The sequence below is a fragment of the Ahaetulla prasina genome, chromosome 5, assembly GCF_028640845.1.
Source record: "Ahaetulla prasina isolate Xishuangbanna chromosome 5, ASM2864084v1, whole genome shotgun sequence".
In the NCBI taxonomy this organism is placed as follows: Eukaryota; Metazoa; Chordata; class Lepidosauria; order Squamata; family Colubridae; genus Ahaetulla; species Ahaetulla prasina.
Window position 1 is genome coordinate 88,200,372 of NC_080543.1, and position 144,179 is coordinate 88,344,550.

The 144,179-nt window shown below is 39.9% G+C and overlaps 1 pseudogene; it reads right to left on the bottom strand.

Moving 5' to 3' along the window:
* Positions 1–5,289: 5,289 nt before the first annotated feature.
* Positions 5,290–120,991, bottom strand: LOC131200030 (uncharacterized protein K02A2.6-like; annotated as a pseudogene).
* Between the last annotated feature and the right edge of the window lie 23,188 nt (positions 120,992–144,179).

Here is a 144,179-nt window from a genome sequence, read left to right on the forward strand (position 1 = left end):
CATAGTCTTTTACATATTCCTGAAAATGTACATAAGGGTTGATAAATTTGAAGGCAAAAAAATCATCTTTTTTTAAGGGAGAGAAGTCAAAATTGCAGGATTGAATACAATTTTGTAATGGGAAATGCACACAGTCAAGAAGGAAGGAATCTATCAAAGCAACCATTAGTTTCCAAGGACAATACTTCCTTGATCCCACAATTTCCATACTTGAAGTGAAAATGCGCTGTTAATCTACTTTTCCTCTACTTTACGAGATTTCTAAAATATGGGGGCAAGGATTATGGTACTCAGAGAAACAACAACAATAGCAACGATAAAACAGGTTAGTGCAAGTGGGGAAAAATGTTATGGGAGGCAGTTTTGAGTTCACATGAAAAGCTTTCACTAAAAGCAATAAATTATTATATAGACACCACATATTTAAGCCTAATAATTGAATTTTCCATTCCCTTTGGAAGTTCAAAATCCTGGGAAACATGGAAGGAAATAGAAGGAGATGACCAGCAACAAGGTGGTTAGATTCAATTACAACAGCAATAGGTGCTTTGTTGGAAGGCCTGAAGTGCCTGGCTGGAATAAATCATCCTGGAGAAGGTCTATCTAAGGTATGTGGTCACTAAGAGTCAACAACTCATTTAAATCATTAATGCAATTTTGAAGAATAAAGATCCAGGACTGAAGTGTGTGGTATTGCATTTGATACTGTACTTATCTCTTGAGGAATGGTTGAGGAGCACTCGTATTTGGCCTTATGCTTAGAATGCAAAATTCATATTTAGCCTTTCTCTCTACAATAATCACGGGTTCCTTTTTAGAACTAATTGTGGCTGACACACTGTTAGTAATATGGCCACTGCATTTTTCAGATAAGAAATTTATACTAGGCACCAGTAGCTGTATTTTATTTCAGCAGTTTCTTTTTTTAGACAGTGTTATATATATATTTATAAAGACAACTGCAAAATCATAAATTTAACTGGAATTCTACATGAAACAAAATGCATGCTGTACAACATTAGTATGTCAACTTTTTCACCAATAAGTAAAAGAAAATAAATGTAAAAGCAGATAACGTCAGAAACAGTTTCATGTGCTCTGCTGTTTCTTAAACATTGTGCTTATATTTTGAAATAATTAAGCTTTCTTTGCTATGAACAGAGATGTTTTTATTGCAAATTAGCTTTTGAAGAAGTTAACCGCCTTGTGCTATTCATTAGCATTACATAATAGTTTTCTAAGTTAGAACTCCCACAATTTCAGGGGGGAAAACAAATTTCAACATAAGATTAACCTTCTTTCTTTTGTTTTTCTTTTTCAAAATACCGAGAAGTCCCGTGCTGCAGAAAACTGGCACTTTGTTGTGGGAATTTTTCAGCCAGAGAACTCCACTTCAGTGGTATCCTGCTAATGGCCAGTATGGTGGGACCAGAGCCTAGTGTAGACTTTGAAAACTTTCTTTTTAATTCAGCTGCCTCACATCATACTCTTAACACTTGCGTTTTTTTTCTAGAATTCCATCATTCTGCCTGAAAAAAAAAAGAGACCTTAACTTTCCTGGTGTTCCTCTCCTTTTCACTTCTCTGGTAGTTTCATTTTAAGTGTTTTTTTTTTAACTTAGCAGTTTTCAGATGTTGGGACAAATTCCCAGAATTTTTCAGTCAACATAACATTAAGCCATAAATGAAGTCATACAATTCACACTATACCAAAATCAACAAACTTGGTATGAACTTCACATAGAGAAGAAATCTCATCAACAATTGTTTTTTTTCCTTATCTCAAAGGTTCAGAGGTACCTTTGATATGATTTTTAGAGAATTTTGAAAAGCTATTGCCTAACCTTCCTGGCATTTTCAAGGCCAACTTGATTTAGGATTTGACTAAGGCCAATTTTCAAAGGTAATTATAAAGCCTGTTTTGGTAGTAATTGCTAATACTATTATATTGGTACAATAATGGTTGGATTACTGTAGAAGGCACTAGGGAGGATCTTACACAGACTTTCTATAACAGCATGAAATTCATTTATCTCAGTACTGGCTTTGTACAATTTCCTCTGCTGTTTTTCCTTCTGTTATTTCTTAGCCTGTACAAATAGTCTTCATTTAACAATTGCTTGTTTTATGACTGAAGTTATGACAGCCAGAAAACAGGTACTTTATGGCCCAGCTATCATAAATAATTGCACTGCTCCCCCATGGTCATGTGACTGCATGTCAGGTGGGTCAGTTTTAGAAGTTGTTTATTTATTTATTTATTTGTCACAACAGTATATATAAGCATAAGCATGAAATAACTATACGATATATAAGCATATATATAAGCATAAGTATGTAATAACTACATTAATTGGATACAATGAAAGGAAACATTAGGACAGGAACGGTAGGCATGCTTGTGCTCTTATGCACGCCCCTTACAGACCTCTTAGGAATGGGGTGAGGTCAATAGTAGATAGTTTTTGGTTGAAGTTTTGGGGATTTTGGGAAGAGACCACAGAGCCTGGTAGTGTATTCCAAGTATTAACAACTCTGTTACTGAATTCATATTTTCTGCAATCAAGATTGGAGCAGTTCACATTAAGCTTAAATCTATTGTGTGCTCGTGTATTGTTGCAATTGAAGCTGAAGTAGTCTTCAACAGGAAGGACATCGTAATAGATGATTCTATGAGTTAAACTCAGGTCATGTCGAAGGCGGTGGAGTTCTAAGTTTTCTAAACCCAGGATTTCAAGTCTGGTGGCATAAGGTATTTTGTTGTAATCAGAGGAGTGGAGAACCCTTCTTGTAAAATATTTCTGGACACGTTCAATTATATTAATGTCTGAAATGAGGTATGGGTTCCAGACAGATGAGCTGTATTCAAGAATTGGTCTAGCAAATATTTTATATGCTCTGGTTAGTAGTGTAGTGTTATGGCATTGAAAAGTCACATAACTACAATTTGCAACATTTTTGCCTGAAACCAGCAAAAATCATCCATTTAAATGGACAGGGCTCTCTAAATTTTTGGAAAGACCAATTCCATGTAACTTTTAAAAGTGATAACATGTTTGTCTTGTGAAATATATGAAAGAGTCCCACGGAGTATTAATGAGAGCTTTGAAAATTGCCAAATTATTTTTTTCCATGCCAGATGTACTTAAGCCATTGTCAGTTAACTGAAGCCAAGCACAAAAGACACACAGCTTAGGAACTGGCTAAAGAGTTAAGAACTATTGATGGTTCAGAAATAGGTTTGAAAGAGTATTGAAATTACCGGTGTCTCAGTTTTAATATTTTCTTTGATAGCAATAGCAATAGCAATTACACTTAGACTTAAATACCACTTTACAGTGCTTTACAGCCCTCTCTAAGCAGTTTATAGAGTCAGCATATTGTCCCCAACAATTTTGTGTTCCCATTTTACCCACCTTGGAAGTGAGATTTGAACTGCCAAATTGCAGGCATCCCTCAGTCAGCCGAAGTAGCCTGCAGTACTGCACTCTAACCACTGCACTACCGTGACTCAGATAGAAAGTAAATGCAGTGATTTGGATGAGAAACAATGGATTGTCCAGAAGAAATTATAGGTTCACCTCTGGGTGTGTTCAAGCAAGGCAGGGGTGCTTTAATTTAGATTACTGCACTGAGCAGAAAGTTAGATTTCAAGGTATAAATTGCTCTCACCACTCTTATTCTATTCCAAATCATACCTTTCCTTCAAATTATGAAACTTGTAACAAACTATGAAACTTATATCAATGTTTTAGACATATATTCATATCAATATTGTCAAAGATCACCTGGGTTACAGGTGGATCAGAAAGACATGATTTGGCTTTTCCTGATTGTCTTGTCCATATGCAATGAGTACATTTTGTTCTGAAAAATCTGCCAATCTAATTATTATGTTTTTGAGCCATTTAGTCTATGTCACTGAGAAAAGCGTGATAGCCTAGAGATGGAGCTCTCACCTCACAATCAGGAGGCTGTGAGTTCAATCCTAGGTACTGGCAGTTATTTCTCTCTCTGAGTGCAATGAGTAATTGTCTGCTGCGAACTCCACATGGGCATCAGGGAGGGCATCCAGCCAATAAATACTCAGCTCCTATCAATTGCCCCAGCCCCACCCGAAACACGGGATTGCAGGGTGGTTAAAAACCAACATCAAGTCTGTTAAGTTTGGGCAATCACGAGGCAGGAGACCAGGATAGTGACAACAGCTCTTTAATATACGGTGAACCCAGCAACCGGGCTGGGGAAAAACCTCTCCTTAAATACAGTTCAGCCGGCGGCTTCAACCAATCAGCAACGTGCTTGTTTCCCGCCAAAACATTTAAAGATACATTACACTCCTTCCCTCCCAGAAAACACTTTACCAATATTTACATGATATTTACATATTATTTTTCAACGTAATCACGCAAGTAGACTGGGCGTCTCCTGACTCTTTCGGACCTGCGCAATTCATTCCCTGGGAGTGAGTCGAGCTGACCGGAGGGACTGTTTGTTCCTCTCAGCTCCTCCTCTAGGCCACCCGGCCCTGGATTATTTGCCGAGTCGTCCCTGCTGTTTTCTAATGGAACCTGTTGGCGTCGCTGGACCTCCTGGAACTCAGATAAGTCCTGCGTTTGCCCCGGGTTTGAGTCAGCTGTGGATTCAAACATTGTATAGTCAGGGCCTGTTTCGTCTAATTCGGGTTGTTCGGCTATGCGTTTTCTTATTTGGTCTATGTGGCGCCTCCAGACCCGGCCGTCCTTTATCTCCACTAAGTATGATTTTGGACCTGTTATGTTTAGGATTTTTCCTGCTACCCAGGTCGGGCCCTCACCATAGTTGTGTGCCCACACTCGGTCGCCTATGTCCATCCCTCTTGTTTTATCGAGGCCCCCCTTGTAACCGTTTACAGGGGTTTAAATTTGGTTTTACGATTTATATTTATATTTTTAATATTTGGCATTAGAATAAGTTTTTTAATAGTTATTTTAATTGTATATAAATGTTTTATGTGCCTGTGAACCGCCCTGAGTCCTTCGGGAGATAGGGCGGTATACAAATTTGAATAAATAAATAAATAAATAAATAAATAAAATAAACCGTCTGGTGTATAGTTCGGGTTTAACCGGTCTAGTGGGCACCTGAGCTTCCGGCCCATTAATAATTCTGCTGGGCTTCTGCCAGTTGTGACACAGGGGGTTCTGTGTTGGACGGCCAGGAAGGTATCGATTTTTGTTTGCCAGTCACCTGGCTTGATTCTGGACAATGCCTCTTTTGCGCTCCGGACGGAGCGTTCTGCAAGGCCATTCGTCGCAGGGTGGAAAGGCGCCGAGAGGACATGCCGGATGCCCTCTTCTGCCAAGTACCCCTCAAACTGGGTTGCCGTGAATTGCGGGCCGTTGTCGGATACTAACGTGTCGGGTAACCCATGGGTTACGAATAGGTGCCGTAGGACTGAGATCACGGCCTCGGCTGTCATGGATCTCATGAGAATGATTTCCAGCCATTTGGAGTAGGCATCGACTACCACCAGAAAGGTTTGGCCGTGGAAGGGGCCGGCAAAATCAATGTGGATTCTAGACCAGGGTCCTTGGGGTCTCTCCCATTCCCGAACCGGGGCCGTTGGGGGTAGCGGTCTGGACTCCTGGCAGGCCTGGCATTTCCCTACCCTCTCAGCAATTTCCGAGTCCATTAAGGGCCACCACACATAGCTTCTCGCTAGACCCTTCATCCTCACGATCCCTGGGTGACCCTCGTGAAGGAGATCCAACACCCTTTTCCTCAATCTCTCTGGGATCACCACTCGATCCCCCCATAGCAGGCACCCCCCTTGAGCCGAAAGTTCCCCTCGTTTCTTTACAAACTCTTTAAAACGCTCGCCCGGCGCAGCGGGCCACCCTCTTTGTACCCAACCAAGTACAGTTCGTATTATAATGTCCTTATACGAAGCCCGAGCCACCTCCTTGGATGTGACTGGGCCAGAGTCCAAAGAGTCAATTAGCAGGACTGGTATTCCTGGAGTGGGGTCTTCGATGGTCTCTGGTAATGGGCATCTGCTCAGTGCGTCGGCGTGCCCTAAATCTTTTCCTGGCCGGTGTAGCAATTTGTAAGAATACGCTGCCAGGAAGATAGTCCATCGGGTCAGTCTTGGTGAAAGTGCCACGGGCGTTGGTCTGTCGCCTGCCAGCAAACCTAGCAAGGGTCTATGGTCCGTGATGATTTCAAAATCACGACCAAATACGTACTCATGAAATTTCTTTACCCCTGCGACTATAGCCAAGGCTTCCTTATCAAGCTGGCTATAGTTCCTCTCAGTTGGTGACATGGTTCGGGAGTAGTATGCAATGGGGGCTTCTGTGCCATTAGGTAACCTGTGGCTGAGCACAGCCCCCACCCCGTAGGGAGACGCATCACAACTTAACACTAGAGGTAGTGTGCCATTATACTGGATGAGGAGGCTATCACTCGTTAGGAGATTTTTTACCCCTTCGAATGCCCTAGCTTCCGCCTTTCCCCAAGACATTCCGCCTTCCCAGGACATAATCGTGATCGATGAGTCCACCTCCAGTCGGCACGGCACCCCCTCAATCTTTGCTTTTGTAAAGATTTTCTTTTCTATGCGAGTTGATGCGTGACCCACTCTCACAACAGTTTGGTTTAATTTCGCGCCTTTTTTAAACTGACCACTCGCGGGCCGCTTCGCCGTTCCCGCGCTCTGATTGGCTGGTTTAAATTTTTGGCGGGAAGGTTGGGGAGCTCGACAGACCTGTGCTAGGTGCCCCTTCCTTTCGCATCGCCGACATGTTGCATCTTTAAATCTGCATTTTTGTCGTTGGTGTTGCCCTCCGCAACTCGCGCAGTCACCCCGGTCGTCTTTCTCCGGCCTCCCGGTGTAGAAGACTCCTTCCTCGTCCTCCCCCTCCGATTCGGCCTGGACCTCTTCACTGTGGACCGGGGTTGATTTCGCGCTAGCCGTTGGTGTGACCTGCCTTTGTAAGGTCTCTGCCGCTTGGGTGGACATCTCGTGAGCCCTGGCTTCGTCCAGGGCGTTTGCCAGCGTTAGGTTGCTTTTAGCCAGCAGCCGCCTCCGCAAACGGATGTCCCTAACCCCGCGGATGAGTTGCTCCAGCAGTTCCTCATCCAAGTCGCGGTACCCACAATATTTGGAGGCTTTCCTCAGGGCGGCCATGTAATCGCTGATGGACTCGCCCTCTTGCTGTTTGCGCTCTCCAAATTCAAAACGCTGCACATATTTGGACGGTGTTGGCGCGAAATGGTTCTTCAATAGGTTCTGCAGAGTTTGCCACGATACCGATTGTACCGGCGTTGGCTCTGCCAGGGCTTCTGCGATGTCGATGACCTCGGGACTGCAGTGGCTCAGGAAATACGCCCTTTTTCTGTTATCTGGAACTCCTTGCAGTTCGTTCGCCTCGAGGAAACTCTCGAAACGGGTCATGTATGTCCCCCATTTCTCCTTGGATGGGTCAAACGGTGCGGGTGGTGTATAGCTGGCCATCGCTGCGTTTCGCCCTGAATTTTGCTGGGTTCGGTCCTCGTAGTGCGTTCAGCTCTTTCCTGGTGTTTTTAGCCTCGGAATCCCACCTTCGTCGCCAGTGTTAAGTTTGGGCAATCACGAGGCAGGAGACCAGGATAGTGACAACAGCTCTTTAATATACGGTGAACCCAGCAACCGGGCTGGGGAAAAACCTCTCCTTAAATACAGTTCAGCCGGCGGCTTCAGCCAATCAGCAACGTGCTTGTTTCCCGCCAAAACATTTAAAGATACATTACAAAGTCTATGACACTGAGAAGAGAATCTACTCATCTAACATAAAACACTGATTCTACTATAGTCTATTACATACACCAATAAAGCTTGGAGAAATGTGATTGTTGTATTTGTGATTTTCAAAAATTATATTGCTGTTGGAGAGCCCTAAGTAATATAAAATATGAAACTCGGAGGGTACTATTTGAGAAATGAAATCTTTTTTCTCTGTGTGCTTTCCACTAACATTTTACACAGAAATTAAAAGAATTGGAAATCAATTTCCAAGATATATAACCTTAAATTATCTAACTTACTTTCATCAGGACAGATAATATCAGAATCTGAATTGCAGAGTACGGAAGAAAAGAGTAGCAATCAGCTGTTATTAGTTTGACAATTTCTAATTTCTTGTTCATCCATTAGAAACATAACTGTATTTTTGGTCAAAGCCCTCTCCCCCTTGCTAAATTCTGCAGGTAATTTTTCCCAGATCTAACAAGTGAACATATCTGAAATACAGAAATATATGAAATTGTTATAATCAACTTTGTTCATTTTCTCAATTTTTCTACTGTAATCTGCATATGCGCATTGTTATATTCACCTTCCATTATTATTATTATTATTATTATTATTATTATTATTATTATTATTATTATTATTATTATTATTATTATTATTATTTCCATTTTGTATGTATTTTTGTTTCATTTAAATTACTGTTTTTGCAAACATTCCCCACCCCCAATATTTCCATTTTGTCTGATTAGCAGTACAGTACAGTTTTCCTTAAAGCATATAGCTGTTTCACAAATCAATTTGGGAAATGCAAACACAATAGCAAGTTAGAAGAAGGAATCCTGCTGAGTTAAAGGAATGGTTACCCTGGTCATGCAATGATTAGAGAAAAGACAAAAAGTTGAAGGTGCTAACTTGTTATTTTTCTTCATTACTAAACTAATTTGAAGCAGATCAAAATAGTCTTACTTTTTCCTACACTGAAAACTATTGAAACAAGTTTTCATTCTTCCAACACTCAATTCCAGAAATATATCTGTGATTTGGCAGTTAATTACACATAGGATGTCAAATTAATAACTTTGCTTCCTATATGTAAGAAAATAAGAAAAAGACAGCTGATTAGGACATTTAATTCCATTTTTAAAATCCCTCAGAACATTAAAGGACTCAGCAGGTTCTATATCTGTATTTAACAGGTTATGGGTATATTTCAGTTTTCTTCAAATGCCACTCATTTAATCACTATCTGTATATTTTCTGATTTTGTTAGCCCAATTGTATTTTTGGTTGTTGGACTTCATCATATCTTTTGGTTATATTTCACCACTACAATATTTTTAAAAAATATCATGGCAGCACAAAAAGGGGGAATAAAATTACTCCATTATTTAATGGTTCAATAAAAAAATCAATTTCAATTTTGGAGGCTTAGTAGTATTTCAATTTCAGGACAGCAAAATACTCTGCTTTTTTATTATTATTTCTTCACTATTTTTGGAAACCATGGTAAGTGAAGCAGTACGACAAGCATCCTTTCCAGCTCTTTCTCTTACTGTGTAAAGTCATTATTTTGCGGACATTGGAGGGATAGCATTTTATTCAGCAATGCCCTTGAAGGGACATTACATTGTTATGTGGAATAAGACTGCACAACAAATGGAAAAGTAGATTTAAAAAGAAAAGTGAAACAAAATCTGATATAAATTATAGCTAAGAGGTACATAATTGCCAGGAAAGAATGGTGTTTCATGGTGTTCAGTTTTACAATTTAGCTTCTGAAAAAGTTATGATGTGAGCAAAGACAGGATGACCAGAAATTCTGCCACCCCAACCTTCCCAGTTTAAATATATATCTAAATAACCGGGATGCCTTATGCACGGTCACTCACGCTCTGGTTACGTCTCGGCTGGATTATTGCAATGCTCTCTACATGGGGCTGCCCTTGAGGTGCACCCGGAGGCTGCAGTTAGTCCAGAATGCAGCTGCGCGAGTGGTAACGGGAGCCGTTCGTGGCTCCCATGTAACACCACTGCTCTGTAGTCTGCACTGGCTTCCTGTAGTCTTTCGGGTGCACTTCAAGATTCTGGTTACCACCTTTAAAGCGCTCCATGGCTTAGGACCCGGGTACTTACGAGACCGCCTGCTGCTACCTTATGCCTCCCACCGACCCGTACGCTCTCACAGAGAGGGCCTTCTCAGGGTGCTGTCCGCCAAACAATGTCGGCTGGCGGCCCCCAGGAGTAGGGCCTTCTCTGTGGAAGCACCAACACTCTGGAACGAACTCCCCCCTGGCTTACGTCAAGTGTCTGATCTTCGGACCTTTCGTCGTGAGCTTAAAACATATTTATTCATTCAAGCAGGACTGGCATAAATAGTTGTTTTTAAATTGGGGTTTTAATAATATTTTAAATTTTTTAAATGTTTTAATTATCGGCCGCATAGTAATAGTTCATTTTAAATTCTTTTAATTGTATATATTCTGTGTTTTATTTTGGCTGTACACCGCCCTGAGTCCTTTGGGAGAAGGGCGGTATAGAAATTTAATAAAATAAAAAAAATAAAAAAAAAATAAATTATTTTTAGTACATGAGAATACTATGACCTCAGGCATATTTGCATATTTAGTTTGCAGAACTTGTAGAGAAGTGCCATCTAATTAGTACTTGCTCTTTTTGGACAATAGTTGAGCACAGATAACTGTCACCCAATCATTGTTTTCTAGTAAATTAGTGCTTTATTCTGCACCCCATTATGTTCATGTCTAAAAACATATCCTTTCCCTTTCTTCACAGAAAGGCAACACAACAAATTGCTAGCACCACTTCACATTTTTGTACTTGTATTGATGATAGGTCTTTTTGCCTTTAGGAACCCTAATGTTGATATATTTGGTAGTTTTTTTGCAATTGGGTTTCTATGCCAATCATGGAAAAATGCTGCTATGAAGGATTCCAGGATTTGAGAAGCCCAACAAACCAAAAATATTCTCCAGTGACAGGACAAATCACACGTTCAAGCAAATGGCACTGAGACACCATTTCTGACATGACATTCACTGCTTTAGATGCCATTTCTCTATTCCCAAAAAGGGTGTGCTGTGTTGAGAGTGGCTGATGAGGTAGAGAGAAGATCGCCATTCCCATGTCACCCATTCCCATAAATAGGAAGATTTTTATCTTCCTATTTAATTTTCTTGATTTTAATTGTTTAAAACTTCTTCTTTTTTACCTCTTTATTATATTGTAACCACCCAGAGTTACTTTAACAGTGATATGGGTGGCATAAAAACTTAATAAGTACCATAATAGTACCATAATAGGATAGGAAATAATTGATATATATATTAAGCTTTAACAAATTTGCTTGCATTTGCAAACCTTTGGTTGTGATACTATATGATAAGTGGGGGACTTATCACACCTGCACCTGGATTTTATTATTGTTTGGAAGACACCAAGAATTAATGAATCTGTCCTACAACATACAATCAACTATTTCTGGCATACAACATACAATCAACTATATCCTCTGAATAATAGATACTTTTAGGAGAGAATATCTTTCAGCTAGGCTCATGTCTGTTATATGGTCTCACAACTTGTTTGCAGTAGGATATTTTGATATTTTGTTGTGAGAAATCAAAACTCTTGTCTTCATATTATTTATGTAATGATTGTTGTCTTGAATCTGATGTAGCTCTATTTGCAATATAGTTATGGAAATACGGAAGGCTTGAGTTAACTAATTCATTTAATGGATCTGCATTACATGGATGCTAGTCTGCTGGCACAAGATGGAATAAGTTATACAAGACTGAGAACACTATGTTTGCTATAACTGTTAAAGTTGATTGGAATATTTATAAACTTAAATGTGTAGGATTGAGTATAGAAATGCAAAAGTAAGAATTACAGGTATGAACTTGTGCACTAATAATAGTCATAACCTAACTGGAATATATTATGCCACTTAGTGAAATATGAAAATAGTCTGATAAAGCTCCATGGTTTCCATTATGTAAATGCTAATGCTCAACTTATAAGAAATAACAAGATAAACTTTTTTTACATGAAAGAATTAAATAAATTTTGGAATATGTTGAAATAATTTCCATGATTTCCAATAATATATATATAATATAATATAAATAATTACAATATAAATATATTTTTTGGGTTGTTGTTAGTTGTGAAGTCATGTCTGACCCATTGCGACCCCATGAACAATGCTTCTTCAGGCCTTCCTGTCCTCTACCATCCTCTAGAGTCCATTTAAGCTCACGCCTACTGCTTTGGTGACTCTATCCAGCCATCTCATTCTCTGTCATCCCCTTTTTTCTTTTGCCCTCAATCATTGCCAGCATTAGACTTTTCTCCAGTGAGTCCTTCCTTCTCATTAGGTGGCCAAAGTATTTGAGTTTCATCTTCAGGATCTGGCCTTCTTAAGAGCAGTCAGGGTTGATCTCCTCTAGGACTAAGGTTTGATCGCCTTGCAGTCCAAGGGACTCTCAGGAGTATTCTCTAGCACCATAGTTCAAAGGCCTCAATTTTTTGATGCTCAGCCTGCCTTATTGTCCAACTTTCACAGCTATACATTGCAATTGGGAAAACCATAGCCTTGACCATATGCACTTTTGTTGACAGGGTGATGTCTCTGCTTTTTAGTATGCTGTCTAAATTTGCCATAGCTTTCCTCCCCAGGAGCAAGCATATTTTAATTTCTTGGCTGTAGTCTTGAAGAAATATTGTCCACGAGGTCATGATGGGTTGGACATGACTTCACAACTAACAACAATAACAAATATATAAGCTACTTCCAACTTTCTTTTCAAAAGTTATTTACATTCTAATTGCTCCCTCTCTTAAATATTTTACAAAGCCCCTCACCTTCTTGTTAGCCCTTTTTAATTTTCAAATCCATAAATCATCAATTCATTTTTTAAAATTTAGGAGAAACAAAGTTCTTGTAGGAAAATAGATATCAAACATAATACAGTATTTCTTACTTGATAATACAAAAAGCATCTAAGAAATGTATTTGACCACAAACTGAATGTAAGTTCAAGATAAAGTAGCTGCTAAAAAAGAAAAGTTGTGTTCCATGAATAGAAATATAGTTTTCAACACTTCCAGTACATTCTGTATGCTGAAACTTGCCTCAAAAACTGAGCTAAGTTTTAAGGACACTACAGTTTAAGAAAGATTCACAAAAATGAAATAGAGCAACAAGACTAATCGGGAATGGAAACATAAGAGAGAGTGAGGTAATTCTGTTTAGCTTTAAAAAACACTATTTTGGAGAGTGCTTGGGTAAATCCCTGTATTTTTCTTGAAAATGATTTTTAGAAGTGCTTTGCCATTGCCTCCTTCCTAGGAGTGAGAGAAAGCAAATGGCCCAAGTTCACTCAGTTGGCTTTGTGTCCAAGGTGGGACTAGAACCAGTGGTGGGCTCTAACTAATTTAACAACTGGTTTGTCCTAAATACTGGGTGGGCATGGCTGGGGGGAGGGATCATGTAATTGAGTGGGCATGGCCAATTCGATGTCACTCACGGAAAGGTGGGGCGGCACACTGAAGTAGCGGTGGCCAGAACCTTAGACTTATCTTTCTGCAGCAGCAGCAACAGTGATTCTCTAATGCCTCATCTTTTGCCGGTTCTCATTGCCCGACAATCAGGATTTTAAAAAAGGTTTTTGTAGCAGGAAATGGTGGGCGGCTACTTCCGGCCTTTGTTGGTGCAGCTGTGCACACAACCCCACCCCGAGACACTGGCCTGCAATCGCTGCCAATCTTTTTCAGCACGAGAAGCCTGCAACCACCACTTTTTGCTGGCAATAATATTTGAACTGAAAAGTCTAGCGATGAGTAGCCTTGTTAAAAGCAAGGTCTTCTGCAGTAGTGAATGAAAAGGTTTCCACTCATTGCACCCAAATAAGGCACCTGATGAAGGATGACACCTGTTATAATAATGCATCAACAATTTAATACTCCCTAGTAAGTATCTCAAATGGGTGCCAGATGCTATCTCAACTCACTTGTCAGATTCTGGTAAATAGAGTTTAAAACCACATCTGCTTTAGTGACAATGCTTTTGCAGAAATACAGGTGAAACTTGAAACATTAGAATATCGTGCAAAAGTTCATTTATTTCAGTAATGCAACTTAAAAGATGAAAATAATATAAATATAAAATAATATAAAAGATGAAAATAATATATAAGATAGACTCATTACATGCAAATCGAGATAGTTCAAGCCTTGATTTGTCATAACTTTGATGATTATGGCTTACAGCTCATGAAAACCCCAAATTCACAATCTCAGAAAATTAGATTACATGAAATCAATAAAACAAGGATTGTACATAGAACAATATCAGACCTCTGAAAAGTATAAGCATGCCTATGTACTCAGTACTTGGTTTGGGCCCCTTTTGCATCAATTACTGCCTCAATGTGGCATGACATGGATGCTATCAGTGCTATCAGTGGCACTGCTGAGGTGTTATGGAAGACCTTCAGCTCTTCTGCATTGTTTGGTCTCATGTCTCTCATCTTTCTCTTGGCAATGCCCCATAGATTCTCTATGGGGTTCAGGTCAGGCAAGTTTGCTGGCCAATCAAGCACAGTAATCCTATGGGCACTGAAGCAGGTTTTGGTACTTTTGGCAGTGTGGGCAGGTGCCAAGTCCTGCTGGAAAATGAAGTCAGCATCCCCATAAAGCTCATCTGCGGAAGGAAGCATGAAGTGCTCCAAAATCTCCTGGTAGACAGCTGCGTTGACCCTGGACTTAATGAAGCACAGTGGACCAACACCAACAAGTGACATGGCTCCCCAAATCAACACAGACTGTGGAAACTTCACACTGGACTTCAAGCATCTTGCAGTGTGTGCCTCTCCATTCTTCCTCCAGACTCTAGGTCCTTGGTTTCCAAATGAGATGCAAAAGTTGCTCTCATCAGAAAAGAGGACTTTGGACCACTGAGCAACAGACCAGTTCTTTTTTTCTTTAGCCCAGGTAAGACGCTTCTGACATTGTTGTTTAGGAGTGGCTTGACAAGAGGAATACGACATTTGAAGCCCATGTCCATGATACGTCTGTGTGTGGTGGCTCTTGATGCACTGACTCAGTCCACTCCTTGTGAAAGTCCCCAACACTTTTGAATGGCCTTTTCCTGACAATCCTCTCCAGGCTACGGTCATCCCTGCTGCTTGTGCACCTTTTTCTTCCACACTTTTCCCTTCCACATAACTTTCCATTAATGCGCTTTGATACAGCACTTTGGAAACATCCAACTTCTTTTGCAATTACCTTTTGAGGCTTTCCCTTCTTATGGAGGGTGTCAATGATGGTTTTCTGCACAACTGTCAGGTCAGCAGTCTTTCCCATGATTGTGATTCCTACTGAACCAGACTGAGAGACCACTTAAAGCAGGGATGGGTTCTAAATTATTTTACTACCGGTTCTGTGGGCGTGGCTTATTTTGTGGGTGTGGCTTGATGGTCATGTGACTGGTTAGGCATAGCCTACTGAATGTCACTCACGTCAAAGAGTACCTTGCCTGTCCCCTCCCCTCCCAGCCATTCCTTATCACATCCAGCCTCAACGTATCTATAGTTCTGCAAAAATGTTGTTCACCTTTTTTCAACTTTATTATCTACATACTATAGATCAAGAGTCTCCAAACTTGGGCACTTTAAGACTTGTGGACTTCAACTCCCAGAATTCCTCAGCCTTTGCTGTCTTAAAGTCAGTTAGAGACCTCTGCTATAGATGCACTATAGAAAGAGGGAAATGGCTCACATGCTTTGCCCAAGAGTGTGATAGGCAATGGGTAGAAAGAAAGGGGGCTAGAAAGAAGAGGGGGGGGGGCAAAGTATTTTCCAAACACCAGAAGGCAAAACAAGAAGCAATGGATGGAAACTCAACAAAGAGAGAAGCAACCTAAAACTAAGGACAAACTTCCTGACAGTGTGAACCTATATAGGTTTCAGTCATAATTTCACATATAAAATAGCCATTCATGTAATACAACCTGCATATTGTTCAAAACAGTCATTAGTATTATGGCTGATGTTTGACAGCAAGCCTAAAATCCCCATTCCCTCCCCACTCCAGGGGAAGGTTACTTCAAAATCCCCATTCCCTGCCCACCCCACTAATCTCTTCTGGGAAGGAATCAAACTCCCCCTTCTTCATTTCCCAAATAAAATATTACTAGATAATTAATAAATAATTAAGCTGTTAACAAGGAACCTGCCTGGAATTCCACATTCCTGCCAGCTGCATAAAGGAAACTTTGTAAGCAGAAAACAGCGACCGGTGCTTAGAGGTGGATGCCGGATGTTCGGCTCCACTTACAAGCAGGCAGAAAACTCATTCAAGACAGGATACTTCACAATGGAAATCGCCCAAACCTTTTTAGAAACACAAAGCCCCATGTTGCACAAACCCCAAAACTTCAAAAACTTCGAACCATATAAGAATTCCTCCACTTATCCAGTTTGTTGTTCAGCTGATCCAGAAAGGAGCTTCCAGATCTGTCAATTTAAAGCGACAGCGTTTCCCACCCCCTTCTTCTTTGCCAAGCAATCTCCTGGCTGAGAAGCGAGTACTGATTTTTTCATTGTAGTTCAGTTGGGAGGCTTCTTGGCTTCTCAATTTAAAGCGATGGTGTCTTGTGGTTTTTTTCCTCTTCTTTGTCAAGTGAGCCCTGAGTTTTTTCCTTCTAGCCGATCAGCTGGGAGTTGGGAGGCAGCAATAGATTGTGGGTGGGACCAGGCAGAATTTTTACTACCGGTTCTCCGAACTACTCAAAATGTTTACTACCGGTTCTTACGAACTGGGGAGAACCGGTAGAAACCCACCACTGATTTAAAGGCTCAGGAACCCTTTGCAGGTATTATGGCTTAATTAGCTGATTAGGGTGGGACACTTTGAGCCTAGAATATTGAACCTTTTCACAATATTCTAATTTTCTGAGATTATGAATTTGGGGTTTTCATGAGCTATAAACCATAATCATGAAAATTATGACAAATCAAGGCTTGAACTATCTCGCTTTGCATGTAATGAGTCTATCTTATATATTAGTTTCACCTTTTAAGTTGCATTACTGAAATAAATGAACTTTTGCACAATATTCTAATTTTTTGAGTTTCACCTGTACAGTGAGAATCATTTAGATTTTCTGTTAAGTTTGTAAGATATTGCCTGATACAGAACAACATTATTCAGGGTAAGTGATTATTTCTATGCACAAATTGTGATCATCATCTTAGAAAGTATGGATATTATTTAAAGTTGTGCTGAATATGTAATCTAATATATTCCTTGCCTTAAACTATGTTTTAAACTGCTTTCCTCTCTCCCTGTCTGGAATTTAATATAGATAGAAGTATTTAGCTATGCCATAAATGTGGCATCTAAACAAATTTATACATTTTTCTATAATTGATATTACATTTCATCAAGATACAGACAACTTAGAAGCATATTGGGCTCAATAATTTCTACAGAAGTTGACAACAAGTCTCTACGTTTTTCAATTATGTCTTTTCCAACTTTCTTTTATGATCTTAAAGAATAAACTGACACCATTTTGCTGATCTGCCAATCTATAGTTCTACATGAAATATACAGTTAGAATATCTGGAATATTATTCCAGGGTTAGGCAGAGATATTATTTGTGCTGCAAGGCAACTCCCTATTCAATATAAAAAAATCTAATGGGATTGACATTTGAATTTTAATTCAAATTAGCAGTGGGATAGTATCCTCTATCATTCCTGAGATCAAGAAGCTGACTCATATGATTAAGGCAAGCCACGTGACACATCACAATCTGTCATCACAATATTTCATTATAAGAATGGCCCCCACCATTCATTGTCTTAGTGTTCCATATTACTCCATATAAATGACATGGTACTTAAAGTGGTGGGTTAAAATACTTTGCTATCTGATACTTTACTGTTGCACTAGTTTCGTACTTTGTGCTTATTACACAAAAGTTTACAGATTTTCTGTATTACCAAAAAGCATTATGTGAAAGCTTTGATAGATCAAAGCCATTATGAGCAATGGAGGTCAGTATCTATGAGCACATCTAGTAATGACTGTGACATATAAGTGATTGCAATTTGTAATATAAGAAATAAATAAGAAAATGAAAGAAGAAAAATTATACAGTATATTGTGTGTGTGTGACATTAATAATAGGGAAATTTAACAGATTTAAGTGGAATTTGTTTTGAAGCAGGATTTATGAATAATGAAGGTAAGTGGAGGTGGAAGCTTCTTTAAAATTAAAATGTATATCAAGTTTTTCAATGGTGCCAGAAGAATAGAAATGTGTTCTGGTTAAAAACTTCACAACATAAGGCCTGGTTTGGGAGCACCTATCTCGCATGGTATTGGACAGACTCGTTTTACCCTGCAGGGTTGGTGTACTTAGGGTTCTTTGGATCAAGCAGTACTATCTATTGAAACCCTGGAAATGTGCCTTTTCTCATGGTATCTGCTCAGAGGTGGTATTCAGCAGATTCTGACCAGTTCTGGAGAACTGGTAGCGGAAATTTTGAGTTGTTTGGAGAATTAGTAAATACCACCTCTGACTGGTCCCGCCCCCATCTATTCTCTGTGTCCCGAGTCCCAGCTGATCAGGAGGATTTTGCAGTAACCTTCCCCTGCTACACCCACCAAGCCATGCCCACCAAGCCATGCCACACCCACTAAGCCACACTAAGCCACACCCACGCCCAGAGAACCTATAGTAAAAATTTTTGAATCCCACCACTGTATCTGCTGTTTGGAATGAGATTGTCCCTGAGATAAACAATCTCAGGCATTTAGCACCAGTGGTGAAATATTCCATGGTTTGCCACCAGTTCACTGCCCATGCATGCATGGCACATGTCAAACGTGTGCTGTGCATGTGCATATGCAGTGTGCACCAAAAGCACGCTCCATGCGCATGTGCAGTGCGTGCCAAATGCCCGCTTCATGCACAAAAAGGAGGCTTGGGAAGGTAAATAAAAGAGCAAGATGGGGAACAGCTGTGCCGTGCGATTTTCTGCTTTCTAGCGAATATAAACTGTGCGGCACAGCTGATTTTCGGAAATACCAGTTGGGATGAACTGGTAGCTTTTTTGGTAGCTTTTTAACTACCAGTTCACCCAAATGGGTAGCTTCTTTTTACTACCAATTTACCCGAACCAGTAGTTTTTTTATCACTACCATTTTACCTGAACTGGTGCGAACAGATAGCATTTCACCCCTGCTTAGCACTAATTTAATGTTGAACTTTAGTTGACCAGATTTTTGTGTATAGGTTTGAATACTATGCTGCTTGTCTGATGGTCCTTATTATTTGCACCTGACATGTTAAAATAAATTGATGAAATTCTATCATTAAGAATGAAATTCTTAAAATGAAAGTAATAATAAATTTAAGAATAAAACGCAATATAGAAAGGGTTTTTGATTTCCAAAGAAAGAATCATATGCTAAATTATGCTGTTGTAAATTGGGTGGCCTACAGTATATTTGCTTTTCTTTTTCTTTTTCTTAATCCACGTTTAACTACTTTGGTTTATTATTTTTAACTAGTTTCATGTTTTTTGCATAATACTGCTTACCTTAAAAATTAATAGATGTCATGATGGGTATAACTATGTTTGTGTATATCACAAACAACATACAAAATTGTTTTATTGTTCTTTATTGTAAAATGTTTTTTAGCCATGTAAAGAATTGAGCATCTGCTTCTCTGGGACTGTTCCACAGTAATCTCCAGTTAATTGTACATCAAATATTTATTTCTCATCCAATAAATTAATGAAGTGGGCTTTCAGTGCAGAGGGAGTCATTGGCAAACACCTATAAATATATATTGCATGATAAAGTATTTTGGGCAAGAATCTTTCAAGGCAGGAAGGCAATATTTCACCGGGAAAAGATAATTATTTAATTGAGATATCTTAAATATAAAAAAGAAAATAATCATGCTGATTATATTTCATAGTTAAAAGTATCTCTGAATGATTAAAAAAAGAATATGGGATATGGCCAGTTTGCAATTGGAATGTTCTGAGCTTCAAACATTACATTGAATAGATGTATTTCTTCTGGGCCTATAAAAACTAGTAAACTTCTTTATTCAAAATAATGTGTTACATTATATTATAATATATGTTATGTTATATTAAAAATTATGTTATACCATATTAAATTATAGCTTAACAGAGTTGGAAGGGACCTTGGAAGTCTTCCAGTGCAACCCACTGCTTAGGCAAGAAACCCTGCACAGCTTCAGACAATTGGTTATTCAATCTCTTCTTAAAAACTTCTAGCATTGGAGCATTTACAACTTTTGGAGGCAAGTTGTTCCACTAATTAATTGTTCTAACTGTCATTTCTCTTTAGTTCTAGGTAGCTTCTCTCTTTGATTAGTTTCTACCCATTGCCTCTTGTTCTATCCTCAGGTGCTTTGGAGAATAGCTTGACTCTTTCTTCTTTGTGGCAGCCCCTGAGATATTGGAATACTGCTATCATATCACCCCTAGTCCTTTTCATCAGACTAGACATGCCCAGTTCCAGCATCCATTCTTTATATGTTTTAGCCTCCAGTCCCCTAATCATCTCTGTTGCTCTTCTCTGTACTCTTTCTAGAGTCGCAACATCCTTTTTACATCATGACGACCAAAACTGGATGCAGTATTCCAATTACCAAGGCATTATAAAGTGGTATTAACACTTCATGTGTCTTGAGTCTATCCCTCTGTTTATGCAGCCTAGAACTGTATTGGCTTTTTTGGCAGCTGCAGCACACTGCTGGCTCATATTTAAATTATTGTCCACTACGACTTTAAGATCCTTCTCATAGTTTCTACTATTGAGCATGGCACCACATATACCGTACTTGTGCATTTTGTTTTTCTTGCCTAAATGTGGAACCTTACTTTTTTCACCACTGAATTTCATTTTGTTAGATAGCGCCCAATGTTCAAGTCTGTCAAGATCCTTCTGTATATTAAACCTATCTTCTGGAGTGTTGGTTATTCCTGCTAGCTTGGTGTCATCTGCAAATTTGATGAGTTCCCCATCTATCCCCTCATCCAAATAATTGATAAAGATGTTGAAGAGTACTGGATCTAAAAGAGAGCCTTGGGGTATACCACTGCATACTTCCCTCCATGTAAATGCAGTTCCATTGAGAACTATACATTGAGTACGGTTGGTCAGCCAATTACATTATCATCAAAGGTGATAATGTCTAACCCACATTTTTCTATTTTATCAAGTAGTAGATTATAATCTACTTTATCAAATGCCTTACTGAAGTCCAAGTAAATTATAGCAACAGTATTCCTCTGGTCCACTAATTTTGTCACTTTGTCAAAGAATGCAATAAGATTAGTCTGGCATGATCTGTTTTTGACCAACCCATGTTGGCTTTTGGTTATTACTTTATTTGTTCTAGGTGTTTGCTGATTCGTTGCTTGATTATCTTTTCCAGAATATTCCCTGATATTGAGGTCAGGCTGATAGGTCTGTAGTTTTTTGGATCTATTTTTTTTTCCTTTTTTGAATATGGGAACTATATCAGCTCTTTTTCAGTCCTCTGGCAGTTTCCCAGTGCTCCAGAATTTTGGAAAGATATAGTTCAGTGGTTCTGAGATCTTTTTGCAAGTTCCTTTAGAACCCTAGGCTATAATCCATCTGGTCCTGGTGATTTGAACTTGTCTAGGGTAGATAGATGCTCACTTACCATTTTCTTCCCTATTTTAACTTATGTTCCTAATCTTGTGTTCCTTTTGTGGTGCTGTTTTTGATAGGTTGGACTGTTTTTTTCCCTTTGTGTAAAGACAGATACAAAAAACGAGTTAAGTAGTTCTGCTTTCTCCCTGTTGCTTGTCACCTTCTTGCTACTTTCTCCCAGCAATCGACCAATTATTTCCTTGGCTTTTTTCTTATTTTTAACATGTTGGAAGAAGCTTTTTTTGTTATTTTTTTTTACTTTTGTTGCAAGCCTTTGTTTATTGTGATTCTTAGCTTTCCTCACATCATCTTTGCAGGCGGGTTATTTGCTGATATTCTGCCTTAGTTATGTGCCCCTCTTTCCACTTTTTATACTTGTCCCTTTTGTCTTTCAATTTGTCAGAGAGTTCTTTATGCAACCATGCTGGTTTCTTTTGAGAACTATTATTTTTCTTCTTCATTGCTATTGTGCTAGACTGGGGTTTTATAATCTCACTTTTCAAAATTTCCCAAGTTCTTGAGTTGTTATCCCCTTGAGAATTATCATCCATGAAATCTTTCCCAAGCTCTCTCTACATTTATTGAAATTAGCTCTCTTAAATGTTATGTTAAGTTATACTAAACTTTTATGTTATATTAAAAATGGATTGATATAACTTATGAGTCATCTTTATTTTCTGATATATTAAAAACATCAGGATTCTACAGCACTTTGAATTGAAGCTCAAAATGGAGCACGCAGGAATGGACCACCTATCTGCATTTTTCCTGGAATCATGCAGCCATTACATGATCCTGGGAAGTCATGTAATGACTTCCCAGGGTCATGCTGAGAAGTCCTGCAAAGATAGGAAATAGGTGCTACATTTCCAATTCCATATACTCTGATGTACAATTTTGGAATGAAATCTAAACTGCTGCATAGTCCAATAATTATTTGGTTATCTGATTCTGGGGAGGATTTTGAGTATATGTTGAGAAGAAGTTGATGTGACTTCTCACCATTCACTTTGATTCTTAGAGGAAAGACAAATAGTATATGCCTCACCCATACCCCGCAACTATAAAATATCTTGTAAAGCATTTGTGCGTTTTTATTTTTTATTTTATTATTTTATTTTATTAAAAATAAAGGCACAAATAATTCATTATTGATAAAGTGTGTAACCATATAACAGCCATATTTATACTACCCCAGGCTTCCTTATAATTGACTAAACTATTATAGCAGTTAAGGCACTATGCTAGAAGGCAAAAGCACATGAGTTCAAGTACTGCTTTAGCTATAAAAGCCAGCTGGGTAATCTTGGGCCAGTGATACTCTCACAGCCCAACCTACTTCACAGGGTTATTGTTGTAGGGAAAATAGGAGAAGGAAGATGTGTTGAATATGTTCACCATTTTGAGTTATTTGTAAAAATAATAAAGGCAATAAACAAACAAACAAACAAGCCCTATGCAGAATTTCTCATTGCATACAATGTGCAGTACAGGCATAATTATGTATACAGTCGCTATCTTCAATATATACCTGCATGTGTACAGCTTTTGCCCTTTGGTTATTATGTAGTCCATAAGTGAGAGTTTGATCTAGTGGTTAAGGCATCAAGCTAGAAACTGGGACACTATTAGTTCTAGCCCTGCCTTAGGCATGAAAACTGAATGGGTGACCTTGGGCCAAGAATGACTCTCTCTCAGCCTACAATGTCAGACAAGAAGTTGATTGGTAAATTCCCATTGCAGCCACTGGATCAACACTTAGTTGATCTAGAAAAAAAAAGTGGAGTCTGCATTTGCAGAAAAATAATGCTAGAATAATTTGCAGAAAAATAATGCTAGAAAACGAATACAGTATGCATGAATGTAAATCTCAATAAGGAAAAATCTCTAATTAATATCCAGTTTATAAGTATATTCATTTCAATTTCTTAGAGATTTAGCAATAAGGACTATTGTTTCATAAGCGCACATATTCCTAGAGATATTGAGACATGTTTGGAATATATGTTCTTGCCTTTTCCTAATTCACAAATCTGCACACTAAAGGTCTGCAAAGGAGTTCTATCTTGTTAATATCTTACATCAAGATATTAACAAGATAATGATACTGAAGTGCCAGAGAGAGCTCTTTCTGCAAGAGATCTCAGTGATGATCTCCCTCATACAAAATAACTTTCTTCTTTTTATATTCTAGCTAATAATCAGAAATTATAAATTCATTTTTTTTTCTATTTCGCTCAAAGAGTCTGTAAGGGATTTCCAGTCAGCAGTAAACATAACTATTGTCTTTTCTCTGATCAAAGAAATCAGTTTAGCCATCTCAACATCTTCAACCAACCCCTCCTCCATTCTGGGTAGTGCTGAATCTTCTCCTATTTGTGCAAACAATAATCTGGTTGCAGGCATCATTTATAAAAACAAAGTTCAATAACTGTTTTTCAAATGTTTGTCCACAATCCCAAAAGAAAAGCCTCTGGTCTTTACTGTATATTAAACTTTAAAATGTTCTGAATCAGTGCATGTATTTGAATCTCCAATCTTTTAGCTTTTTTATATATCCATTAAAACATTCTTCTTCTTGTTCACATTTCTACCCACATTTCCAGAATAAATTTTAAGTATTTTTATATATTCTAAATAGCTTTTCTAGACAGGTATCAATGGTACTTCATTTTATAAAAACTCTCTTTAAAATTATAAGTTTCAACCACATATTTTTCAATTGTTATACACGTATATTAAATGTGTGGTCCACTTTATCATGCATTTGTTCACTTGTTCTTCTGTTCCAAATTTCAGTAAAATTATATAAATTTTAGCAATTACAGATTCATCATTTATACAATATTCTATTTCAAACTCAGTCTTACAATATTCAATAGTATAGATTCTTTTGTCTACTTTAAATCCTTCTAATAATTGTAGATTAAAGAACAATTAACAACTATATCCTTCTGCCACCAGTTTTTCCTTGACTTTATTTTACTTTCCCATTGACAAAATTCTAGTATCTTATGATAAATTAGCCATTTGTGTTTGCCTATTATTTCTTGTCTACAAAATGCTTGTCATATTGAGGACCCTACATTTATTTGCAACACAACCTGGGTTAGTATCTATTCCATTTTGCAATATGGCATATCTAACATAATTATTTTTAAAATACACATTAACTTTGACTTTATTGCACCATAAATATCATACTATCAAAATTTCAACTCACATCCTCTTTACTGAGGAATCCCTGTTCTTCTTCTGAGACCCTGTTTCTGAAGATAGGCTTGCAAGATCAAGTGGGATTGTTGCAATTGTACTTCTTGCTGCATGCCAACCTTCTGCCTCAGCTGCTGGAGGTCATCAACCCAAGTCTTATGGTCTTGCGGTACTTCATTTTGCTATCCCTGGAGTTTGCATCAGAAGCAGCTTGAAATTTTATTACCACCATGGAGGCCATGAACTTAACCCAGGATCATTCATGATCCAACTCAAAACAGCAGCCATATACCAGACATGGGAGTAATTTTTTTTCTCTCCTGTGCCATGCACTAGCAGCATTGAGAGTGTTCACTATGTTGTCCCCCTCAATGTTACTCCCTGCATGGGAAGCCAGAACTTATTTGATTGGTCTGTCCCAATGACTAATGGACTTACTTGTGTTTCAAAGGGAACTGGGGATTGTTTGTGAGGTTCTGCTGCATAGTCCTACCCTGGCTACTGCCTAGAATAGGGAGATGGCCAAGGCCTTAGATAGGATTTCATCTATGCAATCTGTCTTGACCCATCACTCCTAGCATGCCTGGCATTTATGTAGGAATTGAAATAGTTCAAAAGGATCAAGAGATGCCTAGAATGGAGAAAATGCATATCTCTGTCTTAAGGTAAGTAAGTGGATGCCCTTTTTCAGTGCCTGGAGATTGTTGGCATCTGGAACTTCAACTGAACCCTGGTAAATTGAAGTGCTGGGTAGGAGGTTTACCATCTTTCATCCAGACTGAATTTGCACTTCCCCAGACAGAGTGGTGTGTATTCTGGTGATCCTCCTAGACTCACAACTCCTGATCAAGAAGCAGGTGGCAGGTGTGGCTAGGAGGACCTTTGTTCAACTTTGTATTGTGCACCAATTAATTTAGGAAGAAAGCCTTCTCTACCATTTGGAACATCTTAACCCAATGGTGTGGCAGATCCTCACTTATTTGCCTTCAGGAAGAGAGTTAAGAGCTGGATCTGCCAATAGGCATGGGTGATTGAAGAGTAATATGACCCTAGGGGTGGCTTGTGATGTTGGGGCACTCCCTCTATCTTTTAAAATCTGTAATATTTGAATTTTAACTTTGTTAAAATTCTGTCTTCATTTTTCTTTTTCAAGTTATAAAACTTGTTATATTTTTATTGTAAACCACACAGATTCACCTTGGTGTCTTGGGTGGTGTAGAAATGTGATAAATAAATAAACTCCAAAGGTTGTCTATTTCTCAGCAGCATCTACTTTTTCATCTAAACAAATCAGGAAACTACAAAATAGATGTCAAGGTTCCGACTAACGAACCCAAACAAATCAGAACTCTGAGACTCAGATGTTCCTCAAAGAACTTCTTTATTGGGTGCATTGTATCAGCATGATTAAATGTAAAACCAACTCTAAATATTTCCTGCGGGTTCAGTATGATTAAAATAGTAAATGATCCGCTCCCCAGGTGTCACAGGTCACACTGTCCAATTAGGTTAATTGGTGAGCTACTTAGGCACTTCTTTCCATCTTCATCTTCATTTCCTAACTAAAGATGGAAGTAATTGTCTTAAAGTTATCAGTGAAGCTACAGAAAGCTACCATGAAGAAAAATGCAGAATAAGAAGTCAAGTATAATACAATCCAAGAATATTTGTGTACATAAAATGTATGTAACAACTTTGTTTTTCTTAGTTGAAAAGAGATGAATATTTGATTTTTTTCAGAGATGCTTTCCCTGAACTTTGCTTCCTTTGTAATCTGTTGTCATGGTGACAAACTTACGAGATCCATAGACACAATCTTATTCAGAGTCATGAGCATTCCCCATCATAAGCAAGTGTTCAGTGAAACATAAAGCATATAAAGAGCAGACTGACTAGCAAGTATCATTACCATCTAAAAAGTGAAGTGCAAATCTATGTAGTTGGGAAAAATATTGTACATTAGTTTTAATACAAATGTTTTCTTTTTACGCAGCAACATTATAACTATATCAATATCTTAAAAGTTCTGTTATTTTATTTGAATTAGGACATTGAATAATTAATTATAGATAATCTTGATAAAGCATGGAGCAAGAATATTTTATCTGTTTATCCGTAATCAATATTTAAATTGCTCTTAACATAAGCAAGAATATCAATCTGTACTTGATAATTGCACATGAGAAATAAGATAACTTTCCCTCTTTAAGGGAGATGGGTAGTACAGAAAAAAAACAAATAAAATAAAAGTAGTATAGAGAGAATGTTAACTGAATTTCACGTGTTTTCTCTTTGAAAAATAGTTTCTTTCTGCGTCACTTTTACATATACAGTGCTATGAGACTTACATCAGAGATGCATGAGAAAGCAAGTATACATTTTTCTTTATGCAAAACTTTCCCTGATTAAAATTCCTATTCTTTCCTGTTGCAAAAAGACCATTAAACATTTTTGACTGCATGAAAAAAAACCAGAAGGAGATTTAAGTATCTTTTCCCTTCTGAAACATTCAGAATATGCGAGAACGCCTATGATTTTTTCATCTTTTTCTAAGTTCAGCTCTTTACCTATTGCATATATTTAGCTGGTGGAAGGCTGCTTTTATTTTGATTTATTTATTTATATTTATTTATTGCATAAATACATTAGTTTTCTATGTTCTTAAAGTTGGGCTATTTTTTACAAAAAACGCTACTTCTACATTGGAAGCTACTGTATAATACATGTTTATTATGCTTACAGTAAATCTAATTGTTTTGGATCTATGAAAACATCAAGAATTATCTATGTGCATGTTTTTCTGAGGGTGTGGGTGTGGATATATTGTGATTATGAAAAGAATTGTACATTGCTGGGAGAAGAAATTTACAGTGATTTCTAGTAGTGGGCTATTGATATGTGGATTCCACCTTCCAATGTTTTAATGTATTTATTTTTTCTGTCAGAGCAAAGAAGACGGCTTTTTTTTTATAATGAATTTATATCCCGCCCTTCTCTGAAGACTCAGGGTGGCTTACACTGTGTTAAGCAATAGTCTTCATCCATTTGTATATTATATACAAAGTCAACTTTATTGCCCCAACAATCTGGGTCCTCATTTTACCTACCTTATAAAGGATGGAAGGCTGAGTCAACCTTGGGCCTTGTGGGACTTGAACTTGCAGTAATTGCAGGCAGCTGTGTTAATAACAGACAGACTTAATCTGCTGAGCCACCAGAGTATTTGGTTTGAAATTATTCCATTTATCACACATTTTCATATCCTTGGTAAATTAAACTGTAAAAATCAGTCTATTCTTACGGTTATTTCAATAAAGTTGGCTGCATTGGAGTTTCCTTGCATCCTAAGTATATGGAAGATGTTTAATATAGAATTCATGAGGCAACCTGGAAGAATTTGAACTTATTGTGACTATTATATTTCAAGTGTCTCTATGAAACAAGAAATTTAAGAAGGCATGGAGCAAGATTTTGCTATTTCAGTGAAAGATCCTTGCATCATAAGGAATCTCATTTCTGTCTCTGACAGTAGAATATAAAAATGCAATTGTGATGCATGATTTAAAAATAGGGTTTGAGAAAAGTTTTCTCTCACATTATTAGAACTCAGGTTCATTCAATAAGACTGAATATGATGGAACTAAGAATTTTTTTAACTGAAGTAGTATTTTACAAAATGCATAGTTAATCTATGAAATTTGCTATGATTAGCAAAAGACCACCAGATTAGACAATGGACAAATCTATGGAAGATAATTTACAGACAAATAGACTAATTGCATCTGTTATAAAAGGCATAATACTGCTAAGGTACATTTGCTTATGAATTATAGATAATTTTTTATGTTCTCATTCAGAAAAAAGGTTTCATTTCATTATGTGGGACAAAAATTATTTTTGAATAACAGAGTTTAATTATTTTGAAAATTGGAAAAATGTTATAGACACAGGAAAATATTACGAAATCGATTCTAGAAATGGTACAGGTAGTCCTCAACTTACAACAAATCATTTAGTGGTAATTCAAAGTTACAGCACTACTGAAAAAAGTGACTTATGACCATTTTTCACAGTTACAACATTTGTAGCATCCCCACGATCATGTGATCAAAATTCTGATACTTGGAAACTGCTCCATACTTATGACCATTGTTGTGACCCAATGTTGTGTGATTACCTTTTGCAATCTTTTCACAATCAAAGTCAATGAGGAAGCCAGATTCACTTAACAACCAGTAACTAACTTATCAACTGCAGTGATTCATTTCACAACTGTGGCAAGAAAGGTCATAAAATGGGGCAAAACTTACTTAAAATGTCTCACTTAACAACATAAATTTTAGGCTCAATTGCGGTCGTAAATCAAAGACTACCTATATTGGATTCTTTAGTACTTGACAACTATACAAATATATTTTTCATTTTTCCTAATGCTATAGACCTCCTCTGTCAGGCCTGGAAACCATATTAAACTTTAGGTTTCCAGACGCTGCCACATTTTTATCCTGAGGGGAGGAGGGGGGGTTGAGGGGTATGGTAACATTCTTCAAAGGGTCAAGGTCGGATGGTGTTCACGTCTGCAGGAAGAGTGGCAAGAAGTTACTCGAATGAACTGGAAGAACGTGGGACCGTGTGATCATCAGAGGGGTCAGGGGGGTGGGACTATGGGGGTTTGTATAACTGGGGAAACGAATCCGGAACTTCAGTTTTGGGAATTGCACTCATCGTGTGCCAGTCTCCTCATGCTAGTAAAGGACTCTGAGAAAAAGAAAAAATGCCTCTGAGTTTCTTTTATGCAGAAGAGGTATTTCTGGAACCTTGACATTCTCTTTGTAATCTGCATAATCTACCATAATGGATTTGACTATTTAAATCACAAAAAAGAAAACTGAAGTCTTCTGGAAAAATGGCCAATTGAAGATGGCTCCCTGAAAAACAAAGCCAAAAAACATGGAAGAATGTAAGAGCCAGTGAGTAGGGTAGCTCTTCCAGAGAAGTTGCTTCTCACAAGGAGACCCCAAGATAACAGTCTCTGGCAGGTTTAAAGTGCTCGGAGATGAGCAAACATTAATCTTGCTCAAATCATAGTTGGCATCTTTAAAAGGACACCCAGTTCACACACTTTCTTTCCTAATCCCTTTCAGAAATTGTTTGTTAACTGCTTTTCAGCTATTAGGAACATTTTAGCTATTAGGACCAACAAGTTTAAAAACACCAGATGATTTTTTCCCTACTTTTTAGCAAAAGAAGTTTTAAATACAAGTTTAAGGCTATTTTTTTAAAAAAATAATAGAATAAATAGCAAAAGGGTGATTAGATGGTTGATTTTGGAAAGTTACAAATGGACTAGGGAGCTGCATGTATTTGAAATGAGATTTTTGAATTAATTATAATTCTTCCTGTGGGAAAATGTTTTGTTTTGAACTTTTAAAAAATAACAATAGAATGGAAGATTTGAAAGTTAGACAATAGATGTAATAGAAAGAAGTAAAGTTTACAATTAAATGAGAATACTTAAATCTGATTTACAAATACAAAAAATAAAAGTAAAATATTTTAATTTTGGACATATTGAATTATTTTTTGGATGTATTTTTGAACAATGCACACAAATTAATTTTGTTTATAGTCTGTCTCTACAGGTACACTGTTTTTAAAAGATATTATGGAAAAGGACAAGTTTTACCTGATAACCTGTTGTGATATTGGGTAGGTGAATAGTGGTGCCTTGTTTTCTCCAGACAAAAATTTAGAATTAAGGCCAAACAGTTCAGTCTTGGTTTCATCTGACCAGAGAATTTTGTTCCTCACAGTCTGACAGTCTTCAGGTGCCTTTTTGCAAACTCCAAGCAGGCTTTCATGTGTTTTGCACTGAGAGGCTTCTGACTAGCCACCCTATCATAAAGCCCAGATCAGTGGACAACTGCAGTGATGGTTGTCCTTTTGGAACATTGGATCTCCACCCAGGATCTCTGCAGCTCAGTCAGAATGACCATCAGATTCTTGGTCACCTCTCTTACTAAGGCCCTTGGATTGTTCAGTTTGACCAGGCAACCAGCTCTTGGAAGAGTCCTGGTTGTACCAAACATCTTCTGTTTGAGAATTATGAAGGCCACTGTGCTCTTAGGAACTTTCACTGCAGCCGAAATGTTATTGTAGCCTTCTCCAGATCTGTGCCTTGCAATAATCCTGTCTCTGAGCTCTGCAGGCAGTTTCTTTGACTTTATGGCTTTTGCTCTGCTACAGTATGCATTGTCAGCTGTGAGGCCTTCTATAGAGAGGTGTGTGTCTTTCCAAATCCTGTCCAATCAATTTAATTTACCACAGGTGGGCTCCAGTCAAGGGGTGAAAATATGTCAGCAACAATCAAGTGAAATGGGAGGCACCTAAGCTAAATTTCAAGTGTTGTCATGCGAACAACTGGGCCACACAAACAAACAAACAAAGCCCCATCCACAGGATGTAGGCAGCACACAAAACCATGCCCTCTCTGGTCCACAGAAAAACCTTTCTCCAGAGAACAGGGTTCGGGGCCACTGCTCTAGAAGTGTGGCAGCAAAATCTATATTTTAATGTTTTTCTTTTATGTTTGTCAATATCCAGAATATTTTTTTTGTAATATATGAATTTCAATTCCATGGTTTTAAAGGTATAGCTGAAGAAAATTAGTATTAAGGTAGAGCACCAGAATTTGTTGGACCCATTTTGGATGAAAACTTGGAAAAGTTAGAAGACACATCCAAACATACTCTTGCAATCTTCAACTGTAAATCTATCTTTTCTTCTCCATTACAATTTAAGAACAGAGATTGCTCTTCAACTTCTTTGGTAAATGAAGATAAATAAAATATCTTTGATTCAGGAAAGGAATCAAATTATTATTATTATTATTATTATTATTTATTTGATTTTTATACCGCCCTTCTCCCGAAGGACTCAGGGCGGTGTACAGGCAACAATAAAATACAAACACCACAGTATACAATTTAAAATGCAAGTTAAAAAACTTATTATAATTAGCCTAGAACTTTAAAATTATAAAACCAAACCCCATTTAAAATTAGTAGAAAATTTAAAATCGATAAAATTTATATAATTTAAAATTTAAAATTTAAGCCAGCCCCGCGTGAATAAAAAGGTATGTCTTCAGTTTGCGGCGGAAAGTCCGAAGGTCAGATATTTGACGTAAGCCTGGGGGAAGCTCGTTCCAAAGTGTGGGAGCCCCCACAGAGAAGGCCCTTCCCCTGGGGGCCGCCAGCCGACATTGTTTGGCGGACGGCACCCTGAGAAGTCCCTCTCTGTGAGAGCGTATGTGCATATTTTTAGCTTGCAAAAGGTTGCAGAGATTACTAATTTTAAAAGCATCAACCTGTCAAATGGAACAATGTGACATTATCTTTACAGGAAACTGAAGTACTTTACTGAAAAGCCATGGTGGTGCAGTAGTTAAAATGCAGTACTGCAGGCTGCTTCTGCTGATCACCGGCTGCCAGCAGTTTCACCGTTTGGGTCTCACCGGCTCAAAGTTGACTCAGCCTTCCATCCTTCTGAAGTCGGTAAAAATGAGGACCTAGATCACTGGGGGCAATATGCTGACTCTGTAAACTGCTTAGGGAGGTCGGTAAAGCACTGTGAAGTAATATATAAGTCTAAGTGCTATTGCTATACAACAAAAAAGGTACTGTAAATTAATATAGTGTATCTGTGCTTTCAAATACACAGACACACTGATATTTAATTAGGATTTGTTTCTTCTATTTGTTTTGAAATATCAGGTTTTAAATTCAATAAAATTTTTGTACATCTGGAATATACCAACTAGCAAATTCTGCATGGTAGGTCAAAGATCCACCAATGGAATTAAAGCCCTATATTTTTTGCATGTGTGTTGATGTTCCATGCATGTATAAATGGGTAGAAGTTTGGTTGTGTTACAGTGACTTTTATCTTCTTGATTTTTAAACAATGTCTACTGCTCTGTGGGGGCAATTTAATACTTAAGAACAAGGCAGAATTTTGCAGCATATGCACATCATCTGATGCACTCAATATCAAAGATACTCAGCCAAAACAGCATCAGTATTTACAAAGGCATTGTCAGCCTGGCAACAATAGTTGGTCATCTTAAAATTCCAATATCTGGGAACTGCTTATGTAGCTTATTGCTAACTTCTCCTTGAGCTGCAAGAAGATTTGGGCAGCAGAGAAAGGCATTCCATAAAATCTTTGACCCATGCAGCTCTATGTAATGGTGATTACTAGGAAGTGAATATAACTTGATGATAAATAATCAGTTAATCATATATCTCTATGACAAAAGCAAGCAAGCAATAGACTTAGAATCAGGGGTGAAATGCTACCAGATTGGACCGGATCGGGTGAGAAGGTGGTGAAGACTGGGGCTGGTTTGTTGAACCGGGAGCAATGGCTGGCTGGCCACGCCCCCAAACTGATCCATGGCGAGCAGTCCTGCCACACTTGCCTGCCTTCCACGCTGCCTTCCTGGCATCCTAGTTCCCAGCTTGTGAAGGCAGGCAAGCTGAAGCCCACATGGAAGGCAGGCAAGCATGGCAGGGCTTCGGGGAAGGAAGTAAGCTGCTAGAAAAATGCTGGAATAAATACATCAGTTCCTGTGGAACAAGCCACACTGCCCCACCCACCCCCACTGCTTTGCCACTCCATCTCTTCCTCCTCACTAGCCAATCTCCCCACAAACTCGGCTGACACTTCCAAAACTCTGCACATTTCCTTTCCATTCCCCCCCACAACCTCCCCACGCCTGCTCAGCATCTGGTTCTGCAGTAAGGCAGCCATGGGAATCACCAACCCATCGGCAGGCACCAGACTCCAGGAGACCAGGAGAGGAAAGCTGCACTTACGAGAAGTGGGGCGGTCCCCTCTTCTTTATGGAGCTTGACTTTGCTGGAGCTTCTCTGCCCACTCTTAATGCCACCAATGGCAACATCGCTGCTGCTGGGAGACCAGCTGGATGCATCCAAATGAGGCTTGCTGTCCTGCCACAAGTAATAGAAAGTGGCTAGGATACAGGATACAGTCAGGATCGCAATGGCATTAGCCCGGATCTGCCTCATTGCGGGACGTCCAGGCTGCCTGGGAGCTCCAAGTCATCTGAAAAAAGCTTCAGTTCTTGGGGAGATGAGAAAAGAGAGCGAGAGAGTGAGAGAGTGATGGGGAAATGGCGACACCCGATTCTCTCTCCCTCCCTCTCTTCTTTGGCTCAAGCAGTCACAGTTGTTTGTTGGTGCTTTTGTTTCCCGGCTTATCCCACAGAGTAAAAACAGAGTGAGGGAGAATGAGGAAGACTGAGATATCAATGGGTGCGGGGAAGGAGCTAGCAGCTTAATCCTTAAGGATTAAGCTGCTATCTTAAGGGGCGTGCATAAGAGCACAAAAGTGCCTACCGTTCCTGTCCTATTGTTCTCTTTATAATATCTAATTAATATAGCTATGCATATCCTATATATATATGTGTGTGTGTGTGTGTGTGTGTGTGTGTGTATTTCATGATATGTTTTTCTTTTTTTTTTACTAGTTTATGTATACTGTTGTGACAAAATAAAATAAAAATAAAAAAATCCCTTCCCCAAAGCCCTGCCATGCTTGCCTGAGAATCGGGTGTTGCCGTTTCCCCATTGCTCTCTTGCTCTCTCACTCCCTTTTCTCATCTGACCATAGCCTGGATCTTAGGCACTTTCTATTACTTGTGGCAGGACAGCAAGCCTCATTTGGCCACATCCAACCGGTCTCCCAGCAGCAGTGGCATTGGTGTCAGTGGCATTAAGAGTGGGCAGGGAATCAATCAGCGAGTGACAGGATGCAGGGCTAGCAAGTGGAGGCAGGGTGAGGCTTCCCAGGTGGCTGGAATGTGGGGCGGTTGGCCCTGTCGGCTGCCATCCTCACCAAAATGACAGCCCTGGTGCAGCGGGGCTGACAAGAGAGAGAGAAGAAAGAGAGAAAGGAAAAAAGGGAGAAAGATGGAGAAGAAAGAAAGGAAGGAAAAAAGGGAGAGAGAGGGAGAAGAAAGAGAAAGAAAGGAAGGGAGAGAGAGAGAAAGAGAAAGAGAAGAAAGAAAGAGTGATGTGAGTGATGTCATGTTGGCCCCATCCATGCAGTCACATGCCCACCAAGCCATGCCCACCAAGCTGTCGTGTCCCACTCCTCCGCTGACGGCCGGGTCAGGGAAATCCAAATCAGGCGTGCCTCTGCAGCTCTGCCAAAGTCCTAGCAAAGTCCTCAGGGCAGGCAGGAGACCAGAAAGTGACTTCAGCAAGATATGTTTAGACTTTGCCTGACTCAGAGAATGCCAGAAAGCAGATCCTTTATATAGGCCATGGGGTGTGGCTCCATGACTCAGCACTTATCCAGGCCTGCCCCTCCCTTCCTTCTGTTGCCTCCGCCATCAAGTCTTCTGACGCGAGGGTCACTCCAGTCTGCAGCTGTTGGTAATTGACCTCCCTCAGGCTCACATGCTGTGGAGGAGGGGGAGGGGTCTAGTTGCTCCGTTTGCCTGGGCATGGAGCCAGAGCTGGGGGCTGGAGGTATTTCCTCCTCTTCAACCTGTCTGGGCATGGAGCCAGGGCTGGGGCCAGGAGGCATGCTAGGACATTCCTCCGTGTTCTGAAGCAGATAAGAAGACCCTGGCTGTGGTGAGATCGGACGAGACACAACACTAGCCACGCCCACAGAACCGGTGGCAAAAAAAAAAAAGATTTCACTCCTGCGTAGAATGCTATGGTTTCTTCTATTCTAGGCCTCCCTCATCCTGATCCCCATGATGTTACTTAGAGTGGAACATATGGAGTTTGCCCTAAGTTTCTGATATACCACACACACATACACACACAACACACTCACACATAAGCCGACAGATGCCATAGGAAGGGAAAGCAGAAACACATGCACAGAGACACAACACTTATTTTGCTACAGAAAAAAAAGTACTGATGACTCCTATGACCATTGCTGATAAAGGAGTTGGAAAGAATCTACAGCATGGGTGTTAAACTCGATCCCATCATGGGATGCATCAGGAGTTTGTTTGTCCTTGGGGGGGCTGGGGGGGCATGGTCTGGTCATTGCAGCCAACTGGGTGGGCATGGTCAGGGTTGGGGTGGCAGGAGCCAGTCCCCCGCCATCTCCAGGATGGTCCCATGTAGCAACTCCGCAGCCTATTGTGGGCCAGATCCGGCCTGCAGGGCATGTGTTTGACACATCTGGTCCTCAGGCTTATGCTTTTTATCATGTTTTCTTTTTAAATTGGCTAATGTGTCTCCAGATCTCCATGGCTTGGAGGGATTTCAAAGAAAAGAAGCTGATCATAAGCATCTGAACACAAAACAAGATGGAATGGATTGTCCTGAATTTTTTCTAAGCTTGTGACAGAACTTCACAATCCTTGGCACACTCAAAATTGCTATTTTAATCTTGGAATGTTTTGCATACCCCCACTGTAAATCATGTAACAAATATGCCTATATCAATGCAGTGCTACCGGTTAAATCCCTAAATGACACAAAAATATCTGCTAAAATTTTCAGAATTATTGCTTCCCTAAACATAGTAGCAAGTCAGGATTGTATTTTAGTTAGCAAAGAAGCAGGTAAGAGGGCAAATAAGGCACTTGTATCAATATGGATGTTACTCACACAGGGCAATTGTGTTAATTCCAGCAGGTAAGGACTATCTACATTATATTTCTATTATATCTGGTTGTTTCTAGTAGTCAGATTTAGATTGAGGTTTTTTAGGCATATAAAAAGCATTTGAAGAGCAGTTCCAGTTCTTTTGTGGAACTTGAGAAAAGGAATTAAAATGATCCTACATGTTTCAATGAATCTCTTGGTACCTATGGGATATGGCAGTAATCTTTCTGTCAGAGTATGATACACTAATTATTCTGCTCACTTGGCTCTATTTATCATTGGGAAATAGAGTTCCCAGCACAAGAAGATAAAATAGTCTTTTTAGCGCAGCTTATAGATTAAATACATCATGAAAGTTATTTTTAATGGCAGCTACTGAACAACTTTAGTAGGGAAGGGGGACAGACTGAAAAGTAATAGGTTAAATTTATGCCAAAAGGGCAACACATAAAACCTAATTCTTCTGAACATGGTGACTTCAGCCTTATTGCTGCTGATTGAACTGTGCAAATTAGCCAGCCCATGAGTTTTCAAATATTTTTTTTCCTGCTGGTTTAGATTGGAAGCAAATATGACAGAATTTTACCAAAATCTTGTAGTAACAATGTATGACAGAGATGCCGAATCTTTTAGAGACCGAGTGCCCAAACTGCATCCCAAAACCCACTTATTTATTGCAAAGTGCCAACATGGCAATTTATTTATTTTATTTATTTATTTATTAAATTTTTATACCGCCCTTCTCCCGAAGGACTCAGGGCGGTGTACAGCCAAAATAAAAACAAAATATATACAATTAAAACAACATTTAAAAAAGCAGATTATAAAGGCTGATAATTAAAAATTTAGATTTAAAATTTTAAAATATTAAGAAAACCCAATTAAAATTCATCGCTAATTATGCCAGTCCCGCTTTAATGAATAAATATGTTTTGAGCTCATGACGGAAGGTCCGAAGATCAGGCACTTGACTCAGGCCAGGGGGAAGTTCGTTCCAGAGCATCACTGCCCCCACAGAGAAGGCCCTACTCCTGGGGGCCACCAGCCGACACTGTTTGGCGGACGGCACCCTGAGGAGACCCTTTCTGTGAGAGTGTACGGGTCGGTGGGAGGCAAAGGGTAACAGCAGGCGGTCTCGTAAGTACCCGGGTCCTAAGCCATGGAGCGCTTTAAAGATGGTAACCAAAATCTTGAAGAAATTGAGGATAGCTCAGGCAATAGAGAAGCCTGTTATTAGAACACAGAGCCTGCAATTACTGCAGGTTCGAGCCCGGCCCAAGGTTGACTCAGCCTTCCACCCTTTATAAGGTAGGTAAAATGAGGACCCAGATTGTTGGGGGGGCAATAAGTTGACTTTGTAAAAAAATATACAAATAGAATGAGACTATTGCCTTATACATTGTAAGCCGCCCTGAGTCTTCGGAGAAGGGCGGGGTATAAATGTAAACAAAAACAAAAAAAAGCGCACCCGAAAGACCATAGGAAGCCAGTGCAGGCTACGGAGCAGCGATGTCACATGGGAGCCACGAGCGGCTCGCGTTACTACTCGCGCAACCGCATTCTGGACTAACTGCAGCCTCCGGGTGCACCTCAAGGGCAGCCCCATGTAGAGAGCATTGCAATAATCCAGCCTAGATGTAACCAGAGCGTGAGTGACCGTGCATAGGGCATCCCGGTCAAGGAAGGGACGCAACTGGCGGACCAAGCGAACTTGGTAAAAGGCCCTCCTGGAGACGGCCGCCAGGTGTTCATCAAAAGACAGCCGTCCATCCAGGAGGACACCCAAGTTGCGAACCACCTCCTTTGGGGCCACTAACTCACCCCCAACAGTCAGCTGTGGATGCAGCTGACTGTACCGGGATGCCGGCATCCACAGCCACTCCGTCTTGGAGGGATTGAGCTTGAGTCTGTTTCTCCCCATCCAGACCCGTACAGCTTCCAGGCACCGGGACAGCACTTCGACCACTTCGTTGGGGTGGTCCGGGGTGGAAAAGTACAGCTGAGTATCATCAGCGTACAGATGATAACTCACCCCGAAACCACTGATGACTTCACCCAGCGGCTTCATATAGATGTTGAACAGGGTAGGCGAGAGAATCGACCCCTGAGGCACCCCACAAGTGAGGTGCCTCGAGGATGACCTCTGCCCCCCTGTCAACACCGTCTGCGACTGGTCAGAGAGATAGGAGGAGAACCACCAATAAACGGTGCCCCCCACTCCCAATCCCTCCAACCGGCGCAGCAGGATACCATGGTCGATGGTATCGAAAGCCGCTGAGAGATCTAATAGGACCAAGGCAGAGGAGCAACCCCTGTCCCTCCAGAGGTCATCCACCAATGCGACCAAAGCTGTCTCCGTGCTATAACCGGGTCGGAAGCCGGACTGGAACGGGTCTAGATAGACAGCTTCCTCCAGGTGCCGGGGAAGCTGCCATGCAACCACACTCTCTACAACCTTCGCCACAAAGCGAAGGTTGGAGACTGGATGATAATTTCCCAAAATAGCTGGGTCCAGAGAAGGCTTCTTGAGGAGAGGTCTCACCACCGCCTCCTTCAAGGCGGCAGGGAAAACCCCTTCCATCAAAGAAGCATTTATAATCCCCTGGAGCCAGCCTCGTGTCACTTCCTGAGCAGCCAGCACTAACCAGGAAGGACACGGGTCCATTAAACATGTAGTTGCATGTAACCTCCCCAGCAACCTGTCCACATCCTCGAGAGCCACAGAATCAAACTCATCCCAAATAACCTCAACAAGATGTGTCTCTGTCATCTCGGCTGGATCATCGCAATCTTGGTCCAAACTATCCCGAAGCTGAACGATTTTATCGTATAGATAACCGTTAAACTCCTCAGCTCGTCCCTGTAAGGGGTCATCCCGTCCCTCTTGATGAAGGAGGGAACGGGTTACCCGAAACAAGGCGGCCGGGTGGTTATCTGCCGATGCAATGAGGGTGGAAACGTAGGAACGCTTCGCCTCCCTCATTGCCACTAGGTAGGTCTTAGTAAAAGACCTCACTAGTGTCCGATCAGCCTCGGAACGGCTAGACCTCCAAGTACTCTCTAGGCATCTTCTCCGGCGTTTCATCTCTCTCAGCTCCTCGGAAAACCAGGGAGCCAATTACGCCGGGTCAGAGGCCGCAAAGGCACGACACGGTCCAAAGCCCCAGCCGCGGCCCGTTCCCAGGCCGCAACCAGTTCTTCAGTCGTGCCGTGGGTAAGATCCTCAGGAAATGGCCCAAGCTCCGTCAGGAACCTCTCCGGGTCCATCAGGCACCTGGGACGGAACCAACGCATTGGCTCCGTCTCCCTGCGGTGGTGAGCGGCGGTCCAAAAGTCTAGGCGAAGAAGAAAATGATCTGACCATGACACTGGTTCTTTCACTATATCTCCTAAATCCAGATCATTTACCCACTGACCAGAGATAAAAATCAGGTCTAGCGCGCCTCCCCCGATGTGTGTAGGGCCATCAGTTACTTGAATCAGGTCCAAGGCCGTCATGGAGGCCTGGAACTCCTGAACCACCGTTGACGACAAGCCGGCCGATGGCAAGTTGAAATCCCCAAGACCAAAAGTCTGGGGATCTCAACCGCCACGCCAGCAAGCACCTCTAGTAGTTCAGGTAGGGCTGTAGTCACGCAGCAAGGAGCCAGGTACGTGATCAACAGCCCCATCTGATTCTGGTGGCCCCACTTCACAAGGAGGGATTCACAGCCAGCTATCTGAGGAACAGTGGACTCCCTCGGCTCCAGACTTTCTTTAATCACAACCGCCACCCCCCCACCCCTACCTTGGGCCCTCGGCTGATGAAATGTACGGAAACCCGGAGGGCACAGTTCAACTAGGGGTACACCCCCTTCTGTGCCCAGCCAGGTCTCCGTAATGCCCATAAGGTCCGTGGACTCCCTCTGAATAAGATCACAAATCAGGGGAGCCTTATTGACCACGGACCAGGCATTGCAAAGCATCAGCCGAAGACCCAAGCTCTGAGGGTCTTGACCATCCAGGGAACGAGTGAGGACTGAGGGGCCGGAGCACGTGATCGCTTTTAGATATCGAACACGTGCTCCCGAAGAACGATACGGCCCCCTGCCTCCGCCATATCTGCCCCTCCCACTTACCGTACAGATGGAATAGCCTTCTCTGCTCTGAATACCTGAATACTGAGATTTTACTACCTAAAATAATGATGAACAAGGCAGAATTCAGCTAATTGTTCTAAGAAAAATGTGATAAATGCACTTTTATGCCCCTTCATTTTTTTCTGCTTTTGAAATATTACGTTTAGCAACAATAAAAAAGAAAAACTTTTGTAATATTATTTTTCTCTTTCCATCCCCCCTCTTTTTCTCTCTCTCTTTCCCTCCCTCCAGTGCAGGGAGGAACCGTTGAACTGGTGCTGGGTGGGGGGAATGATGTCCGAAGGCTGACTAGTCCAGGAGCAGTGCACCCACATTCAGCTGGCTGGCGAGGAGGTGGTGCATCCCACTACAGACAGCTCTGAAAGAAAAGCAATTGCTTTTTTTTGCCAAGACAACACAGAGTCACATTATGGCTCCATGTCATAATCAATTCCAACTTCGCAAGATCTTTTTCTTTCGCGAGAAGTTGGAATTGATTGAGTGAAATGCAGTGGAGAAATGTGATTGGAGCTGGGCTGGGGTGCAGTTTGGACTTAACCCACTTGTTACTACAACCTTTTTAAAAATTGTTACCGTATATACTCGAGTATAAGCCGAGTTTTTCAGCACGTTTTTTGTGCTGAAAAACGTCCCCTCGGCTTATACTCGGGTCTATACGGCTTATACTCTAGGTTTTTTTTTTTTTTAAGCCCCTCGGCTTATACTCGAGTATATACGGCTTATACTCGAGTTTTTTTTTCTTCTTTTTTTCACATTTTACCGGACGGAAGCCCTGCCGGTGCAGTGAGAGGGCGGGGCGGGGGAGCCGCCAGCCTTCTCAGCTGAGGGAGGGAGGGTTTCCCCAACCGGTAGGTGCCTCATTTCCCACCCTCGGCTTATACTCGAGTCCCCAGTTTACCCCAGTTTTTGGGGTAAAATTGGGGACCTCGGCTTATACTCGGATCGGCTTATATTCGAGTATATACGGTATATTCTACTGGGAAATATGTGAGCATATTACAGGTTAAAAAGGGGAGAATAGTCAGGGCAGAGCTGATGTCATGGCAAGAATGATGAACTTTCATGGGGATCCATGTTAAGCAGCCATATTCTACCTGACAGGAGATCCAATTGGACTCAAATGGACCCAAGCCAACTTAGAGAGGTGGCAGAGGCAGAGGGGAAAGTTTTGTCAATCACAGGGAGCCTGCAAACTCACTGTTTGATCCTGGAAAACTCGTCATCCTGATGGGGGAAAAAGCTGGCCATTAAGCTGGCCAGACCAAGGCCGTGACAGCTCCAATGAAAGAGCAATAAAGGAGATGAGTGGAAAACAGTGTGTGTGATCCGGGTGAGGTATTCTTAATTTTCAACTCCTGTTGAGGAAGGTACCCCAGAAATTAACTTCTTTCTGAAAACAAGACTCTAAAAGAGAGGTGGTGGTCTTTATTCACCTTTCTAAAATGGCGACAACTAAATACATGAGCTGCTGACAGAACCGAGCAAAGAAGAAGAAAGTACTTGGTAAAAATAGACCTTTAAAGGGGTTGGAGTTCCAAGTGGCTTGCTTGTGGATATTTTGCTAGCTTTATGGATACTTAAGATACTTATATATACAATATATATATATAGGTCTTGGCATATTCGGATCTTTTCCCATGTAAGGTTGAGAGTATCTTGGCGACGTTTCAGGCTGGTGCTTTCGGCTTCGAGCTTCTGTGGGCAAACTGTGGTCGGAGCTGCTGTCTCTCTATAAATACTGGTGGGGAGGTGGGGAATGTTGCTGTGAGCGGGTTGGTTGGCTGTGTGGTTGCATCTTGATTGGTAGATGGAGTGGGTGTTTGCAGATTGGTCGGCTGCCTCGCAGCATCCTGTGTGGGTGTGGTCCTAGTCTTTTGTTCCTGAGCTTTGGTGTTGTGGCCTCTGGAATTCTGTGATGTGATGTCTTGAGCAGGTGGCTGTGATGCAGCATCCCAGGCCCTGGCCTGGCTCCGAGTCATGTATGTATATATGTATATATAGTATACATTGTAATCCTAGAAAATGAACTTTGCAGATGTGAAAGTTTGATTTGGATGAAAGTGGAGAAATAGAGAAAGGAAGCCACCTGCTGGTGGAACCTATCAAGCAAAGGGAGAAGACCTTGAACAATTGAACAGTCTGATACAATGCAAAATGCTTGGGTTCCTTGGAACTGAACTGAGCTGATAAACCTAATTGGGTGTGGTCCTTTGGAATTAACACTTGCAATCTGCTTACACTGGATACTTAGAAATAAATGGGGAAGACATAGAAACTTGTCCTTGAGATCATTTGACTCTTTGTGGATTACAAAGATCCAAATTTCACGCTGTTGGACAGTGTGAAATTTGGATTTAACTTGAAGCTAAGTGGAGATTTTTTTGAATTGCTGAATAGAGGTGACGTGCAACTACTGGGCTTCTTATGGGCCTTGCGGATTACAAATATCAAAGAAGAATAAGAGAATTAAGAGGTATATTGAAGAGACTACTTGGACATTTTAGATACAATCTATGTGGAATTTAGAGTTAAAATTAAACTTAAAAGATAGGGAAATTAGTTGAGGATTGAAAGGGAGGGGAAAATTGTGGGGGAAAGAGCATTACTGGTTAATATTAAAAAGGGCATGAAGAGGGAGTGGAGAATTTGGGAGAAATTTGAAGGATGGTGGGGCACCTTATCTAAAGTTGCTGATACATTGATAAAGTTCAAAATATCAAATTCAAACCTATCTAAATTAGGAAAAAAAAACTGGATTGGCACCATCATCCACCCCATCATCAGCAACATCAAGCACTTCAAGCCAAAAGTCAATATAAAGCTTAATCCAAACGAAAAAATGAATTTAATTCAAAAAGATATGCAAAGATTGTTCCAATCACTATAAGAGGCCATAATCAAGAACTATAATGAAATAAAGACTGTGATAGATGAGATGAGAACTGAGATGGGAGAGATCAAGGGAAAAATGCAAAGTATGGATGAAAAACTGAGGACTTTTCAACAAATGCTAACCAACATTGAAGAAAAGACTAAAATAATTGAAGAAAAGTCAGAACAAGTAACCCCCCCCCCAAAGGAAATTAATCAGAGACTAACACAGTCTCGAAGGAACTGTAATTCAGTTGCAAATAGAAAAGGCTGAACACTTCTTGAGGTTTCAGAATATTGGGGAAGGGAAACAAGAAAACATAACTAAGTTGATGTTAGATCTATTGGCTCAAACATTACAAGTAGCATCACACGTGGAGATAGATGAAGTGTTTAGAATTCACACTAACTATGCTAAAAAGAAGAAACTCCCAAGGGAGGTACATGTAAGACTAATGAAAAAAACAAAAAGAGCAGAAATTCTTAAAAAATAAGAGGAAACCCTAAAATATAAAGGAAGAGAGACTGTGGTTTTAAAGCAAGTACCCAGAACAGTCAGAGACCTGCGGAAGCAATATCAATTGCTGACAGGGCAGTTGATCAAACACCAAGTAAACTTTAGATGACTGATACCAGAGGGAGCTTTGGTTACCTGGAATGATAGAAGACACAGACTGGACTCTCTAGATAGTGCATATGAATTCTATGACTATTACTTTAAGCCAGCTGAACAAAAGAGACGAGCAGAACGAGAAAGAGTAAAAGCAAAGGAGCAGAGAGAAACGAGCAAATAGAATGGCAAAACCCACCTATAATCCACATAATAAAAAGGCAGTTTCTGATTGAGTTGTCAGAAAGGTGTGTGTGTCTTATTCTGACAACAAGAGCAGTTCAATTGTAGAACCAATTATTGAAGAAGTGATAGGTTGTCTTTCACTTAATCTCTACCATGATTCTCTGATTTCATTGTGGAATATTATTTCTATGAATTCTTTAGAAACTGGCTCATCACTTTAGCTGTATTTCTTAGCTGTCTTTCAAATCCAGGACGTCAAAAAATCATCTTTGAAAAAAGAACCCATTTGCAGCATTTTATTAACATTATCCAATTTCATTAAGAATGTGTAAAATACATTTGGTCTCTGTTGATTAATACCAATTTCAGCTGAGGTGATCAGTCCTAATTTTCTCACGTTCAAGTCATCATCATGTGTAGAAATAATCATGTATAAATGAAACTATCTTTTCCCACTGTGATAACTCAACAGTAATGAGTAAGTATAAAGGGAAAATGTAGATCAAAAATATTCACACACAACAAAAACAGCTATACATACTCTTTCCTATTGTCATGAACAATTATATTCATATTCTAAATGAGAGTTAAACAACTCTGTTTTTTACAAAAATTCTTAAGAAAATCTGGTTGTTTCTTATATACTTTTCAAACATTATTACCATTACAGGCTACAAGACAAAAATAAATTGGCAGTAAAGGTAATCTATTCCAAATAATAAATATGAACCTAACATTTGTATGACATTCCACAAATTTTTCAAGGTACTTTCTTGTAAGTATATTATGATGGAATAGGAGGAGGAGGAGGAGGAGGAGAAGAAGAAACTTACATCAAATTTAGAAGCAAAACCTAATTTCCTAAAGATATAGCTACAACTTTTAGCTAAGCTAAAATCACCTCTATTCTATCAAGTTCTGTTTATTAGATGCTTTGACACATCTCCCCAATTTCTGTTAAAGTCAATGGGGCTTATTTCTGGAAAGTCATTCATAAAATGGCAGGGTTAATGCTAATAAAAATAAACCCATTTGATTGCAGTCCTTATAAGACAACTGAACTCAGTGAACTTTTCAGTAAACTGAACCTCACTAATAAAGTGTATTTTGCTCTGAATTATGTCTTCTCAACAACTTTGTCATCAGGTTTGTGTGTATGTGAGCATTGGTGTGTGTCATTCCAATTATAGCCTTCTGTGCAAATTCTATGCAGGTGTGAACTTTTGTAGATGGCAAACAATCAATATCTGTATTGATTCATTTTCTTTCTATCATCCTTTTGGAAAAAAATTGTTTCTGGAAGTCCGTATAGCAAAATTAGGGTGTTTCAAAATAGTTAGAGAGATAAACTTGTTTGTGGTCATTAAATTCTTTTCCTACAAAGATAAAGTAGAAGTCATATGCAATTAAAGTATTTTTCTTTTCTTTATTAAATTTATTAAATTTAAATTATTATATTTCTACACTACCCATCTCACAAAAGTAACTCTGGGTGATTTATAAAAGTAAGAATTATGGTTAAGTTCACTGAGCCACAAATTCTACACATACAGCCAAGTCCCTCTTAATATGTATAGTAAAGTTAGGAGCAAATCTGACAGCAACAACTATATGCATCTTTATTTTGCACATCTATTGGCTCTTCTCTTATGGAAAGGATATTTTCATAAGTCTTTTTTTTTTGTTTCAAGTTATTTTATTTTAGTTTACATATACATATTAATGCGTGAACAGTGTGGCACCCAGGTGTCATACATTCCAATACAAATAAAACTAGTAAAATTAATCATAGTTATTACATTCAATCAACATATATTTCTAATAATAATACACATTTATATTAAGTTTATCATTATTTAATTATTCCATGTTTTAATATATTGCTCTAATGCCACTCACAATATTATTTGATCATACATAATAATACCGCCATTCAATTTCTAACCTTCCCTCTTGTTATTACTTTTATTTTATTATGTAAAAATGTATACACTAATATTTCCCCTTCCTCTTATTTCTATCTCTCTTCTAACTTTTAATCATGTCACCCTTTTATTAAAAGACGTTTTCTTTCTTTCCAACATCTCTCACCTACCTTGGTGTTTTGAATCCTGTCATTTTTAACTTACCTCACAAATTTCACACTTTACATCTATTTGTATTTGTATTAAGATACAATCATTTATTATTTCATTATTCAATGTTTCCATACGTAATTCTGATACCAATCCCAATATTATTTAGATATAGAAAATTATTCTAATCATATTCTTTACAATCATCAAATCTATATAATTCTGAGAGTAAATATTTTCACAATCCTTCATATAAATATTCCCAGACTTGTATATTTTCCTTTCATCAGCAGGTGGTGCTCTCAACTTAAATTTCAGTGTACCACTAGTCAGTCTAATTTTAGTTATTTTGATCATAATTTTCATTGTAATTCAATTGTAGAAGCAGGATAAGTTTTTTAAGTAAATAATTCCAGCATTTTAAAACGCCTTCCTATTACCATGTCTTCCCAGTTTAAGACTCCAATTTTCTGTATTTTTTGAAATTTATTGTTTTTTTTCTTCTCTTTAGGTCTTTTCCTTCTGGTCTGGTATTTTTCTCAGAATGCTTAATCACCACTTTAACAAGCAATTCTGAGCAGATAGCTTTAAATTGTTCCTTGAGGTTAGGTTTTAAGTAAAAAGAATCCTCTTCCCCAGTTCTAGTCATTGTTCACCTACTTCGCTCCAGCACCAGTCTTAGTTGTTCCTTGGTTGTTCCAGCTTTGTGGCAGCCATCTTTCGGCTGCCTCTTCTCTTCACCATGGCTGAGAGGTAAAAGGAACCTCAGATCAGACAGGAGAGTTGTGACTCTCTGTGACCTCACAGTACACCTCTCTTTGCTTCACCACCCCTAAAGAGCAGCTCTGGCTCCTTTTGGAACCCACCAATGGGGAGAACTCTGCATGGGAGCTCGGAGACCCACTCCTTGTGTCCGATCTCTCCACAGCATCAACTGAAAGCCTATATTTTCATAAGTCTTGATGAAATCATATTGATTGTAATTTGTAATGAAGAATTTTTCCTTCTCGTCATTTTATTATTTCATTATTCAATGTTTCCATACGTAATTCTGATACCAATCCCAATATTATTTAGATATAGAAAATTATTCTAATCATATTCTTTACAATCATCAAATCTATATAATTCTGAGAGTAAATATTTTCACAATCCTTCATATAAATATTCCCAGACTTGTATATTTTCCTTTCATCAGCAGGTGGTGCTCTCAACTTAAATTTCAGTGTACCACTAGTCAGTCTAATTTTAGTTATTTTGATCATAATTTTCATTGTAATTCAATTGTAGAAGCAGGATAAGTTTTTTAAGTAAATAATTCCAGCATTTTAAAACGCCTTCCTATTACCATGTCTTCCCAGTTTAAGACTCCAATTTTCTGTATTTTTTGAAATTTATTGTTTTTTTTCTTCTCTTTAGGTCTTTTCCTTCTGGTCTGGTATTTTTCTCAGAATGCTTAATCACCACTTTAACAAGCAATTCTGAGCAGATAGCTTTAAATTGTTCCTTGAGGTTAGGTTTTAAGTAAAAAGAATCCTCTTCCCCAGTTCTAGTCATTGTTCACCTACTTCGCTCCAGCACCAGTCTTAGTTGTTCCTTGGTTGTTCCAGCTTTGTGGCAGCCATCTTTCGGCTGCCTCTTCTCTTCACCATGGCTGAGAGGTAAAAGGAACCTCAGATCAGACAGGAGAGTTGTGACTCTCTGTGACCTCACAGTACACCTCTCTTTGCTTCACCACCCCTAAAGAGCAGCTCTGGCTCCTTTTGGAACCCACCAATGGGGAGAACTCTGCATGGGAGCTCGGAGACCCACTCCTTGTGTCCGATCTCTCCACAGCATCAACTGAAAGCCTATATTTTCATAAGTCTTGATGAAATCATATTGATTGTAATTTGTAATGAAGAATTTTTCCTTCTCGTCATTTTATTATTTTATGTTGCAATTGTCTGCTTCTTTTTATTCTTAATTTGGTAAGATTTCTGTTCTCAAAAACTTTAATTTTTGCTGTTTTGAAAACTTTTACGTTCTTAAATTTATAGCTAATTTTTCTTTAGTTTAGAAATGAAGATAGACTTACCAGGTGGCTTTTCAAAGTAGTCAGTCTGAAGATCTTCTAATATCTTTCAGTTGGTTAGATAATCAATTTCCAAAAATAATTAGAAGCAAGACTACTGAACTGAGTGTCTTTAAAAACTGCCCTCAGGGTTGTGAGCATGATAGTTTGATCCATTGATCTCTTAGTGCTCAAGTTTACAAGAGACCACTGTCCTTCAGTCTGCTCATGAGGAGCAGCTTTCTGGAGCACATATGGGCAATCTTCTATCCTCTCCTTGTCCAGAGAGGTTCCAAAGCATCCATCCATTCACTGGTTCTTCAGTCTTTGCTGCAGTTGTCATCTTTGCTCACGGCATTTGCTACACTTTCACCAGAAGTCCAGGTGAAAGCAAATCTTTTGACATAAATGATTGAATCTATGCTGTTGCCAGTTACATTAAGACCTGTTTCATAAAAATTGTTCCTAACCATTTTTTACTGAAGGTTTACTGAAACAGAAGAAAATTTTTGGAAGACAAGGGCTCTTTGTTGATTGATGGATGATTTTGAACTATATACAGCTAACTACAGTTCAGCTTGTTTTCTTTTCCATTATCCAACTCAGTGCCCATAGTCAATTTAGATTGTTTTGTTTAATTGGTAGTTCTAAGAATTTGTATCAATAAACTCAGAGGTAAAACTACCTGTTTCTAATTAGCAATAGTATGTTTGCTGGTAGTAGCTGAAAATGTACAAAATAATCTTGTGCATGCAAATATGCACATATATTACAAATAATTGGCATCACTTTTTATATCTTCAAATAATTTAATACCATGTCTGCATATAAGTTGGTAAGATAAATGCAGTTAATTCAGAACAAACTTGAAAAATAGATTAGGACAATTTAAATATAACTGTGTGTGGTGGTGGGGATCTGGTCCATGTTTTTCCCAGTATTCCACTACTTTTAAAATGAAGAAATATGGCAGCATACCACAAAATTTATGTTGACATATTTTTAATTATATCACTACCCTTTGCTGCTTCTAAAGATTGCTAAAAAAAATGATGAATTTATGTGTAGAATCACATCAAAATTGATCAATGCTAGAAGAAAGTACATTTCCATTTTAGTAATAGACAGGAAAGGGAGAGAGAGAAATGAACCAATGCTATCATACATAGAATTATTATAATTATGATTGTAGTCATAAATATTTTTGGGTTAACTTCAGTAACATTTTCTTAATAGTAAAGTAGATAGGTTGAAAAAATAGTATGTACACCATACACAAAGAAACTGAGACATTCTCCAAAGTACTATTATTAAGCATTTGTTTTCTACTTTCTATGATTTTTACAGTATTCCACAATATGAAGCTGGATTCCTGCTTGAAACCTGTAATGTAGAAATGGTTTGAACTGAAGGAGGAAAATGGAATCCCACAAAATGCAAGCAATATACAGACAGCTATTTTTTTTAAAAAAAAGGTTTTTTGCAGTATGGAAAAAAAGCAGACCCCCCCCTCCATTAGATTGTTAAATATATGGTCTATTCAGATTGTTTACATATTTTTTATTACCATCATGCTGTCATATCTATCTCTTAACATCAGTGTCATAATCTGAATTCAGGGTGAGAGAACAATCAAGGACTGAACTGCAAATTATCATCATTTCACATAAATGAATAGTTATGGTTGAATACTGTTGACTGCTCTGCTTACACATTGAACAAAAATGATGCAGTTCAACATAAGAACAGGTTGCTGAAACATTCAGAAACATAAAAGTTCTACATTTGCACTCTAAACCATCTGGGCATGTATGGGTTACCATAGCAATGTGCTTATACAGTTAACCCTCCAGAGGCATTCCCAGATGATTTTAAGACCTTGCCTTTTCATCTGCTTTGTCATCTTTTATTTGTAGAGATCCGTTCATTTTTGCAACTAGACAAAGAGGAGCAGGTGGCTGAGGTAGCAGATGAGGGAGCATCAGGTCTGTGGCTGGTTCACCTCAACCTCCAAGCCTACTTGTTCCCTTCTGTCATGATGTGTGACTTCTCCTATACTTTCAAAGCAGACTTGTCCTGTGCTTCTCAGGTGTTATTCTATGATTCATCAACAGAATTTATTTTCTAAAACAGGTTATTTAAAAATAGCCAACAACAGTGTACTGAAAATAAAACAGTATAATAAAAATAAACGACATATACTTTTTAATATTACCGTATTTCCCTGAAAATGCGACCTACCCCAAAAATAAGCCCCAACCTATTTTTACGTGTGAACCTAATATAAACCCTAGGCAAAAAGTAAGCCCTAGTTAAGACCCCGCCCACTCCATCCCACTGTCTGGTTGTACAAGGAGGGGTGAGGCATGCGTAAAAATCAAGCTAGGGTAGAAGTGAGGTTTTGGAGCTTCCTCACACGTCACACACCCACTTATCTTAGGACCACTGCAGCCAGGTCTTCCAAACCCCAACATGTGTCGTGCCATTGTCTAAGTTCTGTGGCTGCTTGCAGTCATACGCCACACAGTGCATCATGCTGGTGCTGCTGCTTGTGGCAGGACACCATGTAGTGCATCATGCTGGTGCCACCACTCACTGCCAAACACCACATGGTGCATCGCGCTGATGCTTCCACTCAAGACAGGATGCCACATGGTACATCATGTTGGTGCCGCAGAAGACATCAGGCAGTGATGTGACAGGTGTTGGGGCATGGAGGCCTGTCTGTGGTGGTCCTAAGGTAAGTGGATAAGACTCCCCCGAAAATAGGACCTGATGCTTATTTTGGGGCCCAAAAGAAAATAAGACTGGGCCTTATTTTTGAGGAAACATATTGTGTGTGTGTGTGTGTGTGTACTTCTTGTTATCCAAGGCCATTTGTGAACTTTATTATTTTTTTTATTTTTTTTTATTTTTTAAAATTTTTTTTTAACATTACAAACAAACAAAAAAACATTTTTCCACCCTTGTGCTATACATTAAAAAAAAAGGAAGATTTGGGTCTTCGGATATATCCTCAGTACCTGTACCTCGAGAACGTGGATTTTGGCAATCATTTGTGAACTTTAATTTTGCTGGATAGCATATTAACATATCTCTCCTCTCTTTCTCTCTTTTTTTAAAAGGTACATCTAATCTAATTTTAAAGTTTTGAAGAAATTCTTCAAGGAATTTTAAATAGGTACAACATAACTTTAAAATTCTGAGAAAGGTAAAGTATTGGGAAAAGGGAATTAGTTTACTCATCACTCATGTGTCAACATATGGGTCAGAAAGTTAATTTTAGTATTGACATTGCCTCTGCAGCATAGTGCAATGTTAAATTGTTTTGGCACTTTCACAGATAGAAAACCTGTACTGAGTTCTTAAATGGGAATTAATGTTGTTAAATATCTGGAAAATGTACCAATAACACTGTCATAGAAATATCATAACAATGTCAGAAGAAAGTCAACCATTGGCTGTGCTCCACTTATTATAACCTAAATCATAATTTCAAGGCTAACGGAGAAAGTTAAGCATGCAAAAATTTATATAACTAAATTGTTTTATAACCTTAGAAAACGTTACATATCAATATATCACAGCACTTGTGAATCTACTGATACTTCAACTCAAATAGTTCATTATGCTGCCTTTTAAATAACAGAGAGATATGTGCCATCTTGAAAGCCAGTTTGATGAAGTAGTTAAATATACCAAGCTAGAAACATGGACACAGAATTCTAGTCCTGCCTTAAATGCAAAGCCATCTGGGTGACTTTTGGCTGATCATTCTTGCTTAGTCCTAGGAATTAAAAAATGGCCAACCATTTCTGAATATCTACCAAATACCAAGAAAACTTCATGGACTTGTTCAGCAGTTGCCAGATTGACTTGAAGGGGCATGCACACACATGCTCACAAACACACACATACATTCACACCCACCCACTCACCATATTACTTATCAGCATCTGCAAAGGGATGTGGGGGTAGATCAGGCTTGTCAGAGACAGAATTGTAGTATCATGATTTTTCTGTGCATCATGACTTTGCATCCATATCCAAAACAGCAGACTCTATGGTGAAACATTGCAATGATGCTTTCATCATTCTGATAAATGTGGCAAGATATTTAGAATGGCATTGTTAGGCATAATATATAGTTACTACTACAGTTACTACTCTAGCAATGGTAGAGCAGAGCTTGGTTTTCTCTTTATAGTTTGACCAAATGCTGTGGTTTGGTTAAAGTAATCAAACTAACAGTGAAATTAAGCACTTCAGCATGAATATCCTATTTAGAACTTGTCGGTAATTTGTATATTGAATATTGAATTTAAAGATAACATAGAGACCATAATAGAGAAATAAAGATGGAATTTCTCCCTCCTAGTTCTATCCACTGAATTATTCTGTATGCAACAGGATGTAGAGTAATATGACTATTCACTGTTATACAAGATGCTGTAGAGACTATTTACTCTATTATACAAAGTTTTCTTCCTGAACTACCTGTGAAACTTTTTGTATGTGAAGACTTCATTATTCACAATCAGATTGCCCAGTGGGGTTTCCAAATTTGAATGTACAATGAAAATGGAAGATAAAGAGGCTGCAACATAGAACCATTTTCTGGCCACTTTTAGACTAGTGCTTGCTGTGAGCCCAAGGATCAGTGGACAACTAGTTAAAATTGTTCAATTCCATGTGTCTGATGGGTCAATAGTTTGAGGGTGCTGGAACAATTTCATATTTAGCTGACTGTTGGACATCTGGCTGATTAATGGAACACAAATGCAATTGATGTTTATTGTACCTAAGTGCTCCCTTTCCTATGGCAGAACTAATACATTGCCTTAGTTCACCAGAGAACAATGAAACAGACTGGTTAAAAATCTGTGGCACAAGTGGAAAAAAATGAATTTGTTCAAACGCAAAGTAGTCCAATTTGAAGTCCTACTCTATGACAGTGGAGTAGGACTGCAAATTGGTCTTAACAGGGACCCTACTCTGCGTTTGAACAAAACGGATGGATGTAACAGTTTACTTCCCTGTCTCTGCTGTGTCTGCACATAACAGCCTGTGGCTGACGTCTTCTGGCTAATTAAATCAATCAGTTATGTTTATGAGAATGATTAAGGTATTCCTGAGTGAAGAAGGGGTTCCCACTGCTTAAAGGAGTCTCTTTGGATTTAGAACATGCATGCATACAAACTTATCTATTTATTCATTGTTATCATCTGTTAAAGTTAATGCAATCTTATACAAAATGTAGATAATGAGTAAGAAATAGTAATCTAAAGAAATAAAGTCATGAGATGACAATTCTAAAGGAAATATATCTAAATCTAATTTATACTGACAATATTTAATATATCTTCCTTATCTTTCTATCCCTGAAAACCATCCAAACTTTCCATGCATCAATTCAAATATTGATTATTATTTTTTAAATGTCTCATCTCTTTCTTCTGGAAGACTTTTGGGAGTCAAAAATCTTTGACTTCCCAGTCTTTTGCTTTGTTTAAAAAAAGTCTTCTTTCTTGTATTTCTTTGGATATTTGATCCTCATTCATTCTTTTTATATGGCCAAACCATCCCAAGGTACTTCTTTATATTAATCATTTACTTTTGTATTCATTCCACATACATTTTTCATCCAGGCAGTCTTGACCCAAAACTCTTCATTCAGTCAGTTTTGACCCAAAGCCCAAAGCTACGTTTTAACACATATATTCTCCACTCCATTTAACTTATTTTATGTTACTTCTGACATACCCAATTCTCACTTTCATATAACAAAGTGGACAGGAACATATTCTTATATACAACTGTTTTTATTTCTTTTGACATAAATTTATTCTTCATAACTTATTCTTCATATCAGCCACTAGCCACTACTTTTCTACCAGTATTTCAACATTTTAAAATTGGAATCACCTGCCTTCCCCATCCCCCATGCCTCTGCCTCCACCTGTTGCTGGTGTCACTGCACAAGCCTCCCGCGAATCAGGTGGCCAACGCAGCATGTCCAGATTGCCTATCTTCTACCCCTGCCTCTGCCTCCACCCTCAGACTTATCAGTGTTTGCACTGAGCCAAGAGGCTGGCGGGCACATTGACTCCTGTGTGTTCGCCACCTCTCATGCTGGTGATGCCCATCCCCCAAGTCTTATTTTTGGGGTAGGGCATTTATCTTCGATACAAAAGGTCTTTGTAACTGTAGGCCACTTTCTCATCTTCTCTTCTTGGATAAGTTGATTGAGAAAGTGGTGGATTTATTGCTTCAGAGATATCTGGATAAATTTGATTATCCAGATTGATTTATATTGCTGTGTTTGATATCTAGTTTGTTGACTCATGTTACAGAAAGTTCTGTTCAACTTCTATATAAAATTAATAGGATAACTTCGAAACTATAGAATGGGATTCAATCTATATTCTGGAGATGCTCATTGCTATCAAACCCCAAGAGAGCAATCATACCTCTTGCACTTTATTTAAAGTTGATAATAATGAATCCGATGAGAGTACATAATGAAATTATGTACTCTCATCGGTTTTGCAACCCAACAAGAAAGACACAGACTTCAGAGGATAATTAGAACTGCAGAAAAAATAATTGCTACCAACCTGCCTTCCATTGAGGACCTGTATACTGCACGAATCAAGAAGAGGGCTGTGAAAATATTTACAGATCCCTCGCATCCAGGACATAAACTGTTTCAACTCCTACCCTCAAAACGACGCTATAGAGCACTGCACACCAGAACAACTAGACACAAGAATAGTTCTTTTCCCAAAGGCCATCACTTTGCTAAACAAATAATTCCCTCAACACTGTCAAACTATTTACTAAATCTGCACTACTATTAATCTTCTTATCGTTCCCATCACCAATCTCTTTCCACTTATGACTGTATGACTGTAACTTTGTTGCTGGTAATCCTTATGATTTATATTGATATATTGACCATCATTTGTGTTGTAAATGTTGTACCTTGATGAATGTATCTTTTCTTTTATGTACACTGAGAGCATATGCACCAAGACAAATTCCTTGTGTGTCCAATCACACTTGGCCAATAAAAAATTCTATTCTATTCTATTCTATTCTATTCTATTCTATTCTATTCTATTCTATTCTAATGCAGATGAGGCAGATATGTTGTTGCTAATGAGAAATTTTGGGTTTCGAACTGAGACCAACTCTGTTTTGGATAGGATTCAAACTTTGAAGGCAGATGCTTATTTCAGCAGATGATATCATTATAAAAATCCCATTGTTGCCAGAGGTTGGTAATCAAGTCTCATGGAGCATTAGAAAAATTATCTATCTATCTATCTATCTATCTATCTATCTATCTATCTATCTATCTATCTATCTATCTATCTATCTATCATCTATCTGAAATATATTTGAATATTAGTAGCTCAGGCTGGTAGTTAGGCTGCTGTTCTGAGCTCCGAGCTTGGCAATTTGGTTGCAAATGTTTCATCACCATTCGAGAAGACATCATCAGTGTGCTTTAAATCGTGTTTGTCTGTCAGATTCTGCAACCACATCTATTCAGAGCTCAGAATAACAGTCTATCTATCTATCTATCTATCTATCTATCTATCTATCTATCTATCTATCTATCTATCTATCTATCTATCATCTATCTCATCTAAATATCTGTCATCTATCCATCCATTATTTATTATCAAAGGTTAATATAGCAAAGTTATTATTAAATAACATTTCCGTATCATCATTTCATTTTTTATTATTAAAGTATATACAAAATCTCCTTGTGTATGAAGATTTAAAAATGAACTACAAAATCATCTAATGATCCCCAAGGAAATATTGATTGTTTATAGCTTAGCACAGATTTTTTTTTTCTTAGCTGAGAATCTTACTTAGCCTTTGAATGCTATGCTAGGAGCCAAAAATTCAAAACTGTTATAACTAGAGTTATAACAAAGAAGTGACTGGAATGGATAGATATTTAATTTACATTAATTATAGTTACTATATTATTCCCTAATATACTGAATAATATCTTGGCTAATCTCCCAAATTGTATTAATACTAGATAAGCTACCCATCCAGGGTACTTATTAAACCAATCATCAAAACATTAGAAGCTATTATAGCTGTTAAACCAACTTCCTTGAACAGTATAAGAAGCACAGAAGATTGTATCCCTTATTAGTTTTTTTAAAAAATCAGTACATGTTTAGTTCTGAATCATAACTATTTAATTTCGCCACATCTGCTATATGATCATTGTTATATAGATGAATATATGATGGTTATTAAAACCTAAGGGGATTCTGTGACATATCAACTCTTTCAACTCTATACACTCCTCTCTCTCTCCCTCTCCCTCCCCCCTCTCTCTCATACACACACATACACACACACGTGATATAATATGTATTGATATGCATTTTTATATTTTGCATCTGTTGTTTTTACATTTGTTGCTTTTATCTAATTATTCTGAGCTGCTCAGAGTTGCTTTTGATGAAAAAGACAATATGTCAATTTAAGAAAATAACTAAATAAATATGACATTTGAAAACAAAAGCCTTCCAATTGATCTGTTTTAATTTACTTCCAATCAACCTTATTAAGAACTCTTGTTTTTTATTAGATTGTCTTAGAATATGAAATGGTGTTTCATGTGTATGTACAAATATGAAAACTATTTATACTGGAGAAGCAGAGCTGAGACATTTTAATGATTCTTACAGATTTATTTCATCAACTATTTTTAATATAGATAATAACATTTAAAAAGAAAACTGCAAGAAATGTTACTATTTCAAGACATTTGAAAACTAAGCAACACATAGGATACAAGTTTTTTTTAAAAAAATAATAATAATAAACACACAGACAAATACATATATATCTATATATCCCACAATGTCTATAGAAGCATTAGAGGGAATTGATTCAGGCAAACTTGACATGATGGAGAAAAATGCTCTTATAACCTCATTTCCTGAAGAACTTTAAAAAGCAGACATCATGGGCTCTGATTAAACAGACATGTCTAGAATTGTAAATAGCCAATCCTGAAAGCTTTGAGAGGGGTTCTGTAGCTTTTTTACAGATGCCTCAAAGGTGGAAGCTGGAGAAAGAGGATAAGTCTGAGTTGCTCTCTTCCATATGCTACAGAACATTTAATAGGCTATGACTCATCTCTGTTGTGATAAAATCTGATGTACATCTCTTTGTTCATTCCTTAAGATTAGTGGCTAGTATCCAGGGAGGCTGAAGTGTTCCCTCAAAAGTTTTTTAATCACCATTTTTGGCATTGCATTTGAATAGAATAGAATTTTATTGGCCAAGTGTGATTGGACACACAAGGAATTTGTCTTGGTGCATATGCTCTCAGTGTACATAAAAGAAAAGATACGTTCATCAAGGTACAACATTTACAACACAATTGATGATAATATATCAATATAAATCATAAGGATTGCCAGCAACAAGTTATAGTCATACAGTCATAAGTGGAAAGAGATTGGTGATGGGAACTATGAAACGATTAATAGTAGTGCAGATTCAGTAAATAGTCTGACAGTGTTGAGGGAATTATTTGTTTAGCAGAGTGATGGCCTTCGGGAAAAAAACTGTTCTTGTGTCTAGTTGTTCTGGTGTGCAGTGCTCTATAGCGTCGTTTTGAGGGTAGGAGTTGAAACAGTTTATGTCCAGGATGCGAGGGATCTGCAAATATTTTCACGGCCCTCTTCTTGATTCGTGCAGTATACAGGTCCTCAATGGAAGGCAAGTTGGTAGCAATTATTTTTCTGCAGTTCTAATTATCCTCTGAAGTCTGTGTTTTTCTTGTTGGGTTGCAGAACCGAACCAGACAGTTATAGAGGTGCAAATGACAGACTCAATAATTCCTCTGTAGAATTGGATCAGCAGCTCCTTGGGCAGTTTGAGCTTACTGAGTTGGCGCAGAAAGAACATTCTTTGTTGTCCTTTTTAATGATGTTTTGATGTTAGCTGTCCATTTGAGATCTTGCGATATGATAGAACCCAGAAATTTGAAGGTTTCTACTGTTGATACTGTGTTGTCAAGTATTGTGAGAGGTGGAAGTATGGAAGGGTTTTTCCTAAAGTCTACCACCATTTCTACGGTTTTGAGTGTGTTCAGTTCCAGATTGTTTTGGTTGCACCACAAGGCTAGTCGTTCGACCTCTCGTCTATATGCGGATTCGTCATTGTCTCGAATGAGACCAATCACTGTTGTATCATCTGCGAACTTCAGTAGCTTAACAGATGGATCATTGGAGATGCAGTCATTGGTATACAGAGAGAAGAGAAGTGGGGAGAGCACACAGCCTTGGGGGGCCCCTGTGCTAATTGTACAGGTATTTGATGTGATCTTGCTTAGCTTCACCTGCTGCTTCCTGTTTGTTAGGAAGCTTGTGATCCACTTACAAGTCTGTTCCGGTACCTGTAGCTGGTTTAGCTTAGTTAGAAGAATGTCTGGAATGATGGTATTGAATGCTGAACTAAAGTCTACAAAGAGGACCCTTGCATAGGTCTTTGGAGACTCAAGATGTTGTAGGATGTAGTGCTTGTTAGGTTGCTATGTGGAAACTCCGGTACTGGCCTTAATGTACTCTATAGTAAATATTGTTGGCAAATAATGCCCAATGTGTGTGTGTTTAGCTTAATTAGCTCTTTTCCCAAAGGGGGAAGGGCTGGCTTGAGTCTCTTGGCACAGTTTCCTGAGTAATACTTTGTGCACTTCTGCAAATTTTGTGAACCATTTCTTGGCTGGAAAACTGCTTAAAAAAACAGGCATACTAAAAAAGGGAACTGCAACATAGCCACCAAATATAGACAAATGATTATACCTGATGATATCTTTTTTTAGGCAAAGAAGTGATGTTGAGTTGGCCACACCCACCCAGTCACATGCCCACCCAGCCACACCCACCCAGCCACACCCACCCAGCCAGTCATTAGGGCAGAGAACGAGTTGTTAAAAAATTTGCAGCCCACCACTGGGTCTTACCATCTAGTCTCATATTGGACAGTCTCAGCTTCATTTTCAAAAATATTGTTAATGACTTACTTCCGTTTGTCAACAGAGTGACAGGTTTGAAAACTCTTTCCTTCAGTCAATATCAAAAATTATGAGAATTACTGAAGACCTTGAAAGGGTGTTTGTACTGGAAAGTTTATGGAAGAGGAATAATTAGCAATTTAGCCATAGGTACTAGAAAAAACATGGGTGTCCATTAAGAAGAATGTGTGGTTTAAAATAGCCTTTCAGTTGAGTAAAATAACTAGCAGTGGCAGTGAGATGATGGAAAGTGCTTTTATAGGTTAACTACCTCTATGCCTTAATGAGAATAGCATTATACCTGCAATATTAAGAGCATCGTTGAGACAAATAAATGCTGTCTTGCACAGACCAGGTTTTTTTTTTTATTAACCAACTATGTAATTGCAGACAGACCTGCAGATTGGATTTTTCCTTCCTGTTACATGTTCATATTTCAAAATCTTATACATGACTAGTAATATGTAAAAAGGCATGCCATTAATTTTGTGGCTTTCTCTTGATTTGCATTAATGCAAGCATGTCTGTCTTATTAGCTCTATAGAGCCAGCTTGGACAATGGTGGAGGATAAAAACTTGCAACAAATTCCTGAGACTCAGATGTTTCAAATCTGTATCATTCATCTTTTGAAATGCTCTATATCCCAAGATACTTTATTCTGAAAATATTTGGAAAGCATTTTTTAAAAATTAGAATTGAATAAAGGTCAAAATCTAAATTTAAATTAGATTGCTGATGCTTTTAGCTGTTAAGTTTATGCATTTGATTAGTCGTATCCCAATTAAAACAAGAAGATTAAAAAGAACAGATAAGATAAACCAAAAGCATCCCAGATCAGATAATACGTGCTTTTTATTCTTTGGTGTAGTGTAAAGATTTTTGGATGGAGAAGGAATATGGTACAAGATACACCTATACTTCAATGAAACTTCCCTGGTATCATTAGTTGGTCTGGGAAATATCCCAACTGAAATATTAGACAATCATTGCTAGTTGATATAGGCCAGCTTCCCAAACTTATATTCTCAAGATGTGTTGATTTGAAACTGCCCAAGGTGATTGGAGATTCTAGGAATTTCAGGCTAAGGAAGACTTCAATAGCTAATGTTAAACTAAATTTTTTTCCCCCATAGATAAACTTCTTCTAGGTTAATACCACCTCTGGTCGTCATGTTCCATTACCATCAAGCAATGGAAAATGGATTCATACAAGACCTTTTTAAATTCTCACTTTATGTATAATCCAGATATGGAAATAGTATAGAGCTTTGTTCTACATCATGCACAATATATGTATGATGTAGGGCATTGTGTATTGTACAAACATACTGTAATAACTTTAGTAGCTCTTATATTCCTTCTCAATCAGATTATGCTTTCCATTTGGATAAAATATCATCTGTAGTGAGGTTATTTCCGATGTATGGTATAAATTGAATTATTGTTTATATGTCACTAGAATTTAAATTGCTTTTTTACTTTTAATTCTTGAGAAGCTGTATATCAATCGTCCCACTCAGTGCCTGCAGCAAATGAAGAGTACTAGCCATTTTTTTATTTCCAAGAGTATAATTTACTGAGCATATTTATCTGTGCTCTTTCATACTATTACCCCTCCTGTGCCTTCCAACCATACCTTCCCCCCGTTGCTTCTTGTCTGAATGTGAGTGGGATAATGAATTGGGCCATGACATGCTGCCCCTCCAAAAAGAAGACTACCCTTAAAGTAGAACAAACCAGAGGTGGGATTCAGCCGGTTGTGTCCGGTTCAGGAGAACCGGTATTGGCAACTGCGGGAGGCTCCATCTACCTGTCTGGACGTAATGCACAAGCAAAGAGCATGCATGGGAGGCCATGCGCATGTGCAGAGGAGGGCGTGCTCGCATTTGCGAACTGGTAGGGAAGATAAGTGAATCTCACCTCTGGAATAAACATACACATATTATTAGAGGTACCTTTTCTTCAACGTATCTAAAACCACCCAGGCTTGGGTACTTGCAATAGAATTTGCATGTGAATTTAGGGACATGGACATGTGTTGATACCATCATTATGCCTCTACTAGAGGAAACTCTTTCCTCAGGACTAAATATTGCAACTTCCCTTTGTAGATTTGGGAGTCCAGGATCTCTTTTACTTCTAAATGGTTTTCCTTTTCTACCTTGGGCGGGGGGGGGGCGGGGAAGAGTTTCAATAGGCTACAATGAATATTGGGTAGACACATCTAAAGTTCTTTGGCAGCTTCAGTTCTAGATCTCACCAGATTTATGATCTGGGTGATGGGGAAAGGTCCTATATATTTGGAACTTAGCTTCTTGCAGGGTTGCCATAGCTGCAGGAACTTGGTAGACAAATATCTCCTATCTTAATCTCCTTTTGGGCCACCCTCTGGTCATCATTGGTCTGCAGCTGCCCTGGTGGTCTTCTGGGTAGCTGTTTTGCTAATGCACATACTGGGAAGCTGGCTACACAGATCTCTATGTTTTCTTCATGGGTGGCCAGTAAATGTCATATTACTAGGTGGAGAATTTTCACAAACCCATAGTGCCTCACCACTTTTGTATCTTGGCTGCACTGTAATAACAGGGTCTGCTGGCTCACCAGAATATGCAATTTGGTCCCCATCCATGCCAACACATCTCTAATTGTCCCTATGTTGCTGAGTCAGTCATCTTCCACTAAAGCCCCTCTTAGAGTTTACAATAGATCTTTAACTACTGGTGTTGGTAAAGCTTGCTGCTGTCTTGTGAGTGCTTGCGTGGTTACTTTTTTAGAGTGGATAATGGAGTTTTTTTTTTTTTTGTTTACATTTATACCCCGCCCTTCTCCGAAGACTCAGGGCGGCTTACAATGTATAGGGCAATAGTCTCATTCTATTTGTATATATTTACAAAGTCAACTTATTGCCCCCCCAACAATCTGGGTCCTCATTTTACCTACCTTATAAAGGATGGAAGGCTGAGTCAACCTTGGGCCGGGCTCGAACCTGCAGTAATTGCAGGCTTTGTGTTCTTAATAACAGGCCTTACCAGGCAGAGCTAAACCGACAACTTATTCTCTAGTACTGTTGTACTGTGGCATCCTGGAGAGGGCATCTGCAAGGAAGAGGGCATCTCATCCCTCCCCAAATAGATAGCATAGTGTGAAGTCCATCAAATTTGCTTGTGGAATAGCTTTGGGGTGGTGGTGGTTAGCACTTCCAAATTCTTTTGGTTGACCACACATTGAAAGGAATTCTGCCACCTTTCAGGTACTGCCTTCATATAAGGAAACCCCAGCAGACTGTGTAGGCTTTCTTCTCCTAGGCATCCCATTACTCTCCTGTCTCAGACAGTTTGTGAAAAGTGTAGGTGCAAGGCTGTATGTCCCCCTATTCATTCTTCTGGAGAAAGACTGCTCTCACTTCTTTTTTTTTACAATATACAATATATGTTTTCTGAACAAAATATCAGCCAGGTACATGTTTACATCCAGTTTGGTTTTTTCCAACACTTCTTATATGCTTTCATCGATATATTTTCTTTCCCTTTTTTTATTTCTCTATTTGCATTTCTTTTAAAAATCTAATCTAACCCTCCATCCCCAATTTTAATCTTTAATCAAATTTATCCCTCTCTTCCCCCCATTTTTCCCCCATTTATGTTAAACCCTTATATTACCATTTACTAATTTCTTTCCTTTCAATTTTCTGCATACATCAACATCAATCATATCTTTACATTTCGATGACAGTTTTTAAATTGTTATCCATAATCCTATAAAGAAAATAAAAAAACAAGCACAACTCTGTTTTTTTTCAAATTAGCTTGTACATTATTCTTAATAAAACATAATAACCTTCAAACATTTTCATCATTTCAAAAAGTTTAATATTTGTATATTCCCATCTCATTAATATCTCCACCCTTAATTTATTTCAATTCTCTTCTTTTCTTTTTAAAAATTCCTTACTGTCTTTGCTTGTCCTATATTTCTATCATTCTCTTTTTCTTCCCTTCCCCCATTTTTTTGTTTTTCCCCATTAGTCCCTATGTAGTCCTTTGACTTCGTGTTTTTTCCCTTCCTTCCTTTCTTTCCTTGTCTCTTCCTTCCCTCCTCATTATTTCCCCCCCCCCTTCTTGTTTCCAGTATTTTTCCATTTATTTTGCTCAACTTCTTTGTGCTATTTCCCTTTTTGTTCTCTCCTTTTCTGGAGATCCCTTCACCTCTCCCTTAAACTGTTTTAAAATTTCACAGTCATTTAATAATTAATCATCACTATTTTTGTCTTCATCTTCCAACGCCCTCTCTTGCTTCATGGATTCTTTGTTTGCTGTCAGTTCTGGTGCATCTCTTATTTCTTCTGATTTCTGCTTTCCATAAGGTCTTGTAATTATTTCTTTTATTTCTTGCTTAAAAGTCATATGCATCTTTTTCATCATTTCAATTATTCCCTGTGCCATTTTTTTGGGTGTGTGTGTGTGTTGTAGTTCTTTTATCAGAGTCAAACAGTTTGTTGACAAAATCCTCCCTTTCGGTTCTCACCAGCCTTATCACTACAGTAGAGAAATTTTCCACAGTAAATGTTAGTCAGAGACTAACACTTCTGCCTGAGGGTGTCACTTTCCAATCCACAATTCAATCAACAATTAGCGAAGGTATCCATTTTGTTTCCTTTACTTAGAGCTGTGCCTTGTTTTACTTTAACTTTTAATCCAATTTAAGATCCATATCCCAATTTACTTAATTCCAATTCATAGAGGGGAAAAAAAATCAGAGAAATTCCACACGTTGTAGTTTTAAATCCTCCGTCCCCCCCCCCCTTTTTTTCCTTTTTGTAGTCTGTAACAAGTTTTAAAAGTCTCCAAATTTTCCTGCTTTAATTAAAGGTTCCTTTATTTTTTCTTTTTTGTTTTTGGGGTCTCTGCTTTAGTTTTTTTTTTTTTTTTTGTTTACATTTATACCCCGCCCTTCTCCGAAGACTCAGGGCGGCTTACAATGTATAGGGCAATAGTCTCATTCTATTTGTATATATTTACAAAGTCAACTTATTGCCCCCCCAACAATCTGGGTCCTCATTTTAAAAGTCAAACTTCTCTTGGGTCTTTGGGTACTGCTTTCGTTTCTTTTATTTTGCTATATTTACAGTCCTTCTTAATTTAGCCACTATTCCTCTGCCAAATTTTTTTTTGCAACTATCAAATTTAGAGTGCTTCTTTGTGAGTTGGTATTCACTCACCCAGCTTCGATATTTCATCCAAATCACCACTCCTGCTCAAAAACTTGGTCCGGTTGCCCCAGCTTAGTGATAGCCATCTCCCCTGCTGTTGAGTCAAACAGTTTTCCTCTGACCTCCAAGGAACTTGCCGTTTCCTCTTGGTCGTCCGAGGCGTCTCTCCTTCTTCACCATCCCTACAGGACAGCTCTGGTCTGAAGACCCCTGAAACGGCAGTTCGTCAGCCTGGGGATTCGCAGAGATCAGCGGAGCTCGTTTTCCCCCGTCCGTCTCATGGCAACACTTCCGGTCGAATCACTAAACCATTTAGAAGTTAAGGAAATCCTGGACTCCCAAATCTACAAAGCCATGTCATTGTTATCCATTTGAATTATGAATGGCTTGCCTGGCTCAGGGTGCTTTAAAACTGGATCAGTGGTGAGAGGCATTTTAATTTTCTTAATACCACTTGGCACTCCAGTGACCACTTTAAGGGTTGCCTGGGTCTGCGCTTGGTTTCTCCTTTTGTCTTTAGGAAGTTTGTGATGGGCAAGGAAATCTGGGAAACATAGAGATGACTGCTGGTAAAAGTTAGCAAAGCCAAAGAAACTCTGCAATTGTTGCAATCGTCCGAGGGGCCTCCCAATCTAGAATTGCCTGTACTTTCTCAGAGTCCATTTCAGTATCATCCTACAAAATCCGATACCTCAGGTAATTCAGTCTAGTACTATGGAAGTCACACTTGGACAGTTTTGCATAAAGCTGGAGCTATCTGAGCTTCTTGAGCACCTCCCTGATCAATTTTATATGCTCCTCCATCGGTATAGATCAATATGTCATCTAAGTATACTTGGACTTCTCTATACAGATGTTCATGCAGAACCTCATCAGTTGCATGAAGACTGCTGGAGCCCTATGCAGTCCAAACTGCATCACTAGGAACTGGTAGCAGCCCTGTTGGCAGTTGAATGCCTTATTCCATTCATCACCCTTCCTGACCCTCACCCAGCAACATGCCTCTCTCAAGTCCAATTTAGTAAATATCCTCCCCTTCACAAGGTCTCCCAACATGTCCTTCATCAAGTATAGGGGGCATGCATTCTCTACACAAATAAATACCATTTAGCCTGCAATAATCTATGCACAATCTAGGGACCCATCTTTCTTTTCTTTGTAGAGTACTGGGGCCACCATTCATGACTTCACCAGCTGAATAAAGCCCAGGGCCAGGTTTTTATCCACAAACATTCAGAGTTCCTCCATTTCCCTGGGCACCATTGAATGCAACTTTGGCAGTTTGATCCTAGGCACAATTTCAATAGCATACTCTATGGAGTGATGGGGCGGGAGCACATTGGATACCCTCTCACTGAACACTCCATCAAGTCATAGTATTCTTTGAGAATCAGTGGTTCCAAGACCTCTTCCTCCCTACCTTAATTGGTGGTGTTTGCTTTTGCTTTCTCAATTGCAGGCTCGTGGTGGCTGTTCACCACTTTCACTATTGCCCCTCAGAGCTGGTTACTTTCCTCTGCATCCATCATTCACTTCTGTCCCAATTAATGGAGAGGTTCCACTTTCTCTACCATGCTAAGCTTAAGACCATGACCTCAGTCACTGCAGGGGCTATGATGAATCAAATGGTTTCTATGTGAGTCTCTGCCTTTAACTCCATGGACTCAGATAGACATCATTCTGCCCACTATTGACCCATCTAGTTAGGAAAAAGCTATGGGATTTTTCATCTTCCTCAGCCTCTTCCTTAGTTTCTTCACTACTTGATAGACACCTAGTACAGCCCAAGTCCAATAGGGAAAAATCACAAAATGGGGCGACTGGTGCTTATCATGGACCAGGTAGTGGCTGCTGCTGCTGGTGGCACCTCTGGCTGGAAAGGAGTAGTAGTAGCAAGAGTTGTTGCAGGTGTGGTGGTGGTCCCTGATAGTTGGGAGACTTCCCCTGGCTTCGGCACTGCCCAAACCTCCATCTCCCTGAATCTCTCTCTAAGCTGCTCTACAGCTGGGCTTGGGATGCTAACCAGAAGTTTCCAGTCAGTGGGATCATCCCATTTAATCACTCACTGAGTCTTCTATCAGCTCCCTCACACCACGTGAAGATCTGTACATTGGAGAAACAAGAAAACCATTTCATAAACACATGGAGAACAAACCCATCAGGAGAACAAACCCATCAGGATTAGATTCAGCAGTCCATTTATGTTTAGAAAAAACAAAGGCCACTCTTTTGAAGATAGCAAAATCCATATTTTGGACAGAGAGGACTGCTGATTTGAAAGAGGGGTCAAAGAGGCCATCAATGTCAAAATTGAACAGCACTCTCTGAACAGAGGGTGTTGTGACCCAGGTTCCTGGACCCAGACTCCTGGACTCGGATGATTCAGAAAATGAGGGAGAAGACCTGGCAAGCCCTGTTTCTCTTGAGCCCTCTCCCTCCCTGGCACCCACTCAAAGGGAGGGGCCGGCACGGCCTGATTCTCCCGGGCCTTCTTCTGATTTGGCAACGCCCCAAGAACAGTTTTGGAGGGACGCAAGATTACGAAGGCTTGATCGGCGTGCGCAGCAGCGGAAGAGTTGGGACAAAGCCAAGTCATAATTGTCATGCAGTGACATCTGCAGAGACTATAAATAGGAGGCGGGACTTCCTGGTTTTTTGTCTCGGACAAAGCAATGAATTTGGCGCGAGCTAACTATTTCATGGAGGGAAGAATATATTCGTGAGTAATTCTGGCCTTATCTATAATTTCCTCGTTATCTCCAGAAACTTGGCAGGCCCGTGGGTAGACGTGGCCAGGACATGTATCTATGTAAATAAAAGGAAAAAAAAGGAAGGCCTCTGACGGACTCTTTGCTGGGAGTATTGGGGGAAGGGAAACAGAACATTTTGTCCGAGACCTGACTAAAACATCTTCCACCAAAGATGGATCAGCAGCAGGTACAGCAGCAGTTAGAGCAGCTACACGCGGCTAATCAACAGCTCCAGCAGCAAGTGGCTCACTTGGCAGGCCAACTTGCTGCCAGGAATGTGCCTGCAGCCCCCCCCCATCCTCCCACTCCTCCTCCTCGTCGCAAGTGCCCGATAACCGTGCCGGATAAGTTTTCTGGGCAGCCTGAGATGTTCCCGACCTTCTTGGGACAGTGCCAGCTCTACATGGCTATGAGGCCAGAGGATTTCCCAGACGACCGGGCTAAGGTGGCCTTCGTGATTAACCTTCTTCCGGCTCGGCTGCTCGATGGGCCACGCCCTCTTGCTCCAGGACAGCCCCTGCTGGCGGACCAACAGCGTTTTGGCAGCACCTCGCACCATGTATGAGGACCCCGTTCGAATGCTGACGGCAACCAGGCGCCTTAAGGAACTCCGTCAAGGGAAACGCCCCCTGCAGGAGTACATCGCCGAATTTCGTCTTTTGTGCCAGGACTCTGACTGGAATGATGCAGCGCTGGTGGACGCGTTCCAGGAGGGACTCTCAGAGGAATTGCAAGACGAGCTGGCCCGCGTGGGGGCGCGGACCCTCGACAACTTGGTGCCCCTTTGTCTCCGCCTCGATGCCCGTCTGCAACGGCGACCGTCCCGTCGCACCCCCCGGGACCCTCCGTCGACATCTGCACCCCCACTTCCTGCACCACCAGCACCCAGGGTCGCCCCACGTTTTGTAACCGCTGCGGAAGAGCCCATGGAGTTGGGAGCGGCCAGACCTCGCCTAACAGCCCAGGAGCGGAACCGGAGGCGCCAAGGGGGATTGTGCCTGTACTGTGGGGAGCCCGGCCACTTCGCCGCTTCTTGCCCCAGAAAGCGAAGTGGGGCACGCACGCCGGTCCCCGAATCACAGCGTGACCAATCGGGAAACGGAGCAGGCCCGACCTCGGGGAAACCCTAGGTCGGGCACGTACTAAGCCCCCACTGGACGTTGCGGAAGTAGACTCTGGGCCCCCTCGGCATCTGATTCTGGACACACGGATATGGTTGGGGAACCAGTCGGACGGGCTCCAGGCGCATGCGCTGGTGGACTCAGGGGCCACAACAAACTTTATGGACCAGGCCTTTGTGACCCAGTTTGCGGTCCCCGTGGTTCCGGTGGACCCTCCGATGCGGGTAGAGACAATTGATGGACGAGAACTGGTGTCCGGCCCCATTAAATTCGCCACCCAGCCTTTGCGCCTGGCTATTGGGGACCATGAGGAGGCGATCCAGTTTTATGTCACGGCGGACCTTCATTTTCCCTTGGTCCTTGGGTTGGCCTGGCTTGGACCCACGATCCTCAGGTGGCCTGGTCACGGGACGCCATCTCTTTCCCGAGTCTGCAGTGCGTCGATCACATCCGCCACACCTGTGCCGGCCAGAACGTCCCCACCGCTGCCATCACCTTGCCTCCTGAGCTGACGGACTTCGCCGACGTGTTCAGCGAGAAGGAGGCGGACCGACTACCCCCGCATCGGCCCTACGATTGCCCCGTGGACCTTCTGCCCAACGCACCACTGCCTGTGGGACGCCTGTATTCCATGTCGGAGCCCGAGTTGGCCGGCCTCAGGGACTTCCTGGACAAAACCCTGGCCCGAGGGTCCATCCGCCCTCCAAAGTCCCCTCCCTGGGCCCCGGTCCTCTTTGTGAAGAAGAAGACAGGGGACTTGCGCCTATGCTGTGATTACCGCCGGCTAAACGCCATTACGGTGCGGAATCGCTACCCCCTGCCGCTCATCCCGGAGCTACTGGAAAGGTTGCGGGAGGCCACGATCTTCACCAAGCTCGATCTCCGGGGCCTACAACCTGGTGCGGATACGAGAAGGAGACGAATGGAAGACGGCATTCGGCACCGATACGGACACTACGAATACACTGTCATGCCATTTGGGTTGACCAATGCTCCCGCCGTTTTCAGCACTTCATGAACGACGTGTTCCGAGACATGTTGGATCGGTTCGTGGTTATCTACCTCGACGACATCCTGATTTACTCCCGGTCCAGGAAAGCCACCGACACGCCAGTCTGGTTCTGCAACGCTATGGAGCAACAACTCAATGCGAAGCTGGAGAAATGCGTCTTCTTCCGGACTTCCATAGAATTCCTCGGCATATCATCTCGCCCGAGGGCATAGCCATGGACCCATGTAAAGTAGAAGCTTTGTGTAGCTGGGAAGCCCCTCGTCGGGTGAAGGATGTTCAGCGCCTACTGGGCTTCGCCAACTACTACCGGACCTTCATCCCGGGCTTCGCCACACTGACAGCTCCACTTACCCAGCTCCTCAGGAAGAAGGTTGCATTCCGGTGGGGTCCCCCGCAGCAAGAAGCATTCACAGCCCTCAAGAAAGCCTTCGTCACGGAACCCGTCCTGAGGCATCCCGACCCGCTCCGGCCTTTTGTGGTGGAAACGGACGCGTCCAATGTGGCTCTGGGAGCGGTGCTGCTACAGGCTCCGACGAATGGTGGCACACTTTTCCCTGCGCTTACTACTCCCGGAAACTCAACCCTTCCGAGCGCAACTACACTATCTGGGAAAAAGAGTTGCTGGCTATCAAGGCTGCATTCGAGGCTTGGCGACACCATCTGGAGGGGGCCCGACATCAGGTGGAGGTCCGAACGGACCATCGGAATCTCGAGCACCTCACCACAGCTCGGAAGTTAAACCAGCGGCAGATGCGTGGTCGTTGTTTTTTGCCCGGTTCAACTTCCGCGTGACCTACATTCCCAGCGGTCACAACCGGAGGGCGGATGCCCTGCCCCGCAAGCCAGAGTACCTCTGCGCCAAGGACCCCCTTCCTCCACGGACAGTGCTGCCGGCAGAAGCCTTGGCCGCAGCACGGGAGCCAGTGGACTTGCGGGCCCAGGTGCGAGAGGCGCAGCGCCAGGACGCCTGGTCGCAGCAAAGGAGAGCGGAGGTGGGCCCCACGGCTCCTTGGACCTTGGAGGAGGACTTACTCAAGTTTCGGGGGCGATTATATGTGCCCACAGGACCACTCCGAGCCCTCGCCATGACCCAGTGCCACGACAACCCTGCAGCAGGACATTTTGGGTTCTTCAAGACCTCCACCTGGTGACACGGACCTTTTGGTGGCCCAGTGCGGCGTGATATCCATGCCTACATGACATCCTGCGTACCGTGCCGGCAAGCCAAGACCGCCACGGGGGCCCCTCCCGGGCTCCTCCAGCCCTTGCCGACACCCGACAGACCCTGGGGGGCGATCTCTATGGATTTCCTGACAGACCTGCCGCCGTCCTCTGGGTTCACCACGGTGCTGGTGGTGGTGGGCATGCTCACCAAGGTGGCACCCCTCATCCCATGCCGCTGGACTGCCCACAGCCGCAAAACGCCCGCCTCTTTCTGCAGCACATCTTCCGCCTCCATGGTCTACCGGACAGGGTGGTTTCGGACCGGAGTTCAGTTCACAGCCCGCTTCTGGAAGAGCCTGATGGCGCGTTGGAGGTGCAGGTGTGTCTGTCGTCATCGCACCATCCGGAGACCGACGGGGGTACAGAGAAGGTCATCGGTATACTGGAACAGTATCTCCGTTGCTTCATCAACCAGCAACAGGACAACTGGGCCGACTACCTGTCCCTGGCGGAGTTTGCTTTTAACAACTCTCAGCACACCTCTACTCAGATGACCCGTTCTTTGCCAATGTGGGGTACCATCCGCGCTCTTCCCTCTGGCACCACCGGACTCTCCTGTTCCCGAAACGCAGACCTTCCTGACGGAATTGCATGCGGTCCAACAGTTGGTACGTCAGCAGCTGAATCGGGCAAAGGAGGACTACAAACGGTCCGCTGACCGCTCCCGACGGGCAACGCCCCCGCTGGCAGTTGGAGACCGGGTGTGGCTCTCCACCAAACACCTCCCGTCCGACCGGCCGGTAAAGAAGTTGGACCACCGATTCATCGGCCCGTTCCTGTCGAGGCAGTCATCAACCCGGTAGCCTACCGACTGACCCTGCCACGATCCATGCGGATCCACCCCGTTTTTCACCGGTCCCTTCTGGTTCCTGAGGCCACACCGAGTCCCCTTCGGTGCCCAACAGCACCCGTCACTGTCGCCGAGGACGGGTCGGAGGAATACGAAGTCCACAGCGTACGAGACTCTCGCTGGCTAAAGGGTCGTTTCCAATATTTGATCGCGTGGAAGGGATACGGGACTGATTTCTCCTGGGTAGATGCCTCCGACGCTCATGCCCCTGACCTGGTGCAGGCCTTCCATGAGCAGAACCCAGCCCGACCGCATCCCGATCGTCAGCCCCGGGAGAAGGGCCCTGCGGTGAGGGATAGTGTTGTGACCCAGGTTCCTGGACCCAGACTCCTGGACTCGGATGATTCAGAAAATGAGGGAGAAGACCTGGCAAGCCCTGCTTCTCTTGGGCCCTCTCCCTCCCTGGCACCCACCCCAAGGGAGGGCCGGCAACCTGATTCTCCCGGCCTTCTTCTGATTTGGCAACGCCCCAAGAACAGTTTTGGAGGGACGCAAGATTACGAAGGCTTGATCGGCGTGCGCAGCAGCGGAAGAGTTGGGACAAAGCCAAGTCATAATTGTCATGCAGTGACATCTGCAGAGACTATAAATAGGAGGCGGGACTTCCTGGTTTTTTGTCTCGGACAAAGCAATGAATTTGGCGCGAGCTAACTATTTCATGGAGGGAAGAATATATTCGTGAGTAATTCTGGCCTTATCTATAATTTCCTCGTTATCTCCAGAAACTTGGCAGGCCCGTGGGTAGACGTGGCCAGGACATGTATCTATGTAAATAAAAGGAAAAAAAAAAGGAAGGCCTCTGACGGACTCTTTGCTGGGAGTATTGGGGGAAGGGAAACAGAACAAGAGGGAGACATACAACATCATCTATTTTCAGTCTACAACACAGTCCTATTAACAGTTCCAAGAAGGCTGCATACCCATTTGCACCGCTCAACCCCGATGTGACCCTGATGATACAAATAAACCTCCAGGTGGCCTTAATGACTTGCTAAAAGAGTGCAAATGCAAATGACCAGCTACCTGCAAGGAGTATGAATCCTTCTATTCCCCACCATCCAGTCAAAACCAATGAAGCTTCTTGGATGAGAAATGAAATGACTTCAAAGAAAAAACAGAAAGTGTAGTTGCCTCTTGAAAAAGTACCTTTGGGGCTAATTACCATTTTTCACACTTATGATTGTTGCAGCATACCCATAGTCACATGGTCAACATTTGAATGCTTTATGACCATTATAATTTCCCAGAGTCATGTGATCACCTTTTGCAATGTTCTGATAAGCAAAAACAATGAAAATCCAGATTCACTTAATAACCATGTTACTAATTTAACAACTGCAGTGAGTCATTTAATAACTGTGGTAAGAAAATTCATAAAATAGCAAAAAGCCATAAAAAAATCACTTAAAAACTGTCTTGCTTAGCAACAGAAATTTTGAGCTCAATTATGGTTGTAAATTGAGGACTACCTGTATTTGATCATTTCCTTAAGTAGCCAAGATGCTGATCTACATAGGGGTGCTACCATATAGAGGCATCTATACTAAGCAAATGGCTGCCAGAAACATTTAGGTACACTGTTTATTCAGCTTAGTCATAAATTCCCTAAACAGTAATGCTTTTAGCATTTCCTTTGTATTACTGATTCTGTGGTTTATTCTAATATATATTTTTTTAATCCTGGTCTAAAGCTTTTCTTTTTGTTAAATAATGTTTTTATTCTATTCTATTCTATTCTATTTTCATATTATATATTTCCTTCTTTTTAATACAGAAACAATACTTGGGATGAAATACTGTGATGCTTGTATATAATATTTGGCTTTTCAAAATTGCTTTGATAGTTGATGACTTATAACCATGGTCATAAAATCAGCTTCTTCTAATTCTCAGGTATAGCCTCCCACCCACCCCCATTTCTGCAAGCTGCTCAGAGCAGATCAGCTGGCTGATATGCCTGCAAATCTCCACCAGTGGGCAATAAAGACTTGCTTTACCCATTTTGAGTTTAGAAATTCTAAATATGTAGCTGCAATAGGAAAAAAATGATGGAATTACTGCTATAGTTTCCTCCCAGCTTTATAATCAATTGCCTGTAAAAGCTGTTATCAAAATGAGTCTTCTCCCCCACCAGATTTCCTTTTCACAGAGAGGTTTTCTCCTCCTTATAATCAAACAATTGCTCTAATATGTATCTCTTCTTTCCTCTTTCATTTCCACCCGTAGAGGAAGAGGGGTGGGGAATACCATTTGAATACTTTGATTGTCAGCATGAGTATTCCTTTTTAGGGAGTAATTACATTACAAGATCCAATAGATAATGCACATGGCTAAAGGTTTTAGCAAAGGTGGTTGCAGAGGTGTGAAATGAAATATTACTCCTGAATAATGCAAAAGAATGTTGCATTCTAGACAAGGAGCTGAAATTCAACTTTGATTGCATTGTGGAGCTGAACACAAGATGAATCCATAGAAATAAAGAAACCTTTTGGAGAGAATTGCTTGTAATCAGGCATAAGCTTGTGGATGCTGTCTCTGTACTCTAGTCTGTATAAATGCTCCTGTATTTTCACAGGTGTAAGGTCAGCCTGTTTTACAGCACAGGCAGTTTTCCAATGAAATAAAAAATATCCAACATGGTACAGAAGTAGAATAGGAGTGTAAGTTGCAACTATGAAACAGATTACGGTTCCCTTCATAAACTCCTAAAAAATCATATGAATGGCTGGTCATCTAATTCTTAGAAATATCTGGTGACCCTCATGGAGGAGCAATTATATTAATGGTGTCATGAAGATCTGGGATGTATCACTAGAGAGATCACCGGGAGGAAAGAGGAGGTTATAACCCTCCTATTTGGGGCTTTAGCTAGACCTCATTTAGAATATTATGTCCAATTCTGGAGACCTCACTTTAAAAAAGATATTGATAAGATTGAGTGAGTCCAGAGACGGGCAACAAAAATGGTGCAAGGTTTCAGGGACTATGTATAATCCTCCACTTACAGTTATTTAACAACCTGCCAAAGTTATAGTGGTAATGAAAAAAATTGACTTATGACCGCTCTTCATATTTATGATTATTGTAGTGTCATCACGATCATATAATCAAAATTCAGGCTCTTGGCAAATGGTATGTACAGCATCCTAGGATCACGTGATCTCCAATTACATCCTTCCTAAGGAACTTGCAATAAACAAAATCAATGGAGGAAGCTAAATTTACTTAATGACCATGTGATTCACTTAAGAACTATGATGATCCATTTGACTATGGAAGAAAAGTCATAAAATAAGCCATGATTCACTTAATGACTACCTCTCTTAGCAATGGAAGTTCTGATCCCAATTGTGGTCAAAAATCAAGGACTATCTGTATTCAGTTGCGCTTGTATTTTGGATACAATTCAGTGCAAACAGGTGTCATTTTGCTATTTGAAGCTGAGTCCAAATAATTGCCTCAGACTAGGCCAGTTTCCAGTAACGGCTTTTGTACAGCCCACAGCCATCACCTTTGCTAACAAAAGAAAAGAAAAAGAAGCCCTTTTCTGGTTGTGGTAGACTATGGTACAAGTGAAATTTTCTAAACTTTGCATATGAAATAAGAGATGTCTTTCACGTAGGTATAGTCTATTGCTTCAATAGCATGCCTCATTTAAAGAAAATGTATTGAGTATCCTGACAATTTCTTATATATTTTGTCCAACATACAGCCCAATATTTCTCTGTTCTTTCTCTACATTTCTCTGTGATGTAGAAAGTCTGGTTTATCTTTAGAAATTCCTCCCATTTTTGGCATGATTCAAATGTTTCGGCATTTAATTATGCTCCACAATTTCAAGAGGGGAGTCCTTCTGTCCATACAGCTCAATTATTCAGGTATTCATTCAGTTTCATTTGCCTCATTCAAAGAGTAAATTTCCAGGGACTATTCACAATCTATTGATAGATTGTGCAAGTAAAATAAAACAAACCAAACTACCAGTGAGTTCTCTTGACTTTTTGCGGAAACATTTATTTACCTCTATTTAGAAACAATAAATGTTTCTAAATATTTCTAAATATTTCTAAATATTAGATAATTTATATTAGATAATTTATCTAATTAAATATATTAGATAAATATATCTAAATATTCTAACGGCTAGGACATTGAGCTTGTTGATTGAAAGGTCGGCAGCTCGGTGGTTCGAATCCCTAGTGCTGCCGTGTAATGGGGTGAGCTCCCGTTACTTGTCCCAGCTTCTGCCAACCTAGCAGTTTTGAAAGCACGTAAAAATGCAAGTAGAAAAAATAGGGACCACCTTTGGTAGGAAGGTAACAGTGTTCTATGCACTTCTGGCATTGACTGGCCACATGACCACGGAGACGTCTTCGGACAGTGCTGGCTCTTCGGCTTTGAAACAGAGATGAGCACCACTCCCTAGAATCGGCAATGACTAGTACGTATGTGTGAGGGGAACCTTTACCTTTACCTTTAGAAATAATAAGGAAGGAAGAGCAGACAAACGGCTAATTAACTGCCCAGAATCACTTAGGAGAAAGGGCAATGTAGCAATTTGACAGACAGACAGACATACAGACAGACAGATAGATAAATGATAGATAGAAGATAGCTGGATGAGAGACAGACCAACAGAAAGACAGGTCAGCAAGGAGCTCAACATTCATCACAAAATAAAAAACCTAAAAGAACATAGCTTTATGAATCTAAAATTGCAATTAGAAGTAACAGTAATGAAATATTAATGGATTTAATATGTTTATACAACATATAAAAAGCAAGGCTTTTGTACAAAGTGTTCTTTTGAAATAACTCCATATTCACTGTTGGAAATATGTTTATGTTTATTCAATTTCTATATGGACGGAACCTTTCCCATCCTTTCTGCTCTCTCTGCCAACCTGCCATTTCACATTTCTCACCAAAACAAAGAACTGTATGTATTGTTTCCCTATCAGAACAACAGAACAAATCTTGATGCTACAAACAACCAAGCAAATAATTGTTAGAAAATTCTTGTTTTAGTTTTAAATAAATGGTAGCAGAGGATTATTATATAGCCATACAGCTTGGTAGCACAGGATAGTTACATAGCCATACAAAACAAATAAAGTGTACAGTGTATAGTCACCATAGGCCTTGCTGCCGATGGTTTCAACAATCACAGGAAACTCTCCTCAGAACAAAAGGAACCATAGTTTATACTATAACCATAGATGAAAACTAAACACTGCCATCTACTGGCTGAATAATTCTGTAGTTGTTACAATACAAAATACATTCTAACATGTATTCCAACAATAATAATGCAACATATTATGATAACTGAACATACAGAACTCCTCGTCCTCCCACCTCGTCCTCCTCCTTGCTAGAGGAGGAGACACTCCAGACAATGGTCTGCAGATTGGCCTCAGCTGTCAGAGCTAGGCTGCAAAAATCCAGATAACCAATACAGTAAATGGATAACTAATAAAGAGATACAAATACTCTGCTATGTAAAACAAGCACACGATACATCAACAGGTTTGTCTTGGAGATGAGTCTTGAATGCTCATCCTTCATGTCTAATAGCAGCGGCTGCCCCTTTATGCCTGTGCCTGCTACACTGCCTTTGTTCTCAATGTCATGCTGAGAGCAAGGAAAGCAGCAATTCTTATCTGTGGGTTGTTGCTTTATTTGATCTGATGCAACATGGCAGAGTATTTCCTCTGCATTAAGGGGAAATTCAGTTCTGAAACAAAGATTTTTGATCAGCTGCTAAATATGTTTGCCTTTTGACCTGTGCTTCCAGAATTGAAAACAGGTGATATAGATTATATGGATTGTCTCTAATATTAAGTATATTTTGTAGGCTAAATCTCATTTGCATTAAGAGTTTTCTGCAGATAACAGTGAGACTCACTGAGGAAAAGCTGAATTCTGAAGCTTAGTAAATAGGGGAAAATGCACTTATCACAAAAATAAAATATGATTGAAATAGGAAATGCAGCAATAATCAAAACAAGATGCTCCAAGAAGAGATTGTTTTGACCAAATTTTCATAGTATTGAGAAAATGTGACCAACTGAACCAATCATGTATATAAGCATGAAATAATAGATGCTGAGAACTGTAATGAATTCTTGATTTAGATAGCTTAAGCTTAGCTGATCAGATATGATCTCTAGAGAATCAGGAACTATCTTATCAAAGTGATACTAGAATTTATGATATGGTGGCATATATAAACACACATACATATATGTGTATGAATATATAGATATAGATATAAATATATACTGACAAAGAAATAAAGGGAGACTAGAATAGATCTATTTCAAGCTATTTAGTTCTCATCAGCTGGCCATACCCTTCTGGAATTTGAACCTGGACTTGCTTGCATATTAGGCAGATGTAGTAACCTCTAAGCTACAGGTTCTCCTTGCTTTTTCAGCTGAACCAGGGGAAAGATTAAGTGGGTTTTTTCCTCTCAAAGCAAGCAAACCCAGGTTCGAATACCAGGCGGCTATGGCTAGCTGATGAGAACTAAATAGCCTGAAATAGATCTATACTAGTCTCCCTTTATGTTGTGTCTTGCCCGCTCTCACTGCAGCCGGGGTCTGCTTATCTGCTTCCGAACACGGAGGAATGTATGCTTCCCGGCCCCAGTCCTGGCTCCATGCCCAAGCAGGCTGCAGAGGAGGGAGCACTCCCCGGCCCCAGCCCTGGCTCCATGCCCAGGCAAACGGAGCAGCTAGACCCCTCCCCCTCCTCCACAGCATGTGAGCCTGAGGAAAGTTTATTTCCAACAGCTGCTGATTGGAGTGACCCTCGCATCAGAAGAATGGATAGGCGGAGGCAACAGAAGGAAGGGAGGGGCAGGCCTTAATGAGTGCTGAGTCATGGAGCCACACCCCATGGCCTATATAAAGGATCTGCTTTCTGGCAGTCTCTGAGTCAGGCAAAGTCGAACTTATCTTGCTGAAGTCACTTTCTGGTCTCCTGCCTGCTCTGAGGACTTTGCTAGGACTTTGGGCAGAGCTGCAGAGGCAAGCCTGATTCGGATTTCCCTGACCCGGCCGTCAGCGGAGGAGTGGGACACGACACCTTATTTCTTTGTCAGTAAATATAAATTTAACACAAAATAGTTTGTGGTGTAAAGGACTGCCTGTGAGGGATCCTGGATTGGGGCTGAAAGGCGAAAGTGAAGCAGTATGCTCCCTTCATTATGTCATGTCTAATGAGAACCAGGAAGAAAAATGTGCATTAAAATCTTTTGAATAAATGTCTTTTTCCTGGTTAAATTATATATAGTTACTTTTGCAACAGCTATAATTTCTTTAATTTGCTTTGGTTTCTTTTAAATATTGTGGATGTTTGCTATTATGATTACTATTATCACTCATGGGACCTGCACTAATTGTACTGGGCTATTAGTTTTCTTAAATGGAACAAGACTGAAAATTGAGGTCAGAGAAAATGTGATATGAAGTAATATATCATAGAAGCTTACATGTTCATATGATCTCTGGAAAACTCTCAGTAGCCCACCTACTTATGCCTTGTGAAAAAGCCACATTTTTCCAAATATGAAATGAACCTTTGCAAGGAGATTAGCAAAAATGCTTGCTTGCTTGTTTATTTATTTACTATCAACCAAATTTAGGTATCACCCATCTCACTCTCAATATTGTTAAGTCTTTGGATGTAGTGATACAAAACAGAACAAAAGTACAATTGCAGAAACAATTTCTATACTTTTCAACTAGCTCTTTGTACTTTCTACAACAAAGATGTTTTTTTTTTTTAAAATAATTTTTCATGACTGTATAAATCTGAAAGGCTGCTATTGAAGCCCATGATGAAAAAAGTCTGCCAGACAGACACTATCATTAATCACATCCTAGAAATCCATTCTTATATAGTAGTGGCCTGAAGTGAACATTTGATTAATTGCCCATCAATATGTAAATCCAACCTTTCTATCATCACAGTATTCTACTTGCCCACCTTGCCTAACTCCATTGGGGCAAAGTTGAGTTTCTGTATTCTATTTTCTCAGTAGTCATTGGTTTATTCTCTAATAAATATATTCAAAGGGAATTCCTAAGTATTTAGAAGTTTACCATGGCTGCCTCATTCTAAAACTACAAAGAATCCCAACCATTAACAAGCAAGTATTATTTTATTTATTTATTTATTTATTTTTATTTTCATCAAGCATGTATTTTATGACAGATACAAATGTAAACATAATTATAAATACATGAAAAGGACATGAATAAAAGAAAACATTAGGACAGGGTATGGTAGGCATGCTGGTGTGCTTATGCACGCCCTAGATTATTCTTATATGACACATATCCCTTCTCAAAGTCCTGCTTTGCTCATCATGGCAAAAGGTATTTATGAGATAGATTGGCAAAGAATACCAGGAGTGCATGCCAATATTTTATAACCTCTGCAGTGTCATTGTGCTGCAAAGCTAAGACTGACAGATATATATTGTAGGTAGCAGTGATGAGAAAGATACTGGAGTAGATACTTTAGTCACAATGTTAGGGCATTAGTTCATACTGCATGGGAGAAGGCAATGGCAAAGTATTCTTATACTTTACAAAGAAAACAGCATATATAATATAAAACAGATATATAATATAAAAAGATTGACAATACAATGCTAGATGATGGATCCCTCCAGTAAAATGGCACTCAACAAGCCACTTTAAAAGAGCTGGGGATCTTTTAAAGAGCTAATGGGGTTTAGAACATGACTAAATTTAAAGCCTTAAGAATATCTAGTTGCTGATGTTGCCATAATGAAAAAACAATAACACAAAGCTGCAAAGACAGAATTACAGTGAGAATACAGAATGTAAGAAACATGTACACAGAAAAGCTCAAAATAGCAAAATATGAAATGAAGTCAACTACAAACTGATATCTTAGGAATCAGCAAATTGATGTAGACTATGTCAGCTCTGCCTGGCTCAGCTATGGCCTCATAAGTATCCTGCCATCAAAAGAAGAAAATGGGAGGGGAGGATGAAAGGGGGAAGAAGTGGGGAGAGGTTGAAAGGGAAAAATGGGCTTTACATTAACTGAAAAATTATTAATAGAAAGAAGTGGAGAAGTTCAGTAATAACAGCAAAGGTGTGATTGGGGCTCAGTCTGGAGCATATAATAAACCATTCGTGCAAGTTTCAATTTAAAGTAAGGAGGTTCTACTTTGAATTGGTGTAATTACTAAAGGATCAGTAGAAAAACATACTAGATTCCAAGGTGATCTGAGAATAAATTGAAATTTTGCAAAATACAGAGATCAACATCCAAAATTTCTTAGAACATATTCCCTATTTACAAGAACCTCTACTACAGTATTAGAAGATGAAGTTAAATCAGTATTCCTGTTATTTCCAAATTGGAAGGCTGCATAAATTTTGCAATTAAGAGAAGAATCAAAGTTCTAAATAAACAAATGCCAGTAAATCTGTAGTACAATGCAGTGGCCAAGAGACTGGAAAAGGTCAATCTTTATTCCAATAAAAAACAAATAAAACAAACCAAAAATACTTAATGGAAGGTGCAAACTATTGTACAATATACTTAATTTCATAACATGTAAGTATGTTATACTTATATGTTTAGAAAAAGAAATGGGCATCTAAGTTTAGAGATTTGTTTGAGTCATCAAATTTAAACAAATGAAAAATGAAGAGAGTTACTGTAATATGCCACATCCAAGTGTCACAAAGGCTGTAACATTCCATTACTCTACATAAAAAGTATATAAAGTACACTGGATTGTATGGAAACTGACAGAATTGTTTGAAAAGTTGATTAGGATATACTTTTGTTCATGTAGCTCAAGAAAATAAACTATCAGGATATGTAATTTTAAAGTATTATTAATTCATTATTACACATTAATCAATATTCTTTGCCTAGGGCAGGGGTGTCAAATTCAATTTCATTGAGGGCCACACCAGGGTTGTGTTTGACCTTGGGAGGCTGGAATGAGTGTGGCCAGGGTGGACATGGCCAGCTTGACGTCACTCATGTTGGAGGCACTTGTGGTGGCCCAAGTCCTCTGCCAGAGAAAACGGGCTCCCGAGCTCCATTTTCGGCTGCGATGGCGTGCTACAACCCCCTGCCAGTGAAAATGGAGGGCCATTTTTGCTGGCAGAGGCACCACAGCCAGTCCTTTGCTGTGATGGGCCAGATTTAAGCATCCTGCAGGGTGCATCTCGCCCCCAGGCCTTGAGTTTGACACTCCTGGCATAGGGCATTGCATGCAAAAGCAACTAGACACAAGGACAGTCTCACCCCCCCCCCCCCAGTCCATCACTCTGCTAAACAACTTACTCCCACAGCACTGTTTTATGACCTGGGATGTTAAACCACTTAGTAGGACTGTATTACTATTATCCTTCTTATCTTTCCTATTACCTTTTTCCTTAGCTTCTTATGACTATAACTTTGTGGTTGTATGTTATGATTTATATTGATGGCTTTTATTAGTATCCTATTATGATTTATGTTTAGTATCTTATTACTATCAGTAAATGTTGTATGTTATAATTTATGATGATTTTATTTTATGATTATGATCATGATTTATCACTTGTCATTTATATGTACGCTTATGCACCAGAAAAAAATTTCTTATGTGTTAAATCACATTTGGCCAATAAAAATTCTATTCTATTCTATTCTATTCTATTCTATTCTATTCTATTCTATTCTATTCTATTCTACTCTACCCTACCCTACTCTACTCTACTCTACTCTACTCTACTCTACTTTATTCCCATTCCTATTCCTATTCCTATTCCTATTCCTATTGTGTCTATTTCTATTTCTGTTCTATAAAATCTGAAGACACTTTGCTCACCTTGCTGAAAGACAATATTTTAGTAGACCTAGCAAAAGCTTATTTACAGATGAAAATGAAAAACAATTCCTAGCTGTTTCTCACTCAGTGGTGTGATTCATCCAGTTCACACAGGTTCAGGAGAACCGGTAGCTAACTTTCTGAACAGTTCGGCAAACTGGCTGTTGGAAGAAATCTGCTTCCAACAGCCTTTTCTTTTTCCCACCTTACAGGGTTAATCCTGTCAGGGAGGCAGGAAGGAGGCATTCTTGTGTACCTGTGTATGTTGTTTCTAGCCTAATCCTTATCTTTATTATCGCCCTGCTTAAATGTTTTCCGAAACTGACTCTGTGGTTAAGCCTTGTTACATTGTAATAGCCCTTAATGGTTTTATTGAAAGCCCATACTTTCTATAGACTGAGCGGCTTCTCTGAGTCCCACCCAGTTACATGACCACCCAGCCCTGCTTACCCAGCTGGTCATTAGGGCAGAGAACTGATTGTTAAATTATTTGAATCTCATCACTGTTCTCACTGTAAGTACACAAGAGGATTATATCAGTAACAAAGTTGCTCTTGAATAGGATCAATATCAGAGTTTTGGCAGAAAGCAATGGACCAAATATTACAGGCATATGGCATTCTTTAAGATGGCATCCATGTCACTGGAGAAAATTTTAAGTGTATCTATGAAACCTCAAAGTAATCTAGCAGAAACTGATGAACTATGGTACTTGATCATAATGCAATTTTTTAAAAAATGGCATAAAATTAATGGTTATACTGTCGATTCTCAAAGCCTACATAAATGTGCAGGTAAAAGCTATCATGAGTCCCCAAGGCCACAAGATGTGTTACACTATAAGGCATTTTTAGAGTCTATTAATAATTATATCAATTATTTAGGCTACATTTAGTGACTGTAGTCATCTCTTGAACACTTTACTGTAAGTGAGACTGAATTTTAGTGGACAAAACTGTATGAACACAGAATCAGAAAAAATGAGGACATCAAACAAAGTGCTTCCATATTATAATCTAAATTTTCCAGTAAACTAGTCTTGTATAGTTTTTCAGTATGGCACTGATGTGATTATGTTACACATTATGAAAGATAGTGGTGAATACTTAATAACTTTTACATCATGCTCACTCCCAGTTGCAGAAAAATAAATATATATACAATATGGACAACAAAGACCTGAATTTGGTAAGAGAATTTAAATGTTTCAATACTAGTATGGAAAGAAATTAACCTCATCACTGATGATTATCTATAATTGTCAATGTTCAATCTTCAAAGAGAGATTCTACTTAGAACAACTGCTTCAAAGCATCTTTGGGCATTGACCTTGGAGAGCACATATGAAAACACAATTAAAAAAACACCACTTAATCACATAAATGTGGACATAAGGTCTAATATATCTTTTCAGGGACCAAATATTTTTCATGTCTAGATGACCAGCTATTGTCTATTTTGTGTATTGGGGAAAAAATGTAAAAAATCATGAATATTATGACATCAGTTGGATTTGTGTCTGTGTTAGTGGTGGGGTGTGCAAGCTTTTTTGTTTTAAATTAATTTATTATGAACAAGTAAAACACTGGAACTATTCAGAAATGCCCATTATTTCCTTTTGTTTCATTGCCTCACATAGAGAATAAATTAATAGCAATGGAAAAGTTTCTGTTGGATAACAAGTGACAGTCTACCAGTTTTGGGATTGAAGAATCAAGCACTTCATGTTGTATATTTCTACAAACATGAAACAGGTCATGTTCACACAGTTGTTATAGTTCATCTAAAGTAACCTGTCATGATAGAAAAAGAGATTTCAGTTTAATCTTAAATGTTCACTGCAAACACCTATTTTATGCATTCTTATACATAAGCACTTAGGGTGAAAATAACACTTGTTCTTGTTTAATTTAATTTAATTTAGATAAAGGAATAATATTAAGAACACTTTTCAAAATATTTAAATAATGCCTGGGTTTTGGACTTACCAGTAGCTATGTAATTAAGGAGGTTATATTACAGTAACAAAATGCTTGACTTGATTTTTAGAAACACTGCTAAACAGAGTACAGATAAAATCCTTGATTTTTCTAAGAAGCTTAAGATATGAATATTTCTTACTTAGAGAAAGGATCAAATATAGTTGCCTCTTGAGAGATCAATCCTCTATTACATGCGATCCCACTGAAGTCAATTACTGTCTAGGGAGTGTGAAATTATCTACAAAATGTGAAATAATTAGATATATGATTTATCAGTCATGTTGATTGAAGAATAGTGATATGACAAAAACAACAACCCCAGGCCATTTTTCCAGTCTTCTTTGTAACTATATTCTCACCTTGAGAAATTTAGGAATACTGTAGTGTAAAAATGCAGGCATATATAACATTGAAATGGAAAATGATTTTTTAAAAGCAAAAATGGTTCAATTATTTAAAATTTACATAAAACTGTGCTGCTAATCTATGTGGCTCATTGATTAGTGAGTAATAAATAATGAGTTTGTAAAAAAAGTCCATATAAGACTACACAATCAGAGTTACTAATTAGGTTTGTTTTGCAGAACTGTTGAATCTTATCAACTAAAACTCAAAACAAGGGGAAAATGGCCTAGCAGTAATTTATCAAAGTGAAAGCAGAAAAATACCAAGCTTAGTATAAATTATAGAAAATATTTGATTATCCATGCCATGTCATCATCATCAACAACAATCTATCTAACAGCAAATTCACAGCTGTGAATTCTGATCAAACTGAAAGTATTGCAAGGTTGTCTGAAGGATATGTTTTATTTGGATTGTGGCAGTGTGATTTCAGATATAAATACAGGACAGAAATGTCACTGATCTATTGTAGAACTTAAACGTAAGGTATGCAAATACTTTTGTCCATTTATAATTCTTGGAAGCTTTTCGTACTGTTGACCACACTCTCCTTCTGATTACCTGAAAAGTTTGGGAGTTGGAAGTCCAGAATTATGTTGGATCTGGACTTACGAGAATGAGCATGACTTTCAAAAAGTTGGTAACCAAGTCCCTCAGGGCTTGATGTGTTTTCCTAGCAGCTATAGGATCTAATTGTTATACAGAACAGACAGACATTGCTTATTTTTGCTGTGAAGCATCTTATCCCCCAAAATATTGGGGAAGGGGATTCACAAAAGTTGAAGGCTCATTGTCAGCAATTTTCAATTTTTTGTAGATAAAATATATCAGATTTACCTCAATTTGTATTCCAGGTTGGGCAGAATATAGGGAGATACTTTGGCAAACATTTGACTAGTGCAAGGGTAGTCAACCTTTTTATACCTACCGCCCACTTTTACATCTCTGTTAGTAGTAAAATTTTCTAAACGCCCACCATTTCCACAGTAATGCGCCATGTATCGTCGTCTGTGCCTCTCGCGCATTGTGGATTGGGTTTGGGGGGGGCCCCAGCTACCAGCTCTACTTGTCTGTTACAGCTGGGTGGTGTAGGGGGACATGCGCAAACTATTCTGGGATGAGGCTCTTTTGTTTGTGGTCGCACTATAGCGCCATTTAGTTTCACTTACGTAATGTGAACTAAACTTATGCACGGGCGATACAAATAGTATATTTTCAGAAATTTAAATTGTCACAGGGTATTTTATGAAAACTTAATGAAAATGTTTTTAAATAATACTATGAAATTTTTTTTAAAAGTCCCTACTGCCCAACATGAAAGCTGGAATGCCCACTAGTGGGCGGTAGGGACCAGGTTGACTACCACTGGACAAGTGCATATGGATTCTTTTAAGTTTATAGATTTCAAGGATATGGAAATGATGTCTGGAGAAATGAGGGCTGCCTCTTGCTTGTTCAACTCTTGACACTTTAGGATGATTAAATCAACGAGGTTAGGGCTGGGCAATGGATAAGGCAGATAATTGATTCTACTTTATACTGTATATAGGATGTTTCCATCTGCTTAAAAGAGTCAGTTATAAGAACTCTATTGAAAAAAATGTTTGACCTGGTCACCTTTAACAGTATTAAATATTCAATTCAAATTATTGAGAAAGAAGTGGCCTCACTGTTCCAGATGTGCATCTGGTCACACTCCAGTCCAGATGATGATAAATGACTTACATCAGAAACTAAATTGAAGGATTTAAACAGTGGCAATTCTCATACACCACTTTTAGGCTTTTGATATTATTATCATTTCAGTTTACTTCTAAACCATCTGGTACATTGTGGCTTGGGACCACCGTTTTGCAATGGTTCTAATTCTTCCTGTTCCCAGAGAGTGGTGCTTGGGAGTTACTGTTTAACATGTAGGCAATTGACCCATACGATTCTAAATTTCCCCCCTGCTGTTTAACATCTATGTGAAAAAGCTGCAGGATATCATCTGGAGATTTAGAATCCTATGCAACCAGCAAATGACACCAAGTTCCACTGCTCCTTACTATTGAACTCCAAGGAAATGTTAATATCCTTCAGCATAAAGTAATTAAATCAAATCTACAGTCAAAGCATTATTGTTAAGGAGAAAGCTGGACTTGGGGATTTGAGTAAAGGCTTTTTCAGGTATGTTGCAGACTTGTTTGGTAGTGCTCTCTAATCTCTTGTTATCACTAAATTGTAAAGGTAAAGGTTCCCCTCGCACATATGGGCTAGTCATTCCCGACTCTAGGGGGCGGTGCTCATCTTTGTTTCAAAGCCAAAGAGCCAGCGCTGTCTGAAGACATCTTTGTGGTCATGTGACTGGCATGACTAAATGCCAAAGGCACACGGAACGCTGTTACCTTCCCACCAAAGGTGGTCCCTATTTTTTCTACTTGCATTTTTTATGTGCTTTCGAACTGCTAGGTTGGCAGAAGCTGGGACAAGTAATGGGAGCTCACCCCGTTATGCGGCACAAGGGATTCGAACTGCTGAACTGCTGACCTTTTGATCGACAAGATCAGCGTCTTTAGCCACTGAGCTATCACGTCCCTATTCACTAACTTGTAGGCAGCATCTATAACAAGGAACATTTATTTATTAAATTTATTTGCTGCCCATCTCGTATCCAACAACCCTGGATGGCTGACAACATACAACTTCCTGAGTCTGTAAAGCCTAAAAATGATTATACATATATTTACTGTTACCCTCCTGACTATTGCACTGCATCAATGTTATGTGGGGCTAGTCTTGAAAAATGTTCATAAAATATAATTATTACAAAATAAGAGTGGCTAAGCTGCTGACTGGTAATAGCTGTATGTCTCTGGTTGCCTGTTGAGTATAGTTTAATGTGCTAGTGAACACAGAACACAGAATAATAAAGTTGGAAGGGACCAACTCTATGGGAGGTTTTCTAGCCAAACCACCTGCTCGAGTAGGATACCCAATACCATTTCAGATAAATGATTGTCCAGTCTCTTTTTGAAAGCCTCTAGTGATGTAACACCCACAACTTCTGAAAGTAAGTTGTTCCATTGGTTGATTGCTCTCACGATTAGGAAATTTCTCCTTAATTTTAGGTTGCTTCTTCTCTCCTTGGTAATTTCCATCCATTGTTTCTTGCCTTTCCTTTTGGTGCTTTTGAAAACAGTTTGCCTCATCTTTGTAGGAGTTCCTCTATCATGTCCCCCTTAGACCTTCTTTTCATTAAACTAGACATACCCAATTCCTATAACCATTCTTTGTAAGTTTTAGCCTCTAGCCCCCAATAATTTTTATTACTCTTCTCTGCACTGTTTTCAGAATCTCAACATCTTTTTATATTGTGGTAATCAGAACTGGATGTAATATTCCAAGTGTGGTCTTACTAAGGCTTTTTAAAGGCTTTGTAACATAGTGTGAGCATTTGAAGTTTTACATAACTTAGAATCTATTTGATTCTTTAGAATCTTAAATTATGTAAGGCCTTTTCTCTTAAGTAACTCTCTTGGTTTGCCAATGTTTACACAAGACATCACACACAGTAGTAGTCCAGCATGGCCTTTGTGTCCCAGGCCCACTCTTAAATTAATCAAAAGTGGGTAAGCCTGCAGCTTAGTAGCAATCTAATATCACCACAGTTTTGGAAGGGACATGCGGATTCTTGAGTCCAGCTCTTAGTCTCCCTCTTCAAACATATTAATAAAATTCTCCGAATGCTAGGTAAATGAATTAGCAGCGCCCATGTTTCAAGCAGAATGATTAACCCATAATAGCTGGAGATGATGCTAACTATAATTCAACAGAACTGGAGAACACCCAGTTGTGGCAGGTAGATACAATTTATAGTTAGTATGCATTCTTTTAGGGAGTAGAAGTATAGAAAGGAGGCTTCAAAACACATCACAAAGTTTTGGAAAACCAACTTGCCTTCTACTGGGCTGCTTTGACACAGAGAAATGATCTGGATTTAGTTCAGTTTGGAACATACAGAAACATTCCCCCATCTCCACACACATACATATTAAACAAAACAGTACTATGCAAGGTAACAAATAAAATGTACATTCCACTTGCAGGCTATGTAGATCAAGTCAAATCAGTGGTTGTTCATTTCAATATAGACTGTAGGACTTCCCTTAAAACCAGATGTAGAATCATTATTTATAATCTTGTGTTTGGGTAAAACCTTTGGATGTCCTGCACAAAGATTTGATGGGAGATTTAAATAACATTTAATAGAATGCAGTTAAAAGCCTAGTCATAGTGAAGTGTGACAATGTGAGTTTCTTAATTATAGGGTAACATCTAACCACATTCAGCTGAATACATTTATAATCTCCTTTAAGTTCTTTGGACTAAATGTGCAAAATTGGAAATTAAAATATTATATGCATATCTAATTCATCTCCCCACACATACAGTACATATTAAATCCACATACATTCACTAAAATGCCTGAATAAAGTTATCATATCCCCAAAATATATGCATGTATTTCATTTATAGGTCTTTTGACTCTCAACTGACTCTAGGTAGCTTACAATTAAAAACCAGAAATAGTGATGCTTTCTTCCCTTCCCTTCCCTTTGATTCTCAGCCACTAACATAAATTCTTGTATATGCTGAAAATTGAAGATTTAAAGTTGCTAATATTTGTTTAAGTTTTCACCTATTATCTTTGATTGGTCTCATAATTATTTTCCTAGAAACCATATTCTAACCAGTCTCGGATTGCCTTGCTATGTGATAGTATATAAAGGAGCCATTTTCCTTAGTTAAACTTCCATCCTGTCCATTTTGTCATTGTTGCCTACCTTATAGTTTTGGGTTCCTTGGAAAAACTTTTCTTCAACGAACTCAAGTGTTACATATTTGAAAAAGAAGCTGCAATTCAATTATTCTGGGAGTAAAAACCTTCCCAAACTATGGTCACTAGCCACGGTCATCCCTATTTTCAAAAAAGGAGACCCCAGCCTAGTTGAAAATTACAGACCAATTTCTTTATGCTGCATCACCTGCAAAGTAATAGAATCAATCATCAACCAATCCATCACCCTCCACCTTGAAACAAACAACCTACTCTCTAATGAACAATTTGGTTTCAGAAAAAAATTATCCTGTAATTTACAACTTCTTCACTGCAAAAACATATGGACTACAAATCTTGATCAGGGCAAAGCAATAGATGCAATTTACATAGACTTCTGTAAAGCTTTTGACTCTGTGGTACATGACAGACTTCTTCTAAAACTTCTAAAACTAAAATCCGGACCCCTCCATAATTGGATAACAGCGTTCCTGTCAAACAGACAACAAGTGGTCAAGATAGGCAATGCACTATCAAATCCCGCTCCTGTCAATAGCGGTGTCCCCCAAGGCAGTGTTCTAGGATCAACACTCTTCATATTATACATTAATGACCTCAGTGATCACATTATAAGTAATTGTGTTCTCTTTGCCGATGATGTTAAACTATTTAACACTACCAACAATACGGTTACTCTTCAAAAAGACCTTGACTTTGTATCGGAATGGTCAAAAATTTGGCAACTCCAAATTTCAACCAGCAAATGCTCTGTCTTACACATTGGAAAAAAGAATCAGAACACCAAATACAAGCTTGATGGACCTTACCTTGTAGATGACCCTCACCCCATCAAAGACTTTGGAGTTTTCATAACAAACGACCTAAGTGCCAAAGCCCACTGCAACTACATTGCCAAAAAGGCTTTAAGAGTTGTAAACTTAATCTTGCGTAGCTTCTTCTCCAGAAAGATTACACTACTAACCAGAGCATATAAAACATTTGCTAGACCAATTCTCGAAAACAGCTCGCCTGTCTGGAACCCACACCTCATTTCGGACATTAATACAATTGAGCGTGTCCAGAAATATTTCACAAGAAGAGTTCTCCACTCTTCTGATCACAACAAAATACCTTATGCCATCAGACTTGAAATCCTGGGTTTAGAAAATTTAGAACTCCGTCGCCTTCAGTGTGACCTGAGTATAACTCATAAAATCATCTGCTACAATGTCCTTCATGTTGAAGACTACTTCAGCTTCAATTGCAACAATACACGAGCACACAATAGATTTAAACTTAATGTGAACCGCTCCAATCTTGATTGTAGAAAATATGACTTCAGTAACAGAGTTGTTGATGCCTGGAATGCACTACCTGACTCTGTGGTCTCTTCCCAAAATCCCCAAAGCTTTAACCAAAGACTATCTACTATTGACCTCACCCCATTCTTAAGAGGTCTGTAAGGGGCGTGCATAAGAGCACCAGCGTGCCTACCATTCCTGTCCTAATGTTCCCTTTGACTGTATCCAATTCGTATGGTTATTTCATGCTTATACTTATATATACTGTTGTGTTTGACAAATAAATAAATAAATAAATAATAAATAATAACACAAAGGACATTCTTCTCCCAAAGCCCTGCCCTACAATTTTTCCTGTTAAATAAATGTTTCACCTTCACTTAGCCAGTCCATTGACTTTATTTTCAGATAAATATATTATGATGCCAAAGAATTTATCTCTTTTTCCTACTCTCATTTCTGTAGATTTTTTTAAGAGAACCAGTGACAAATGAGGTTTGGAATACATGATTCACCCCTCACCACCGCCGCCAATAATGTATCTGTCTAAATAAAAGGAGTTAAATGTCCTGTTTTCTATGTGTAGCTCTTCTAATTTGCATTGAGTCACTGCCTGGAATGAAAGCGAAATCTGTTCTCTTTGCATTTGAATGTGAACTACCCTAATCAATGCAAGAACTTAAATGTAGCTATCATTTTATCCATTTAATAAATGGATATCTTCTAAATGGACATAATTTATCTATTTAAAAATGTATATTATACAAATCTGTTTAAAAGCAATATAGATTCGTTTGTAATATGTATGATAGATAATCCTGAACAAAGGCATGGTGATTTAAGAGGAGTTGCAGATAAATCCCACTCCCACTGAAGTGCCTTTTGGAAAATAACTGAAGCTTTACACAGCCACAAATTTCTAAGTTCAGCTGATGTGGACATAGCTACAAAACTGCAAAACTAAGGTTGATTAATAACCCAGTAATTTACATTAGAGTAAATCAGAAATTGATGCCTACTGAATTATGTATATATTATATACTATACTGTGGACTCATCAATTCCTGAATAATGAAAAATACATCCTCTTCAGAAGGGTATATACATGCATGTTTAAAATAATTTGAATGCTTAGAAAATGGCATCAATTTTCAAAATATAAACAGATTGTTCTACTTTTCCATGTACTGTAATGAAAGGGTTTCTGAATATAGAGGGGGAGGGGAAAACCCCCCAATATCTTACAGTTATTATCACTTTTAACATTTTGTCAGCTCCTACCTAGCATGTTAACATTTTTGTATATTTCAATCAGCAGTCGCTTCACCTTTAATTAAAGTAGGTATTGCGAAAGATCTAGCCCTTTTGCTACTGAGCCTTTTAATCTTATTCTGTGTCTTTTCCACTGAAGTGTGATGATTAATACTGCTACAGAAGTTATGCCAGCATGAGTTCTCAGATGTTCTAATAACCCTTGAAGCATGAATATGCTTTCTTTTATAATCCATCAAATTGAGAATTTTAACAAATATCTTATTTTAGTCAAAGCCTTTTTCCTGGCTTTGACTACTATGTAAAAAAAAACGATCATTTTACTAGGAAGGCATTTGGGGATTATGATTCCTTCTGGTAGATAGAGAAAGGTAGTGGGAAAGTAGTAGTGCCAGGGAAATTAAAATCATCAAAAGCTTACTATCAGTAACAATTCCTACAACACTGTAAAAGCACTAGGTCTTTTTAATAGAGGTCAGAAATAAGGAGGAATATGTTGGTCTAGTAGTTAAGGCAGCAAGCTAGAAACTTGGAGCCATGAGTTCTAGTCCTGCCTTAGGCACAAAAACCAGCTGAATGATCTTTCTCTCTCCCCCCTCTTTCTCGTACTTGGAGGTCTTCTAGTCCAACCTCCTGCTCAAGCAGGAGACCCAAGGGGTGAAATCTAATTTTTTTGCCACTGGTTCTGTGGGCGTGGCTTGATAGGGGCTTGGTTGGTGTGTGACTGAGTGGGCGGTGCCAACATGACGTCACTCACATCACCCTTTCTTTCTTCTCTTTCTCTCTCTTTTTTTTCCCTTCCTTCCTTTCTTCCTTCTCTCTTGTCAGCCCCGCTGTGCTGGGGCTGTCATTTTGGTGTGGATGGTAGCTGATCGAGCCAACTGCCCCACATTCCAGCTGCCCTGGATGTCTCACCCTGCCTCCACTTGCTAGCCCTGCATCCTGTCACTCGCTGGTTGCTTCTCTTCCCACTCTTAATGCCGCCAATGCTGCTGCTGCTGGGAGACCGGTTGGACGCAGCCCAATGAGGCTTGCTGTCCTGCCACAAGTAATAGAAAGTGCCTAGGATCCAGGCTACTGTCAGATGAGAAAAGAGAGAGAGAGAGCAAGAGAGCGATGGGGAAACGGCAATGCCCAATTTTCAGGCAAGCGTGGCAGGGCTTCGGGGAAGGGATTGAGCTGCTAGCTCCTTCCCATGCAGCCCTTGATATCTCGGTCTTCCTTGGTCACTCTCACTCTCTTTTTGCTCTGCACGACTAAGCCGGGAGACAAGAGCACCAACAAACAACTGTGACTGCTTGAGCCAGCCAAAGAAGAGAGGGAGGGAGAGAGAATCGGGTGTCACCTTTTTCCCATCACTCTCTCGCTCTCTTTTCTATTCTCCCCAAGAACTGAAGCTTTTTTCAGCTGACTCGGAGCTCCCAGGCAGCCTGGAGGTCCCCCAATGAGGCTAATGCCATTGTGTTCCTGATCGTAGCCTGAATCCTAGGCACTTTCTATTACTTGTGGGAGGAATGAGCAAGCCTCATTCGGCTGTGTCCAGCCAGTCTCCCAGCAGCAGCGGTGTCGACAATGTTAAGAGTGGGCTGAGAAACTCTGGCAAAGTCAAACCCCATAAAGAAGAAGGGACCACCTCCCTTCTCGTAAGTGCAGCTTCCCCCCCCCCATGCCTGCCAATGGGTTGGCAATTCCCGTGGCTGCCTTACTGCAGAACCAGATGCTGAGCAGGTGTGGGAAAGTCACAGGGGGGAGAAGGAAATGAAGTGTTTGGAGGTGTGGAAGTATCAGCTGAGTGTGTGAGGAGATTGGCTGGTGAGGAGGAAAAGATGGAGTGGCAAAGCGGTGGGGGTGGGCAGGGCAGTGTGACTTGTGCCACAGGAATTGGTGTATTTATTCCAGTATTTTTCTCCCTGAAGCCCTGCCTTGCTTGCCTGCCTTCCACATGGGCTTCAGCTTGCCTGCCTTTGCAAGCTGGCCACCGGAATGCCGGGAAGGCAGCATGGAAGGCAGGGAAGCATGGCAGGACTGCGGGCCGTGGATCGGTTCAGTGGCGTGACCAGCCAGCCATTGCTCCCGGCTCAGCGAACCAGCCCCAGTCTTCGCTACCTACTTGCCCGATCCGGTCCCATCCGGTAGCATTTCATCCCTGAGGAGACCCTCAGTCCAAGCCAACTGATAGGGATGTTGTTATGGGAAAATAAAAGGAGAAAGGTTTGTTGGATATGTTTGCAGTCTTGAATTATTTGTAAAAATAATAAAGGCAGGATATCAACCAATCAGTCATTTTCAAAATAGCATTCATATTTAGGATTAGCTTTACTATTTCTTGCATAGCAGACTATTGCTAATATTCTGAAGGTTTGATGTTTGAGTAGTCTGAAGTGATGGATGCACACTCTTTTGAGAAAATTGGATGATAAATGATTATTAGATTATACTATATCATATGCATATTATATGATGCTTGGATTATACTTTACTATATATTAAGTATAGTTGCAAGAGCATAGAATTTTATCAAGATAAGAATCATAGGCATTGCTGTTTTTTATATAAACGTAGCTTTGTAAGGCATACTGAGTACGATATAGTGCAAAAAGCTAATATATTTATATTTTATTTTCCTTTGTTGGAAGAGAAGATTTTATGTTCCTAAGGGCCCAAAGCAATTAATATATACACAAAATATTATATGGAGAAAAATACCATTGATCACTAGCTGGAATCCATTACTGGACACAGTGAAAGAGTGAAGGTTTTCTTGAAATGTGGTGAAACGAGAGAAATAATCCTCCTTCTTCTTCCAACTAACTCCATTGTAAGAATGGCACACAAATATATTTAGTTACATCTCTGCTCGTAGCTGAGTGATGCTGCTGAAGTGCTCACCAAGTACCTGGAAGCTGCAAGGGTCTGAAGGAGGGAAAATTGGCTTTGACACAACCCTGGCAAGATGAGATTATTTTGGGTTTTGGACCTTCTAGGTCTTGATGGCATGTAATCTTTGACTCTGGATGGAGTTGCAGATTCCCAGACTGAGCTGGTGCACAATTTGGACATCCTCCTAGATTCATGACACCTGCTCAAGGCAGCCCTGGGTAGGAGGACCTTCAAGAATCAAGAAAAAAATCAAGAATCTGTGAATTCTACTTGTGCACTCATTAAACTTTCCTGGATGGAGAGGCCTTGTTCACAGTCAGTTATGCCTTGGTTACTTCCTGCTTAGATTACTGCAAAATGCTTTACATGGGCTACCCTTGAAAACCATGCAGAAGTTGTAAATGGTCCTGAATGTGTTGATATGCTTGGTATTTTCTCCTGAAATCTGGCAGGCCCCCACTCTTTTCACCTTCTGAAAGTACTTAAGATCTGATTTTCCCCAAAGGGCTGGGATAGGGTAAGATTGATGATGCTGGGAAAGGGATAATGTGAGACTGGGGAAATAAACTTATTATGGTTTACATGGGAAAGTTCAGCTGCGGTGTCAGGTATTTTGTTTTAATCAGTTTTCAGCAAATGAACCAGTTTTCAGCAAATGAACCAGCAAACATGTGGAAAACTCTTAAAAATATCACCGGCTATGGCAAACCTCCTTCCCAGGCTGAAGGTAATCAACAACTGGCAGATGACCTGAATGAGTTTTACTGCAGGTTTGAAAGGAAACTACAGCCACCTATCTCCACAACACCCATCATAGACACACCAACAACAGCCAAGCCTCCTACAACTGACCCCATTTCATTGGGTTCACAACCCCTAGTGATCACAGAAAAGGAAGTGCAGGACCTATTTCACAGACAAAAGCCAGGAAAAGCTCCAGGCCCAGACAAGATAACTCCTTCTTGCTTAAAAGTCTGTGCTGACCAATTGGCCCCCATCTTCACCCATATTTTCAATAAATCACTAGAGATGTGTTATGTTCCTTCTTGCTTCAAACGCTCTACCATCATCCCAGTGCCGAAGAAGCCCACCATCAAGGAACTGAATGACTACAGACCAGTTGCTTTAACATCTGTAGTCATGAAAACCTTTGAAAGGCTAGTGCTTTCCTACCTGAAAACCATCACGGATCCGCTGTTAGACCCCTTGCAATTTGCATACCGAGCAAATAGATCAACAGATGATGCTGTTAATATGGCTCTGCACTACATCCTACAACATCTTGAGTCTCCAAAGACCTATGCAAGGGTCCTTTTTGTAGACTTTAGTTCAGCATTCAATACCATCATTCCAGACATTCTCCTAACTAAGCTAAACCAGCTACAGGTACCAGAACAGGCTTGTAAGTGGATCACAAGCTTCCTAACAAACAGGAAGCAGCAGGTGAAGCTAAGCAAGATCACATCAAATACCTGTACAATTAGCACAGGGGCCCCCCAAGGCTGTGTGTTCTCCCCACTTCTCTTCTCTCTGTATACCAATGACTGCATCTCCAATGATCCATCTGTTAAGCTACTGAAGTTCGCAGATGACACAACAGTGATTGGTCTCATTTGAGACAATGACGAATCCGCATACAGACGAGAGGTCGAACGATTAGCCTTGTGGTGCAGCCAAAACAATCTGGAACTGAACACACTCAAAACCGTAGAAATGGTGGTAGACTTTAGGAAAAACCCTTCCATACTTCCACCTCTTACAATACTTGACAACACAGTATCAACAGTAGAAACCTTCAAATTTCTGGGTTCTATCATATCGCAAGATCTCAAATGGACAGCTAACATCAAAAACATCATTAAAAAAGGACAACAAAGAATGTTCTTTCTGCGCCAACTCAGTAAGCTCAAACTGCCCAAGGAGCTGCTGATCCAATTCTACAGAGGAATTATTGAGTCTGTCATTGGCACCTCTATAACTGTCTGGTTCGGTTCTGCAACCCAACAAGAAAAACACAGACTTCAGAGGATAATTAGAACTGCAGAAAAAATAATTGCTACCAACTTGCCTTCCATTGAGGACCTGTATACTGCACGAATCAAGAAGAGGGCCGTGAAAATATTTGCAGATCCCTCGCATCCTGGACATAAACTGTTTCAACTCCTACCCTCAAAACGACGCTATAGAGCACTGCACACCAGAACAACTAGACACAAGAACAGTTTTTTCCCGAAGGCCATCACTCTGCTAAACAAATAATTCCCTCAACACTGTCAGACTATTTACTGAATCTGCACTACTATTAATCGTTTCATAGTTCCCATCACCAATCTCTTTCCACTTATGACTGTATGACTATAACTTGTTGCTGGCAATCCTTATGATTTACATTGATATATTGATCATCAATTGTGTTGTAAATGTTGTACCTTGATGAACGTATCTTTTCTTTTATGTACACTGAGAGCATATGCACCAAGACAAATTCCTTGTGTGTCCAATCACACTTGGCCAATAAAAAAAAATTCTAATTATTTTATTTTATTGTGGATAAGTATTGCTTTTATTTTGGGGTGTGAGCTGTCCAGAGTTTGGTTCAAAATGAACAGCTATATAAATGTTTTAAATAAAAAATAAAATAAAATCTCATAACTGAAACTGAGAGACATTTAATAATATTATCCTTTTTAAAAAAAATTAAGTAACATGAAAAATCAGATATAAACCTTTTGATTGTAAAGGAATGTATTTGTTTTCCTCTCTGAAAGGAAAGGCAGAAAAGAAGGTTAAGATAAATGAATAAAACATAGGCTATGTTTATACATAATAATAGGTAAGTAACCCATTACAGCTTGGATTACTATTCTCTTCAGGATGAACCTTTGTCCCTGGAACTATATGGAACCTACAAAGTATTTCAAACATTGTCAGTAATCTGAAGCTTATTAAGTATATGGGAAGTAACCACATTAACTAAAATTTAATTTTGTTCTGGTTTCAACTATGATAACCTACAATCCTGATCCTCTCCCCCTCAAAATCCTCTTCCAAACCTAGTTTATGACTTATTTTTAAGTAAACCAGAAAAACTGATCCAGACAGACAATGAAATCAGGACTGGAATAGGTTAGTAAACATAGTAAACTTTATTTCAGTAGGGCTACACTAAATATGATTAAAGCCTAAGAGAATACAAATTTCTGACATACTCTAAAGCAGCACGAAGATATAAAGTAGAAATATAAAGCAAAAATGTATTTTGCTTCCTGAAAATACATTTTCTATTCATTAAGCCACTGGCTTCCCACCAGGGGAGTCCTAAGTCACAGGAAATTCAGAAAACAGAATTCTTCATGGTTTAAATTGACAGTACTGAATGAATAATAGTTAGACTATTCCACTGTTGATTTGGAGATACGTTCAAAAACTGAATGACAGCAAAAGATAGTCTTGTTTAGAGAAGAGTAAAGTTACAACTAAGACCAAGGATGTCATTTTCAACTTCTAAGAATAAACTTGAGTTTTTATCCTAAATGAAAGTAAGATTACATTATAATAAAACTCCAATTCACTCCAATATTAGCACAGAATCCAAGAGGACATATATTAAGTTTATTATTGAAACAAAATGAAGGTAACTAGATAGATGGAACACCTAATCAGAATCTATCAAGAAAAATTCCACCATTCAATTATTTAAAGTCATATACCGTATTTAAATCAGGTCACTTTCTGTGATAACAGCAGTAAAGCAAAACATTTGTAGAACTTTAAGAAACAATAGATAAGTTGTATAAATAGTTCATAGGATGCAAATAGTAATTATTATCATATAGATAATCAGTTGATTCCAACTGGGAAAAGAACTAAGGAAAAAAATAGTAACATTGTTTAAGGAACATTCTGAAGCAATAGTTATCCTTATTGTTCCTTCTCCCTCCATCCTCTGCTCACTTTCCCCCTTCCCTTTTTCATGGGGTTTTAGATTAGTAGTATTTACATGCTTTTGATGTGCTTGGTTTTTCCTTTATGGGTTAAGTTGTATCACTTCATCATCTAGTTGATAATTTCATCTCTCTTTGTCTTCCACATAAATACTATTTGCTATATTACAAATTTTGAATAGTTAATAACTAATATTCACATTGAAAACATTGGTGAAAATTCCCATAGTAATTCCTAACATTTCAAATGTTTACAAAATGTGGGCCAGCTGTTAATTAATATAGCTTCCTTTCCTTTAAGACTTGTCTAGCATATGCATCCACTATTTTGTATGTACCAAGGTGTCATGGACAACATCCTAACATTTAGAGTATCCTAAACACCAATATTTCAGGGTTTTTAGAATCCTGAGAAAAATAAAAAATAAAAATTCTTGTAAGTCAAGTACCCGGTTTGACCCTAACCAAAATCAAGAACTTTTCTTATTGTCATACAACAAGTAAAGGACGATTGAAAGACCCAGAAGAACCTTTGGATTAAAAAAAAACCACGGCCTGGTCTATTTCATGTAAGGGGCAAGATAAACGTAGAGAGGAACAACTAATGTGGATTTTGATATGTGGATTTCATTGGATACCAGCTGATATCTAGATACTACGAGACAACATCTTCATCTAGGTACTTACGGGACTGTCTGCTGCCACCGATTGCCTCTCACCGACCCGTGCGCTCTCACAGGGAAGGACTCCTCAGGGTGCCATAGGCCAGGCAGTGCCGACTGGCGACACCCAGGGGAAGGGCCTTTTCTGTAGGGGCTCCCACCCTCTGGAACGAACTTCCCCCAGGACTTCGCCAACTTCCTGACCTTCGAACTTTTCGCCGCGAGCTTAAGACACATCTGTTTATTTGCGCAGGACTGGACTAGAATTTTAAATTTTGAATTTGGTTTTAATTGGGGTTTTTATTACTTTTATTGCTATTTTAAATATTCGGCCTTATTTAATAAGTTTTTTAATTGATGTTTTATTCTGTATTTATATGTATGTTTTTTATCAGGCTGTAAACCGCCCTGAGTCCCTCGGGAGATAGGGCGGTATAAAAATGTGAATAAATAAATAAATAAATAATAAATAAATAAATATAACTGGCATTTCCTGCAGTCTGAAATTCATACCCAAATCATTCCAAAATAAGTTCTGCTGATGTGGGATTGTTTCACATCATGCTGAAACCACAACTGACATTGGGAGTTTCCCTCCAATTAATATCAAATTCTATATTGTTTAAGCAAGCTAGTGTCAAGTGCAGGAACTCAGGAGTCCGGGCAGTTCAAATGAATATATAGATTTATTGTATTCTAAATTAGCTCTGAACAAGAATCTGAACTACTAACTGTCAAAGCAAATTGGTGGTAGGTAAGACTCAATGGAATTCAAGATAGTCTGCACTTTGATCTCTTGTGGGCATGAAGGGACACAAGATTGATGCCACATTTGACCCCTTTCCTCGGGCTCAGTCTGGTCATCTCCTACAGATAATTGGAATAAAGCTTAAATAGTGTTCCATTGATCTACTTACTTGCAAATAATCAATGAAAAGTGAATGCATAAGAACGATGGTAGCACCTGGAGCAAATCATAAAAACTTGGATGTATAAACCTGAAAGCTAGATGTATTATAAATTGCACTGACGACATATATATCTCATTTGCATTATTGCTTCATTTGAGAAGTTTCATTAGTGATTCATAAGTGGAGATGAAGCAGCTATAGCTTCTTCAAAACATCTTGTTTGTTACAAAAATGTATTTGTATTAATACACCAGAATATACAAATGCAGTACATAGAAGAATGTTACCGCAAGCTGTAATGATCACTTAGCAGTGGAAAATTTTATTTACTATTGGTGATATATTGTTCCATTATACTGAACGTGAGGTCTTTTATGAACTTCACTTCAAGTAACAACCACATAATATATTGTTATTTCTGCCTTGGCTCCTTTAGGGGAAGAAAATGAATTCATCCCCTGAAATCACTTTTCTAAAAATTGAGAGACTGACACATCAAAATAATTCGATATTCAAAGGTTATCATAATGCGTGGGATAGATTCTTTGCAGCATGCTTTGGTCAGGAGATTGTAATAAAATGATTCTGATCAGTTAATTGAAGAAGGAAAACCAATATCTTATATAGCAAAGAATAATCTAGAAAGAATAGAAGAAGCTATCTAGGGATGGGGTGCATTCTGAGAAAATAAAGATAAGCAAAGTATATTGTGATTAATAAATAAACTTGGGTGCTATTCAGGTAAATGTTTCAGACCATTTGTAGAAGGAATAAACGCAAGATGCCCTTGATTAAACTCAGTGGATTACTCTACTGGTAAATATAGGGATAATTTTAATTGACTTACATGAACCTTGACAATAGCAAGGATAAACTGTACTTAAATTGGCACATTAAGTTATTATGTCCTTATATACATTTTTATCATATTTAACACTCTCTGTTTTGTCTCATCATGAGTAAGGTCTCAGATATAGTTCTGCTATCAGTTTTTTCTGGAAACCTCTGCAATGAAAATATACTCTTCTGTGTGTTCTGTCTACCCAATAACAGTGATGATTGTAATTGACATTAATAATGTGTGAGCATTTCAGACCTACAGGTGAAAGAACAGGTCAATTGTTATGATGGAAAGCTTGCTTTCACATCAAAATAATTATGATAATCTTGAGAAACCAGTGCTGTGGTTTCAGGTTATGATACAAAAAAAAGGGTTTTTTATTATTCTGGTTTTCTGAGGGCAAAATAAAAGGTGAAGCAAAGGATACAAAATGTGGAGTGAATGGATGCATCTAATACGGTTATTAGGAGCAAAAATTATAGTTTGTCTTTTCCAGATTAGGTGAAAATGTCTATCTTTTACCGAGTATTACAACCATAAAGCAAGTCAGAGTAGCTAGTGGGATTTTCCCAAGGTAATGAGTACACAGGGGTACATAGAAAAAAGAAAAGGTAATATACAAATTCATGAGTTTGAACTAAAGTTTGTAAAAAAACAAAAAGCAACACTGAGAAATGGAATTATACTTTGGGAAGAATTATAATTTCTGTGTGCTTAGTTCAGCTGTCTAGCCTAGTTGGTTGGGAGAGCATTTAGAAGAGCCATATTTTGAAAGTTTGATCTCACAATCTGAGAAGAATGTTTGTAGAAAGCTAAAAATGGAAATTAAATGAGCACAAAATGCTTTGTTATTGAAACAAGGTAAACACTTGTTTTCACAGGTATGGTGGCTTTGATCAATGGTGGGCTCCAATTTTTTTAGCAACCGGTTCTCTGCCCTAAATAACTGGCTGGATGGGTGTGGCTGGGTGGCTTTGGCTGGGTTGGTCATTTGACTGAATGGGGATGGCCAACTTTATGTCACTTGTGTGGGTGGTACCTGTATGGGACAAGAAGGGTTGGGGAGGGAATCCAGGGGTCTCCAGTGGGAGGGGGGAGGAAAGAAAGATCCAACCTGTTTGTGTGTGCGTGCATGTGCGTGTGTGTGTGTGTGAGAGAGAGAGAGAGAGAGAGAGAGGGAGAGACTGTGTCAAGCTAGACTGGGAAAGCTGGCTGCAAGATGAAGAGAAGGTGGATAAGCTGGAGCCAGATGTTTTCCAGATCCCCTCATCCCAGAAGCAGCAACCTCACACTCTCCCCTCTCTGTTAGCCCCTTTCTGCACACAGGGTCACACAGTAGCGGAGACAGAAAGGGAGAAAGGGGCAATGGTGGCCGCTAGTATTGAGGGGAGAGTGCCACATAGAAACGGTAGCACACAGAAATGCCGCCCCCTTCTCCCTCTCCCTCTCTATTGCTAGGCAATCCCATGCGAAGAAGGGGGCTAGCAGATGGGGGAAGAGTGTGAGGTTGCTGCTTCTGGGATGAGGGGACCCTGGACACATCTGGGTCTGACTCACCTGGCTTCTTTCCTCTCGCAGCCAGCTTTTTTGGGCCATTCTCAGGCTGATTTTTCACCTGAAAAATGGCCTGTTTTTTGGGGCATTTCAGGCTGTTTTTCAGACCAATTTTGGCTGAAAAATGGGCTGAAAAATGGCCAAAAATGGCCCCAAAATGGGTGGGGGGTGAGGCCAGTCAGTGGTCCAATTTGCCGGTTCTCTGAACTGTGCAGAATAAGAACAACTGGTTCAGGCAAACCAGTCTGAACTGACAGCAGCCCACTTCTAGCTTTGATCTATGCTCTAACATTTAACCAGCATTGCTATTGGTATACTCTTTTAATTAGTTTAATTGCCATAAACACATTACAATTATTAATCCATATTTTTCTTTATTTGTTTATGAGTTACTCAATTTTTCAGGTACTACGATTGTTGGCTGAGTAGGGACAAAAATAACCAGACAAATTATTCAAACCTAGGAAACAGGCTCTTTATCAATCAACAGGAGTGCTGATTTACCACTGGCCTATCAGGTACTTAGGAGATGAGACCATGGTCAGACAAAAATATAAAGATTAGTGACTTAATAGCCAGTCATCAACACTCTAATTAACAACTAAAAACTATACACAACCAGACCATATAAATACAACACATAGAAGAGCCCACTTTACATATTCTGGATCCCTGATGATGGGCTCCAGCATGAATCTGAAAGCTTGGAAGAAAAAACCTTTGGTCTCAGTAATCAACCCAGATTGGATCCTGCAACATTGTAGGATCCTGTTGTTGTTTGAAATAAAACATCAAAATAGTACTCTGCCTGTTTTAAGATGCATTCAGGACTAATTAAAAAAAACCATGCAGGAAATTTTTTATATAAAACACCAGAGACTGATCTGACTTAGCATTGCAAGAAATATTTAAAAAGCATAAATTATGTTTATATTAGAAACCCTGTAAAACTGATTTACCCAAATATTCTTATTTCCTTTCTGCATCCCAATAAAACCTTCAACTCCTTGCTTATCAAAAGATTCAAGCTGACTTAATCTGTTCTCATGAGAGATAGTTACCATGCTTTTCTCAGAAGCATTTACTAACCAGAGAATCTATGGGCTGTTTAATTGCTTAAAATCATGAACAATAGTGGTTAAAATCGCTAACACTTCCCAATTCTCCCAGTAAATTTGATTTTTCAGAAAGATCCAGAATTGCCTCTTTGATTTCTTTGGATACTGAAATTCTAATTTGGAGATAAACTGTGTCCCTTTGTTATTTAATTTCAGTAGAATATGGATAGTGATGCGTGGGAGGACAGTTCTGCATCTTTTGGCATGATTTAGAGCCTATATTTCCATCTCAACTATCCATTAATTAAAAAGAGAAGGCTATGTTACCTGCTTAGTAACTAATTTATGATGCAGTCCTACATCCTTGTAATCTTCAAACTTGTGGAAAAGGTTGAAACTGTAGTGTCAACAACTGCTACACTGGACCTGAAAGTATAAAACACCCTTCCGATACATTAAGTTATAAGCTGTTTTTTGTTGGTGTCAATAAGTACTAAAAAATTTACTGCAAATACAAATATATACAAATGCATATATGAATTATATAGTGCTGACATATAAGTGTTGTGTAGTATGGTGAATTTTTAAATGCATGTGTACCAACATAAATATAAATAATCGGAGCATCAAAAATATTGATTATTATAGATTTAGAAAGTAAACTAACCTTAATAATTAAAAGAATAGAATTTCATTTTCCTTATGCTAGAGAGAACAATTATCTCTCTCTGTCTCTGTCTCTCTCTTCTCTCTGTCTCTCTCTGTCTCACACACACACACACCCCTAGCAGTTATTATTTACAACAGTTAGTTGATTTGAGAAGGTGGTAAATGTATCCAAGATACTGTAATCAGCCAATTATTGACTATAGGTATATTTCCTATACTCTCCATGCCCAATGATGTGAGATGTAGTCCAATCAATTTGGAAAACACCACACTGAGGAATGCTTCAGATCACATTTCACATTCAAGAGAAAAAATTATGTACCATAGAATCAGTAAAGTTGGGAAAGTCTTCAGAAAGTACTTTAGGTCTTAAACCAATATTTAATGAGAGGAGACTGAAAGGAGAATTACAGCTTTAATCATAAAACAAGTTAGCAGCACTTTGAAAAACCTTTATCTAAGAATTGATTAGAATTACTAATTGAAACTGATAGAATCATAGAATGAATTGGAAAGATCCTCAAGTGTCATCTAATCCAATGCCCTGCTGATGCATGAAATGCACTCTTGAGAATAGAATCAGATATCAGAAAATCCATCCTATTCACTACCTTTTAGTCTTCAAGAAATGAAGGCCTTTTCTGAAGGCCCTTCTAGCCAATAACAGAGCTCTGGATCGATCCAGAGTTCTATTATTGGCTGTAGAAGCCTTCTGGAAAGCCTTGCTGGCCTTGCCAGATGAAGAAGTTCCTGAAGGCCTCTGATAGCAAAAAAGAGGCCGGGGGTGATGCACACAAGTGAGGTGAGTCAGTGGATGACATCTCCCCCGAAAATAAGACCTGGTCCGTTTTTTGGTGGCAAAAAAATATAAGACAGGTTCTATAATTTTGGGGGAAACACAGTAGTTAGGATAGTAGACTAGGATCAAGGAGGCCCCATTCAAGACCATCTTTAACCCACAGAAGACTATTAACTTTTGGGAAGCTAGCACTTGTCAGCTTAATCTGTTTTAGAAAATAGATTATATTATTGTATTGTAGAAAACATTGAAAAAGGAAGTACGTGTACATCATTTTGAGTTCTTGGAGAGAAAGTGAGATGTAAATCCATACAGCAAATAAAATCTACCCAAAGGGCAAAGGATGACAGGGGAAGGGAAGAGTATCTAAAAAAAAAAATCCCATTACTTTCTTTTTCCCGAAGGTCCTTTTTTCAAGAGGGAACTGGACTTTCTGGTTTTTCTTAGAAGACATTTTGCTTCTCATCCAAAATTCAGCTCTCATTTCCTTATTTCTTCCTCTGGTAGAAACTTAGCATCTTAAGAAGGACAATGTTTCATTCAGAGTTTTTCAACCAAACAAATAGGATTGTTCTTCCAAGGCTTTGTGTCCAAACCTCTTATTTTAAATAAAATATTTCATCTTCACTGCATGAATATTTTAGATCCAGAACAGCTTTCCTGTTGCAAATGATAAACATTTATGGCAGAATTTACACCAGCGCTGGCTGAAAGTCTTTTCCCCCAATCCTTATTTCTGATATTTTTATTTCTTCCCTTGGTTGCTGTCACACAAACCTTTAAATTAGGCTCCAGAGTTGACCATCATCTATAGTTCCTTTGACTGCTTTTGCAAGTGATCTAGCAAAGAACTTTTGGGAGTAAATGACTCTGCCAAGTGTTGGCAGTTTGCAGTCACAAGGGTTTTGAAAGAAATACTTCAGGCTTAATTTAGATTGCATGATCCTCCTTTCACACACACACACACACACACACTTCTCAGTTATGTCTATCAGTTTTGAGTTCATATGGTGCCTGACTAGGTCAGAGAGTTCTTTCCAGTAGCTTGAGTGAAAAATATTCCCAATATTACCTAAACAACTAGTTTTCTTCGTCTTTAGAATGGCATCTAACCCAAGGGCTCCATTATCAACCTTCTCTTGGAAGTGTAGACATAATTAATTTCTCTTCAGGATTTCTTGTTAAGAGAAATGTTCAGCTGGAGATGCTTTGGTTTCAGGGCTAGGTTTCCACGATTTGATCACTGTACAAATGGATAGAGTATAATTTTAACAGAAGATAGATAAATAAAACTGTTTTATCTATTAGTTTCCAGTTGCTGTGCCAGCATCAATTAAATATTGATTGATTGGAGAGGCTTTCATTTCCTGTGGTCTATTTCATTCCAACACACTCTGGAGATGTCTTCTTTATTGGTGGTGGTGGTGGGGGCAATGACAGCTACAACATGTTGTTATCTGCCAACTTTACACATGGTAATTGGATTGTAACCATGAGATACTGCCAGAAGAACTCAGCCAACTTTTACAGGTAGTTCATGATATACATCATACATACATACATACATACATACATATATGTGATGTTTTCAAACAAATTGATTTGCTGCATCAAGATCATAGCTTTTTTTAAAAAAAAAATAACAGCACTTTGTTTATTCTAATTCCAAAACTATAATTGTCTACTGCCTACCGTGTTTCCCCAAAAATAAAACCCTGTCTTATATTTTTTTGAACCCTGAAATAAGCACTTGTCCTTATTGCCATGTGCTCAAAAGCCCAATTGGGCTTATTATCAGGGGATGTCTTATTTTGGGAAAAACAGGGTAATAGCAAAATTCCACTAAATAGTTTACAAGAAAATAACCTGCAATTACAAGCAATAACTTACAAACAAATAAGAAATAAATGACAGAGAAATTGATGTAAACACAGAGATAAATTAAAACACGCTGCATATTTTGAATTTATGAGTTGAAAAAGTCTTAGAAAATGCAGGACACAAAGTATGTGCATTTGTCTGCAGAAAACAATTCATAGCCAGATAGCCACCACTGAAAAGACCTTTTACCATCCATGGTATTCTCAGATAATTCCCTCACCTCCAATACCAAAGGTCAAAAGAATCAATACTTTTTTTATTCTGTTTCTTCTACATGGAACTTTCTCCTTTCTAGATTATTACAGGGGAAAATATTGCTAATAATTGCTACCAACCTGCCTTCCATTGAAGACTGTATACTGTATACTGCACAAATCAAGAAGAGGGCCGTGAAAATATTTACAGATCCCTCACATCCTGGACATAAACTTTCAACTCCTACCCTCAAAACGACGCTATAGAGCACTGCAGACCAGAACAACTAGACACAAGAACAGTTTTTTCCCGAAGGCCATCACTCTGCTAAACAAATAATTCCCTCAACACTGTCAAACTATTTACTAAATAGCACTACTATTAATCTTCTCATCGTTCCCATCACCAATCTCTTTCCACTTATGACTGTATGACTGTAACTTTGCTGCTGGTAATCCTTATGATTTATACTGATATATTGACCATCATTTGTATTGCACATCATTTGTATTGTACCTTGATGAAGGTATCTTTTCTTTTATGTACACTGAGAGCATATGCACCAAGACAAATTCCTTGTGTGTCCAATCACACTTGGCCAAAAAAAATTCTATTCTATTCTATTGACTGCATAAATCTAATTGTCAAGAGTGAAACAGCTACATGCCTCTTCATTTCAACTTGGCATTAGAGTAAGGGAAGAGATGTTGACTACAAATGTGTTAGTTTAGAAAAATGAAACTTCTGCAGTTCCATAGAAGCTTGTGAGGATCTGGATACTTTTCAAGGTCATTATCATCAGGTGTGAAGAAAAAGGCAAATGGTTCCCATAACAAAGAGAACTTGTTTACCTAGTCAACGTGAAAGCCTGGGGTTTGGGCTGAGAAATTCATTGTTTAATGCCGTGATCTGGTACCTTAGAAATTTAGTTAGTTTTACCTTGCCATTACTATGCTATGTATTCAATAAACAGTAAGCTTTTCAGAATTGAAATGATCCTGGACTTTTATTTTACTACTCAAGCTGGATATTGACACTAATCTTTTTAAGTACACCCCCAAATACACCCCCAAATCTCAATATCTACCATGTTTTCCCGAAAATACGTCCTATTCAGAAAGTGAGTCCTAGCTGGATTTTTACACGTGCGTCCAATATAAGCCCTACCCCCAAAATAAGCCCTTATTAAGATCCTGCCCACTCCATGTTGCATAGGTAAAAATTAAGCCAGGGTGGGGGTGGGGGTGGAGCTGCCCTACTACTTACCTTTGGACAGTTGCAGCCAGGCCTCGCACACCTCAACCCATTTTTTTGGCAGCCAGCCAGGCTTTCCTGGAGGCTTTCCTGAAGGCCTCTTTACAGATAACAGAGCTCCGGATCGATCCAGGGGATCTGTTATCGGTGCAGAGGCCTTTCCTAAAGGTCTCGCTAGCTGATAACAGAGCTCCAGATCAGTCTTGAGCTCTGTTATTGGCTGCAGAGGCCTTCAGGAAAGCCTTGCTGGCATTGCCAGATGAAGACGTTCCCGAAGGCCTCTGATCGTGAAAAAGAAACTGGGGGCGATGCGCGCAAGTGAGGTGAGTCAGTGTATGGCATTCCCCCCAGTAGAAACCTTTAAATTTCTAGGTTCTATCATATCACAAGATCTAAAATGGACAGCTAACATCAAAAATATCATCAAAAAAGGACAACAAAGAATGTTCTTTCTGCGCCAACTCAGTAAGCTCAAACTGCCCAAGGAGCTGCTGATCCAGTTCTACAGAGGAATTATTGAGTCTGTCATTTGCACCTCTATAACTGTCTGGTTTGGTTCTGCAACCCAACAAGAAAGACACAGACTTCAGAGGATAATTAGAACTGCAGAAAAAATAATTGCTACAAACCCGCCTTCCATTGAGGACCTGTATACTCACGAATCAAGAAGAGGGTCATGAAAATATTTACAGATCCCTCATATCCTGGACATAGACTGTTTCAACTCCTACCCTCAAAATGATGCTATAGAGCACTGCACACCAGAACAACTAGACACAAACTAGCTTTATTCCCAAAGGCCATCACTTTGCTAAACAAATAATTCCCTCAAAACTGTCAAACTATTTACTAAATCTGCACTACTATTAATCTTCTCATCATTCCCATCACCCATCTCTTTCCACTTATGACTGTATGACTGTAACTTTGCTGCTGGTAATCCTTATGATTTATATTGATATTGATTGTTCCTGATTGCTTATTTGTACCCTATGCTTATCATTAAGTGTTGTATCATTAAATGTTAAATTGTACCCTATGACCATCATTTGTGTTGTAAATATTGTACCTTGATGAAGGTATCTTTTCTTTTATGTACACTGAGAGCATATGCACCAAGACAAATTCTTTGTGTGTCCAATCACACTTGGCCAATAAAAATTCTATTCTATTCTATTCTATTCTATTCTAAAAAAATAAGACCTGGTGCCTTTTTTGGTGGCAAAAAAATATAAGACAGGGTCTTATAGTATTTTTTTAAATTATCATATGAAATCAAGGATATTGTAAGGTAGTTTTCACACTCTATTAAGTCTCTATTCTTTGAGATGGTTAAGTCTCCTTTCTTTGGGAATTCTTTTTCAATCTGTTAGCCACTGTGTCATTCTCTAGATTTACTGTCATAGCTTGATTAACATCTCTACTGATTCTTCTTCTGTTAATCATCTTATTTTTGTAGATATTCCATCAATTACTGTAGTCTTAATATTTGGTAATAACTTGAGTACTGATCTACTTTCATGTTCTAGTAGAGGTTCTACAGTATGCAGTTTCAGTATATTCCTTCCATCTTTGCTTATTTCCTTTGAATCAATTACTATTTATTCAATGACACCATTAGTATACCAATTCAAAGTTGGAGTGTTCTTCTGAATTTTGAGATGTTTTGGATGATTATTCTTAATTTTTCTATATCTATTTCCATCTTTTGTTCATTTCATTTTCCTAAGCCGAACAGCCCAACTACATTTTTTGCTTGATATTTTCAACTCTGACATTCTAGTTTCTATAATTTCTGCGTATCTTCTTATATGTTCTGTCAATTTCAGTGATTATAAAACTTGTCAATCTTCTCTTTTTCTGCATTAATGATTGGAGCATAAACTTGGATAATTGTCAAGTTGAAGGGTTATCCATGAAGGTTAATTGATACTATGTGATCACTGATTGCATTGTTGCCAAGTTCTGTTTTTGCTTCCTAATTATGAAAGCAATACCACTCTTCCTTTGATTTTATGTACTGGATAGTATGTTTTCTAGCTGTAAATATTCAGCGCCAGCCCAATATCCTTTTATATATTCTATCAATATGATTTTTGTAGCAAATATAGGACTGATTTACCATTGCCTTTCCCCATGCAGTATGATTTCTTTGCCATTGTCTGTGAAACAATGTTCAGCTTCCAGCCTCTTCCTATGCTGTGGCTGCCCTACTTAGATGCCTACTTGCTTTAGCAGGGCAGCTGGAATGAACTTTATCCCTTGAGTGACTGTGCTAGAATTATATACTCTTGGCATATATTCCCAATGTTATTTTTCCAGGAACCCTGCTGCCCTCCAATGCCAAGATGATGCAGCAGTATAGGACTTAGGGGAGAAGTTGTAACACATTGCATCATTCTTAGCTAAATTGATTGTTCTACAAAAACCTCTAAGCTCATATTCTAAAATATTAAAAGCTCTAAGAAACACCATCTCTGAAAAGGTTGAAATGTAAGAATTTCTGATTCTCATTCCAGGAAAAGCCCTTTTATGAATTAAAAACAGAAGGCAAACCGCTTCTAGATCCAGAAATAAGCCCTAAGATGCCCATTGACTTGAAAGGTAGAGGAGAAGCCCAGGATGTAAACCTGACATTTTACAGGTAGAGAAGGTAAAATTCCAGGGTGCTGTGAAATGGAAAACTTATTTTTTTTTGTAGAGCTCCTAATCCTCAGCTTTACATCTGTTTAACTTTGTGGTGCCTGCCTGCCAGGAGAGTTTAATCAATATGCTTGGTAGAAACCCTTGACACTTTTTCCATGCAAATTAATGTTAAATTATGTTTTCTGAGGATATGAGAAAAGTAAAAATACATTCCAGACAAGCTGAGCAATTGATGACTGCAAGTACATAACCAAACCATTTTCTTGTTCTTAACAGTGGTACAGAGGTGATTAGCTGAGACTTTCTTTTGGGATTTTTTAAAACATTCCTGTTGATCTTACAGCATTGGTCATCAAGCTTCCATCTCAGTCTTAAAGTAAATAGTAGACTTTCAGATATTTAACTTTTAGTTGAGCTCTAGACTAGGTTTGGCAGATTTCCAGATACAACCAGTGGTGGGTTGTTACCGGTTTGGATCGGGCAAACCATTAGCGGCAGTGGGAGGCTCCGCCCACCCACCCAGATGTCTCTGCGCATGTGTAGAAGTTTTATGCATGGGCGTGTGAGTGCACACAAGCAAACCAGTAGTGACGGGATTTGAAACTCACTACTGGATACAACACAACAAGATTAGAAGCTTCGTTAGTCAGGAATGAAGGCCCTGAAAACATCTTCCTCCCACAATTCCAAGTTAACAGATATTGGGCAGGTTGCTTGAGATCTTGTCAGGCTAAGGCATTTTAAATAATGGCCTGTTCTTTATTGGGTATTAACCAACTAGGAAAGAAAATGCAAGAATAGACTTTCGAAGACATCACAGTTTTGATGTAGATTTATTACATCAAACTTAATAAACTATTATTAAAAAGCAGCAAATATTGTGTATCAATTGTATGCCCTGTTTAACCAAAACCAATGTTCAAATTTTGTGCCGTTTTCTCCTCCTATTATCATTCCTGGCATGTGATAATAGAGTAGAAACCTATTTCTACCTGTATCTTTATGAAACTCAACTTGTAGTTCCTTTGTAGTTCCTGTTGGTTTATTTATTGATTACATTTATTTGCCACCCATCTCACTGTGAAGTGACTCTGGGTGGCTTACAATAGGCAAGATTGGTAAGCTACTATCACCTGCTGAGAAAGAAAAATCTTATTTTGATCTAATCAACTCATTATTGATATCCAGGTAACTATTTTTCCACTAGTTGTTAAGTTTATGAACTAGACATAATTTTTCTGAAGTAGTGCTTTGTGCCAATGAGGAAATACATTTTTCCCATTGGAATCAATGTACTTCATTGAGACTCTTAACAGAATGGAAAGCTTCATAAGGCTCCACACAACCTTCCAAGGCTTTTTGCATATACTGCACATGCTCAGAAATCTGTTATCTCTAACAAAACAAAGCAACATGATTGTTCCATTTAAAAATGTAGGTATATGCTTCACAAAGCTATTTAGAGGAATCCTTCATATAAACTTTAATTAAATCAACACATCTTTCCAGTCATACTGCTTATATTTTTGTTCTATGAGTTAAAAACTTAAATTATTTATTTATTTATTTATTATTCAAATTTTTATACTGCCCTTCTCCAAAGACTCAGGGCGGTGTACATCACAAATAAAACATAGATATTAAAATTAGATCTTTAACCACTACTTTTCCATTTGATTATATCAATTTACTCCAGAATTTTTTTCGGCATAAAAATAACTTCAAACCTCTCACAGTACTATAAGTTTTCAACATATTTGTATTTGTTCCAGAAAAGTCTGCCAGATGTTTTGCTTCTTTGTCATATCACTTGTTACATTGATTTATGACCATTGGATTCTTATTTCCAGTTTTTTTCAAAGCAGCTTCAAAACACCTTGACTATTTTACTTCTTCAGATGATTAACTACTTTTATTTAGTTCTTTACTTAATACCACACAATAAAAATTATCCTAGATTGCTTCAAGGAGGAGAAATCTCTGAGGAACAAATAAGAAAAAAAAAAGGGAGGGTGTAGGCAACTTTGCTCTTCCATAAAAAGAATGACACAGGGGATTTGTGTGGAGTTCTTGGCGCTTTCTGAATTTGGGTGTTTGCTCGCAAACTTTTCATTACCAAACCAGGCAATATGAACATGCCTAGTGGGGTAATGAAACACTTGTAACCCAACAACCAAACTCAGAGAACACCAAGAAGTCCACAGTTGAACCCTGAGCAGCATATATTCTTTTCTATTCAGAGGAAATTCTTTTAATGAAATTTCTCCTCTAAAGAACTGGGACAAGGCCAAAGACAGCAGTGTTTATTATGATTGATTTACACAACAATGTTGTCTTAAAAGCCATAAGAAAAAGAGCTACTGGTAATCAAAGTTTACATTTAGATACATCAATTTTAAGCTACACATTATGGATTCCAGAAACCATCATAGGGGGAAAGGGTCATCTATGATTGCTCTTTTTTATTTTTTACCTTCCACAGATCCAGAGTCTGGGGATGGATGTCCTTCAGAGAAACATGGAAAATTTCAGGACTGAAAAGCACGATTTCCTGCTTTTATAATTGATTGCTTTAGTATATGAACTTTAAATAACCCCTTATAACCACCTTCTTGATCTTTAAATAGCAGGGAAGCTTTTTGCCTGGCTTTCACTGACTGATGCATAATTCATACTTGAGGCTACTTACAAAGAGTCTGGCTATTATTATGCAGAATCCTGGGGAAGTGTAAACATCTACCTAGGGAAGCCCAGACTCCACACACTTGTTCCTAGACATGGGAAATTGCCCAAGTGTGGTCATCTGCGAAGCATTGCAGCACAAGAGATTTCTCAGAAGGTTTGCATCACAATAAACACAGAGATATACATATAGCTATAAAAGAACATTTAGCAATCAGTGTGGCTGTAAATTGTCCTTCCCATCATATCCGCAAACTTAATAAGCTCATTTTATTTAAACTCGTTTTCATTTGTGCTTGAAAAGGTAGCCTGTGTTCTCATTGGAGGGATGTTTCATTTCCTCTATCTTTATCTATCATCCTGTAGAATCCGATCATAAGAATGTGGTGGCATAATGAAATAAAGAACCAAAATGCAGAAATAATTGATTGCCAGCTTTAGGAGTGTAATAGATAATCACCGTTAAGGCAATCACAGAAACATTTTAATTGTAGTTTTTGTAACAGTTAGATTTCATGATTGCTCTCATTGTAAGCCGTCTAGAGTCACTTTTCTGTGAGATGGGTGGCTATGTAAATGTGATAAACAGACAAATCAACATGGAGTCATACTGGCAGTTTATTCTCTTTTGTTTTTGTGAAGCGGGGTCAAGGATAGATGCTTAGGCACAAAAATACTTTTTTTTTAAATTTCATTTTGTCACAACAGTATACACAAACATTGTCATAAGTAAAACAACATATCATGAAGAAAATATATATATATGTGTGTGTGTGTGTGTGTGTGTGTGTGTGTGTATGTGTAAAAAAATATGCATCAGCTATATTAATTTGATATAATGAAGGGAACAATAGGACAGGAACGGTAGGCACTTTTGTGCTCTTATGCACGCCCCTTATAGCCCTCTTAGGAATGGGGTGAGGTCAATGGTAGACAGTTTTTGGTTGAAGATTTTGGGATTTTGAGTAGAGACTATGGAGTCAGGTAATGAATGAATAGCCTGAGCTATTACGGGCCGTAATAGCTCAGGCTGTTAGAGCCTGTTATTAGAACACAGTAGCCTGCAATTACTGCAGGTTCAAGCCCGGCCCAAGGTTGACTCAGCCTTCCATCCTTTATAAGGTAGGTAAAATGAGGACCCAGATTGTTGGGGGGGCAATAAGTTGACTTTGTAAAAAATATACAAATAGAATGAGACTATTGCCTTATACACTGTAAGCCGCCCTGAGTCTTTGGAGAAGGGCGGGATATAAATGTAAACAAAAAAAAATATATTAACAACTCTGTTACAGAAGTCATATTTTCTGCTTCTAGCTGGAACATATGTATTTCAGTCCTACCCATGCAAAACAGCATGCATGGAATATTTTGCACATTCCTAGTATTTTATAAGAACTCTTGTCATTTTTGTTTTATTATACTCTTTTGAAACTTATTCTTGGGCTAAATTTGAGAGTTTCTTTTAAAAGGCACCCCTGTAATGTCAGTTACTTTTACATGTTATAATTTTTTAACTGTTAAAAATGAATCTGCAACACATAATTTGGCCAGATATACAATATTTATATAGTTTTTAATTCTCTGCCATGTATTAAATGCATTTTTATTTTCTCAGATTTTTTTAAGATCTCTGAATATGCAGTGCAGTTGTGGACTTTATAGGATAACATATTTTTCCACACCAGCTGCCTTAGGTCTAAAATATTTTTCCAGTGTCAGAGATAAGTATCCCAATTAGGTGAGAAAAATAACTGGACAGAACTGTGAAATCTGATGAAATCATCCATTTTTAGAGGACTTCCAGAATTTGTTCTACTGGTATGCTTGATAGAATCTCCACTGATGCCAGTCTTCCCAAAATATTATGTTCTGTTGGCCATTAATCACCATTTAAAAAGCTAATGAAAAAAGTATATCATAGTGTATTTAGTTCACCTGCATTCTCATGCAGAATACAAAAATCTCTGTGCCCATAAGAGCATCTTATATAAGAATCAAACCACCCTAGCATTCATTAATATTATTTAGACAACTGAACCCACTTATAGCACTTAAAAGGAACATAACAGCATAATACTATGTGTATTTACTTGAAGTAATTAAATTCAATGGGACTTATTCTGAAGTAATTGAATGGAAGTGCTAATATGTAGGGATATCTCCTTAAAATAAATGTCAGCATTTTATGCATAGACATTTGTTCTAAGGCAATAGATTAGACTCTAAAAAATTTAAAGGGAAGGGACAACAAAGCATTAAATAATAGTTATGCTTTGATTTATAGAAGGTTTTAACTGGTATATCATGACATTTTCTCCAGAACTCAGTATAAATATTCCCTTTATATAAAACAATAGATCATGCCTGACGATTTTAATTTAAGTGGAAGAAAATTCACCATGAGGATGGATTAATCTCCTCAGCCTAATTTTTCAAACTGACAAGATATTGGTTGTCAATCCTACACATATTTCTTAATAAAAATTGATAATTGATTTACCTGAGGAATATTTTTATCTATTTTCAGTACCTGCCTTGTGGGAGAGGTGCTTCAGCCCTGATAATTATAAATGAATCAACTTATTAAAATTAGTAGAGTACCAAATGTTTAATAGTACTTGGTTGGATATACTTCCCAACCTGAGATGTTTTATTTATTTTTTAAAAATCACATCCTTTGAGATTATAAGAAGTCAAGTTGGAAAGTTTATGTTGCTTATTCAGTCTTGGGATTGGATATCATCCAAAATGAAATCTTGTCACACATCCCTTGACTTAGAATAAAAATATTGAACATTCCATTGATCTGGCTTACATTTTTTTGGTACTGATTTCCTAGAATCTGGGATTCCCAAGATGATAATTCTATATTTGCCTTGTTTTATCATGATTACAAACAGTTTCTCAGCCTTTTCCCTGACTCCCAGAATAATAGTTTTGTGCAGATTCAGTAGAGTTGTGTCTGGCTTGAATTGTGCCTATTTAGTTCATATTTTAATGTAATCAATTTCCAGGAATGAGATATTTAGCATCAGATTTACAATTTATCTTCTAATAATTTTATTCTCTCCTTTCCAGCTTCTTATGGGAAACAGGTGCTAGGCAACCCATCTTACATATGTTTTTCGGGCTTTTCATTTTATCAGTAATTACATTTCTAGAACTGTAATACTGTAATGCTTCTCTCATATTAGAAAGAAATTTGGTTTTTAATAATGCCACATTTTAGTGGATTTAGTTAGACAGGAATATGGAAACAAGGGGCTCATTCTGACTTTCTGATTATGTAGCATGAAAAATCCTTTGTCATTGTGATATTTTTTTCACATCTTCCCAGTCTGCTGTTGAATAACCTGGAGTTGTCTTTGGTTGATTTGGAAGTGGAGTTCCCCTTCTCCTAACTGAAAACTTCCCAAGTGGACAATCTATGATACCTCAGTGTATCACACTATGGATGATGTTAAATTCGGGCAATAACGAGGCAGGAGACCAGGATAGTGACAACAGCTCTTTACTATATGGTGAACCCAGCAACCGGGCTGGGGAAAAACCTCTCTTTATATACAGTTTAGCCAGCGGCTTCAACCAATCAGCAACGTGCTTGTTTCCCGCCGAAATATTTAAAGATACATTACACTCCTTCCCTCCCAGAAAACACTTTACCCATATTTACATACTATTTACATGTTATTTTTCAACGTAATCACGCAAATAGACTGGGCGTCTCCTGACTCTTTCGGACCTGCGCAATTCATTCCCTGGGAGTGGTTCGAGTTGAGCGGAGGGGCTGTTTGCTCCTCTCAGCTCCTCTTCTAGGCCATCCGGCCCTGGATTATTTGCCGAGTCGTCCCTGCTGTTTTCTAATGGAACCTGTTGGCGTCGCTGGACTTCCTGGAACTCAGATAAGTCCTGCGATTTTCCCGGGTTTGAGTCAGCCGTGGATTCAAACATTGTATAGTCAGGGCCTGTTTCGTCTACTTCAGGTTGTTCGGCTATGCGTTTTCTTATTTGGTCTATGTGGCGCCTCCATACTTGGCCGTCTGTTATCTCTACCAAGTATGACTTTGGACCTGTTATGTTTAGGATTTTTCCGGCTACCCATGAGGGGCCTTCACCATAGTTGTGTGCCCACACTCGGTCACGTATGTCCATTCCTCTTGTTTTTTCGAGTCCCCCCTGGTAACCTTCCGGTGTATAATTTGGATTTAAACGGTCAAGTGGGCACCTGAGCTTTCGGCCCATTAACAATTCTGCGGGGCTTCTACCGGTTGTGACACAAGGGGTTCTATGTTGGATGGCCAGGAAAACATCGATCTTTGTTTGCCAGTCGCCTGGCTTGAGTCTGGACAATGCCTCTTTTGCGCTTCGGACGAAACGCTCTGCAAGGCCATTCGTCGCAGGGTGGAAAGGCACCGAGAGGGCATGCCGGATGCCCTCTTCTGCCAAGTACTCCTCGAACTGGGTTGCCGTGAATTGCGGGCCGTTATCGGATACTAACGTGTCGGGCAACCCATGGGTTACAAATAGGTGCCGTAAGACTGAGATCACGGCCTCGGCTGTCATGGATCTCATGAGGATGATTTCCAGCCATTTGGAGTAGGCGTCGACTACTACCAGGAAGGTCTGGCCGTGGAAAGGGCCGGCAAAATCAATGTGGATTCTAGACCAGGGCCCTTGGGGTTTCTCCCATTCCCGAACCGGGGCCGTTGGGGGTAGCGGTCTGGACTCCTGGCAGGCCTGGCATTTCCCTACCCTCTCAGCAATTTCCGAGTCCATTAAAGGCCACCACACATAGCTTCTCGCTAGCCCCTTCATCCTTACGATCCTGGGTGACCTCGTGGAGGAGATCCAACACCCTTTTCCTCAATTTCTCTGGGATCACCACTGATCCCCCATAGCAGGCACCCCTTGAGCCGAAAGTTCCCACGCTTTACAAACTCTTTAAAACGCTCGCCCGGCGCAGCGGGCCACCCTCTTTGTACCCAACCTAGTACAGTTCTCAAAATAATGTCCCGGTATGACGCCCGAGCCACCTCCTTAGACGTGACTGGGCCAGAGTCCAGAGAGTCGATTAGCAATATGGGCGTCCCCGGAGTGGGATCCTCGATCGCCCCTGGCAGTGGGCATCTGCTTAACGCGTCAGCATGCCCCAACTCTTTTCCTGGCCGATGCCGCAGTTTATAAGAGTAGGCGGCTAAAAAGATAGTCCATCGGGTCAATCGGGGCGAAAGTGCCACAGGCGTTGGGCGGTCTCCGGCCAGTAACCCTAACAGTGGTCTGTGGTCTGTGACAATTTCAAAGTCTCTTCCGAAAACGTATTCATGAAACTTTTTTACCCCTGAGACTATAGCTAGGGCTTCCTTATCTAATTGACTATAGTTCCTCTCTGTAGAGGACATCGTTCTGGAGTAGAAGGCTATTGGGGCTTCTGTGCCATTTGGGAGCCTGTGGCTGAGTACAGCCCCCACCCCGTAAGGGGATGCATCGCAAACTAGCACCAATGGCATTTTGCTATGATACTGGATCAGTAAGCTATCACTTGAGAGCAAGTTCTTAACTGCTTCGAAAGCCCTCGTTTCTGACTTTCCCCAAGTCCAAGCAGCATTCTTTCCCAGTAACTTATGTAGCGGCTCGGCAATGGTTGCCTTATTTTTTAAAAAAACCGCGTAAAAGTTCACTAGACCCAGGAATGCCTGTAGCTCTGTTTTGTTTTTGGGCGCTGGAGCCTTTCTTATTGCCTTGACCTTGCTCTCAGTGGGGTGGATTCCTTCCTTGTCTATTCTGTAGCCCAAGAACTCTACGGATTCTACCCCTATTTGGCATTTGTTCACTTTAACCTTTAGACCGGCTGACCGGAAAATGCCCAAAACTTTTCTCAAACGCTCCCCCAATTCTTCTAAATTTTCGGCTGATACCAATACATCATCAAAATACATCATCAACTACCCCCGGGAGCCCTTGCAGAAGTCGCTCCATTAAATTTTGAAATAGACCAGGTGCCACACTCACCCCAAACTGTAACCGGGTACACTTGAAAGCACCTCTGTGAGTCACAATTGTCTGGGCTTCGGCTGTGTTGGCGTCTACAGGCAGTTGTTGATAGGCTTGGGCCAAATCTAATTTGGCAAAAACGTGCCCTTGCCCCAGCGAGTGCAGCAAGTGTTGCACCACGGGGACCGGGTAAGCGCTTTTTTGCAAGGCTTTGTTTAACGTTGCCTTGTAGTCAGCGCAGATTCTAACTGACCCATCTGGTTTCACTGGGGTGACGATTGGCGTCTCCCACTTAGCATGATCGACTGGCACCAGTATCCCCTGACTGATGAGCTTGTCTATCTCCCTGTCAATCTTGGGTTTAAGGGCAAAAGGGACCCTCCTTGCTTTTAACCGTATGGGGGCTACCTGGGGGTCTAAATTGAAGGAAATAGGGGTCCCCTTGTACTTGCCCAGGCAGTCCTTGAAAACATCTTCGAATTCGTCCATGAGTGTGTCCTTTAGGTTAAAGTCATTTCTGTAGATGCCAGTCACTCCCATGCCCAACGCCCGGAACCAGTCTAGTCCCAACAAACTTGGTAGGGTCCCTTCGACTATCGTGATGGGCAGGGTCTTCTTGTGTGGTCCGTACTCGACGCGGACGGAGGTGGTCCCTCGAACAGGGATGCGATTCCCTTGGTAGTCTTGAACTCTCAGCCGTTGTGTTTGCAGTTTGCGTTTGGCGATCTTCAGCAAAGCTTTCGCAAAAGTGTCCCAGGACATGATTGTGATCGCTGACCCTGTGTCCACTTCTAGTCGGCACGGCACTCCTTCGATTTTCGGTTTTGTGAATATTTTCTTCTCTACGTGAGTTGCTGCACGACCTACTATCACGGTCGTTCGAATTGAACTCGTGCCCTTTTTGTTTAGACCAATCACGGGTCGCCTAGCCGATCCCGCGCTCTGATTGGTTGGTTTGAATTTTTGGCGGGAAGGTTGGGGTGCTCGACAGACTTGAGCCAGGTGCCCCTTCTTCTCGCACCGCCGACATGTAGCGTCCTTGAACTTGCATTGTTGACGCTGGTGTTGCCCTCCGCAACTTCCGCATTCCTCCCGGTCTTCTTTGACCCTTCTTCCGGTGTGGCAAATTCCTTCCTCATCATCCTCGCCGTCTGATTCGGTCTGGATTTCTTCGTTGTGGACCGGGGTTGCTTTCGCGCTCGCCATTGGCGTGAGCGGCTTTTGTAGGGTTTCCGCCGCTTGGGTGGACATCTCATGAGCTCTGGCTTCGTCCAGAGCGTTTGCCAGCGTTAGATTGCTTTTTGATAGCAGCCGCCTCCGCAAACGAATGTCTCTGACCCCACGGATGAGTTGCTCTAACAGCTCCTCATCCAAGTCTCGGTACCCACAGTCCTTGGAGGCTTTCCTCAGGGCGGCCATGTACTCGCTGATGGATTCGCCCTCTTTCTGTCTGCGCTCTCCAAATTCATAACGCCGAACATATTTGGATGGTGTTGGCGCGAAGTGGTTCTTCAATAGATTTTGCAGAGTTTGCCACGATACCGATTGTACCGGCGTTGGCTCTGCCAGGGCTTCCGCGATGTCGATGACCTCGGGACCGCAGTGGCTCAGGAAATACGCCCTTTTGCGGTTGTCTGGAACTCCTTGCAATTCGTTTGCTTCCAGGAAGCTCTCGAAACGGGTCATGTACGTTCCCCATTTCTCCCTGGATGGGTCAAACGGCGCGGGTGGAGTGTAGCTGGCCATCGCTGCGTTTCTGCCCTGCGTTTGCTGGGTTCGGTTCTGTCGTGCGTTCAGCTCGTTCCTGGTGCTCTTAGCCTCGAAATCCCACCTTCGTCGCCAGTGTTAGATTCGGGCAATAACGAGGCAGGAGACCAGGATAGTGACAACAGCTCTTTACTATATGGTGAACCCAGCAACCGGGCTGGGGAAAAACCTCTCTTTATATACAGTTTAGCCGGCGGCTTCAACCAATCAGCAACGTGCTTGTTTCCCGCCGAAATATTTAAAGATACATTACAGATGATGTGGATACAGAGAATTTCTAACCTATAGTTGACCCGTAATTTTTTGTGGAATGGCCTGGCTGCATGGCCCTGAGAATCTATTTTCATTTCATCTTGATTCTGAAGGAAGTGAAATAGCCTATTTCTTTGGGAATAGCAGTCTTATGGACTAGCAAATACAGGGGCTCCAGAAGACTATAATTACTATATCCAAACCAAAACAACGAAAAGAGTTTTAATTTTTTAAAGCAGGAAAGGTAAACTATTAAGTAGAGGAGAAAAGAATTAATTCTGGGTATATAATCCCTTTTCTTATAACATATTAGATTTATGACTGCAGTTCGCACAGTGCAATATACATTGACTTTAAACAAGAGACATACGTCTCATTTCAGACTGGAATAGCAATGGGATCAAAGAAAATAAAAATTGCCTCCTACACAGCATTTAGGCAATGAATATAAAATAGGGAAGTGGCTTTGTTTTCTTTTTTTTAACCTCTTTTATTTCTCTTTGGGATTGCAACTAATTTATTGTCAAGGGAACAGAATAAAACAAATAAAAATACATTTTTGACTAGTGTTTTTGGGGTGGTGTTTTTTTTTTTGGTAATTTCAATTCCATTTAAGAATGATGATAAAGATTTTTAAAAAGTCTTTTTTTTTTTACAGATCATAATTCAATTATTGCTTTTTATTCATCTCTGAAGTACTTCCCTTATTTTCCTTATTTTTTTATGTCAGCAGTTTGAGCAAGAAGTAATACTCTGGGTAATTCTTTGAGTCAAGGAATGTTTCTTTCATCTTATTACTATACTGCTATTTTTCTTATCCCAAAGGTGCTTTTCCAAAAGGCAATTGGACTTTATTAGGCTTTTTTTTCCTTCAAAGAAGCTTCTTGGATGAGAAGCGAAATATTTTCAAGGAAAAAAAAAGCTAAGAAAGTCCAGTTGCCTGTTGGAAAAGCACCTTTGGGACAACTATGATCTAAATGATTGAGAATCTCCATAAACATATGACTTTCTTATTCTGATACCTGTTAGAAATAGCAGTAACACAATACTATGCCTGGGACAGAATCATAGAATTATAGAGTTGGAAGTGACCATGAGTTTTATCCAGATCAACTTCCATAATATTCAGGGAAATCAATTAAACTATTGTACTGATAAATAGAATATCTTCTCCATATCTCTAAGGGTCACATAAAAGGAAACTAAGATAATAAACTTGTTGTGACCCAGGTTCCTGGACCCAGACTCCTGGACTCGGATGATTCAGAAAATGAGGGAGAAGACCTGGCAAGCCCTGTTTCTCTTGAGCCCTCTCCCTCCCTGGCACCCACTCAAAGGGAGGGGCCGGCACGGCCTGATTCTCCCGGGCCTTCTTCTGATTTGGCAACGCCCCAAGAACAGTTTTGGAGGGACGCAAGATTACGAAGGCTTGATCGACGTGCGCAGCAGCGGAAGAGTTGGGACAAAGCCAAGTCATAATTGTCATGCAGTGACATCTGCAGAGACTATAAATAGGAGGCGGGACTTCCTGGTTTTTTGTCTCGGACAAAGCAATGAATTTGGCGCGAGCTAACTATTTCATGGAGGGAAGAATATATTCGTGAGTAATTCTGGCCTTATCTATAATTTCCTCGTTATCTCCAGAAACTTGGCAGGCCCGTGTAGACGTGGCCAGGACATGTATCTATGTAAATAAAAGGAAAAAAGGAAGGCCTCTGACGGACTCTTGCTGGGAGTATTGGGGAAGGAAACAGAACATTTTGTCCAAGACCTGACTAAAACATCTTCCACCAAAGATGGATCAGCAGCAGGTACAGCAGCAGTTAGAGCAGCCACGCGCTAATCAACAGCTCCAGCAGCAAGTGGCTCACTTGGCAGGCCAACTTGCTGCCAGGAATGTGCCTGCAGCCCCCATCCTCCCACTCCTCCTCCTCGCCGCAAGTGCCCGATAACCGTGCCGGATAAGTTTTCTGGGCAGCCTGAGATGTTCCCGACCTTCTTGGGACAGTGCCAGCTCTACATGGCTATGAGGCCAGAGGATTTCCCAGACGACCGGGCTAAGGTGGCCTTCGTGATTAACCTTCTTTCCGCTCGGCTGCTCGATGGGCCACGCCTCTTGCTCCAGGACAGCCCCTGCTGGCGGACCAACAGCGTTTTGGCAGCACCACGCACCATGTATGAGGACCCCGTTCAATGCTGACGGCAACCAGGCGCCTTAAGGAACTCCGTCAAGGAAACGCCTGCAGGAGTACATCGCCGAATTCGTCTTTTGTGCCAGGACTCTGACTGGAATGATGCAGCGCTGGTGGACGTTCCCAGGAGGGACTCTCAGAGGAATTGCAAGAGAGCTGGCCCGCGTGAGGCGCGCGGACCCTCGACAACTTGGTGCCCTTTGTCTCCGCCTCGATGCCCGTCTGCAACGGCGACCGTCGTCGCACCCCGGGACCCTCCGTCGACATCTGCACCCCACTTCCTGCACCACCAGCACCCAGGGTCGCCCCACGTTTTGTAACCGCTGCGGAAGAGCCCATGGAGTTGGGAGCGCCAGACCTCGCCTAACAGCCCAGGAGCGGAACCGAGGCGCCAAGGGGATTGTGCCTGTACTGTGGGAGCCGCCGCCCGCTTCTTGCCCCAGAAAGCGGTGGGCACGCACGCCGGTCCCGAATCACAGCGTGACCAATCGGGAATGGAGCAGGCCCGACCTGGGAAACCCTAGGTCGGGCACGTACTAAGCCCCCACTGGACGCGTTGCGGAAGTAGACTCTGGGCCCCTCGGCATCTGATTCTGGACACACGGATATGGTTGGGGAACCAGTCGGACGGGCTCCAGGCGCATGCGCTGGTGGACTCAGGGCCACAACAAACTTTATGGACCAGGCCTTTGTGACCCAGTTTGCGGTCCCGTGGTTCCGTGGACCCTCCGATGCGGTAGAGACAATTGATGGGCGAGAACTGGTGTCCGGCCCCATTAAATTCGCCACCCAGCCTTTGTGCCTGGCTGTTGGGGACCATGAGGAGGCGATCCAGTTTTATGTCACGGCGGACCTTCATTTTCCTTGGGTTGGCCTGGCTTTGGACTCGCGATCCTCAGGTGGCCTGGTTGCGGAACGCCATCTCTTTCCCGAATCTGCAGTGCGTCGATCACATCCGCCACACCTGTGCCGCCAGAACGCCCCACCGCTGCCATCACCTTGCCTCCTGAGCTGACGGACTTCGCCCGGCGTGTTCAGCGAGAAGGAGGCGGACCGATTACCCCGATCGCCCCACGATTGCCCGTGGACCTTCTGCCCAACGCACCACTGCCTGTGGGACGCCTGTATTCCATGTCGGAGCCCGAGTTGGCCGCCTCAGGGACTTCCTGGACAAAAACCTGGCCCGAGGGTTCATCCGCCTTCAAAGTCCTCTCTCGGCCCCGGTCCTCTTGTGAAGAAGAAGACAGGGGACTTGCGCTATGCTGTGATTACCGCCGGCTAAACGCCATTACGGTGCGGAATCGCTACCCCCGCCGCTCATCCCGGAGCTACTGGAAAGGTTGCGGAGGCCACGATCTTCACCAAGCTCGATCTCCGGGGCCTACAACCTGGTGCGGATACGAGAAGGAGACGAATGGAAGACGGCATTCGGCACCCGATCACGGACACTACGAATACACTGTCATGCCATTTGGGTTGACCAATGCTCCCGCCGTTTTCAGCACTTCATGAACGACGTGTTCCGAGACATGTTGGATCGGTTCGTGGTTATCTACCTGACGACATCCTGATTTACTCGGTCCAGGGAAAGCCACCTTCGACACGCCAGTCTGGTTCTGCAACGCTATGGAGCAACAACTCAATGCGGCTGAGAAATGCGCCTTCTTCCGGACTTCCATAGAATTCCTCGGCATATCATCTCGCCCGAGGGCATAGCCATGGACCCATGTAAAGTAGAAGCTTTGTGTAGCTGGGAAGCCTCGTCGGGTGAAGGATGTTCAGCGCCTACTGGGCCGCCAACTACTACCGGACCTTCATCCCGGGCTTCGCCACACTGACAGCTCCACTTACCCAGCTCCTCAGGAAGAAGGTTGCATTCGGTGGGGTCCCCGCAGCAAGAAGCATTCACAGCCCTCAAGAAAGCCTTCGTCACGGAACCCGTCCTGAGGCATCCCGACCCGCTCCGGCCTTTTGTGGTGGAAGCGGGCCGCGTCAATGTGGCTCTGGGGCGGTGCTGCTACAGGCTCCGGCGAATGGTGGCACACTTTTTCCCTGCGCTTACTACTCCGGAAACTCAACCCTTCCGAGCGCAACTACACTATCTGGGAAAAGAGTTGCTGGCTATCAAGGCTGCATTCGAGGCTTGGCGACACCATCTGGAGGGCCCGACATCAGGTGGAGGTCGAGCGGACCATCGAATCTCGAGCACCTCACCACAGCTCGGAAGTTAAACCAGCGGCAGATCCGGTGGTCGTTGTTTTGCCGGTTCAACTTCCGCGTGACCTACATTCCCAGCGGTCACAACCGGAGGCGGATGCCCTGTCCCAAGCCAGAGTACCTCTGCGCCAAGGACCCCTTCCTCCACGGACAGTGCTGCGGCAGAAGCCTTGGCCGCAGCACGAGCCAGTGGACTTGCGGGCCCAGGTGCGAGGCGCAGCGCCAGGGCGCCTGGTCGCAGCAAAGGAGAGCGGAGGTGGGCCCCACGTCTCCTTGGACCTTGGAGGAGGACTTACTCAAGTTTCGGGCGATTATATGTGCCCACAGGACCACTCCGAGCCCTCGTCATGACCCAGTGCCACGACAACCCTGCAGCAGGACATTTTGGGTTCTTCAAGACCCTCCACCTGGTGACACGGACCTTTTGGTGGCCCAGTGCGGCATGATATACATGCCTACGTGACATCCTGCGTACCGTGCCGGCAAGCCAAGACCGCCACGGGGCCCCTCCCGGCTCCTCCAGCCCTTGCCGACACCCGACAGACCCTGGGGGCGATCTCTATGGATTTCCTGACAGACCTGCCGCCGTCCTCTGGGTTCACCACGGTGCTGGTGGTGGTGGACATGCTCACCAAGATGGCACACTTCATCCCATGCCGCTGGACTGCCCACAGCCGCAAAACGGCCCGCCTCTTTCTGCAGCACATCTTCCGCCCATGGTCTACCGGACAGGGTGGTTTCGGACATGAGTTCAGTTCACAGCCCGCTTCTGGAAGAGCCTGATGGCGCGTTGGAGGTGCAGGTATGTCTGTCGTCATCGCACCATCCGGAGACCGACGGGGGTACAGAGAAGGTCATCGGTATACTGGAACAGTATCTCCGTTGCTTCATCAACCAGCAACAGGACAACTGGGCCGACTACCTGTCTCTGGCGGAGTTTGCTTTTAACAACTCTCAGCACACCTCTACTCAGATGACCCGTTCTTTGCCAATGTGGGGTACCATCCGCGGCTCTTCCTCTGGCACCACCGGACTCTCCTGTTCCCGAACGCAGACCTTCCTGACGGAATTGCATGCGGTCCAACAGTTGGTACGCCAGCAGCTGAATCGGGCAAAGGAGGACTACAACGGTCCGCTGACCGCTCCCGACGGGCAACGCGCCCCGCTGGCAGTTGGAGACCGGTGTGGCTCTCACCAAACACCTCCCGTCCGACCGCCGGTAAAGAAGTTGGACCACCGATTCATCGGCCCGTTCCCTGTCGAGGCAGTCATCAACCCGGTAGCCTACCGACTGACCCTGCCACGATCCATGCGGATCCACCCCGTTTTTCACCGGTCCCTTCCGGTTCCTGAGGCCACACCCAGTCCCCTTCGGGGCCCAACAGCACCCGTCACTGTCGCCGGGGAGGGGTCGGAGGAAGAGGAAGTCCACAGCGTACGAGACTCTCGCTGGCTAAAGGGTCGTTTCCAATATTTGAGCGCGTGGAAGGGATACGGGACTGATTTCTCCTGGGTAGATGCCTCCGACGTTCATGGCCCTGACCTGGTGCAGGCCTTCCATGAGCAGAACCCAGCCCGACCGCATCCCGATCGTCAGCCCGGGGAAGGGCCCTGCGGTGAGGATAGTGTTGTGACCCAGGTTCCTGGACCCAGACTCCTGGACTCGGATGATTCAGAAAATGAGGGAGAAGACCTGGCAAGGCCTGTTTCTCTTGGGCCCTCTCCCTCCCGGGCACCCGCTCAAAGGAGGGCCGGCACGCCTGATTCTCCCGGCCTTCTTCTGATTTGGCAACGCCCAAGAACAGTTTTGAGGGACGCAAGATTACGAAGGCTTGATCGACGTGCGCAGCAGCGGAAGAGTTGGGACAAAGCCAAGTCATAATTGTCATGCAGTGACATCTGCAGAGACTATAAATAGGAGGCGGGACTTCCTGGTTTTTTGTCTCGGACAAAGCAATGAATTTGGCGCGAGCTAACTATTTCATGGAGGGAAGAATATATTCGTGAGTAATTCTGGCCTTATCTATAATTTCCTCGTTATCTCCAGAAACTTGGCAGGCCCGTGGGTAGACGTGGCCAGGACATGTATCTATGTAAATAAAAGGGAAAAAAAAAGGAAGGCCTCTGACGGACTCTTTGCTGGGAGTATTGGGGGAAGGGAAACAGAACAAAACTACTTCACGTTTACTATATTACAAGATAGGGAAGGGACGATGTTTTAAGAGACTATATAGGGAACAAAGTGTCTTTTTATATTAAAATTATATTTTTATATTAATATGTAATCATATAAAGCAAAACATAATTAAACAGATCTACAAATGGATGTGTTGCATCATGCATGACATAATGGAGAATGTACTCTGTGCAGCTTAGGGTGGAGTCATCAGATTCTTGGACTTCACTGAGCCTACTTCTTTGTTTGGAGATACTTCATTATCAGACCAGGTAACATCATTAGTATATGATGTAATGGGATTTTCTGGTTATTTATATTGCTGACATGATGAGAAAGGTTAGGTCCATTTGTTCCATTAACAGTGATGGAACACTGTTGAATAGTTTGGAGATGAACGTATTTCAATGTGCATGTTAATGGATGATTTATCTAAGCATCCTTGAATTTTCTTCCATTTTTTGGATCTGGCTTCTTAGAAATGTTTTTCCTAACATTTAAATGAAATATAAGATGCGGTATTCATTATTTGTGGTCCTAGTTTCTATGTTGGTGGAAAACAGTTTCTGACTTTCTTCCCTTGCACCTTTTATGCAAACGAATCCTGTACAAAGACATAGACTGAGTTCCTCCCATTTCATACTAATCCAAAAACCATGGTCTTGATTCCTAATGAATGTTTTCCCCTAGCTTAAAAAAAAATCACTTCCATCATCAGACCCAAGAATGTCCCATTACCTCCATTTTTTTTAGGCGATTAAATGAAGCAGAAGTTGAAAAGCTGGTATTTTCTTAGTAAGGATTTTATGTGTGAAAGTGATACTGTGTTCAATTAGAGCCACAGGTGCTGGCAAAGATCCTGTAGAAATTGCTCACTACTCTTCAGTGTACAATAAACTCAAAACAATTTACAGCACAGATAATTGCCAGGGAAACACAAGACACAACTGGGGCCAGGATGTTCTGCTAGGTGATCAGTAATAATAATATTATTATATTATATTATATTATATTATATTATATTATATTATATTATATTATATTATATTATATATATTATATTATATTATATTATATTATATTATATTATATTATATTATATTATATTATATTATATTATATTATATTATATTATATTATATTATAATAATATAATACAACACAACACAACACAACACAACACAACACAACATAATATAATATAATATAATATAATATAATATAATATAATATAATATATTGCCAAAGCCCACTGCAACTACATCGCCAAAAAGGCATTAAGGGTTGTAAACCTAATCTTGCGTAGCTTCTTCTCCGGAAAGATTACACTACTAACCAGAGTATACAAAACATTTGCTAGACCAATTCTTGAATACAGCCCGCCTGTCTGGAACCCACACTTCATTTCAGACATTAATACAACTGAGCGTGTTCAGAAATATTTTACAAGAAGAGTCCTCCACTCCTCTGATCACAGCAAAATACCTTATGCCACCAGACTTGAAATTCTGGATTTAGAAAATTTAGAACTACGCCGCCTTTGGCATGACCTGAGCATAACTCATAAAATCATCTGCTACAATGTCCTTCCTGTCGAAGACTACTTCAGCTTCAACCACAACAATACACGAGCACACAATAGATTTAAACTTAAAGTGAACCACTCCAATCTTGATTGTACAAAATATGACTTCAGTAACAGTGTTGTTAATGCACTAGCTGACTCGGTGGTCTCATCCCCAAATCACCAAAACTTTAACCTAAGACTGTCTACTGTTGACCTCACCCCATTCCTAAGAGGTCTGTAAGGGGCATGCATAAGAGCATCAGTGTGCCTACTGTTCCTGTCCTAATGTTCCCTTTGGTTGTATTCAATTTGTGTGGTTATTTCATGCTTATACTTATATTTATTGTTGTGTTTGACAAAATAAATAAATAAATAAAAATAAATATATAGTAATATAATATAAAAAAGAGTTAGCTTTGAGGAAATTCAGGCCTCGGAGTTTGATTTTGTTGGGGGTGTTACTTGGAACCTGACAAATAATTTCTGTTGATTTTCCTTTCCTTGTGAGGAACATCTTTGTTAATACAATGAAGTATAAGAAATCAAAAGATTTGTCAAGAACTTTACCATATCCACTATTTATAAAAAAAACCCATTCAAACGACGCTTAACAACGTATTAGGTGCCTAGTTATCCAGGGACTAGAAGCTAAATACTTATGGTGAAAGGTTCTCAAGGAATTCAGGACTGTGGACTAGACAGAAAAATCAACAATGGCAAAGTGCTTCTATACTTTTGCCAAGAAAATTGTCAGTATGTCATTCATTCATTCAATTCAATTTAGAAGCCACACAATTTAAATTGGCTCTGAGAATGTTCACCATGAATTTTGCTGTGCTGTAAGAGTCATTTAGCTTTTAATTAAGAGTGCAGTGCTTTATTTCTTCTTAATAATAAGTGAATAAGATACCTTCTGACATAGGCTATATCAAAAGAAAGTGCCTTTGGAGAACTGCAGATATCAATCGTGATGTTTCAGGAACAGTGCAAAATATTTTTAGACTTTGATAATAAATGTAATTTAAATTGGCTGATAAATATTCCCTATAATTACATGGATACTGGATATATTTTTACTGCAGGACTTGTGAAGAATTGATGACCAGATTTCAAATTAATATAAAAATAATCTACAGTTCACTCATAAAAGTATGATTTCCTGTTGGGGATAAGAACCACCTTCTGTGAACTTCCTATTAATATATTCAAATAGATGTTTATTTCATTATTCATAGTTCACTTATTTTGCATTCATGAATTTATAATATGCTACTTTATATTCATGAATTGTAATTTGCTATTTCATCAATTCAAAGTTATGAATTGAAACTTGTTTACGTAGCTTGAATTAACTACGTAGGTGAATTAACTCTGTGTCATATCAAGTGCCACTGAATGTCTGCTTTGATTTTAGTCAAAGTTCTCAGAGCAAATTAAATGAAGTGAAACTGTCAAAGCGAATTAAAACAAGTAAAAGTTCTCAGAAGGTGCAAATACATGTAAATATGATGAGTTTAAAGTCATGAAAAATTGATATATTTGAAGAAGTTATAAACGCTTCCCATTTAAAATTAAAGTACACATTCCATTTGACATATTTTGTTAAAAATAACATTAAAGTATATAAACAAACACACACACACACATATATTTATAAAGTAGGCAATGGAAAACCATTTCTGGTTTTCTGCAACATTGCCATGAAAAGTACATAGATGCTTTTCCCAAACCTCCAGAAGCTGAATATCTATGGAGATTCTCAGTCATTCAGGTCATGATTGTCCCAAAGATGCTTTTTCAAGAGGCAACGGGAATTTCTGATTTTTCTTTGAAGATATTTCACTTCTCATCCAAAAAGCTTCTTCAGCTCTGACTGGATGGTGGGGAATGGAAGGATTTATACTCCTTGAAGACTGCTGGTCATTTGCATTCTTTTATCGAGTTGTTGAAGCCACCTGGAGGTTTATCTGTGTTGTCAGGGACACCTGATTAGTGCAAATGGGTGTGGAGCCTTCTTGGAACTGCTGAACGGACTGTGTTGTAGACTGGAGATAGTTGATGTTGTATCCCTTCTCTTCTGTTGAGAAAGGCTGTTCAACTTTGAATAGATGGCCTTTTTGACCCCTCTTTCAAACCAGTGGTTCTCTCTGTCCAAAATGTGGACTTTGCTCTCTTGAAAAGAATAGCCTTTGTTTTTAAAATGTAGATGGACTGCTGAATCTAGTCCTGATAGGTTTGTTCTCCTATGTTGTGCCATGAATTTATAGAGTAGTTGTTTTGTTTCCCCAATGTACAGATCTGCACATGAGTCACTGCATTATATTGCATATACCATGTTGTTCATATACCATGTTGTGTCTGGGTGTTTTATCCTTGGGGTGGACAAGCCTTCTGTTTGAAGTGTCCACGTATTTTGTGTTGGCTGAAGATCTTTCTAAACTTTTCCAATATTCCTGCAATGTATAGAATGACAACATTGCTTCATTTATTTTTCTCTTCATTGTCTGTTATGGACAAGCTGCTATAAGGTCTTTTTTGAGATTTGATGAAGACTCACTTGGGATAGCCACATGTTCAGAGGACTTCCTTGATGCATTTTAGTTCTTTTTCTTTCCCATCTTTGCTAGTAAGCGAGCCTTCAGCTTGGTGGTGTAGAGTTCTGATGACTCCCATTTTGTGCTCCAGTGGGTGGTGAGAATCAAACTGTAAATATTGATTTGTGTGGGGGGGTTTTCTGTAAACCACAGTATTAAGGCTTCTGTCTTCCTTAATGTGTACTGCACAATTCAGGAAGGCTAAATTATTTTCCTTTACATCTTCCCATGTGAATTTGATGTATTTGTCCATAGAGTTAATATGTTTGATGAATGCTTCCAATTTCTATGTTTGATCTTGACTCATGTATCGTCTACACACCTATACCAGTGAGTGGGTGGAATTCCTGTAAAGGAGTCTAGGGCTTTGGTTTCTACCTCTTTCATGTAGAGATTAGCCGCACTGGGGGATACCAGTGAACCCATTGCACAGCAGTGCTTTTGTCTGTAGAAACCTTCATTATATTTAAAATAGATAGTGGTCAGGCAGAGGTCCAGCATGGCACATTTATGGTCTGGGCTGAGGTTGGTTCTGTCACCTAAGATGCTGTTGTTTCTTCACTATCATGATAGCTTCAGTTTTTGGAATGCAGGTGAAGAGGGAAGTCACATCATAGGAAACCGTGGTCTCATCTGGGTCCAATTTTAGTTTCCAAACCTTGCTGGTGAAGTCCTACGAATTGTTGATGTGATGGGTGATGTTGCCAACTAGAGGAGCAAATAAGGCCACTGAATGTTTTGCAATGTTGTAGGTGACAGAGTTGATGCTGCTGACAATTGGTCTGAGTAGAGTTGTTTATTTGTGGATTTTAGGGAGTCCATCTATACATGGGATGGCTTTCCCAGGGTAAAGATTATTATGGTTTGTCAATGGCATTGTGTTGCAAGAAATCAATTACCATTTTTCTTGTAACTGCTGGTAGGGTGTCCCTTCAAAGTCTCATATGTAGCAGTATCATTCAGAAGACCTTGGCCTTGTAGCTACAACATAGTCCTTTCAGCAGTTTCAAGAAGGCTCCACACCCATTTGCACTATCAGGTGGCCCTGGCAACACAGATAAACCTCCAGGTGACCTTAATGACTTGCTAAAAGAATGCAGATGACCAGCTGTCTGCAAGGAATATAAATCCCCACCATCCAATCAGAGTTGAAGAAGCTTCTTGGATGAAAAGAGAAACATTTTCAAAGAAAAACCAGGAAGTCCAGTTGCCTCTTGAAAAGGTACCTTTGAGATTCCAGAAACTGAGCTCACCTTGAGGTTTTACTTTTATGCAGCAAGAAAAATAGTTAAGTCACAACCTTCTAAGATGAGAATTTGGAAAATACATTCAGTATCTTGATGTTTAAAACAAGAAAGAAAAACCTAAGTTAGGATCAAGGACTTTATTTAAATTTCTAATCATGCTTTGGACAAGTGAGAATATTTCATAAATGGGAAGAGCTAGAACAAAATTCATTTCATTTGCAAATTAAGCTAATTAAAGTGAATTGCTCACTGTCATTTAATTGTTTTCTGTTATATCAGAATTATAATTTAGTGATAAGATTTGGAAGGTTTTGGAAATTGCACCTAAAGGTTTGGGTTAGCAGTCAGGTAGTAAACATAAACAATGCCCTCTCCAGTGCTCAAAGTGAGAACAAGCCAAGGATCAATGTTGATATGAAAAGAATGGAAGTTTAGGTGAACTATTGCGAAGAATGGTTAAGCAGTGAATTATTCTGCTAGAATAGTGGAAGGCTTTCCCTAAGTGGAAATTGAAGCTGGATGGCTATGGTTAAGAATGATTTAATGGATTCCTGTGTGCTAAAATGAGGTCAAATTAAATTATTCCTATTAATACATATAGGGGATGCAATGGCTCAGTGGGTAAAGAGGCTGGGCTTTTCCGATGGAAAGCTGACAGCCTGGTTTTGAGACCCAAGCTCTGCATGGCAGAACAAGCTTTTGTTACTTGTCCCAACTCCTACTAACCTAACAGTTTGAAAGCATGCACATGCAAGGAGATAAATATGTATCACTGTGGTGGGAAGGTAACAAGGTTCCATTCACCTTGTCATACAGTCATGTTGGCACATGACCATTGAAATGTCTTCAGAGAACACTGACTCCCTTGGCTAAGAAATAGAGATGAACTCCATCCCCTAGAGTCAGACATGACTGGACAGGGGAAACCTTTACCTTTACCTTTAATGCATATAATCTATAATTCTATAAAGTCTTCACCAGTCATTTTAATATCTTTTTACACATACAACTACTTGACAAGGAGACTTACCAAGGGATCATCATTGTAATACAACTCGCTTTCCACCGGGCTGCCCACTGGGTCAGTCAGAGTTTTTTGGGGGATGGAGTGAACGTTATGACTTTTACTCCCTTCATGACAGTTTCATAGGCTCACTGTTATGATTTCACTGGTTTTTTGGCAGGACCTCAAGTTACCTTCTGGGTTGGGCATGTAGCTTGGCAGTTGGCAGTTTGGTGCCCCTCCTTCCCACACTCCATCATTGTGGAGGGTAATTATCCATTAGCTGTGGCCTCTTGTAACACCATGGTCATGCACCACATCTTAGCTCCTTCAGGGGCTATTTCTGGACCTATTTGCTGCTGCCTGGTTATGGCATAGAAGGAATGGATTTGTGAATTTTCCTCTTTCTCTTTCTCACAGTCATCTTAACTGCTAGGGCTTGGGAGGATGAGATGCAGTGGTGGGATTCAGCCAGTTTGCACCACTTCGGGAGAACCGGTTGTTAACTTTGTGAGCAGTTTGGCAAACTGGTTGTTGGAGAAAATCATTAGGGCAGAGAACCTGTTGTTAAATTACTTGAATCCCACCACTGATGAGATGAGCCTGATTTCCTACATTAAGGAACAATAGGTAAAGGTAAAGGTTCCCCTCGCACATACGTGCTAGTCTTTCCCGACTCTAGGGGGCGGTGCTCATCTCCGTTTCAAAGCCGAAGAGCCAGTGCTATCCGAAGGCGTTTCCATGGTAATGTGACCGGCATGACTAAACGCCAAATGCACATGGAATGCATTACCTTCCCACCAAAGATGGTCCCTATTTTTTCTACTTGCATTTTTTACATCTTTCGAAACTGCTAGGTTGGCAGAAGCTGGGACAAGTAACGGGAGCTCACCCCATTACATGGCAGCACTAGGGATTCGAACCGCTGAACTGCCAACATTTCAGTCGACAAGCTCAGCGTTCTAGCACCTGAGCCACCAGAACAATAATAAGTATTATAAATGTATTAAATGAGTTTTGAGAAGCCTTATTTTTCGATCATTGAAATAAAAGAAATTAAGTTTAGAATAGAATAGAATAGAATAGAATTTTTTATTGGCCAAGTGTGATTGGATACACAAGGAATTTGTCTTGGTGCATATGCTTTCAGTGTACATTCTATTCTATTCTAAAAAAAAAAAAGTTTAATACCCATATAACTAATAAAACTGAAATTGGAATAACACACACACTCTTTCCAGCAGGTTATTTATATAATTATAAAAATATATAATTATATTGTCATTTAAACCAGTTTTAGATAATGGGATTTATAACCAAGAATTCTTATAGATTTGTAGAGTCAGAAAAGCAACAGATTTCATGCCATTGCTTTTTACACCGCCATTTGTAGTATTAGAAATGATATAGAAGCAAGATATTTATATGGATTTCTTTATGTGCAGAGAAGAATAATTCAGGAATATGTTCAGATAGCAGAAAGTCTACCAAAGTGAACAGTTGGCATAAATGTCGCCAGTTCACTTTACCGAGCTAAACTATCCTGCAAATTGCTACATCTTGATTCTTGTTTTGCTTTTTGTACAATTGCTGACAATCAAATATATCAAACATAAAATTACAGAAATGACATGTTGTGCTATCTTATATATAATTAAAGGATAATGTTATTGTTTTACCATAATGCAATGCAAGTTATTATTTTTGGCTGTTACAGATATGACTTTATCATTTAAATGGAAAACTAGTAAATCTATATCCTGAAATAGAAGTTCGTGCTATCAGCTCATTCTTCAATTGTTATGAGTATTAGTTTTTTATTTAATTTTGTTATTATCTATCAATCAATCAATCAATCAATCTATCTATCTATCTATCTATCTATCTATCTATCTATCTATCTATTTATTTATTTATTTAATATGCTTCCCATCTCGCTATCCAGTATGACTCTGGGTGGCTTACAAAGCAATAAAAATATAAAAACAATTATAAATATAAAAATAAACGTAAAATTACAAGAATTAAATACAGACTGAAAATACGACTGCAGAATGGAGTGGTGCACCAACATCACCAACCTTGCGCATCTCCATCAGGCCCCAAGCCAACCAGCAGAGCCAGGTGTTAAGGCCCTTTTGGATGGCCAGAAGGATGGGGGCGGATCTCACCTCTGGCAACAAGATATTCCAAAGAACAGGTCTATGGCAGAAAAGACCTTCTAAATTTAGTCAGCTGAAATTCCTTGACTGACAGGGAAGGTTCCTTCTGCCACAATGAGTAGGGTGGGCCAATTCCATTGCGGTAAGATGATTTGTCAGATACAAGGAAGTCTTCAATTTATTATCACAATTGACCCAAAAAATTCTGATGCTAAGCAAGATGGTTGTCAAATGAGTTTTGCCCTATTTTATGATCTTTATTGCCACATTTTTTCAGTTAATTACTGCAATTATTACATTAGTAACTTAGGTTGCTAAGTGAATGACTTTACTTGTCAGAAGGCCACAAAATGGTGACCCCAGGACACTGCAATCATCATAAATACACACCAGTTGCCAACCATTCAAATTTTGATCATGTGATCATGGGGATGCTGCAACAGTCGTAAGTGTGAAAAATGGTCATAAGTCACTTTTTTCAGTGCCATTGTAACTTCAAATTGTCACATTAAAGAATGCTTTAAGTCAAGGAATACCTAAACCCATCCCATAAGGGGCTTTAAAGTGATTACCAACCCCTTGAATTGGACCAGGAAATAGATCAGTAACCAGTGCAGCTCACATAACAGTGGTGTTATATGTGCTACTCTATGAACCTCCGGAACTGTCCAGACTGCTACATTCTGAACCAATTGTAGCTTTTGAATACTCTTCAAGGGTTGCTTTATGTAGAGCATATTACAGTAATCTAAATGAAAGATGGCCAGGTTATGAGTGACTGAGTGCATATCCTCATGATCCAGAAAAAGGGTGTGACTGTTGCACATCATGAAATTGTGCAAAGGCTTTCCTAGCCATGACTGCCACCTATTTTTTGAGCAGGAGAACCCCCAAGTTGCACATCTGTCTGGGATACTGCAATCCCAACCATAACTAAAGATGATAAACCTCTAGATCCTGAGGTTCCATGCACTCACATCCACTTGCATTACTGGGGTTCAGTTGTAGTCTGTTACAATTAGCACAGGGGCCCCCCAAGGCTGTGTGCGCTCCCCACTTCTGTCTGTACACCAATGACTGCATCTGTTAAACTACTGAAGTTCACAGATGACACAATAGTGATCGGTCTCATTCGAGACAATGATGAATCCGCATACAGATGGGAGGTTGAACAACTGGCCTCATGGTGCGACTAGAACAATCTGGAACTGAACACACTCAAAACTGTAGAAATGGTGGTAGACTTTATGAGAAACCCTTGCATACTTCCACCTCTTACAATACTAGACAACACAATATCAACAGTAGAGTCCTTCAAATTTCTAGGTTCTACCATATCGCAAGATCTAAAATGGACAGCTAACTTCAAAAAGTCATCAAAAAAGCACAACAAAGAATGTTCTTTTTGCACCAACTCAGAAAGCTCAAACTGCCCAAGGAGCTGCTGATCCAGTTCTACGAGGAATTATTGAGTCTGTCATCTGCACCTCTATAACTATCTGGTTTGGTTCTGCAACCCAACAAGACAAACACAGACTTCAGAGGATAATTAGAACTGTAGAAAAAACAATTGCTACCAACCTGCCTTCCATTGAGGACCTGTATACTGCACGAGTCAAAAGGAGGGCTGTGAAAATATTTACAGACCCCTCACATCCTGGACATAAACTGTTTCAACTCCTACTCTCAAAACGACGCTACAGAGCACTGCACACCAGAACAACTAGACACATGAACAGTTTATTCCCGAATGCCATCACTCTGCTAAACAAATAATTCCCTCAACACTGTCAATCCTTTAGTAATCCTTATTACTAAATTTGCAATAGTATTAATCTTCTCATCGTTCCCATCACCCATCTCCAGTGGTGAGATTCAGCCAGTTTGTACCACTTCGGGAGAACCAGTTGTTAACTTTCTGAGCAGTTTGGTGAACTGGCTGTTGGAAGAAATCATTAGGGCAGACAACCGGTTGTTAAATTATTTGAATCTCATCACTGCCCATCTCCTTCCACTTATGACTGTATGACTATAACTTTGTTGCTTGTATCTTTATGATTTATATTGATATTGTTTCCTGGTTGCTTATTTGTATCCTATGACTATCATTAAGTGTTGTACCTTAGAATTCTTGATGATCTTTTCTTTTATGTACACTGAGAGCATATAGACCAAGACAAATTCTTTGTGTGTCCAATCACACTTGGCCAATAAAAAAATCTATTCTATTCTTATGTTCCATCCAGATCCTCCCCCCCTGCAGCCACCAGGCACTGCAAAAGGGCAGTCACAATATCACATGGATCATTCGGAATAGAAAAGTAAAGTTGAGTATCACCAGCCTATTGATGATACCAGATTCTGTGGGGTCAGATGACTCATCCAGTGATTTCATTTTGACATTAAAAAAGAAGTGGAGAGAATAATGAATCTTGTGGTACTCTTCCTTTAAAGTTTGCATTTATAATATTATACTTTCTAATATGATTGTGTTGACCAATGTAAAAATAATATTTCATAACCCATAGCAATTTATGTAACAACTTTATCTCCTCTGATGCCATCCCACCATTGAAATTTCTGGTTTTTTTGTCCCTATAAAGATGGGTTGGTGGGCTCACCAAGTAATATCCTGAACTTTAAAAGTTTATATATGGAGGACAGCAGGGAAAAACTGGTTCCTCCAGAAAAAAAAATGCTTAACTTTATGTTTTATACGAAGTCATGGATAATGGAATTTGCACAGTAATGGCTAGGTTTAGAGAAACATTATAAACCAGAGTCAAAGAAATCATAAAGTTTAGCAGGATGTATCAATGCTAAAAAAAAGGACAAAATGGCTAGTGATCTGATGTCTCATCATATAATCCCAGCATCACCACATGTACAAAAAAGGAATTGGTATGGATTACAATATCTTGCCTTATAGAGACTTGATTATGATTCCTTGTATAAACCCTGCAGCTAAAGCAACCTTAACATGATTCGATTGATACATATTTTTATTCATGACTACTGCTACTATACACAGTTTGTTCCTATTGTTTTTTTTCTTTTTGTGAAACTGATTTGGTTTAGATTTTTGTTTGCTTTATTTGCAAAGGTGACATATCCTGTTCTTCATATAACAGACATAAATGAGCTCTGTTCTGATCCTTTACATGTTTTAAAATGTAAAATCAATGAAAATTGTGGAATAAATTGTTTTGTATTGGTAAAATAATAATAATTCGATAAGGCAAAAATTATAATGTGAATGTTTCAAGTGAATGAAGGTAATTCATCAAAAGAAAATGGTTGGAAGCAAGATCTAGACCTGTGATAAGTAATTGAATTAAAAAAAGAAAAAAACAATGATCTGGATAACCTATGGATGAGAACAAATTATTTTAAGAACATTGTGTAGTGTTTAGGAAATTAATTGGCCTTTTCTATTTGAAATTTTATTCCAGCAATTCTTCCAGATTTACATATATTCATATTAAGTAACATATGAAGATTCTACCTAAATTATTTCTTTTTTTGGCCACTTTGTCATTCATTAATAATCACCCTTCACATTTGGGTAGCATATCACCTTATGAATACATCTCATTAAGTTTTTCACTTGGTTCAGGCCTTTTGCTGTTTCTTTCTGATGGAAGCTATAAATCATTCTGAGCTATGTCACTAAAGACCAGCAACATGCAGTACAAAGACCTATATCCTGGCTGAAGTCAGCTCTAAATGGATTCTGTGTGAATTTTTATTCTGTTATGAATAACTATTGCCATTCTCACCATAGTTCTTTTTAATATATCTCAATAAAAATAAAGAGCTTTTAAGTGCTTAATATAAAAAGGCTAGTTGTTGATTTTTTTCACTAATAAATTCTCCTAAGACCCCCTTCAAAAATGTTAGTCATGAATATCATAAATATCTTAAATGCTATTGCTGACCTTAGACTTCAAAGTATGTTTTACCAGCCATTTGAAACATTATTTCAGATGGTCGCTAAATATGTCTTTGCACTTTCAAAAAACATGAATCGCAAAACATAAAGAAAGCTGGGTTAGACAAAGGGTTAATTTCTAACACTCTTAATTGCCTGCAGTTGTGTTTAAATCATTGTTCTTCCTCTCATCTGTGAAAGGAATAGCTTGCCTTGCACATGTTGCAAGAATGAAATTCAAACAGATCAATACCAGAATAAATTAGAGGGCTACTTTTAATTGCCAGGCAAACAAATCATGATTTCAGGAATTCTGAAACCTGTCAGTGGTTGTAGATCCATTTAGAACAATAATCATGCTACTTAACCAGATTTTGTCTTTGCATTTGGTATGCTAAAAATACCATAAGACCAAAGTTCCTTTTTGAATATTGGAAAAATAATTGCTACACTAGGCTGTGAAGATTAGGGAGGAAGAACTAAGCCTCCAGAAGAAAAGGCAGAAAAAGTGAAAAGGTTTTGCTGGGTGAATAGCTTTTGAAAATGAATGTGAAGGTGATGTTAGGGAAGTAGTCTTAAGAAGGGGGCTACATGTGGAAATAGAAAAAGAAATAAAATAATAGATGGAGTGGAGTTTCCAGAGTATAGAGAAGGCAGTGCAGATTTCAGTAGCGAAGTCTATGAAAGACAAGCTTACAGAAAAGGTCCACTCTTGAAGTTATTTCAAATAAGAGAATCCAGATGTTATCTAGCCTCAAGAGGCTATCACCTTCACCTACAAAGAATTAATTTGGAGCTCAGAGGAAAGCTTTCTTTACTTCCCCAAAGAGAATAAGGAGGAAAAAGGGCAAGGATGTTTTTTCACTTTTTTTGGGGGGGGGGGGCGGTGGCGTTGAAGCAAAAATATTGGACGTACCTTTCTAAATTACAAATATTTTTAAAGGAAAATCCCATCTATTTTTGGAAAATAGATGCTCTAGAAAATTCAATGCCCTAGTAAAGCCAGTATGGTCAAGTGATTAAGGCTACAGGACAGAAATGAGGAGACTGAATTCTAGTCCCAATTTAGGCATGAAAACTGGTCAGGTGACCTTGGAACAGTCACTCCCTCTCAGCCTAACTGACCTCACAGGGTTGTTGTTGTGAGGGAAATATGAAGAGAAACAAGAAGAAAGATAAAATAAAAACCTTTCTTGAATCCACTTGGGTTAATATAAATGGAAAAAGGAATGACATTGCTTTAAGAAAAAGGAATGACATTGCCGTAAGTGTATACTACAGATCACCCAACCAAGCAGAGCAAATAGATTAACCTTTTGCTGATTACTTTTCTAAAATGTGTAGGAAGCACACCACAGTAATAAAGGGAGATTTTAACTATCATGATATCAACTGGGAGACAAACTCTGTACCAAGTGGGAGGTCAGGCAGCTTCCTGATGAACCTAGCAGATATTTTTTTCATCTAAAAGGTAGAGAAGGAAAGGAAAGGGTCAGCTATAATGAAATTAATTTTTACTAATAGGGATGAAATGATAGAAGGGATTGAGGTTGTGGGAAGTTTGGAGGAGAGTGACCATGTCATACTGGAATTCAACATAATAAGATAGTAATCAATCAAATTCTAAATAGTACATTAGATTAAGAACACTGACTTCAGCACTTAGAGCATGGGTGTCAAATTCGTGCGGTCATGTTGCTGTCACATGACATATCATGACTTTTTCCCCTTCGCGAAGCTGGGGTGGGCATGGCCTGCATGTCACGCATCTGGCCTGTGGGCCGCCAGTTTGACACTCCTGACTTAGAGAGACCTTAGGAAGGAATCCATAGATGGAAATCTTGGGGAAGGGAAAACAACTCAAAATGCTTGGGAAACACTAAAAATGAGATTATGGAAAAGTCCAGTCTGACACAATACTATTGAGAAAGAAAAACAAGACAGTCTAGATAAAACAGCATGGTTGCATAAGGAACTCTTTCTCTCTTTGAGAAATAAAAAGGACAAGTATTAAAAAAAATGGAAAGAGGGACATTTAACTAAACAATACCAGCAAAGAGTCTGAATCTGAAAGGATGAAATCAGGAAAGCTAAGGCTCAGAAGAAACTAAGACTAGCAACAAATGCCAATTTTTTCTGCATGTAAAAAACAAGGAGAAAGTCAAAGAAATGATTGGTCTGCTAATGGAAGAAAATAGCAAAGAGGTGATGGGGAGCAGGGAGAGAAAATAGTTTGCTTAACTCATTCTTCGCATCTGTCTTTACACAAAAAGGAAAAAATAGTTCAACCTATCAAAAGTGGTACCCTAGAAGACAGAATAGGAATACAAGTCAAAATGGGCAAGAAAATGATCAATCAATCAGAATAGAGCTGGAAGGCATCTTTGAGGTCTTCTAGTCCAACCCCCTACTCAAGCAGGAGACCCTACACCATTTCAGACAAATGACTGTGTCCAGTCTCTTCTTAAAAATCTCTAGTGATAAAGCACCCACAACTTCTGATGTAAAGCTGCTCCACTAATTAATTGTTCTCACTGTTGGGAAGTTTATTCTTAATTCCAGGTTAATTTTCCTTGATTGATTTCCATCCATTGTTTCTTGTCCTGCCATCTGTGCTTTGAAAAATAAGTTGACTCCCTCTTCTTTGTGGCAATGTCTCAAATACTGGAATACTGCTACCATGTCCCTGCTAGTCCTTCTTTTCTCTAAACTAGCCAAACCCAAATCCTGCAACTGTTCTTCTTACGTTTTTGTCTCCAGGCCTTTAATCATTTTAGTTGCTGAGCCACTGAGCTGTGGTGACACAGTAGTTAGCATGCAGAACTGCAGGCTACTTCTGCTGCCTGTTGACTGCCTGCAGTTTGAT